Raw genomic sequence first — 144,179 nt, forward strand, 5'->3', positions numbered from 1 at the left:
GAAAAATGGGGCATGGCTGCAAATACCGATAAAACATTCTCTCTTCGCATAACGAATAAAATGAATCCCCTCGATCACGCGTACAAAATGGGGTCTGTCCCATTAGAACAAGTTAATAATTATAACTACCTTGGCGTAACCTTCACTGCCAATTTCTCTTGTAACCTTCATATTGAGAACACATGCTCTGCTGCATTCCGCAAAGTAGCTTATCTGCGACACAAACTTAGAAATTCTCCTTCAAACGTTAAGTTACTCACTTACCTAACCTATATCCGCCCAAAACTAGAATATGCCGGCATAGCATGGGACCCGTATACTAAGCTCAATATCAACAAACTTGCTAGAATAAAAAAAAAATCGGTTCGGTTTATTTATTCTAAATACAAGCGTTCGGACTCCCCGTCACAGCTAATGATGGCTAATGAGATTCCTGCTCTTGAATCAAGAAGACATAAGCACCGCTTGAATTTTTTACATAATCTAATTAACCACAAATTCACCCTCGACCCTTTGCTTTATGTAAGCCCTCTTTCCACAAGGCAAACACGGCACCAGCGCTCCGATGCATTAACACCTATCTATGCTAGGACAGACACGTATAAGTTTTCCTTTTTTCCACGGACGATTTCAGAATGGGCGATTTAGAGTCTGGATTCGAGAAAGATCGATACCGACAACGAGTGAAATCTGGACGCGGATTGAAATATAGAGTTGTTGTTCCACAGTTATGTTTCAGCACATGGTGACCACATGTTCCTCGCGAAAGAAATGCTTGAGACCAGTCATGTCTGTGTAGCTCACGAACATACTTATTTAGAAAACAAAAACAAATGGGACGGAGACGGTCATGTGTGCCTGCCGGGCCACTAGCGAACGGTCTCAATCCCCGTATACACCATGCGCCCCCCCCCCTTCCCCCACCCCAAAAAAAAGTTGCTACCAGCGCCGTTGCTGCTGTACACATGTCCGAATACAGTAAAACCTCGGTGATACGAATCTCGCGGGGTTACCAAAAATATTCGTATCATCCGGAATTCGTGTCACTAGAAAACATGAAAAATTAGTATGCGACAAAAGAAAGTTGGCATACGTTTTGATTTAGTGTTTCTGAGGGCCGCAGCGACGTCATGAACAGCTCTGAATGATTGTCAGTAAAGTTTTTAGACGTCAACGATCATACTTGTACTCGTAAATATGCGGTGCATGCGCGCGTGTGTAATTAATGAACCAGATGTGTTGTGCCCCGTGACCGCTAGTAGCCCCTTCCTAATCTTACTGCGCTTTTCTGCAAGTCACCAGAGTACTGCGGCGAAAGTAATTTAAGAAGGGCTTTGCACACGATAGATAGAGGCCAAGCTCCTTCGCCAAGACCGTGCGCTTCGTCTCTTGGGGTCTTCGTCCACGTTTCATGGGACTTCATGACGGACCCGCAGCCCAAGTTCCAGTTTTGTTTCAAAAAACGTATGATTGCGTGGACATGGCTTGCATCGACGTGACAGGCACATGCTCACACAGTACAAAGACGCTGCTGCCTCGAGCACAGGAGCACGCATCAACGCGTCGAAAAAAAAAAAAAAGCCCGACGTCAACGTCATTTGTAATGTAAACGCGAAGACGCACAAAGGCCTCCAAGATTCGCGCGTACTATCTCGGAGGCAACAACGCATCGTTAATGGTCGCTCAGCGCGTATGCCCGCGCCCGCGCGTGACTGCTGTGTCTTCCGCAACAGCGCGGGCAGCACCTGTTCGCACCTGTGCGCCAGCGTACGTCCGTATCAAACGTCGCGGGGCGCAAATCGGTTCGCAACAACCGTACTCCAATACATTTCAGGCTAATGGGCCTCGACCGGGACCACAGAAAAATTCGTATCACCCCGAAATTCGTACGAGCCGTGATCGTATCACCGAGGTTTTACTGTATACGGTATTGAACTGTCTTATACGGACAAGGTAAAAGTCCATACCGGTATTTGCGACGTCATGCGAAGGCTTCTTATTGACGTTATTGTGATTATGTGGCAACCCGCTAGCTGGTCGGCAAGCTGAGCAGTGCAAAAATGACAAGCAAGAACCGCTGTCATCGAAGTGTATAAAGAGTTGTCCTGTGAAGAAGCTAAAACAAGCCCCAATAAGTTGTTTTAAGAAGGAAAGTAATGTACTTTGAGCAAGAAGGGCAAAACTAATGACATATTAACAGACATTTCATAAATGAGACAAAATAGGTCACATTTAAGCAATTTTCAAGCAGACATTTTCGTGTATAGGCGTTTGCTAGTACGTTATATCCATGTATAGGCATTTGCTACTAAGTTATATCCATGGATCTATAATAAGAAATTTGAGAATGTATCGAAGTATCTTAAGATACAATTGCCAAGCATCGTATCGGATACAATTATTGCAGCAGTATCTTGTATCTGTATTTCCAATACTTCTTGCCTGAGTATCTTGTATCGTATCGCGATACAATTTCAAAGTATCTTTGCCCAGCCCTGGCGTGCGTATATGCGTATTTATATATTTAGTTTTATGAACAATTATGTACGCCCGTCCTGCAAGGACCACAATGTGGTCTGCAGTATGTGCTAAATAAAAAAAGATAAATAATATAAAAAAGTTGTAGTGCTCGCTGTTGTCTATTAACAGCGCGTCCAGCTCTCAAATAATGCTCAATGCCGCAGTGGCAGTGTTGGACAAAGGTTTTATTCGCACTGTGCAAGAGTGAAGTTTGGGGAAAAGGGACGACAACGACGGTTTGACATTGGTAGGTTCCGTGCAGTAAACAGGACGGGAAGGCACTGCGAACCTGTGTATAGTTTCGATTTTTCAGCTGCCGTTGCATTTTCGCAAGTTCGCTTTTGCTAGTCTTATATCGCAATGACAGGTCCATTGCGACTTCTTTCTTCGATACTAGAAGTTAAATGAAGAAACCGGCAAGTAGTACAGCTGCTGCGAAGATACCCAGAACTAGGCTTTCTTCGCCCTTGTTCTTGCGATTTCTTTGTCCCATGTTGTAATTGCAACCAGGCTTAAAGTATGCCAGCATTAAATTGTCATTCGGTGCGTGTCGTGTGTGCACTAGCACCACAACCTCCACGACAGCAGCTCCGCTAACGTTTACTGAAGCGCCCGAAAGCTTTAACGCTGCTATAGTGGGGCCAAATGTGGCATATGTTGCTTTTTTCCTGATATTTTATTTTTAATTTTCGTTGCGTGTACTTTTCGGTACCGCCGGCCCGGTGTGGCCGACCGTCCGCATTAAAGTAGAATCGAGATTTGAAGTTCCTATACTATACTCTACCAGGTATAGGACATGTATCCAGGGCTCCGAGCATAGGCGATCTCAATGAAATTCGCTGGGTACGTTCATTTGCACGTTTCCGTCGTTTATGCCAAATTACAGGCTTGAGACACGCGCAGATTGTTTGCAAATGAATTTTAAAGATTGTCTGCAAACGCTCTCCTGGCTTCCTACAATTATTGGCAACATTGCGTCTGTGACGTCAGTATTGGGAAGGCGGCGGAAGTGACGCAGCCGAGGGCACAGCTAACTGGCGCTTCGGCCGCTACAGCGAGCGTCTGCTGTGCACAAGGCGACAGACGGCGTTGGTTTGGCCGGCGCTTCGCTGGTCGTCCCGGCTGTCACAGTTTTCATACTCGGCGCCAGCGTGACCGGCATGCCTTGCACGACTTCCGGTTCGTTCGTAACAACATCTACGTCATACGTAGACAGCACACTCGGTTGGGTTTCGGTTTCGGTGTTGCGCTTTTTTGCTTATTTAAAATTATTCTCCAATTTGCCGAGTATTTCTGCTATCGGGCCCGTAACAGGAGCGTCTCAGGAACATAAAAGCACCATTACTTTGACATGGCCAAGAAATCGCCGGAGTTGACCTTTAAGGGAAGGGGGGGGGGGACGTGCTTTTCACAATGGCCTGCCTTTGGTCCCTGGCTTTCCGGGAGTAAAGATGGGAAGTGAACAGTCTAAATGCAACATCGCAATGGCAAACCAGCTTACTGTAGCAGCGAGTTTGGAATATGGATTCTGGGCAATGTCCAATTCCGCCGTGTTGTCGAATCCGCCATCTTGTCAGCCGTGATTTAGCTCAGGGGGCTGCTACGGCCTCTCCGATTGGCTCAAAAATGCCGCCACTAACAAATTCGGCGGTATTCGAGTGCGTATTCTCCTCTCAGCTCTATGCGTTTCGCCATAGTTAACCAAGTTCCTCGACAAAGCAATCGTGGCCCAGTTATTTACTCTTCTAACGTTTATTGCGAAATAAATGACAGAAGAAAGCGTCGCGGTAAAACTTTTACTCACTCTCACACTCACGTGTTCATCGTAACAAGTGGCAATGTAAGGCACACACAGACGAAAACTCGCTGGTGCTGAAAACAGCGCGACATCCCACGCATGACGCACACGCCGTTACAACAGACGCGACGCTCATGTGTAAAAGGCGTACATGCACACGGACGCTTATAAAAACTACAGGCAGTGCATCCCCTTTTTGGTTAACGCTTCAAGCTATCCCGGATCCGGCTACCGATAAATTATAACTTATAAATGCTCGTTATAATAACCTAATAAAAGAACAGCGGCCGCTAGTACACATATATAAAAAAAGAACAATGGCGACTTCGAAGCCGACGCCACGTTGATGGCGGGCACGGAATCATTGCATATACACCATTTCAGCCACAGGCTGCGGAGTGTCGTCGTGTATTGTTGATACGAGGGGTCTGCCCAACACACAGCACGTTACAGACACTTCGCCAAAACAGCGAAGCGGTCGTACAAAATATATCGATAATCGCGCGCGAGATGAATAACTCCAAGATAACAACGCCCCTAAGCACGAACGTAAGCTAAAACGGTCTATGCACCAAGCGCCCGTGGCGCGAGTAGCAAGAACGCTTGGTAAAAAAAGAGACGAACTCCCCTCGCTAAACTCTGTACATTCAAACAAAAACACGCCGCAATATATAATATACACACTCTCAGCGCATTTCATCTCTTTTTTTTTCTTCTTCCACGCGTACTCAAAATAAGAGGGAAGGAATATAAGTGCTTACAGAAGGCACTTGTTTCGGGCTTTTTACGATCGCGATTCGGGAAAATTTTGAGCTGCGCGCGCACGGCGATCTGCAGCTAGCGCCGCCCTGGTGGGGGAAACTAGCGCGACTCGATGAGTTCCTCCTTGTGTCCGGTTGCGCCGCTTCCGGGTCCATTGTCGGGTTTGAGCTCCTTGCGGACCATGTAGCCCCGGAAGGCGGCCTGAATTTTGGTCGCCGCCGCTTCAGTGTCTGACGGCTCGCTAGCACCGTTGGACGCCGCCGCCGCTGACAGCTCCTCCTGGTTGGCATTTCCCGTCGCCTGCGAAGCCTCGCCTGCGAAAAGAAAGTGCGGTGCAGACGATGAAAAATGAATGTCGAGCGAAACATTGTGAGGAGCGTTCACCGAACGATCACTTGCAAAGCGCAAGAAAAAAGAAAAAAAAGGACATGAGTTGTAGCAAACTAAACGGCTAAACGGCAACATGCATCACTAACTCCGTGCAGTGTACCTGAAGTTAGGTTTCGTGCCAGCTTATCCGTAAGAAAAGCCGACTGCACCTTCCAGAGGAAACACTAGGTTTCGCCCATCGTTCGTTAAGTTTCCCTCCAGACAGTGCAGACATTGAGCTTCCCCATTCGATGATTACCCGCCTAAATTCGCGTCACATTCTCTATTATGAACACTCTGTCCCTTTCTACATCTCTTCTGCTTACTAACTCTTATTTTTTCCTTTCTACCATTACGCTATGCGATGTTCCTTACATCATGTTCATATAATGCTCATGCAATGTGGCTCTGTCGTTCATCAAAAAAAACAACAAAAAAAAATTCAGCAGATCCCACGCGCTGTGGGAATCGATGTAATGCGAAGCAGCCAGCAAAGAGCTGCATACATCGCCTTGTTTGTCTTTGAGCCAAATGAAATCATTCATGCCATGGCATCTAGTCCACCATATATCGCATGTTTGCCATGCACGCATGCATGCACAATCTAGACACCATGCCAATGAAACGCATATTCTGGTATATACAATGCATGACCTGTCGCTTATGTTCATCACGCACTCGAGTCGTGCCATACCAATTTCGGTATATATCAGTTAACAAAACGGCCGGAAGCACACCATGACAGTGGCATGTAAATCATACCGTACATGACATGCATAACATGATTCGCATAGTTAAGACCTCTCATTGATGTTCTTGGTACAGCGAGCGAAATGGCCGCGAGTGCACCACGAGTATAGCATGTAAATCATGCCATACATGACATGCATGTCATGATTTTCATGTTAACACACTTCATTTACGTTCGTCATACAGTCGCTTCGCGCAATACCAATTTTGGTGTATATCAAGCTAGCGAAACGGCCGCGAATGCACCATGAGCGCGGCATGTAAATCATGACATACATGACATCATGTCACGGTTTTCATGTTACCACCTGTTATTCATGTTCGTCATACAGTCAGATAGCACAACACCAATTTTGGTGGATATCAAGCAAGCGAAACGGCCACGAGTGCGCCATGAGCATGACATGTAAATCATGTCGTACACGCCATGCATGTCATGATTTTCATGTTACCACGCCTCATTTACGTTCGTCATACAGTCGCTGCGCGCAATACGAATTTTGGTGTACATCAAGCTAGCGAAGCGGCCACGAATGCATCATGAGCGTGGTATGTAAATCATGACATACATGACATGCATGTCATGGTTTTCATCTTACCAACTGTTATTCATGTTCTTCATACAGTCACTTCGCGCAATACCAATTTTGGCGTATATCATGCAAGCGAAACGGCCGCAAATGCACCATGAGTGTGGCATGTAAATCATGACATACATGTCACGGATGTCATGGTTTTCATCCTACGACCTGTTATTCATGTTCTTCATACAGTCACATAGCACAATACCAATTTTGGTGTATATCAATCTAGCGAAACGACCGCGAGTGCGCCATGAGCGTGGCATGTAAATCATGTCGTACATGACATGCATGTCATGATTTTCATGTTACCACGAGTCAGTTATGTTCTTCATACAGAAATGTCTCGTCATACCAGTTTTCGTATATATCCCTTCAGTTAAACGGCCGCGAGCGCCCAGAGACCATGTCACGTAAATCATGCTGCACATGACATGCGCGTCATGATTTGCATGTTAGGACCAGTCATTATGTTTGTCATGAATTCTTGTCACGTCGTACCAATTTTGATGCATATGAAATTAACGGAACGGCCGCAAGAGCCTAAGGTCGTGGAATGTAGATCATGCTGTTCATGACATGCGAGTCATGATTTTCATGATATGATCTGTCATTTATGTTCGTAATAAGGCCATGTTATGACACACCCATTTTGGTATACATCCGATTAACGAAACGGCTAGGAGAGCACAAAGTCGTAGGCGGCTACATAGATAGATAGATAGATAGATAGATAGATAGATAGATAGATAGATAGATAGATAGATAGATAGATAGATAGATAGATAGATAGATAGATAGATAGATAGATAGATAGATACGCTCAAAGTCGCAGAAGTTCGCTAAGAAATGCTTCGCATTTAAAACAACAACAGTAAGACAACAAAACAGCTGTCTACGCGCCGAACGCGTCGCTAAAGATCGCCTTGCTGCGTTCAGGCCGCAAGGATATATAAACGTCAATCAATCAATCAAGGAGAATTTTATTGCATCATAATATGAAAAATGCGTACAGAAATATTTGGACCCATAGCATAAACGGCTAGTGATGGGTCCAATACAAAAAAAGGTTATAAGAATTAGCAGTCTTGTGCAGAAAAAGAAACAAAAGCGAAAGTATCATCCATAAGCGAGAAGTATTATACAGATTCAAGGAATCATACTAAAAAACAACAAATACATAACTATCATGAACACAAAAATATACATGAGAAAATTTTTAAGAATAAACAAAACTGAAGAAAATGCCTGGTTAGAAATGAAGTATCGTTGCAGGTAATGTCAAAACTTCTTGCGAGTTTTATTTCAAGAGGCAAATTGTTCCACAGCTTAGCACCAGAAAATTGGATTAGTCGTTCACCATACACATTCGAACATAAAGGAAGGTTAAGATTACCGATGCTTGCGTGCCGTGTGTTTAACGACGGGAACGTGAAAATAGTACGTGGCAGGGGCGTGTTTGTGTTTATTATTTTATTTACTAAACAGGAAATCTTGTAATTGCGTACCTCCGTAAACGGCAGTATACGCATTCTCTGAAATAGAATATTAGAGGGGTAATTACCCGGGGAGAACGTAATCACACGGACAGCTCGTCTTTGTAACCGTATTAGCGGAGTAAGGTATGTTGTGTACGTTTGGCCCCACGACTCACAACAGTAGCTGAGGTGGCAGTGAATTAGGCTAAAATATAATGTTCGCAGCAAAGTCAAGTCAAAGTATTGACGCGCGCGTATGAGAGTGTAACAACTAAATGACAACTTTTTGCAAACAGTATTGATTTGGTCTCTCCAGTTAAGGTTACTGTCAAATATAATTCCAAGATATTTAATAGTCGGAACACATTCAATGGATTGATTATTTAGCGATACGCTGATTGAAGTGCAGTTCACAGTTTTCATTCGTGACCGGAAAATAATATATTTTGTTTTATCGGTATTTAATAGCAGTTGATTGTCACGAAACCACATTGAAATAGCTAGTAGTTCATTGGACACAGTATGTTGTAAGGTTTCAAGTGAATTGTCTGTGAATAAAATTACGGTATCATCCGCTGTGGGGATCGAGAGCGTCCCCCGGCCTGGCGCCTCGTTCCCCAGCTGCCGCGCGCGTGCCGGCCGCGTAGCCCGGGCGCACATAGGCACCTGCAATCGCCAAGATGGCGGCCAGGGCGCCTCTTTGTCTGGGCGAGCCAAGCGTCGGCTCCGTCCCGCGCTGGTATGTCCGGGCACGCTACGCTGGCGCGCTGCGCGGGCCTACGTCACAACGCAGCGCCATCTCCCATTGGGCCGCTGGTGACATCCTCCTCTCCTACGAGCTAAGATGCGCCCGACGATTCGCTCGTGGCGGCAGATGCTCTCAGGCTAGCACGAGAGGTTGACGCGCTGCTCTAGCAGGCGGCTTCTCGTTCGTGTGCTCGACCGCTGCCCTTTGTGTGGTAGTCCTAGCGCCGCTGGCAAGCGTACTCGTTCGGTCTTGCGGAGTTCCCCTTACGGCCTGCAAGCCTGTGAGTGTCGTACTGTGCTGCATCTTGGGTTAATAAACCCGTTGTTGCTGTTACCCTGCCTCGTGCGTGGTTTCTGCGCCGTGTCGGAGAAAACGACGAACCCGGCCGCAGCGTCGTCGCACGCAGCGGCAGTGGAGAACGTCGCGTCCCTGCACGGTCGCGCTCGTAGGTAAGCCTAGTGCAAACCTATCTCCACATAACTGGCGCCCAACGTGGGGCCCGAACCCACGACCCTGAGATTAAGAGTCTCATGCTCTACCGACTGAGCTAGCCGGGCTTGTACTTGGAGTAGAGGATGGCCAGCTCGGTGAACATGCCCATGTGGGCACGTTCCAGCCCCAGAGCGGCCTCCAGCAGAGAGATGAGCTCCTCGAAGTAACCCCTGTCCTGGTAGTAGTTGATGAGGTCCTCGAGCTCGTCGGCGTGCACCACGATGTGCAGGCCGCACATCTGAGCCAGCCGAAACTCCTCACTGTCCAACTTTGCCCGCCTGGCCATCACCTTGGTGCACCTGAAGGAGTTCCGGGGTGCCGTGGACTCGGCGCGCAAGGCCAACTCGACGCGCACCTGAGCAGCTGACGACCACTGCGCTCATTGACCTGTTCGAGTCGTTCAAAAGCTACGAGGGCCTCTTCTACTTCCTCGGCTCCATCGTGAACTTCAGCCAGGACCCGGAGGTGCACTTCAAGTACATCCAGGCTGCCTGCAAGACGGGGCAGATCAAGGAGGTGGAACGCATCTGCCGCGAGAGCAACTGCTACAATGCCGAGAGAGTCAAGAACTTCCTCAAGGAGGCCAAGCTGACCGACCAGCTGCCGCTGATCATCGTATGTGACCGCTTCGACTTTGTCCACGACCTCGTACTCTACCTGTACCGGAACTCCCTGCAGAAGTACATTGAGATCTACGTCCAAAAGGTGAACCCTTCACGTCTGCCCGTGGTGGTGGGCGGTCTGCTGGACGTGGACTGTGCCGAGGAGGTGATCAAGAACCTCATCCTGGTGGTGCGCGGCCAGTTTTCGACAGACGAGCTGGTGGCCGAGGTGGAGAAGCGCAACCGGCTCAAGCTGCTGCTGCCCTGGCTCGAGGGGCGGCTGCACGAGGGCTGCCAGGAGCCGGCCACCCACAATGCGCTGGCCAAGATCTACATAGACTCCAACAACAACCCCGAGCGGTTCCTGCGCGAGAATCCTTTCTACGACAGCACTGTCAGGCAGGCACCCTTTTTGGCAAGCCGGCTTTGCCGGGGACATTTCTGTCCACTCCTGCGTCGCCCTGTCGTCTCCCTGCGCCTGGCTCTACTGGGCCGCCCAGCCTGTCGCTGAGCCTGTGGCCTGCTGTTCCCTGGTCGTCCCAGCTGTGGCCTGCTGCCTGCCTTCTGCCCTGCAGTCACCTCCACCCTGCCTTGCACACCTGGCAGCTTCGGTAGCCACCCTCGGCGGCTATTCCGCCCACTCAAGCTTTGGCCCAGGCCCGAGCCTGGTCGCTCCGGCCTCCGTTCCTGGCTGCCTGCTGTTCCGGCCTGCTGTTCCTGTGTGGCCCCCGTCCCAGCGACTTCCGGCAGTGGGCTGCCGCACGCAACTGGCAGCCACGCCTCGTACGTTCCCGGCTGCCAACCTCTCCAGTCCGGCGAACTTCAAGCGGGCTGGCTGCCCGCCTTTGTGCAGTCTTGCCCCCGTTCCTCCTGGGCTGTGGACCTTCTTCCCGGCGGTGGGCTCTCCCCTTGTGGTGGAACTTTTGGTGGAACTTTTGTGTGGCCATGGCCGACTTTTGGACTTGTACCTTCAGGAAGACGACACCCCCCTGTTGGACTTTGCCCCGTTGGCCAGCCCCCTTGCGGCTGAGCTGACCTTGCCACTTGGCCTCGGACAGCCTCTTTCACGGGCTGGCCTCGGTCTTTAGGAGGGGGGAATGTGGGGATCGAGAGCGTCCCCCGGCCTGGCGCCTCGTTCCCCAGCTGCCGCGCGCGTGCCGGCCGCGTAGCCCGGGCGCACATAGGCACCGGCAATCGCCAAGATGGCGGCCAGGGCGCCTCTTTGTCTGGGCGAGCCAAGCGTCGGCTCCGTCCCGCGCTGGCATGTCCGGGCACGCTACGCTGGCGCGCTGCGCGGGCCTACGTCACAACGCAGCGCCATCTCCCATTGGGCCGCTGGTGACATCCTCCTCTCCTACGAGCTAAGATGCGCCCGACGATTCGCTCGTGGCGGCAGATGCTTTCAGGCTAGCACGAGAGGTTGACGCGCTGCTCTAGCAGGCGGCTTCTCGTTCGTGTGCTCGACCGCTGCCCTTTGTGTGGTAGTCCTAGCGCCGCTGGCAAGCGTACTCGTTCGGTCTTGCGGAGTTCCCCTTACGGCCTGCAAGCCTGTGAGTGTCGTACTGTGCTGCATCTTGGGTTAATAAACCCGTTGTTGCTGTTACCCTGCCTCGTGCGTGGTTTCTGCGCCGTGTCGGAGAAAACGACGAACCCGGCCGCAGCGTCGTCGCACGCCGTGTCGGAGAAAACGACGAACCCGGCCGCAGCGTCGTCGCACGCAGCGGCAGTGGAGAACGTCGCGTCCCTGCACGGTCGCGCTCGTAGGTAAGCCTAGTGCAAACCTATCTCCACACCGCATACATTAATGCTTTTGAAGACTGTAGTACTCGCGGGAAATCATTAACGTTCAGAGCAAATAAAATGAACGAACGCGCTGTCCTTCCTTCTTGAAACGCCACTTCCTGCCTGTCACGCCTGTAACGCGTGTCGCGAAGGAAGGCAACTAGCTGTCCTTTACTAGGATAACGCTGTCAAAAAGACATTTAGCTGTTTTTTAAGGCGAAAGCCTTCAAGGGGTTCACAAAATTTCGTGGCCGAGATAGCCTGCGGGATCGATTGCTGTGAACATGCGTATATCATCTGTAAAATATCAACGGCGAATATAGCTTGGAAGGTATTTTAAATGAATTTTGAAGTTTACGTGAGCGATCGACACCCTAGCGCTACGGACACCCTCAAAGGTGACCCTTTGTGACCCCCTACTTCCCTCACGCGACCACGCTGCAACAAGGTATTATGACGTCATAGCCTTTTTTTGCCGCGTTCGATCCAGCAGCCGACTTCTCGGCGGTTGCTCGCAAACCGCGCAGACGTGCGTGACAGTTCTGCGTTCTGACGTGATCGAGTGCTGCACTCGCTAGGTGGTGATAGTTGCACCCGGATGCTTCTCGTTTTGTAAACCGAAACTGACACTGTTCGGTAATGAGGAGCCTGTAATTACTTACCTGTCGCGCGCTGTAGCAAACGATGTTCCGTGATATGACGAACAAGCCCCCAGCAACACATAGCAGCAAAAAAACACGAGGCCAGAATTTTTGTGTCCCTTGAGCGAAAAACGGCAGGAAAAACGAAGTGGCACAAAAACCCACGTGACCTACGTCACCAACGACTTCCTGTTGTAACGTCACCATGTGACGCCGCAATGACGTCATAGATCGCAGAAATTTGCGACACCATCGTGACGTCACATGACGTTATCCCAGGGCATCGTCGCTTGGTCAATGGTAGGCAGATCCCGGATGCATTGCAAAACCATGTGGGGGGCAGGAAGCTTCAAGGAGGAGGAACAATGCAGTCGACTGATAACGTCTAGGTAATTAAATGCGTGTCTCATACTGCGGCTCGTTATGGCCTGCGAGAAGTCTAGTCCCCCACTGGATAACTCAATGCATTGCCAAGCGTGCAGAAGGCTTTCGCCTTCGAGTGTTGCATATGTGCAATATGCTGTCGAAATTTTTCTATATCTTTCGCAACGATAACCAGAGCCCAATCCCTGTTGGTAGTCAGTGCGGTCTAACTATAATAATTTGTACCACAGAACGGCACGTATTTAAGAGAACTCGAGCGTCTTACCGTCTTGTTGCGTCCGGGACTGCAGGTTCTTCCTGGTGAGGTAACCCCGCACGCCAGCTTGAATTTTGACGACGGCTGACTCGATATCTTCCGGCTTCGGGCTCGGACTTAACCTAAGTCCATCTCCGGGCGTCTCTCGCTGGGTGTCTGCTTGGAGCAGCGGCGCTTGTTCGTGGGGGACCTCAGGCACAGTGCTGCAGCCACCAGAGGTGGTCTCGCCGCCGGACGGCACGTGCGACTTGTGCAAGATGAGCTGCGGAAGCTCCATGGGCTGCTCCTGTAGCGTGTGCATGCCGTGCTTGAGGGATTCGGCCGTGTCAGACGCCTTCGCCGTGACCTGTTCGGACAAGTCGTGAGCCTTGCTCTTGGTGGCGTCGTATATCTCCGCCGACTTGGCCGCGACGGAAGTGGCTGCCGTTGAGACGGCAGAGCTGACGTCGCTCAGCAGGTGATGGGCCTTCTCCTGGCACAAGGCGAACTCCTGCTGCGCCATCTCCTTGAGCTTCTCCAATCGGTCCTTCTCGGAGTTGGCGCAGTCGTCCGGCGAGTGCTTCAACGATTCCGAGGCTCCGACGACTGACGATATTACCCGCTCGACCAGGAGCTCGGCTTCGGTCTTGGCCGAATCTAGCGCCTCCTGGGACACCGCCTTGGGCGACGTCTCGGCCGCCTCCTGGGGTCCGTCCTTGGCGGGCTTGTTGAAGTTCAGCTCGCACGTGCCGTCCCCCTCCTTGGCGTCGTTCTTCATGGCGACCGTTTTAGCCGCGAGCATACTCTCGCCTGCGGCCGCCGCGTTGACGTCGATGATGGTGGTGTACACCGTGTGTTCCTTGCCAGCGTCGTGCGGCTTTGCTTCGGATCGCTTCGGCTCTTCGTGATGCGAGTGTTTCGAGTGCTTGCTCGCCGATTCGGAGTGAGCGTGTCCCGAGGCGACGGCTTCGGCTGATTTTCGCTCCTCGGCCGATTTTCCCTCTTCGGATGATTCCTCGTGCTTGCCGTGATGCCGAAGCGCTTCGATTTTCTCCTTGCCCTTTTCGTGCACTTCCTTGGCGGTTTCCTTGATGAGCTCGGCCGCGCTCTTAGAGGCTTCACGAACGGCACTGGCTGCATGTTCGGACTTCTCCTTCAGCACTTCGGCAGCTTCCCGCGCTTTCTCCTTGGCCTTCTCTGTTGCCGAAGCACCCTTGTCGGCTGCGGATTCTGCGGCCTCGTGAGACTTGTGAGCAATCGAGTGCGCTTCGGCTTTAGCCTTGTGCGCGGCTTCCTCGCCTTTCTTCTCCACGGCGTCAGCGGCCGCTTCCGCCGACTTGTGCGCCCGGTGAACGTGCGCCGACACCTCCTTCTCGGTAGCGGCCGCTGCATGTTTCGCCGCTTCTTTAGCTTCGTGCGCCATATGCTTAGACTCCTCGGCGGCTTCTTTACCGGCCTCCTCAGCTGATGATTCGGCCTTGGAAGACTTCTCGAAAAACTTTTCCTTGGCGGCTCCGACGCTCTTCTTCACTGATTCCAGCACACCCATAGCGTCCTCCTTGGCATGTTCGAGGGGCTTCTTCGAGTGCTGCTGGTCCGCATGCTTGGCGTCCTCGATGGTCGCAGCAGCAGGCTCGGATTCTTTCCCATGGGCATCTGCTTCATGCTTTGAGTGGTGCTTCGCTTCTTCGGTAGCAGCCTGCAAAGACAAGGAAGGCAAGCTTTCTTTTATACGACTGTCCTTTTTTGAGTGTGTACGAGAGCGCGCGCGCGTGCGCGCGCGTGTCATCGGCATAGCTCGGCAAAAAATGTGGAGCTCGCTCAGATTCACTCATGAAATACATTTTGCCTTTAGGACTCACTCAGACTCAGATTCACCAAAGCTTTCCTCATTCGGACTCAGACTCACGGCTCGTTCTGAGTATGAGTGAGTCGAGTCCATTAGCACATAATTAACTTTTTCGACCATATTGTCAATGCTCTTTAACATCAATATCTCATATAACTGGTGCTATACTTGGCACGTCTTGATCTCATACCTTCAAATACGAGTTATCAATGCATTAAGGACATTTTTATCGAAAGAGATGACTCACACGGGATATTTTATCAAGAAATTCACATGAGAGATTTTGCCAAGGGAGGTCCAACTTGCCTCCCCTCGCCCCCCTCCGTAGCTCACGCCTCTGATCAATAAATCTTGAGATGGCGTATACAGGCTAGTGCTTTAAAGTATGTGTGAGTAGACGTGAGTATAAACGTGAACCATCATAAGGCTGATAGTAATGCTGAATTTGAGTAGATAGGACTATTGGTCGGCAAAAAAGTGTGGAGCTCACTCACACTCACTCATGAAATATATTTTGCCCTTAGAGCTCACTGAGACTCCGACTCACCAAAATTTTGCTCATTCGACTCACTCGGACTCAGACTCGCGAAAATATTACTCAGCTTGACTCACTCATACTCAGACTCACGGCACGATCTGAGCCTAAGTGAGTCTGACCGAGTCCTACTAGCGATGCATCCATTTTCGTGAGATTCCCGGTGTCACTGAAGACTTTAATTCAATTATTTTTCTCCCGGAGAATTGACAAGAGGAAGCCGTTCCTTTTCACTTAATAGCTCCCCGTTTGGGCGACCTCCCTCTTTCGGAAGGCTTAACGTGCGGGCATCAAGCTTGATATAAACAAGCGTCACTTTTGAGCAAGCGTACCTCGCAGGTAATATCTCACATTCGATTCGATATCGTAGGATTAGTTTTGCACAATTATCGCTTTCATTTCAACGAAGAAACTTCACTGTTAGAACAACCTTAAGCATTGACACGTTCTCATTGGAGCAGTATACATATATCTATAGCTCTAAATTTGAAATAAATCCTGAGGCTTTACGAGGCCAAATAAAAATGTTAAATAAAAATGTTGTTGCGTGGCAGGGCTGCGGATTAATTCCGATCACCTGAAGTTCTTTATCAAGCACCTAAATCAAACAACACGGTATACGTATTGCATATAGCCCTCATATAAGTGCGGTCTTCGTGGCCGGGAATGAAACACGCACCTTCGTGCTTAGCGGCGCAACGTCATAGCCATTTACCTAAGCGACGACAGCGTGTGGGGGCTGGAGTCTCAAACGCATAACGCGGTAGCTGCAGCGGCAGATACTGGAACATACAAAACAAGCTATAGGGAGGACAAGTCATGCGATGTCAATGCTGGGAGATAAGCTATAGAACAGCTATAGAAGATATCAAGTTTTCATGAAGACTTCAAACCTTCTATAGCTGCATACAGCGCAGCACAACACAATGCAGGTGTACCAGGCCTCGCAGTATGATTTGCGAGGTAGAACTCGGCTGTATCATAGAATAAGCTTAAGTACGAAGAGAAGGCGCAAAAATCTACACAGCGCTGGGTTTCACACACATCTTTTTCGGCCGTGTGTTTGTTGACTGTTGGTGCCGGGTACATTGACATAGACATTGACATTGACATTGACATTAGGGCATGTAGTACTTGTACATTCGTCATTTCCTAAATTTTACGATACTGTCACTGTGGTGTTTGAGAGCGAGAACATCGCTGTGAGAGCAGTGAAATTGTCGCTCACAGACGAGTGTTCTCGAGAGACGTTGTTTCTTCGGGCCCCTTTCTCCGTCTACCGATAATCCTAGACGCTAATTGTACGACACGGTCTACGGTAATTGATGGAAATAAAACCACGCAACTTTTACGTAGGTAGTAGAACAAAGATGACGCGCAGTCTAGCAGTGTCTGCAGTCGTCGTAAAAGTTGTGCTGGTTATTTACATCATGCACCCATATAGGGCGGAGCGCGTTTGGCGGGCATTCTCAGATCATGAATCGTAGTTGCCACTGTCCCTCAAGAGAGTGTGATAACAGCTTCATCTTATAGACCTTTTTTTCGTGGGCGCCGCCATATTGCCTAGCGGGCGGCGCCGTCTCTGGTCTGGCAACCGACTGGCATGTGCGAAGCTCCGCGATTGTATGGAAGGTATACGTGCGGCTGCAGTTGCAGCCGGTTTTTTTTTTTTTTTTCGTTCTGGCGCACTGAATTTCGTATCAAGTGATGCGGACTACGTAGGAAATGAATCTGTGAGACGTCCTGAAACGGTTTGATCCGCTCAGGGTCAATGATGTTAATATACAGCGACGCGAACGTGTCGCAAGTGGTCGATATCATACATTTTCGGCACTGTCCGTTGGAAAACCACGTAAATATTTCGACCTGTACTAGCAGGGCAAGCAAGTGCCGCCACTCTTAGCAGGTACAATGAATTTTTTTTTCGGGGACTGTAATCTTTTAGTTTGTTTTTCCATGACTACTGCTAGTACATTCGGTTGTGCGTGAGCACGCAGTCTCGATTTCGTGGCGCGGACGGCATATGTTTGTTGCTCGCGAACAGTTGCCTATCTTGTTTCTCAACTTTTAAGTGACCGCTTATTACTCGCTCGTTTATTGTCCACCAGTGTGAATGAAGTTATGAAGTTGGAGCTGTTTACGGGGATGTGCAGGTACATACAAAAACGATGCTGATGTTGACATGCCGGCACGCTGCTGACATTCCGGCGTGCTTCCTTTTCTTTTTTTCTTTAAGAGTCGAGATATTTGATTGGATTTCGGCGGAGATAAGATGAAGATGGTTAAAGAGTTTCTTCTGCCGGTGAGGCACGAAGTGCTCCCTGGCTCGAGTTTTTGATCGACATCGGAGGTGATTCGCGTTTTTTTTTCTTTTTTTTTGTAACTTCATCTACCAGGAGTATTGCTTCTGCAAAAGTCTTGCTGTCGTTCGCAAAGCTAAGCAGCAAAATTGGCAGTTCAAGAAACACTAGACAAGCGTAACAACGTGGTTTTTGTTTCGCGCTTATAAGATAATTAACTATGATGTAAATCATTGCGCGACTTGTCGGACACGGTTCTTGACCACGTAAAAATTTGTCTTCCTGAGGTAGTTGTTCTACACACGAAGTGACAGAACTCTTTTTTTCTTTTTTTTTTACTGTTCGGCTTTCATATGGCTCATCGTATACGATACACCCCGCTGTCTAAAGGAAGTTGTAACCTCACGACAGAGATCTCGCCACATCCTTTTCATGTAGTGTTCAGTGAATGTTCGGGTATTACAAAGCTGGTACGGAGAGCAAATTAAACGTATGATGCCGGTTACCCCGCTGCGAAGTGAGGGGTTTCTCGTCCGTGCTAATACCGGTATACATCAACTGCAGCGATCACCGTGTTTAGCCGAGCTACGAAGCTAATTGTTAGGCCAAACATATTATATTAAAATATAATAATAAAACGAAGCGAAAACAACTCAGGTGGCTACTCGAGTGGTACTAATATGTTTTGCACTTTACCGGACAGGGCCGTACTTGACCGCTTATGTTTGTTCGCCAATCTGGCCATATCCGATTGACACTTGACTGCGTGGAACACAGGGACTTCCGGATATATTGCGGCACTTGCCGATTTAGAACCTGTAACGTAATACAAGCGATGTACGAGTGCGCAGAACCGCAAACACTTCGCGCTTGGTGATGCACGTCGCATACTTATTCTGACAGCCGTTTCCTTTTTATAGTTGTTAGAACAACCGAAAACGGCACAGCTTGTTTCCCGTTGACCTTTAGCTGGCTGACATCGCAATAAAAGAGAACGAAATCCGCAGGTTGACATAAAACTCGCAAAAATTGTTCGAAAACGCCACTCATCCAAGCGCCAGGCCGCACACTCCGCGCCGTCGCGCACGAGCCAGAAAGGAGGAAAGCGCTGGTTGCCAGTCCGGTCCTCCTCGCCCGATGCAACGGTCTATAGGAATACTTAAATACGGTGCAGAAACCTGGAGGCTTACGAAAAGGGTTCCATTTAAAGTCAGGTAGACGCAGCAAGCCAGTTGAAAAAAAAAAAAAGGTGTAGGTGTAACATTAAGGAACAACAAGAGAGCAGAGTGGGTCAGGGAACAAACGGGTGTTAGGGATCTTAGTCGAAATTAAGAGGAAGAAATGGACACGGGCAGGGAATGTGGCGCGAAGGCAGGACAACCACTGGTCATTAAGAGTAACAGACAGGATTCCAAGAGAAGGCAAGTGCGCGAGCGGGAGGTAGAAAGTTAGGTGGGCGGATGAGGTTAAGAAGATTGCGGGGATAATGTGCCTACTACAAGCTCAGGACCGGGTTAATTGGCGAAACATGGGAGAGGCCCTTGCCCTGCAGTGGGCGTAGTCAGTATGACATCGACGATGATGAACATGATGGTGTATCCATACGAACTCGCACAAATGTTTGTCCTACTGGAACGCAGTTCCAGTAGAGCATGCGTGACCACCGTCATTACGTCTTATTCCGCCTATGGCGACTTCAGGATTTCTAACCAACGACCTTGCATATGCGAGCACTCCCACCATCCGACGCATGTCGCCTCCAAATCATCAGACGTGGCCTCCGCGACTAGCACCCGTAACGCGCCGTTTCTAACCGTGGAGGCCACGCTTCAGAGCGAATGCATGTGTTGCTCACCGTATGGGGCGCTTCTCCTGGGCGGCCCGCTTCCTTGGAAGCTCCATCGGCGTCGGTAGGGGCATTGTGCGCACCTGCGGCAGCAAAACAGAGATGGCGCGGTGTGGTAGACGAACATTAAAAATACTGTTATGTTACTTCGCGTAACAATATTGTTAAACCACCTTTTTAACAAAACTATCGGTACGATAAAGCGATGAGTATAATGAGTGAAAAAGATTTTAAGAACACCACTAGTCTGGAAAATTGTGCCTTCGAAGCTGGCTTCACGGGAAACCTACATGCACTGCGGTGAAGCAAAAAGAGTTTGCCTTGAAGCCGTTTCTGAAGGCAAAATTTGAGCTGTCAAAGCCGCATTGCGATGCTTCCCGTCTCATGCGTGTATACTCCGTTTCATACATCAGGTGCAACGCTGTGGAAGCTATGCAAGAAGTTCGGCCAGCAAAATGTGTACATCCGCACCTCTTGTGCTTGGCCTCCGCGATAAGATCCGGCTGCGTGCTGCCAGTGCCAATCGCGGAGGCTATGAAACAAAAAAGAAAAAAAAAAGAAAGAGACGCTAAGCGTTCCAGAACACACTATCGAGAACAGTGTAAATAACGGGGTTCGTTTATTTCTTGGGCACAAATCACCTTCTTTTATTAGACAGCCTAAGAAAGAAAAAGAAATCACATTACGGGTGGTAAATTCATTGTACTATTTTTTAGTGCGAACGCATCTACGGCAAGAAGTCTTGCTAGCTTCCGTAGCGTTGCACCTGACGTATGAAACGGAGTATAGTTCTCCTTGTACGCTTTCTCGTTCCTATGGGATAACATTTAAAAATCAAAATCGAATGATGAGTCTCGTGTCAAAAAAGAATGCGCGAGTTATGAGAGACACGATACCCCGAATCCTAACTGCGCTGCGAATCTGGCTCGAACCACATGTGGTTCGTTATCGAGAACATAAATATGAGCACACAAAATTTGAGCACCCAACCCATCGAGAGTCGAACCCGCGACCTTGGCTCCGCAGTATTACAGCGCAGGCAGTGAGGCACTGGGTGGGGACGGGGATCACACTTAGGTCTCCCAACCTCTTCGGTCACAAGTTGCAATTAATATTCTCAAGGGCTCCAAACTTACATATTTTCCTTTAAATATAACGCTGCCTTGCGAGAACAAAATTCTATACGTGTAATATTTCGACCACTACACGTATACAGGCTAGCGGTCTTCATAATTGCAACAAATAATTCATTACTGATATGCTCCTCTTACAGGTGATGTGCTGTGTAATAGAAATAACTAAGTCTTTGCTGCAAGAAGATGTGGCAGTTATTATTTCGTTGAAGTTATTCTAGTAGCAAGAAAAAGCGCAAGTTGAGCGCACTGATACGCAGCAACTCGTCAAACCTGTTATCGTACCCGCTAATTATTCTCCCTACCGAAGTGGCTTATGTCATTGTTTTTGGTTAGTAGACAATTAACCTTGCATTCAGCTGTACGTTTCTTCGTTTTTTTTTTTCTGATTGTCAATACAACTTGTAGCATTCAAAAGTGTGTCGCGTCTCCATGGAGACACCGTGACTGAAAGGGTTACTGTCACATCTGTTACTAGTACCCATTCTCTCTCTCTCACTCTGAGCAGCCGTGCCGAAAAGCCCATAGGGAACAATTAGCAATATATGACATCACCTTACATCAGCCGAGTCGTATATATATAGACCAGAATTCTCATCACTTGTAGGGGGCGGTCATCTTTGGTCAGGGGCTGCGGGTCAGTTGAAATTAACGACCACAATAGCGTCCGGCCTGTACTTATTACACGCTTGAAACCACGCAGTACTCGGTCGCTAACAGATGGGGCGTAACCAAACCCGCAGTCTCTGTCTGTGCTGGTCACAGATGATAACTGGGAATTGAACTGAAAACAACTTTATTTGGTCCTGCGGAACTGGAATCATGATTTTTATGCTTAGCCTGTTCTAAACGTGGGTGCGATAGAGAAAGAACCCGGCACACAGTGTCAAGTTTTGCGCCAGAAAAAGAAATCGTATGAAAGTTTCGTGATAAGCTGATTCATGAAAGGAAAAAAAAAAGTCTAGGCTGTTACACACTGTGAAGCGGCATGAATCACACGTTCTAAATGTTCGTAGTATTTCGCCTCGCCATGCCTTCAAGGATTCGCCACTGAAGACGAAACGTGGGCGCCCCTAAGGGGCTAATATTGTATCGCCCATGGTGGCAAATAACGCAGCGCTGCCCGAGAAATTGGCGAGGAAATGAAATGGCAAGAAAACAAATCGCGTGATGGCTTGCAGCCAGAACAAGCAAATGAGCTTTGAGCAGAGAAGGAAGGATCACGGTCGCTTCTGAGTATGCGGGGCGAGGGCAGCGCTTTGGGCAACAATAGATTCAACAAACAGTTTCAGTCTCAACAATGTTATATATGTAAAGACGGAATACCCTCTCTCAAATCAATGATATCACCTCTGAAATAGAACCCAGCAGTAAAGCACATTTCTCAGTGAGCATGGTTCAATGCACCAGGGGCGTAGTCAGATTTTTTTTTTTTTGGGGGGGGGGTGGTGGGGTGGGGTTTCACGCGCGTGTTTGTATGTGTGCACATACATACATATATTATATATATATATATATATATATACACAAGCAAAATTGAAAATTTTCGCGTGGGCGGGGGGGTTGGACCAATGCAAGCCCCATCACGTTATCCCCCCCCCCCCTCCTACGCTTATAAAATGCACGTTAACTTATACCGTGCACTGAAGCATGTTATTTAACGAATCATGCGTCAAAATACCGTTCACAACATAGCCGTGAACAGTTGATCGCTCGTTTTTTTTTTTTACACGAAAGTGTTTTATGCCAGGGTCTACCAAGACTTCAGTGACGTATTTCCGTCACGGAAATGACGTCGAAAATATTTACACCATCAGATGGCAAAGAAAAAAAGATCCGTCAACGGACATCGAACCCACGACCGCTCGGTCCGCAAAAACATGCCAGGCACGCTAACCACTGCGCCACGGTCACAGACTGTAGAAGCTTTACAAACGCGCGTTGTATATCTACCACAATTGTACCGGTCGGCGGGGTGGTGTTGTCCTCTGGGAGCGGTAAAGTAATTCGTCATTACTGTGGCCTCCGCCATTAACACCTGCAACGCGCTACATGTCCGTCCCATTCGGCGCGTTTTCAATAGAAGTTCTTAACACACCGCGAGGTGGCTATCTTAGCCCAAGCGTCGTAAAGTCAAAGCGTCGTAGAAGCGTCGGCCTCGCTCACAGCATCACGCTAATCCAAACCAAAAATAGCTCTGCGACGCGCGCTTGCCTCACCTGGCTGTTACACTGCGTTCCCCGCTCACGCGCTCGCCCTGAGAAAAATCGCTGCCGGGGGGAGGGGGGGCACGACGCGCTTTGCGTTTCCCTCTAGTCCGGCATTGGTGTTCAAACACATTTTAACATGCCGCGGGATGGCGACCAAGTTCTGCGTCCAATATGCGACGCTCTTCTGGCTATCACACCTCGTTCTCTGATTATGCTTTCACCGTTAACTACTACAGCTACCACAAGGTTTAGTGTAATCATTTAACATGGGCGTTAGTCATCGGGATGGAGATGTACCACCAATCATCAACCTTAAACGGTGCTATAGCTGCCAGACATCTATACATTGTGCAAACTCTCTTATATCAATGTACAGTAAACATTCAGTTACTTCTGTAAGGGCACGCTTTACTTTCGTGTTATTCCGATTCCTATGACGGAGGGATCAACCATCTTTTTTCTTCTAATGTTAGAACGCACGCGTTCTTCTATTTTATCTCTATCTACTTGATGTTGTTGTTGCCCCATGTGTCCATCATCGAGGTTTCAGCCATTGTGTCAGCGCATGTCCCACATGTCGTCTTCATCTCTCTTTTCTGTGCTCATCGTAAATAAAAACGCTGCACCGAATAGCGGAACAGCGCGTATTACATCCAGCGAAGTAAATTCGCTTAACTGTGAGACACATATCATGCACTACCGTATATGTCGATGTGCTCCACGCAATGGTCAACTACAAATGCGGCCGCACTCACCCACGTCTTAATTCATAGTCCTTTCGGAAAATCGAGCGAACTTACTATTAGGCGTACATGAGAAGTGTGCCAATATTCGAACATTGGGATAGAAGGTCATTATACGCGAATGTGGTCAACACAAGTTGATCATTTTAGTGACCACTTCCCCATGGACGTCTTGAATCGGCTAACTACAACTTCGGTCTCCTCGACTGCGGTAGGCGAACACAGAGCGTTAGCGTAATTATCACAGCATCCGACCAGGCGGAGGAAAACGGCCATTCATACATTCCAGATACTGTATATGCCTTCTATAATGTAGTGATCTCATTTTAATACATGAATGGTGCTTCTTATATCCAGAATACAAGGAAAAAAAAAACTCCGTTAACATGTGTAGTTTGTTATCTACTTTTCGATAGGCTGACGTCAGGGGAGGGTGGTCGAACCGCCAAACCCAACCGCTGTTACGCCAATGGTCGACGCTATTGAAATGTCCAGGATAACTTGCGTACGCTTACAATGTTAGCTGGATATGTCATTGTATACACGCCGCAGTAATTGAAAGCAGGCGCTGCAGTTACATATGCATCACTCCTGTAAATCTCGAAAAACCTGGTATAACTTTAACTCACGGTTGACTAAGTCTCGCGTTCTTCACCCATATTATCGCTACTCAGGTTAAAGAGTACTCGCTTTCTATTCAACCAAGTGTAAAGAAACAGCGTGCTCATGGAGCATGTTCCGCAGGCTGGTCTGAAGAATGGCGTATTCCACAAGGAACCAGTGTAAGATGTCACGCTTTTCCGCTTTGCAAGTCGCCCAGTTTTCAACAGACTTCCGGAGAAAGCGTTGGATGAAGACAAAAAACTATACATTTTACCTTATTTGTTTCTTCTTCTTCATTAAATAACAGGCAATCAAATAATCGAACCAGCCAACCGTAGCTCTCAACTAAGCCCACATTTTACCTCATTTACCGTGGTGACATTAAAATCCGCAAAAATCAAGCCCCACAGTTAGAATAGCGGACACCAACAAGAAACACATCGTACATCACAGTATTCAATCATCAGCATTGCTTCAATTGATTTCGCTAGCTTCAGAGGCCTCATTGTCTCTGTTCAAGCTCGCTCGATGCTAATGCTAATGCCAATGCGAACAGAACTCATTTTTCGCAACTTACAGACTTAACGATCACAAAGTAAATCCACATTACGAAACTTTACGAAATACTGGCGAGAGTTGGCAAGCTATTCTGCGTGCTCAACCAACTGCACCTACTAGCATGTTTATTTTATTTTTTTTTCTGCACACGGACATGAGGTTAGAAAGACCTGCTCCGAAAACTGTACCTTCATTCCCAATATCCATGTTTTGAGACTTATATACACGAATGAAAACTATTACCGCAAGTAAAATGCCATTGACTAGCATGGCGTTTCCATGAACATGCCCTTCAGGTAATAATCTTACTACGGAATTACTGAGGGAAACAAAAAGTAAAGAAGTAAGTGATACGACTACACCTCGTACTCGGCTGCACAAAAAGAAGTTCTTAGATTTTACATGCCATAACCCAGATTGCGAGGCACGCCGTATGAAGAAGGGGGGAGATGGGGGGGGGGGGGTCCTGATTATCTTTTTATCACTTGGGGTTCGTTAACGTGCACTTAAATCTATAGGCACATTGGACGTTTTTGCATGTCGCCTCCATCGCGATGCAGCCGCCGTGGTCGGAATCGGACCCGCGCCCTCGATCTCGGCACCCCTTAGCCACAAACGGGTCTCGTAGTCCAAGAAATTGTAAACGAAAGAACATGGATAATGATAATGATAATTTTCGTGGTATTACGTCCCAAAACCACGATGTGATAATGAGGAACGCCGTAGTGAAGGGCTACGGAAATTTAGACCACCTGGGGTTCTTTAACGCGCACCTAAATCTAAGTGCACGGACCTCAAGCATTTCACCTCCATCGAAATGCGGCCGCCGTGGCTGGGATTCAACCCCGCGACCTTCGGATCAGCAATCGACGAAAGAGCCTAGAATAAACGTAGACTACAGAAGGAATAAGTAAACTGTAAAGCAGCAACATCACACCCAACACAGGCAAGAGCCAACGAAAAAAAAAAAAAAAGAACGCAACGCTTCAATCGCGCAAACAAATATGAGAAGGCCCGCACACATAGGAAAGAAGCAAGAGTATCAGCAGGGGGGATCGCAACCGGTCTCAGCCAACTCACCGCCACCCTCCCGGGTCAGATAGGAGCCCGAGTGGAAAGCCGAGGCGCAGCATCCCATGACACGACTCCGCCGCAACGGCAATCAGGCCGGGATGATGCCGGCGCCGCGAGCGTGAGGGTATCAACGCTCTCAAGAACCCAGATGGGCCGTGAAGATGTTCGCACACCCGAGGACAGGCACTCACACAGACAACACCGGCAGAACCAAGCACGAACGCACGCACTACCACGTCCCACTATGACGTCGTCAAGACAAGCCGAGAATACGCAGCAAACAAGTGAGACGCAACAAAATAAGCCGAGATGTCAAAGCGGCACCACGTCCAAGGAAGGAAGCCGTGTGATACACGGTCGACGACGAGAAAAACAGAGAACGAAAACAAAAGAAGCAAACAAGCGCAGCGCGTGCGAACCGCGGTCGGCCAGGCGCTGGGTTTGGAGTCCTCTTTCGAGCAACGGAACTGGAAGGGCGCGGAACACTACTTAGGAGACGAAGAGCTATCAGCTCCTAGCGGGGTTTGCGGGGTGGGGAGAGGAGAGTCGAGCGCCGGAAAGGAGGCAAGAAAGAGACGATGCGAGCTCAAGGGGGCGAGACCGAATTAAAACACGTATAAAAAGGTCAAGCGCACGCACAAACAGGCACGCACAGCGTCTTCGTCGGGAGAGTCAATGTCAAGAGGCACTCGTAGACGTCACGAGGCGGCAGACGGCATTAATAAAGCCGAGGCTTCAATTTCGCCTAGTCGGCCGACCACACGCGGGACGCTTGAAGAAAGAGCCGGCGCTCGGAGGGGGGCTCCAAAAACCGTATTTTCGGGGCCCACGCCCCCTCCAGGCGCCATATTGGACGCAGTCGTGAACGCAGGGCGGCCAAAGCGAGCTCGCAGAAGTCAGCAAAGCCGCGGCTTAGGCCGCAGTTTAGCGGCACGAACCTTCGTGAGCGAAAAAGAGTGGGATGGAGAGAGAGAGAGAAAGGCCCGCGTGCAATAAACACTCGAGGGTAGACGAAGAAGCAATTAAAACAAAAGAAGCGTCAAGATGAGAAAAAGAGGAGAGGGCTAAAAATAGGGCCGCCTTATAGCTAGCGCAGGCCTGCCGGGCAGGCTTCTGTCGGCGTGTGGTTCCCGAACGCAGCAGCGGCGCAGCTGAGGCCTGCGTGTGCTTCTCTGCGTCCCTGGACAAGCTCAAGGCGGTCTGAACCGTCGGAGAGAGGGCGGTGCGGAACGGCCCAGCCGACGACGCAGTTCGGAGATGAACAAACTGTCCGCCGCGGGTGGGGGGCCCTCCCGATGTGTACGCAAGTTCCGGCCACGGTTTTACGGCGCACCATTGCGGCGTCGCAACAAGAGCGCCACACAAGCCCTATAGCAAAACGCGAACGTCTTTCTCAGGGTACTCTCGTCGCCGGAACCTGCCTGCCACCGCCGACAGCAAGCGGACTTTGTGGAATGACAAGGGGGTCGTCCCGAGGGGCGCTCGTTCTGCCGAGCAAACAAGCCTTTCATTGTTTCTAAGCGCTTACAGTCTTGTATACACGGCTTGCTTTGGCGTCTCCGCGAGTGTCTTGTCTTGGACAACTACAACAATGAAGCCTAACGTAACGATAAGTTGTTCGCCGGAAAAGCTGTGGAATCAGTGAACGGCACTTCAACGTACCCTCTGTGACGTCACACGCAAACCATTCGTTAATGCATATGTGTACGCACTAGAGGTGTGCACGGGCTCCGGGTAGCCCGAAAGCCCGAGCCCGACCCGGCCCGCGGGCCGGGCTCGGGCCCGGCGCAAAGCCCGACTCAAGCCTTAAATATAGAGAATGAGTGGGAATTGTGAGGAAGAACCTGCAACAAAAAAGCAATGCTTGCAGTTGTTCAGCGAGTGAAGCGACAGTGTTGAGAATGTAACAGTTACAAAAGATGTGCTCTCCGATTATCTCCCTATGGAATCTCCCTCCTGTCCATCTGAAGTTTTAGTCTTCTGGAAAAACAAGCAGCAGAGATACCTCAAGCTTGCCAGGCTGGCAAAAAAGATACTAGCAATACCGGCGACGAGTGCAAGCAACGAACGTAACTTCAGTTCGGCGGGCTACATAATGCAAAAGCGCCGCACTTCGTTGAAGCCGCAATCGTTGGTCTGCTTGCTGTTTTTGCACGCCAATTTGTAATCTGTGTAACAGAGACTGTTCGTCGTGTGTCGTTTGATCATATTTGTTATGCTCAATAAAATGCCAAATTACCGGATAACGATGTTTTGTTTTCGCAGTGAACCTTCAACAAGCCGGGCCGGACCGGGCCGGGCCCGGGATTGTGTTTTCGTACGTCGGGCCGGGCCGGGCGGGCTCGCAGCCTTTTGCCGTCGGGATCGGGCGGACCTTCGACAAAGTCAGCGGGCCCGGGCCGGGCTCGGGCTCGGAAATACGGCCCGTGCACAGCTCTAGTAAGCACTACCAGCGTGGCCGTGGTCTGAACCAACGTTTCTATAAACGTTGTCTATAAGAAGTTCTATAAACGTTGGTCTGAACATGGTCAGGCTTTTTTTTTTTCTTTTTAAGCAAGCGCTTGTGCGAGTGCACGTTGTTGCACAATGGACGAGGAACATTGCGTTTGTTGGGCCCACCACTAGTTTCAGACATGCTGAGAGACATTCTCTCTATGTATTTGGCGGAGGCAGTAGGGGGAGAGGGGGAGGAGGGGTGTTCAGATCTCTCCCCAATCAGAAAATTTTCGAAGTTTGCATGTGTATGCACGAGCATACATAAATAATGATACCCCCCCCCCTACACCCTTCACCCTTTCCAGTAAAGATGTCTTACAGTTCTGTCTGCATAGCAATCACGACACGCAACCATCAAGCTTTCATCTCATCCGCCTGGTCGCTGCTGCACGCAATTACGCGCCCGGCCTAGTAACCGCGTGGCGTCATGCTAGCCGCCGCCGACAAACAAATGCCCCGTGTTCGCGCGTGCACATCTGCGCCGAAGGGAAACCCCTGCGCAGATAACGCGCCGGTGACTCCCGTCGCATTCACGCGCGACCGGCGCGCGCGACTCGGGCCAATTAAAAGCGGCACGCGTTTCTGCAGCATGCGCCGCGGTGAAAGAGGATCTCTTGACCCTCGTTTCGCTCGATGAAAAGTGCATCGAGCCGAGCAAATGCGTTACAAATGTGCTGGCCACCCGCCGGCGCGCGCTCCGAGTCGGATGGATTGCGCGCTTTGCGACATAACAAAATGCCACTGTTGCACACAGACGCTATAGCCGTTCAAAAAGGGAGCGTTTAACGGCCACCTTCTATATGCTTACAATAACGGGCGTCGATAACGCTTACTGACTATAGCTACAAAATTATCGCAGCCTCGCAATGGTGGTGCCAAGCCTGAAGGAAGAGCGGAGCTGGGAGGCTTTCATTGTTTCTCATGCATTTTGAGTTAGGTTGAGCTAAACCTAGCGTTTTCTAGAATTTATTGGTTATCGATCGATTATCGATTAGCTATCAATAGGCTATCGATTGGCCATTACAAGGTATCGGCCATGCATTTTGAGTTAGCATTTTTAGAATTTATTTGTTATTGGTCGATTATCGATTAGCTGTTGATTTGTTATCACATGGTATCGATTGCTAGACTAAGCTTAATTAGTCGCAAATCATGTACAGCTAGAATTAGCCAGACTTAACTCATCTTGACTCAGACTATTTAGGCTACGCAAGCTTAAACAGATCCGCTGTTAGCACAGTCGTATACTTCTTGTTTATTGAATCACTCGGCCACTGATCAAACCGATCGTTCCACCCGCCTTCTTTCACGATGCCACGGCGCATGCGCCCTTCCCCTTGCGGTAAAGTCGCGAAACGCCTCTTGATCTCGGAGGATTTCGTTCTGGCGATACCGGGTGTCCCGGCCCCTACCAAAATGGCAGAGGGCAGCGCAGTTCTGGCGATACCGGGTGTCCCGGCCCCTACCAAAATGGCAGAGGGCAGCGCAGGAAAATGAAAAAGGCGGATTGAACATAATAGTCGACACTGTCACAACCCATCTACAATTATTCTCCAAGCTATGCGAGAGCCCCATCTGCAAGCTTGCTCGTCTTTGCTTTTACATAAGCTGCGACAGCTAGATGGGTTGGTGCGATAACTAATTAGGAGCGCCAAAGTCGGAGATAGAAAAGTTGAGGATCAACAGCGCACTGGTCTGTTGTTCCTTAATTTATCTGTATCCGTCCTTGGCTCTGTTTAGTAGCTTTGCTTTTACGTTTCCTTACTTTCGCGGGGCAGTTCAGGACCCGTATTCGCTAAGTTTTTTTTTTTGACACTAAAAAGTCCGCAAGAAAGCGCCTGTCAATCCTAATAATGAAGAAATTAGCGAGAACGGCTGACCAGATACCTAAGCTCTCTTACGACGAGAATTAAATTGAAGAATAGCTGCGAATTATATGCCCCGGCTGTCCGCCAACAGGTGGGTAGGTGTAATACCCGCGACATGTCCTATCTTATTACCTCATAAGGCAAGTGGGGAACACGCATGTAGGTGTCCAACCCGTGCGCACGCAAAATAAAATGAGGCGAGCATACACATATATAGCGGTGTGCGAAAGACGGTCTTGTACGCTTCATGGACACAATTACTATCTCTTCGGCAGCACGCATCCACACATCTAAACGTGAATGTACAAACAATAACAGCGAGCATTTATCAATCTGGTTTGATCCTTAACGACCACGTTCAGCGTGATAAGTGCGTCACGAAACGGCACATTCCTTTAGCACGTACTAAAGTCAATAAAGTCGCGATAAAGTCGCGAGTGGCAAAAATTGCGGCTTTTACACTGCTTTTATGCAAAGTATAGGATTTATGTACTCATCAATAAAATGAAAGTGCATTGACGTAACAGACATTTGTTTATTGTTTCCTTGATAGCTTCGATAATTCGGGAATTCGGTTAATTCGGACATTTTTCCGGTCCCGTGAAATCCGAATCAACGAGCTTTTACTGTATTCATGAAGGTGCAGTCAGCCGAGCGCTACAGTTTCACATTATGATAGGGTTGACGATACACCAAAAATGATAACTATTAATTAATCGTTAATAATTAACTAATAATAATGGATTAATTAATAATTAATTAAAGTGTTTTATTTTCGAGCTTAACCTTCAGGCTTCGCACCTACAACACACAGATTGTCGCAAGCATAACCAAGGGGAGAGAGAGAGGTAGGCAGCAGGAGTAAAGAAGCAAGCTTCTCCTTCCAAAGTCTTTTATTGCAGAGAAGCCAGCTTTTAAGGTGTCTACTACGTGCGTGCAGACATGTGCATTCGAAGTAGTGCCGAGGTTCTGTCGTTTGATAATGGAGAAGCATTCCTGTGTACGCGAGTGACACTAACCTGCCGAGTATCTGAGTGACTGCAGCGCGCTGCGGCTGCGCATAAAGTCGCCAGTTCGATTCCAGTTCGAGATTGCAGTCAGAATTCAGTCACTTCCTCCAGACGCGTCTCGAGATCAGCAGCTCAACATAGGCAACCCTGAGGCGCTAAGCCTCGACGGTGGATCTGTTATTGCCAACAAATCATGATGAAGATGCGTTGAATTGTAAAGTTATATGTCATACTGCGGGACGCCATTGACGTTTCGCCTCACCTGTGCTACCGTTGCCCACCACACAATGGGAGGACGGGCCTAGCTGTTTTTTTTTTAACAGTGAAACGTCGCGGCAATGAAGCATGTGTTATTATACGAATTAACAAACGAAACGAGAATATCCAGGAACACGTACAAACGCATTCTTTCCAGCGTTCTGAACTTCATTTTCATCCCAACAATAGGCATGGGATTTTATAGGTAAGCTGTACTATAATAAACAAATCGTAGCACGACCACACGGCTCGAGATTGCAGTTCAAAAATGTTCCTGCACAAATCTACATTGATTCGAAACTTATCAACGTGAAAAAGAAACAAAAATGTTAGTGCGCAAGCATACTTTAGGATACAGGGAAAAGAATAAAAACCTTTATACTGTTCTCGCTCACATCAAAAAGTATTTTCACATCGCTCTTTCGTATGGGGATTGTAAGGACATTCAACCAAGTTTAGCGAAACGGTTGTTCTGAGGCTATACGCTCATAACTTTGATGTAATGTCACAAATATGTATATTTTCAAATATATGCTAAATAACAGCTAATCCAACGTGATATTCATTGACCGTAGCATATCTGTGGCAGTTGTCGGCCGCTGTTTTCGTTTCTGTGCCACCTCGATTCGTACAAACACTACAGTTTCGTAGTGTTTTTGCATCTCGTGCTTCTTATGTGTTTTCTTATACATATGCGTTGTACTCATTGTTATCTGGGCTCTATGTATTCAGTTATTTGTTTACACCTCGATAGGAGTCCTCCCTTTAAAGTGTATTGATTATTTTATGACTGCCCCCCTAGTCAGCCGTTTTTGTAGGAGAGCCAAGACAGCGTCACGCTTATCAACTTTCAGTTTTGACTTCCTCTATCTTTCAAAGGAAAGGCAATTTAAAAAAAATAGTAATAATGCACTTCCGGCTACGGCACCCACGTTTATGTGTAGGAAGAAGGCAACATATCAGTTGTGAACGTCAATTTAGGCGGAGCTTGATGTGAGCGAGTTGGTGTAACACATCAAAAGGCAGCATAAAAGACACGAGGACCAGAAGCAGACACAACAGGCAAGCGCAAGAGACGAGCGCACAAACAAGCACTTGTCCGCTAGCGTTTTCTTCAAGTCCTCGTGTTTTCTGTTTTTTTTTTGCGCTGCCTTTGCTTTAAGTCAATTTAAGTGCACGCTAAAGAACAAGTGGTCAACGTTCACCAGAATCCATCCGTACTGAGGGGGGCCGCTATCGCGTAGAGGTACTACCGACCGATAGCCTCGAAGTGCCGTATCATACAAGCGTGAAGACACACCCACGAGGGAAACGAAACGTACCCACAGACGGTTGTGTGTACGTGTCGTTTTTCTTGTGTTCGCGCTTGTACTTCCTTGCTGCATAATGAACGAACTCGCCCAAAAGGTTTTCATATTATGCATCAATATTAGGAGAGGTAAAATGCAAAAAAAAGAAAAAAAGAAAAGTGAACGAGTTTGTCGGAAGCCAGCCTTGTGACACCTAGTGGTTTTGTTCGCATAAAACAAGCATTAGCTTAAGTTGGCTTGCATTGGCTACTATTGGCTGTCACGGTAACTGAATGTAATTAGACGTAATAAAGGTAAGGATAGTGCGCTGCTGTCCCATGTATACCACTAAGTCGCCGCTAAATTTTTTTCCCCGGCAAGACCGACCAAGCCGAAACTTTCCCAACTCAGCGCCAAGACTTCCTCGGTGTCAGAATGCAGAGATGACAGCACTTCTATCTTAATTATTACTTCATAAACAAAGACTTGCCTTTCCGCGATGTAAAACTCTCCTTCCCTCTACTACCACACTCCAACTCCCACCTTTATTTTTTTTTTTTGTCTTCTCTAGCTGACGACGGGTTTGCGATCACCGCTTCTGCTGTTCCGTTTTGGGCGTCTCTTGAGCGAGCTAAAGCAAGCTCGTCCAAAATGTCCGCTTTAACGACACGCAAAGTTGCATTTATAAGAAAAAAAGATCGTACTCGCTCATCGCGCGAAGAGTACGACGTTCTGTACATTATGTCTATTATAACAGCGACGGGCCACAATCACTGTTTAGACGTGGCCACTGTCTACGTCAACGAAGCAGCATCGCAGACCGGTTGCCTCCTTTTTTCTGGGGAAGGTCATTGTGCTACACCTCACACACACACACACACACACACACACACACACACACACACACACACACACACACACACACACACACACACACACACACACACACACACACACACACACACACACACACACACACACACACACACACACACACGCACGCACACGCACACGCACACGCACACTCACACGCACACGCACACGCACACACACACACACACACGCGCGCACACACACACCTCTCTATCTTTGCTTACGATCTTTTCTTGTTAGGGCACACCAGTTCCTGTCGTGGTGGGGTACGGGAAACTTAGCTCCCTTAGAGAAATATTAAAATAAGAAGCCCGAATCTATCTTATATCCCGCTAGTTTAGATGTCGCAGGCGGCCGGCGCTTTAAGGGGTGACGTCAGGGATCTTCAAGAAGCCGGGTCGGTGCCCGGCCGTTAACTCGGGCCGCATCTTCGAGATGTTGGGGAGGAGGGAGCTTTGTGACGGGCCCGTCTTGTTCCCGTCTATTAGACCGCTTGTACGCACATCTATAGCCGCGCGGGGGCAAACTGGTAGCGCCGATAAAATAAACAGAGAAAAGAGCCGAACGAGGTCGTGGGTACAGGATGACGTAACTACGCCACCCACTCCTCGGAAAGCCTTGAGTCAGCCGTCTGGAATCTCATGGCCGATGCCATGGTCCGCCGCGCAGTCTGGCGCGGCGCCCAGTGGCCTGCGACTGACAATGGACTATAGCGACGGTTTTTCGGCCGAATAAACAAAAAGAAAGAATGCTGGTTCACTGCGCATTGTCGTTGCAAAACCAAAGAAAAGAATTATGGTACACGACTAAAGGACCGTGAGGCGCCATGCCCTTCACTATCTGTGAGAGAGCCGTGCCAGCTCGAGTCCGTTCGCAGCTCTCCACTACGGCGTCTCTCATAATCATATCGTGGTTTTGGGACGTTAAATCCCAGAAATTATTATTATTATTATTATTATTATTATTATTATTATTATTATTATTATTATTATTATTATTATTATTATTATTATTATTATTATTATATCGAAGAATAGAAATTCGTCGTTTTTGTATAAGATATCTTTGTCTGTGTAATCTAGTAAAGTTTTGCTGGGACGTTCCAGCTTGCGGCCTTAAAGCCAGGCGACGAAATCGCATATCTTCATCGCAGAATCAACTATCAAAAGTGATTGACATCACGGTATTTAGAGAAAGTAATTGTACGAATGGCATCTATGCGAATTCCTTTTGTATATGACAGCAATGGCTCTGGGCGAAGCTTCAGCTTCTTTCTTAGGTTGTAGCTTTCTACAGCTACAGGCGCGAAGGAGTTGGATACTGCGGAACGCGATCATTTTTTTTTTCTTTACAGGAATCTGTTCGCTAACAGCCAAGCAACAGTGGGCCGAAGCGCAGTCATCCACTCGAGTTTTTCTTTCTTTGTTTTTTTCCCAGGAGGAATCGATTCGCCCCATCCGATTGCTCGGCGCGTGTAGACATTGTGGAGTGAAACGTGACGTCCCTGATTAACCGTATACCGAGCAGCTCTTGAGTTACGCCTATACGTAACGCTTGAGTGTAATATCTGCATTGAAGTACATTGCGCGGGCAAGCAGCTGCAGCCTCGCGTCTCATTCGTGCAGACATTTTAGTACACTGCGCTGATACGACGAAATGGATCTCACTCACTCACCCCCCCCCCCCCCCACGCACACACACACATAGCACATGTATAACATTTTGCTATACAAGTAGTTGACCGCTAGCGGGTACGCTTCGAAGGCATCGTGGTCTCGAAGGCAGCGTGAGCGTTCAGTGCAATCCAGGTCCATTTGATCTGCGAGAAGTGTTTACTTCCTCATTACACCACCGGGCGGAAAAGAAGAAACGCCGCTCTTGACTAGACATGCGCATGAATCAGTCAAATGTTTTCTTCGCTACAATTCTGACGCGTTGATACGCCGTAGGCTGCGCTCGCGAGGCTACACACCAATACTTCCCTCTTCAAGGACACTTTTCCTTGGAGCGAAGCCCGGCAGGAACTTCGCGGACTACTTGTAAACTATATGGCGCAGTGGACCGGCCGCAGCAAACTATGAAGTGCATAAAGCCAAGGCTAAACCAATATTGCAACCGCACCACCGTTATGTTTTCGCACGAAATCATAACGGGAAGAGAAAACATCAGCTAGTGGCTGTTGGCTCGACGCAAGAGCAATGAGAAGTGTGCAGACCGCACCAGATACACATACAGTTTTTGTCAGATGTTATTCCGGCCATTCTGCGCCTTCAACGCATAAGTCATTCCCCGTGGATATATACTGACGCTACTCCCGGACTGCACAGGTAAACGTTCCAAAGGGTGGAAATAAACCCATTTGTTGCAATAGTTGCATTGAATACATCATATAGCGGAACAAAACAAGGACAGAAAAAGATGCACACAGGAGTAGCATTGGTTTTGATTACCTGCTTCACGAAACCTTCGCTTTACATAGATTCCAATCTGCTATTTTTCCTGCCATCTTTCTTGATGAGAAGCATCGTATCGCAAGTAAGCCGAGGTTTTAAAATCATCATTAGGTCAGCATAAAAAAAATGAAAGAAATTTCGGATAAAGCTGGGGCGGAAGGGGGAGGGGGAGCGTAATCTGTAGTTTTACAAATGCATTAATACTTAAAAATCCTTATATATTTTGTCAAGTCTACCACATTTATTTGCATAACACCAGTATTCGCTGGTGCTGGCTAGAACAGACTAATGTTCACTAATTTAAATTGTGTACTGTTGGCTAAATATGACATCCGCCGACGCAATAAAACGACGTACGTGTGCTAGAATGGCTACGCCTCACTCAGTTGAATGATTTGCACAGTATACGGCAGTTCCTTTATAATAAAATTCGCCGAGGGTCCGGGCAGAGAAAATAAACATTGTTATTTACAAAAAAAAGGCCGTATACGAATTTCGGAGGGACTCTTAGCAAGCCGGCGTAAAAATACAAAGGTGGGCTACAGATCAATGCGTTTAGAAAGCCGAAACATGCTTCTTTATCCGGATGAACCAGAGACATGGACTTTATCGGCATATACAAAGTTATTAATAATATGTGGGTTTTTACGCGCCAGAACCTCGATATGATTATGAAGCACGCCGTAGTGGAGGGCTCCGGAAATTTTGACCATCTGGTGTTCTTTAACGTGCTCTAACATCACAGAGTACACGGGCCTCTAGCATTTCGCCTCCATCGAAACGCGAGCGCCGCGGCAGGGATCGAATCCGTGACCTTCGGGTCAGCAGTCGAGCACTGTAACCACTATATACATATACCAGCGCGGCGGACGCACATCTACAAATGTGGTGATGATTCGGTGACCATGACCTCGCAAGAAGATAACCAAGTACTTTTTTTTTTGTTTCCGGAATCGTAACAGACTTTTTGACGGAATAAGAATTAACATTAAAGGGCCCCTGAACCACTCTAAGTTCAAAGACGAGAGAGTGATTTCTTTCTCGTCTTTACTAGCCTTCGTACAGGCGCTCTGTCTTCCTCGCCATTTATTTCTTCATAATACACGTGAACAATTTCAGGATTTCGCGTTTTTCGGCTACATGTCGTTATATCCGCTTGCGCAATCGAAAATGCAGAAAAACAGTGAGATCAGTTGACCACGCAGGGTAAGCATGCGAGACAAAGCAGAGGGGGACTGCCAGGCGAAGAAGGGTAGGAGACAATTCACAACTGATATCCCTCGTAGTATGGACCAATTCAGAGCTTATTTCCCCATGACATCACGTGCGCACACTAGTGGCGCCACGAATTGCGCCGAAAAGACGGAAAGCGCCAAGAGTGAATAAAACATTCGTTATTTGTATTTTGAGAGGCACTGGCGTATACGGGGGGGGGGGGGGGGTGGCGCCCCTCTTCCAGAAATGTTTCAATTTTGCATGTGTATATATATACACGCACACGTATACGAAGGCACGGACGAGCATAAAGTATAACTAAACCCCCCCCCCCCCCCCCCCCCCCGCGAAAAAAATTTCTGGCTAGGCTACCGTTGAGAGTTTCTTCGGGGGCCCTCTTAGGAGGTGTTTCGTCTGTTGTCATACCGCGGTGCTAGAACCTGCAGCCACGACACTGTACAACGGTCGGACAGGGTCAGGTCTTGTATATAAACGCCCGGCCGGGATGACGAACAAAATTGGCGCTGCAGCGGTTACCGGGGCGACCCAATCATTCGTCAAGGGGGTGAAAAGCGAAAGGTTCGTTGCTTGGGGCTCGTGACATTTATTCTAGACGGCCGCCAAGCGCGTGCCAAGCAGGCAGCGACGATTTCTCTTTTGCTCGCTGCTGCATGCACGCTTCTTCGGGGCTGCCGGCTAAGTTTAGAATGCCGGGGGAAGAAGAGTTGGTCGCGGCAACGCGTGGCAGCGAGAAGACCGGACGCGTCGCAACCTCGCGTCCGATCGGAAGTGCCGCGGTGCGCGAGGCCGGAGCAAGGCAGCTTCGCGCCGGTGCGCGCAGAGATCGTGCAATTTGTCAGCCTCGCGACAACCGCCCCAACTCTGAGGCGTATACGAAGACGTTCTACTCTGCCGAGCGAGACATCATCGCGGTGGCAAACGGTAGCCCCGCGACCCGATCTCGCACATTTCACGATGCAAGTCATCATCATCACCGTGATCGCTCCTTCTTGTACTCCAGTGGCGTAGCAAGGGTGGTGGTTTGGGGGATCCAACCTCCCCCATCCCCGCCGAACCTTTCGCATTTTGTATGTGCATATATACGAGCGCACGTACACTCCCCCCCCCCCCTACCCCCCAACTCCGCAAAAACGTTTCTGGTTACACCCTTCATAACGAAGGCTTTCTCCAGTGATCCGAGTTCCCGTGTTTGGTGTTGGTCAGCTTCATTATTCACATTTGAAATTTCCGATTTCTAACATACCATGGGCAATCGTCTCACCCTACACCAGTGCCTATACTTAAGCTTAAAGTGTTGTTTTGCGCGAATTCCAAGTTAGCGGCGAAATCAAACGTTCGAACTTTCCCGGCCAAGCTTTCCCACCACTACAGGGACGCACTTCCTCGTGCTTATAGGAGCGAAACACCATAGAGGTTATCACGGCGAATGCACGCTGCACTGCAAAGGAAGCGCGGACACTGTATCTGGCAAGTTCCCGGGTCGAGGGCATGTGCCCGATATGGCACTCCCTGGTTACGCTTCTACTCAAAGATCCTCAGTGTACTATTGCCAAAGAATACAGCACATTTAAAACAAATGCGTTTTTACTGTTGCTGTATTTAGCATTCCTTCAGGAATTGCGAACGCGCGATTATCACACAACCGCAGCGATCCACGCACAACGGGCGTCAAAAGTTTAGAGATCACTAGGTCTGAGAAAACGTTAATTTCCCAGCAATTTGTGACTGTATTCGGTCGAACTGCACAGTGCACTTCATTCACTCGTTTTATAACAGGCCGCAACTGTAAATTCAAGGCTGCCTGCCGAAGCAGCAGGGATATTCAGCTTTCTCTTGTGTCACGTGGTCTCTTAAGCTTTTTACGCTGACTACGTCGCTGGGGCGCTGCGGCCATTCCTTCCTCCATGGCTGCGGCACATGGCTGGTGCCACGTGGCTTGCGGAGGGCTACATCCTCGCGGCCGTTTGCGATGGCGTCTTTAGAATCAAGCGATATATACGGCAGCGGACGCGTACGTGGGATGCAGGGAGCAGGCACCTCCACACACGCAGAGCGGCCTGCCTGTTAGCAACTCGAACGGGGCGTTCTTGTTTTCTTTCTTCCGCGCATTTACCGTAGCTATAAATTGTTCAGCGCTTACGAGAAGCCGTCGTTGGCAAAGGTGCGCTCGTGCTCGCGGCGTCGTCTGTCTCCAGGCGCTTGACGTCACGGCCTGTCCGAAATGCGCGCGTGTCGACACTTCCGAGAGAGAGCGCGATTTCGGGAACGCCGGCCGCATTGCGTGTGGTCGCACCGCGGAGCTACAGTACCGCATTTACCCGAGTTCTATACACCTCGATACTCTTTCGAGGTAACACGGGAGAGATAGAGAAAAAAAAATGCGGGTAGCTTTTCTATGGGGAACTGTCTCAGTGTGCGAAGCAAAGGCATAGTAGTACACTCTTTTTTACTGTAATACACCTAATAAAGTTTTGTTCTGTACAGTGGTTCCGGTCAAGAAAAAAAAAAGATTTGTTCGTTCTTATGTAATTAGATGGAAGACCCCACCCCTATAGCTAATGTGTCTCTCACGTTTTCCTTACGCCGGCCATCGCAGTCGGGAATAAACTGGTCGTCCATGACAGCAATGGCATAGCTATGGCACAGCTACGGCATAGGCTATGGCATCGTTAGCTATGGCATAGGAATGATAACGATTGAGCAAGGAGCCGAACAAGAAATGGTCGGATGACTCGCTTTTTCAACAATCGCGAGATGTGTGAACGCTGGAATGGAGAAGGGCCTTTTATACGAAGCTGTGAACAAGTGAGATGCTTCCCGTAGAAGGAATCGCTCTAGTTAGTAACTCACCTTGATAAACAAACTGACGCGCAGTTAGACACACTCGCACACACCTCACAAACTCGAACGCGCAGTCATTCGAAACTGCTCCTTCGAGCCTTCTGAACGATCGCGTGTGTGGGTTTATCCGAGTGCGCCGAAAAGCTTCCCGTATACCTTCCAGTCTTTTGCCCCCCTGGCCGCAACTGACCCTGGCAACACTGGACTTTTGTGGGAGTCTTTCGTCTTCACTGTAACGACGCTGGCCGTTACGTTTCGCATTCCTTTGTGTACGCGGCCGAAATCTCTGGCGTTTTCTTGAAACGTAACGGGGCCGAAATAAGAAAAGGGATGAACAGGAACTTGAAGTCTGTGGTCGAGAGTTGAATCATCTTAATCGCTTCTTAGACGGAAGCGGAACAGGACTCGCACTGTCTTGCCACCATTTATCATCTAAGGAAAGGTGTAAGACGGGAAAGGTCCACTTCCCTTCCGCCTTGCGCATGAAATATGCTCCGGCTTGCTTCCGATTGTATAGACATATGAAGCTTTGCTGAGGGACGTGAGGAAAATGCCATTTTTAAGGAAAAAGGGCAGCATTTTCGCACGGTACGTTGTTAATTATGGTATAGTTACGCGTACTTTGGAAGCAACTATCCCAAACTTGTGTGCCGCTGCATCCTGCCGCAGCACTCACCCTGCTCTCAGCATGGAGAAAGGAATCTGAATTCCTCTAACTGCCAGAGTATTCATTTAGAAACGAGACAGAAGGTTCTTGAAAGTGAAAGTTATCATTCACTTTAATGTCGTATACAAGCTACAAAGAAAGAAAGAAAGAAAGAAAGAAAGAAAGAAAGAAAGAAAGAAAGAAAGAAAGAAAGAAAGAAAGAAAGAAAGAAAGAAAGAAAGAAAGAAAGAAAGAAAGAAAGAAAGAAAGAAAGAAAGAAAGAAAGAAAGAAAGAAAGAAAGAAAGAAAGAAAGAAAGAAAGAACATTCATACGGTAATGGGATCTATACGTGAACGCGGAAGCCGGGAGCAGATGCTCGTGTTCCACGCATGCAGGAGCTGTCACGCTTACGGCCTCAAGAAAGACAAGATAGTCCGTCGGCTGAACACGCCGTGCTCGTCTTCTTGCGTCAGCCGAGTGCTGAGCTCTCCTGCGCGTCTCTTATAATTGGAATAGCAGGCGTCCGCGGCTGCAGTTAGGCCAGCAGGTACACAGGATTCGTTACGCTGCAGCTACAGGGCTCGGGCAGCTTTGTTGGCCAACTGTACGCAGTCGGCTAGAAGGTGGCATAACGATCCCTTGTCAGTTGCTGGTCACATGAGCGCGCCGAGCACGTAGTTGCTTCTCTTTGGTATTACGCGAATGCAGATATGGAACATATCAAATCCGGATAATCGCAAGAACGCAGGCCAACTGCACCAGAATTCACGCGCACGCGGAAGTAGGCGCATTTTGATACATGCCCGCACAAACAAGCTCAAAGTGATCAAGGCCTCACTGCGAGGGGAATTTAGGTGCTCTGACGTATACATCGGTTTCGCTCGTTTATATGTGTATACACCTTTTCAACGTAGGCGCCCTGGGGGTCGCCATTACCCTCTCTGGGCTGCGGTAAATATGCGTGACCCCCCAAAAATGCGCTGCCGAGGGTGTGCCGTCAGCGTGCGTTAGCCTTTGTACTCCCGTGCAACAGTCCAGAAGGGAGATGCCCCCCCCCCCCCCTCACCGTTCAAAAGGTCTATATTTATCAGGTTCTTCTACGAGGACACATTTGAAAATGGACCTCTTGTTGAAAAGGTCTATATCAGGTTCTTCTACGAGGACATTTGAAAATGGACCTCTTGTTGAAAAGGTCTATATTTATCAGGTTCTTCTACGAGGACACATTTGAAAATAGACCTCTTGTTGAAAAGGTCTATATTTATCAGGTTCTTCTACGAGGACACATTTGAAAATGGACCTCTTGTTGAAAAGGCCTATATTTATCAGGTTCTTCTACGAGGACACATTAGAAAACGGGTCTCTTGAAAAGGTCTATATTTATCAGGTTCTTCTACGAGGACACATTTGAAAATGGACCTCTTGTTGAAAAGGTCTATATCAGGCTCTTCTACGAGGACACATTTGAAAACGGGTCTCTTGTTGAAAAGGTCTATATTTATCAGGTTCTTCTACGAGGACACATTTGAAAACGGGTCTCTTGTTGAAAAGGTCTATATCAGGTTCTTCTACGAGGATACATTTGAAAACGGGTCTCTTGAAATAAAAAAAAAGGTGGTTACGTGTAAACATATAAGCGCGGGCGGCCATGCGGTGAGTGATGGTTGACACGCAGTAATTAATGCTAATTAACTATAATTCGTCAACCATTCTGTCTAGATTGTTTGGCGTGCTCATCTTGGTTGCGAAATCGACGCGAGATGTCTGTAAAAGCCGTACGATTTGAGTCTGGAAGTATGCGGAACTGAGGCACGACGAATTCCCGCTCTCAGAGCGCGCGAAACCGAAGCTGGGAAACGGGCCTCACCGAACGGCGGCCACTCAACACTCGCGGGCTCCGACAGCGCGTCTGACTCCTGGTCTCGGTACTGCGCGCTCTCGGATAGGGAATTCGTGGTGCTACACTACCGTGAGTAATTTCATTTTAGGGGCGAAGCTCCTTAAGGCGGCACCCGTTCGTCCCTCGTAGTCGTCGTCGTCGTAGTAGTAGTAGCAGTAGTAGTAGTCGTAGTCCGTAACAGGTCTTACGCTTTGACCTCCAATGTGGTGCCGGTGGGAGATTTTTCCTGTGCGTTGTTGAACAATAAAAAATTTGCAGCGTGCGCGTTAACTAAAAGCCGAATTCTTCTGTCTCTCATTCCCCATTAGCAGCCATTGGCATGTTCCAGTAGGAAACGTTAGTAGAAGTAGAAGTGTAAGTGTTAGCTAAAAGCCGACTTCTTCTGTCTCTCATTCCCATTAGCAGCCATTGTTTACCTCCAAGGTAGTGCCTGGTGAGATTTCTCCTGTGCGTGATTAAACAATAAAAATTTTGTTCAAAACGCCGTTGATTGATGAAATAAACCAACGAAAGACGCCAGATGTTTTGTAAAAGCAAAACGAAAGAACGCCAGATGTTTCTACAGCAAAACAAAAAGACGCCAGCTGCTTAACGAAAGACGCCAGATTTTTCGAAAGCAATGGTTTTCTAAACAATGAAAATTCACAGCGTACATGTAAAATTAAAGTGAGCTGCAAGTCGTCATAACTCATCTAACCTTTAGTATAAACGCGCCCGATCTCACGTCGGTGATGATGTACTGGGCAGAATTCACGGAAGATTCACGGTTTACCGATGAACCTCCGCAGCTTCGCCCACTCATCATCATTCACTCCGTGGATATGCTGTGATTTTTTTCCAGACCCAAAGGTCATATGGCCTTCTCACAGAGTTCACTTCGATTTTTCAGTTGCGGTGAGCCCGCGGAAACTAAATGCATAAAAGATATTTATTCATACGTTCTAGCTTATTCACTAATTACGTGATGTCACCTATAATCATTTTACCGCCTGAAGTGTTCGTATGTATTCGAAGGGACCGCCCTTTTATTTCAATATTGCCATTTTTACACTTCACTTAGCACGCTGCATTGAAACAGCCCGTATGCACGTAGTATGTATGTATGTATGTATGTATGTATGTATGTATGTATGTATGTATGTATGTATGTATGTATGTATGTATGTATGTATGTATGTATGTATGTATGTGTGTGTGTGTGTATGTATGTATGTATGTGTGTGTGTATGTATGTATGTATGTATGTGTGTGTGTGTGTATGTATGTATGTATGTATGTATGTATGTATGTATGTATGTATGTATGTGGAACAGTATGCTCATTCGTATCCTACACCACGGCCGCTGTATAAAAAAAATGTAGCGGCCGTGGCTATACACTCTTAAAAGAAAGTCGGGAAAAAGCTTGTAACCACGAGCAAATAGTAACAGCAGCTGTTGCTAGCCTTCATGGCACATTCTAATTTTTCTCTACCTTTTTACTACCTACGTTAGCAGAAACTTAAAAGTTGCAACGGTTACTACCTCGTATGCGTACCGTTACTAACTTTTTGCCATGCACCTGTTAAACGAACTTGTTAAACGAATCTTGGAAGTTATTTTTACGAGCTTTTTACAACCTATTCACTAGCACGGGGATCCATTCAAGTTCATTGAGGCGATATTAGTAAACTTAGTACCCCATTTTGGGCCGGTCATGTTGACACGATATTACGCAAAATAGACATATAACATATTGATTTTCTTAATATGCTTGATTAAAAGTTCTACGCTACGTTACCTCGCGCCAGGTGGCGCGGGTGGTGGCGCGGGGCAACCTCTGCGTCTGATAATAATAATATCTGGGGTTTAACGTCCCAAAACCACACTATGATTATGAGAGACGCCGTAGTGGAGGGCCCCGGAAATTTCGAGCACCTGGGGTTAACCTCTGCATCTGCACTGGACTCTTAATAAAGTTGTACTCTCTCACTCTCTCTCTCTCTCTCTCTCTCACGCGCTCGCCCCGAGAAAAATCGCGGCCGGGCTAGCGAGACGGCACGACGCGCTTTGAGTTTCCCTCTAGTCTAGCCGTGGTGTTCAATCACATTCTAACATGCCGCGGGATGGCGACCAAGTTCTGCGTCCAATATATGCGACGCTCTTCCGGCTATCACACCTCGTTCTCTGATTACGCTTTCACCGTGAACTACTACAGCTACCACAAGGGTTTGTTTAATCATTTAACATGGACGTTAGTCATCGGGATGGAGATGTACCACCAATGATCAAAGTGGGTACATCCACGTTAAACGGTGCAATAGCTGCCAGACATCAATATACATTTTGCAAATTCTCTTATATCAATGTACAGTAAACATTCAGTTACTTCTGTAAGGGCACGCTTTACTTTCATGTTATTACGATTCCTATGACGGAGGGATCAACCATGCTTTTTTGCATAGCCCATCGTTCATCGCAACTGAGTAGATTAATCCGCGCAAATTTTGGTGAGGGCTGTGGATGTGGACAGTGGTTGTCCGCGGATTTCAAACCTTACATATTGAAGCCGTACATAAGAAGGGCTGCTTGCTGGGCTAGTGGGTATATTTGAACAAAAGTGAGCTAATTCATCGCGCTGTGTCTGTGTTCTTATGTCGTCTTCGTTGAATTAGCGTACTTTTGTTCAAATGTACACATGCAACGTGCAAAAGAGTGCAGATGCGTGTATGGGTGCCCATGAAAGCATCTACACAAGCTTCATTGCGTAAGGAAGGTTTTGTGAAAACGCGCGACTTTTGCGTCTCGCAGCGCGCTCCGATGGAAATCAAATCGAAACATGCGCAGCGTAACCACTTAGCGCAAAATAATTCGAGAACATCGGTTCGCAGCAATCGCTCATACCAAGTTTCACGCACAGGTGCGACGCTGCCTACACAGACGGGGTCGCCACTTGAGTCACGACCTTCCTCAATCTTCCTTCTCCCTTTAAACACGTATCTTTCAGTGCACTCAAAACACAGCTGTTCCAAGATGTTTACGCCGATGATGTCGTCGTTCTACAATCCATAAAGCATGCATAATGAAGCGGTGCAATATCCGGCCGAAGGCAGACGTCATACGACTATACAGATGGAGTTGCATCTGCATATAGCCCGGGCTGCGCAGTTTCTAGAAGTAAGCATCTAGCTTTTAACGCGACAGTGTTAAAGAGCTCGTTTCGCAGAAATTCCGATGTCGGTGGCGTGTTTCACTGTGAGCGAAAAATCAGCGTTGTCTGTGAGCGAAAATTCGAGGTACAGATGCAAATAAAGAAATAATAAAAAAACTTCGGTTCGAGTAGGATCGGGGATTCGAACCTGCGACCCGTCGCTCCATGGCGCGATGCGTTTAGCCGCTCGGCCTAGAGTTACTGTATATGCTACCTTCAGGTAGCAGAGTTGCGCATCTGTCTTCCAACGCCGCTAGCAACCATGCATTGCGGAGAAGCTGCCGCTTGGGCCAATTTTTTTGCAGCGAACTGAATTAACACTAGCCATCGACAGCCAATGTTTATCGCCGGTCTTCGACACGCCAGGCAAGTTAATCGGCGACACAGTAGGCATGTCGCCTGCAAAAACTAAGTGCGATTTCACCGCATAGCTGTGGTTGCTAGCCGGGCCTATGCGCTACTCTGCTATCTAAAGGTAGCATATACAGTGACTCTAGCTCGGCCACCACGCATACACCCTCTAGCATACTAACGGCGAGCTATTTATATACATTTACCGTTGGTGGTACGCACATCTCGGAGGTACTTCAGCGTGGCAGAGGCTTGACTATCACCCGCGAGATGGCGCAAAGGGCCCACGGGTGCGCTTTCCGTGTTCGGTCGCGCCGCATGCAGCCGGCGCGCGTCCGCACTTTGGCTTTCCTTGCGGCACAGTTGAGGTGTCGACCGAGAAGCGAAGCCAGGCTAGTGATTGGGAAGGCGATACGAACACAGTCGATTATGCAATCGCGTTCTACTCTTGAAAGTGAAGCTCAAGCTTCCTCCAAGTTTTTAATTGAATTCTGGAATGGTACTTTCCGAAACAAAGATTACAATTACGAGGCACGCTGTACGTAGCAGTGGACTCCGTATTCTTTTGATTAACTATCCGCGGTTCGTTAACGCGCACTTAATGTAACAATAAAGAGAAACAATGAATCAGTTTAGAATGATCACTTATATAACATTACTCTCGTTATTTCACCACCACATATTTAGTAATAGAAGAGAAAAGGTGAAAGTTCCATTTTTAAATGTCGCGCCGAAATCTCCGCACGTTACGTCACGGATTTCAAGGTAACCTTTCGCAATTTGGCGACATTGGCTCAACGAAATTTCCTGAAACTTGGCGCGTTATACGTCTCCACGTTCATAGCCCTCAGATAACGATGAACTTCATTCTTGCCGACTAGGAGCTACGCGGTAGACGCCTTCAAAATCTATGACGTCACGGCGATTAGTGCGGAAACTTCAAGGAGGCGTTGGCACTTGCATCTTGTTTTTTTGCACGTTTTCTCGCTTACCAAGCGTCTTCTCGCGACAAGCATCCTGATTTTGGTATTTTGAAAGAGCCGTTTACTAATATCAGACAAATCGTTTTTTTTTTGTTCTGGGTGGGGGGGGGGGCTTTAAATCTATGGGCAAACGGGCTTTCTTTGCATTCTCCTTCCGTCCAAATGATGTCGCCGTGACCAGGAATCGAACCCGCGCCCTAGTGTCTATAGGCAGCGCAACGCGATAGCCGCTAAGCAACCGCGGCGGGTGAGGTGGAAGTGGATGCAAAGAAACAGTATAAATACACAAGCATATAGACCTATATACTATAACAAACCGGCGCACGTGTTTGTTTTGTCCTGGAGGTTTGCGAGTTCTTGGTTGTGCGAAATGTAAACGACTGGCTAGCTCCATACACGACGTCAAGCGCAAACGCACACACTGCTGCATTCTGATAACGTGAAGCAAAGGAGAAGGGTCGTGGCAGAGACGCATGGTCGGGTTATGTAGATACAGAGCACGCGTTGTCGTCCGTGATTGCATACGACCTCAGTCGGGCAAGGACACGTCGCCGTGATTGTACGAGTGGCCTGCCTTTGCAGCGGCGCGACATTTGATCGTGTTTGGCCTCGTGCATACAGTGCATCGCTGAAGCTGTAGACATCAGTCGCCTGGCTATAGAACTATGCGATATACAATACTATACAACATACTATACAACTATGTAATGTACCCACCGAGATAGCGACTATACGAGAGTGGTCACGTCTGGTAAGTTGTGTAGCCAATGAACGGACAACTTAAACCTTAGATATTTCCACTTAAGCTGTAACGTTTGGATGCTATGTCTGAACGAGAGGTGTATAGAAGAGTGTTTCAGGGCACCTAGAAAAAAATTCACCTAACCTGTTTCGCCTGAACCGTAAATAAATATGTTTAGTGTGAGGCTTAGGTTAGGTGTGGTTAGGTTAGGCAACTAGAAAAAAAAGAATCTAACTTTTTTGTCTGAACCGTTAAAAAACTATTTCTCGCGAATAAACAAACACTCGCCGAAGTTGCAACGAAAAAAAGAATTTTTTCGTCGAATTCTGGGCTATAAAAAAAATATTGTGCTTAGTGTGAGGCTATGGTTAGGTTAGGTTGGGTTAGGTTATTAACGAAGGTTTCCGACCAATGGCAAAAAGCATTTGCGAACGAAGAGCTTCGTGGAGCTCCCAGTGAGCAATGGGACATTTTCACATCCTGGACACCCTTGCCTCGTGATAAGCGATTGTAGGAGGTGTCACGACGAGCGTTTTCGCGTCCCTCCTATTTCGCTATCACCACTAAGGCGATGACTGGGGCTACAGTTGGTTCATGTTCCGACTAAAAAATTTCGAGTGTGTCCCGTTGACCTCGGTCCGTCTGTCTTCTTCATTGCGATTCTTTCAATCAGCGCATAAGCAGAACTTTTCCTATCACCAGGATGCCGCGCTGCTGTCAACTCTGGAAAGCTTCAACGCAAAGCGCATCCTCAGCACCTCGTGTCGCGATTTGAGTCCAGCCAACACTGCACACATTTAACGAGACAGGCTATGTATGCGTCTCGCTCGGCGACCCACTGACGAAGGAGACGGGCGCACGCGAGACGCCAATGACGCCCGTTGGTTCCACGTGGGCGGAGACGCAAGGGAAAGCATGGCGGCGCGATGCGGGCGCTTTGCACGGCTCGGTGCCCGCAATGCAAGCGCAGCCGCTCGCCTGTGAGGCCGACCGTCATAACACTCCTGCACGGAAGTTGTTGTTCCTCGGTATATAGTCCTATACGCCGTAGCATAGCGTACATCCCTGCGATTTGTGAACTCCTCTCTCTCTTCTATTCTTTTACTCCCTTGTTCCCTTCCCTGTGGCGCAGAGCTGTGTGCTCACTCATGGGCTGCACAAGATAACACCGCCTTTTGTTTGCCCCCACAAAAACCATTCCACCCTTAGCGGTGATCGGAGAGTGGTGGTGGTGCCTATACCGTATTTATTCGGATGCCACCAGCGTGCAGTAGCTAATGTTGGTTGCTATGGTGGCTCACTATTAGAATATGTCCGCTAGTATTCGTCAACCATACCGTTTACGAAGATAGCCAAGGAATAAACAAAAGTTTACAGAAAAATCCAACCAATGGCCACTGCCACACACTATCACTTATAGACGGGGAAGATGTGAACTAATTGTAGGTGAAACGGAAAAAGAAACAGATAAATCACGATGGAACCCGACTGGTGGCTGGCTTCATCTCGCGGTTATAGATGACTTGCGTGTCGCATCAATGTTATCAAAACATCACATGCAGGTTCTTTTGCTATTCACGCACAGAGGCGTTCCTGCCACGTGGTTATCACAATGAAGCAGGTTAACCGCAACTTGTTTGCCGTAAAAGCCGCCATCGTGGAGTATCAGTACGCCCAGAAGCTGCGTCCGTGACGTCACGTGTAAGCTACCTATTGTATTATATGTGACGTCACACGCGTGACATCACGAACGAACGGGCCACGTCCAGGCACCGTCTCGACAGGTCTGTGCGCGCGTATGTGTGCGCGTCTACAGCTCTTTCATGGTGCCTGATTTTAGACGACTGCCGCCGCCTATGACGTGCGTGGCTCGGGGTCGGCAATTCGAAAAAAAAAAAAGAGTGGCAACTTAAACGGGAAGAGCCAAGCTGCATGGGGCAACTCTTCTTCATCATCGTATGGAAGAGCAGGCTCACGGCATGCGCGTGCCTTGCCGTCCATTCACGAACCATTAAGAAGGAGTGCGACCCTCGTGCGGAGAGCAGCAAGAGTTTCGTCGGGAGCGACGACCCATGCAGGCGCGTCCACGAAACGTCTGCCCTCTTTCGCGCTGACCGAGGCCGCAGCAGCTTTTAACAATGGCGTCGCGCCAATGAGTCGTCTACAACGAGGGCCACACGCTGAAGGCACAGACGAAATCGAAAAAAAAAAAGAAAAGAATCAGCCAGAAACGACTCAGCTTGTCGTCCGCGCGTATGCGAGAATATCGGTAGACTGAGACTGAATGAAGACAACGCAGCTCGGCGGATAGTGCATATTAGTCGACACTATAGCCACACCTATAGCCAACATTTACTAAGCTTGCGGATAATTACCAATATAAGCAAATCATTTGGCCGACATTAGCGTAAGCCCTCATTTAGCAAAAGCTATAGCCAACATTAAGTCCGCCGCGGTAGTGTAGCGGTTACGTTGCTCGGCTGCTGACCCGAAGGTCGCGAATTCAGTTCCGGCCACGGCGGTCGCATTTCGGTAGAGGCGAAATGCTAGAGGCCCGCGTACTGTGCGATGTCGGTGCACATCAAAGAACACCAGAAGGGTCGAAATTTCCGGAGCCCTCCACTACGGCGTGCCTCATAATCATATCGTGGTTGTGGCACGTAAAACCCCAGATATTATTAGCCAGCATTATTACACCCGCCATTTAGTCAACACCGTAGCAACCATGGCACCTAGCCACACTTCGATGATTTATCATTATTATTATTTTTTGCTGCTCACGCTAGTACCGCGCTGCTTACACTTGGATGACATTAGCCAGCACTAAAGCGATAATTTAACCAACATGATCAAACGTAGCTAGTCGGTGCTGGTTCTTTTGCGAGCAAGTACGGTAGCCCAGGAAGACACCGCTGCACTACGTCTTTCTTAAATCTCAGCGATGCTCTCGCATAAAAGAAGCGATGGTAAGACATAAAGATAACAAAGAAAGCAGGTGGTAGCGCCGAGTGAAGAAGAATGGTAAACGATCGGCACAGGGGGTGGGCTGACCTCCCACCGCAGCTCCGCTGCCGACCCCCATGGGTTAGCATGTGCAGTGGATGTGGTCGGGTACGAAACGCTGAATATCAACAATAGCGGACCATCGCACGCCGAGATTCTGCAGGCCAGACGCGATGAAGCAACCGGTCGGGGATCAAAAGCAAACCCCGATACCGGATCGCGACCTGTTGTTTTTCTTACGTGTGTAACATGGTGTAATGCACCATACATCACCGAGTATAGTGGCCGCCTCGCTGAGCAAGGTATGTCTAACATCCGTGTAATTGCGAGGGAGGACAAAGCATCGGGCAAGAGCCAATGGAGCCACACCATGATGCAAATCAAAGGCACAGCAACGAGGTAGAAAGAGGAATACTAACGGCAGAGACATGAAAGAACCACTTAACCGACTAGGAGCTGTTCTTGAATGCACTGCAGGCTGATACGAGCAGCGGCTGCCATGAGTGAAGCCATGGAAGGATGGCAGAGGTCTCCTCCATAAGAGTCAGTATTTTCGTGCCGCCTCCACAACTTTTCACAACGCTTTAGATTTTGTCATAATGACAATGCATACTGAACTCTTCGATGGGTTAGAAAAGCAAGCGAGATATACATGTATACTAAACCCACAGCGAGGTCAAAAGTAAGGCCGCTGGCTAAAACGTTTCACCTCTTGGATATAACAATAGAGAAGTGCCAAAAGTTCACGAGCTGAAACTTGGAAGTTCGAAAAGGAAAGGTCTGCAAACAAGCTGTCGTGCGAAATACATGTGACACCGTCGGTCCGTTCCCTAATCGCGTGGCAGAGCTATCGGAGTTGATTAAAAAGTCGCAACGGCTCGCGTCTCGACTCCCTTGCTTACGCTGCAAGCCCGCTTCCGTTGAGAAGGCGACGACACCAAATAACACACAAGCAACAACTGCCCCGGCACGCATTGTTACAGACGCACTTTTCATTTTTCTAGTTAAGCCTTCCCGGTGTGCACGTGGTCCTCCAGCTTTTTGGCAAGGGCAAACTGCAGGAGTCGGCAGGAGCAAATGATGGCACACGCTCTTTTATTATTTTTTTAATGGCTCCGCATAACGGAATGTGTTCGGAGGGGCGCAGTAAAACGTGTTCACAATTGCGCCGCCCGCGCAGCCGAAGCCGAAGTTTTCGAAGCTGCTCTTTACAACCAGGCGCCCCCTCCACAGATGTTTCGCGGGTTACGTCACCGGAGGTGCAAGTCGAACCCGAGCACCGCCGAAATACGCAGTTGGATGGTGATCAAGAGGAGGAGGAACGCGTCTCTAGCACATCCCTCAGAAAGCCGCCAGTCATGCATGTGCACTCCGCGGAAAAAGAAAAAAACTACGCGGCTTCGTCCGACGCCTCGCACACACGCGCGCGAGCTCGACCGCCTTTCACGCCACATACACGACGACGCGCCAGAACGAAAAAAGAATGCAAGAGAAAAGGTGCGCCGTCTCTGAGAGCGTAGGCCGCGGCACGTCCGCCTGTCGTCCCGCGCCTGCAAAAATACCTCGCAAAAGCAAACGCGATGCCAGATGTGAGCGCGCACGGCTGGGCACAAAAGGCCGTGCCGTGCACCGCGCTTTGCGGCGCGGAGGCTCGCGGCGCAGGGACAGCTGTAATAAACTGCAATTGTTCCAGGCTTAAAAAAAAATACTTGCGGTTTCGCCGAGTGACAGTGCCGGGACTAGACGCCACAAAGGGTAATAAGTACTGTTGCGAAGAAAGCCGGCATTCGAAGTGCCGCGATAAGTGCCGATCCATCGCGATAAAATCCGCATCCGCTGCAGCGGTAAACTCCTCTGAAAGAATACTTCCGTAATACTAGCAAACACGCGCAAATACTACACAGAAAGTCACAAGACAACCGCTGGCGGTTGTCCTGTGTCTTTCCGCGTAGTCTTTGTGCGTGCTCGCTAGTATTACGGAAGCATTCGGTCAGTACCAACAAGCCCAGCTAAACGCATTAACGAGTCCTCTGGAAGACCCACGACACGCCTTCCAGACGACGTGCACCATATCTGCCACTCGTCTGAGGAGCACGCGAGGGAGAGATAGCGAAGGAATCGGACGTCTCACCTGGCTCGGTTGACTTGGCTCCCCGGCCGAGCACCTTGGACGCAACTCCCCCCATGGTTGCGACTCGAAGCGCGCACCGAGCTTTTTGCGGGTCCCTCCGGGGCGACCGAGTTTGAACGGCGGCGGCGGCGTCGACGTCACAGACGGCGCAGCGCCGGCAGCAGGGGCGCTAGTGTAGCGGCGGCGGCGACGACGCAGACACCACCGTCGACAGCGAGCGGCGCGCCGAGAGACCGGTGGTGGTGCGAGACCACGAGACCCGCCCCCGCGCGTGATTGAGGAGAACGCCCCCTGGGAGACGAATATGTGTTCCAAAGGAGAAAGTACTCTATCAGCCGATGATGGTGATGATGATGTTCCTCTGATACGGCTCGCAGCCACCCTGGGGGAATTGGCCAAGAATTGGACGCATGAACTTTCAAAAAAAAAAAAAAAAAAACACACATTTTGAAATATTACAAATGATACAAGAAATATGAAAAGACAACATGCAAAGGAGACGCGTAGTAAGCTGGACCAGTTCGTAATGGTTCACTGCGGAAAAGCGAAAAAAAAAAAAGACAAAGCACCAGAGATGATGAAGAGAAACAAACAAGCCTCTTTCCCATCTTTGTACCTTGTACTTTTTTGCGAAGTTCCGCAACGAAAGGAGAGACTGCGATAATTGTGCACTCGTACAACCAGACCAGACAGATTAATATTTAACTTGAACAGAACAACTGAAACAGTGATACTAGAATATAGCCAGACTCCTTCTTCTTGTTTTGTTTTGTTCTGTTTACAACACTGCTAGGCTCGAGATAGGGGCCGGAGAAGGATGCGGTTGACATCAGTATAGTAGTTGTTTTCCTCCGAGCATGGCTCATACCCAATGCAGGGGATTGGCCTAGCAGGGGGTGAATTTTGCCAATATTATCTTTAGGGTGTCATTCGTAGAAGCTATAATTAAAGCATTAAATTAATTGATGCATCAATTATTGGTAATGAAATATTTAAAACAGGCAGAATTTAGCTACACACCAAAACAGCAATGCAGTAAAAGAAAACAAGGTTTGAAGAGGATGCTACGTACGATTAGTAAAACTAGAATGTAAAAACAAAGCAATAAAAACAAAAAAAAATACAAGAAAGATACTTCGCAATCTATTTTTGATGAACGAAATTATTAGTTATTGCTGCTACAACGATACTAATAAAAAGAGAAGTTAAAGTGCCAGAACAACCTCGTTTTCGTCTTCTTAACACAAGGTCGTAAGAATAACAACTAACAATTCACTCGATTGGCACGGCCGCGGTGGCGTGCCGAAACTCTGCACGTCACATTTTTAACTTGTTTATTGAGCACGTATGCGAGGTGACTTATGGAAAGACGCTACATACATAATATAACACAACGTACATAAGTATTCAATCAGTAAACACAACCCCAAACAATTATAACTTAAGCGGTTTTACGTTATTGTATTTGGTATAATGAGAGACGACACAGTGCGCAATCACTGTACGGGCTTTTTTTTTTTTTTCGTTACATGCTTGTTTACAAAGCAGTGTATAATGTTCGCCCATCAACTGAGGGGCAGGCAAATGTCAAAAGCCGCCATTCTTCTGTCTAAGTTTCAAAAGCTGATTGTGTGTATGTTCTTTTGTTCTTTTAAGGTGTTGTTTGAGTCGCGGTACCCTTAAAACCCCTCAACTGCAGGCATTACATAAAGCGGGCAATAACGACAGAAGAAGAAAAAACATGGCTGATCACTCTGTCATAGGAATCGGTATAACACGAAAGTGAAACGTGTCTTCACAGACGTAGCTGAGCGTTTGTTGTGCATTGTTTTGGCACAAAGGCGAAGGAATGGATACTATAGCAACAAATTGTAATGTCATGCGAAGAAAGGCAAGCAGCTCGAAACTCGCAACGCGCTGCTTGAGCAGAAGGACGCACGGAAAGAACATACACAGGATGAGCGCGAACAACTGCCACAGCTCGACAGTTAAAGCGATCTGCTCATACACAAAGGAGGACGCACGAAACGAACGCGCAAGTATACACAGGATGAGTGCGAACTAACTGTCACAGTTGTAACTTATTTGTGTGTGAGCAGCGCGCTCCTTTCGCAAAAGCGGCTGCTGCAGTGAGCGAAATGACCTTCGTGCTCTCTGTAACTTCAACGCAAACTTGCGGTGAGAGCACAAGACGTGCATACCACCGCGCACGAGCGACCTCGCCCTGTGGAGGCGCGCACGCATCGCAACGCGCGGGGCGACGATCTTTAAAGCGCGCCCTTCGAGCCCTTCGCGCCATCTCGCTAGTGATAACGAAAACACGCTGAAGTGTCTACGATCTCTGAGTGCCGCCAACGGTAATTGGTATGTACAAATAGATCGCCGTTAGTATGCTGAAGAACATGCCTTTTGTGGCCGAGTCGGTTCGCGGAAAAGCACCATTTTAATTTTATACTATGCTGCGAGTTATGTCTTGAAAAAGAAGAAGCGCAAGCAGGAAATCTGAGAGCTAACGATGTGAAATGAAATAAATGAATATCAAAAAGAAAGCAAAATACTAACTAGAAAAAAGCCGGCAGATCCCACGCATTGTGAGAATCGATGTAATGCGAAGCAGCCAGCAAAGAGCTGCATACATCGTCTTGTATGTCATTGAGGAAAATGCGTGTCATGGTTTTCATGTTAACTCCTATTATTTATGTTCGCCACACAGTAACGTCGCGCAATACCAACTTCGGGGTCGATCAAGCTAGAGAAACGGCCGCCAGCGCCCCATGAGCGTGGCACGCAAGTCAGGCTGTACATGACATACGTGTCATGACTTTCATGTTAACTCGTGTTATTTATGTTCGTTACACAGTCACGTCGCAAGATACCAATTTTGGTGTATATAAATCTAGCGAAACCGCCGCCAGCGCCCCATGAGCGTGGCATGTAAGTCATGCTGTACATGACATGCGTGTCATGATTGTCATGTTAACTCGTGTTATTTATGTTCATTACACAGTCACGTCGCGCAATACCAATTTCGGGGTAGATCAAGCTAGCGAAACTGCCGCCAGCGCCCCATGAGCGTGGCACGTAAGTCATGCTGTACATGACATGCGTGTCACGATTTCCATGTTAACCCGAGTTATTTATGTTCATTACACAGTCACGTCGCGCAATACCAATTTCGGGGTAGATCAAGCTAGCGAAACTGCCGCCAGAGCCCCATGATCGTGGCACGTAAGTCATGCTGTACATGACATGCGTGTCATGATTTCCATGTTAACTCGAGTTTTTACGTTCGTCATACAGTCACGTCGCGCAATACCAATATCGGGGTAGATCAAGCTAGCGAAACCGCTGCCAGCGCCCCATGAGCGTGGCACGTAAGTCATGCTGTACATGACATGCGTGTCATGATTTTCATGTTAACTCGAGTTTTTACGTTCGTCATACAGTCACGTCGCGCAATACCAATATCGGGGTAGATCAAGCTAGCGAAACCGCCGCCAGCGCCCCATGAGCGTGGCACGTAAGTCATGCTGTACATGACATGCGTGTCATGATTGTCATGTTAACTCGAGTTTTTATGTTCGTCACACAGTCACGTCGCGCAATACCAATTTCGGGGTAGATCAAGCTAGCGAAACTGCCGCCAGCGCCCCATGAGCGTGGCACGTAAGTCATGCTGTACATGACATGCGTGTCATGATTTCCATGTTAACTCGTGCTATTTATGTTCATTACAGAGTCACGTCACAAGATACCAATTTTGGTGTATATCAAGCTAGTCAAACTGCCGCCAGCGCTCCATGAGCGTGGCACGTAAGTCGTGCTGTACATGACATGCGTGTCATGATTTTCATGTTAACTCGAGTTTTTACGTTCGTCATACAGTCACGTCGCGCAATACCAATATCGGGGTAGATCAAGCTAGCGAAACTGCCGCCAGCGCCCCATGAGCGTGGCACGTAAGTCATGCTGTACATGACATGCGTGTCATGATTTCCATGTTAACTCGTGTTATTTATGTTCATTACACAGTCACGTCACAACATACCAATTTTGGTGTATATCAAGCTAGTCAAACTGCCGCCAGCGCTCCATGAGCGTGGCACGTAAGTCATGCTGTACATGACATGCGTGTCATGATTTTCATGTTAACTCGAGTTTTTACGTTCGTCATACAGTCACGTCGCGCAATACCAATATCGGGGTAGATCAAGCTAGCGAAACTGCCGCCAGCGCTCCATGAGCGTGGCACGTAAGTCATGCTGTACATGACATGCGTGTCATGATTTTCATGTTAACTCGTGTTATTTATGTTCATTACACAGTCACGTCACAACATACCAATTTTGGTGTATATCAAGCTAGTCAAACTGCCGCCAGCGCTCCATGAGCGTGGCACGTAAGTCATGCTGTACATGACATGCGTGTCATGATTTTCATGTTAACTCGAGTTTTTACGTTCGTCATACAGTCACGTCGCGCAATACCAATATCGGGGTAGATCAAGCTAGCGAAACTGCCGCCAGCGCTCCATGAGCGTGGCACGTAAGTCATGCTGTACATGACATGCGTGTCATGATTTCCATGTTAACTCGTGTTATTTATGTTCATTACACAGTCACGTCACAACATACCAATTTTGGTGTATATCAAGCTAGCGAAACCGCTGCCAGCGCCCCATGAGCGTGGCACGTAAGTCGTGCTGTACATGACATGCGTGTCATGATTTTCATGTTAACTCGAGTTTTTACGTTCGTCATACAGTCACGTCGCGCAATACCAATATCGGGGTAGATCAAGCTAGCGAAACTGCCGCCAGCGCTCCATGAGCGTGGCACGTAAGTCATGCTGTACATGACATGCGTGTCATGATTTTCATGTTAACTCGTGTTATTTATGTTCATTACACAGTCACGTCACAACATACCAATTTTGGTGTATATCAAGCTAGTCAAACTGCCGCCAGCGCTCCATGAGCGTGGCACGTAAGTCATGCTGTACATGACATGCGTGTCATGATTTTCATGTTAACTCGAGTTTTTACGTTCGTCATACAGTCACGTCGCGCAATACCAATATCGGGGTAGATCAAGCTAGCGAAACTGCCGCCAGCGCTCCATGAGCGTGGCACGTAAGTCATGCTGTACATGACATGCGTGTCATGATTTTCATGTTAACTCGTGTTATTTATGTTCATTACACAGTCACGTCACAAGATACCAATTTTGGTGTATATCAAGCTAGCGAAATTGCCGCTAGCGCTCCATGAGCGTGGTACGTAAGTCATGCTGTACATGACATGCGTGTCATGATTTTCATGTTAACTCGAGTTTTTATGTTCGTCATACAGTCACGTCGCGCAATACCAATTTCTGGGTAGATCAAGCTAGCGAAACTGCCGCTAGCGCCCCATGAGCGTGGCACGTAAGTCATGCTGTACATGACATGCGTCTCATGATTTTCATGTTATCTCGTGTTATTTATGTTCGTTACACGGTCACGTCGCAAGATACCAATTTTGGTGTATATAAAGCTAGCGAAACGGCCGCCAGCGCACCATGAGCGTGGCACGTAAGTCATGCTGTGCATGACATGGGTGTCATGATTTTCATGTTAACTCGTGTTATTTATATTCGTCACACAGTCACGTCGCTTGATACCAATTTTGGTGTATATCAAACTAACGAAACGGCAGCCAGCGCACCATGAGCGTAGCATGTAAATCATGCTGTACATGATATTCGTGTCATGATTTTCATGTTATGACTTGTCATTTATGTTCGTCATACAGTCATGTTACGCCATACCAATTTTGGTGCACATTCGATGAACCAAGCGACCAGGAGAGCACAAAGTCGTAGGCGGCTAGATAGATAGATAGATAGATAGATAGATAGATAGATAGATACGCTCAAAGTCGCAGAAGTTCGCTAAGAAATGCTTCGCATTTAAAAAACACTAAGCGAGAAACAATCTCCATCAACACAATACCGAGAAAGGAAAGTCCCGGTTTCGCCGCAAGGGCGAAGCAATGAAGGCGTTAGCAAGAAATTGGAATGTCACACGAAGAACGACAAGCAGCTCGATACTTGCAGCGCGCCGCTGAAGCACAAATAAGGACGCCTGAAATTAGGAGCGTTGCGTTATAGAAAACACGCTCAAGCTCCTATCTGCGTACCACCAGCGGTAAATGGTGAACATAAATAGCTCGCGGTTATTTAGCCCGCGCATGCATTGCTGTGGTTGAGATGATGATGATGATGATGATGATGATGATGATGATGATGATGTCCTCTTTACTCTTTCTGATGGCGCTCACCCAAAAAGGAGAAGGATGGGCCAAGAATCGGGCGGCAGGATGCTTAAGGTGAACACCTATGATACTAAACAAATCTGGAAATTTATGTTAAAACGGAACACCGAATAAATGAATATTTTAACGAGCAAGCGGTCAGACTATCGTTTGGACTTTCCAAGATAAGTAATTACAGATTTCAGATCAAGATTATCAACAGAGAAAAAAAAAGACTAACACGGTAATCTTTTTGTTTCATCTATGTAACCGAACACAGCAGAGCAGACACCCCTGTGGCTATAACCTAACGAAGTGCCGCCAAATGATAAAATTACGGGAACATTTGCTGTCAATCCTAACTTCTGAAATGAAGCTACAAGGTATCTTTTTGTCTGATTAGAATAGCGGCGATAAAAATGAAAGGAAATGCTCTATTGTTTCGATTTCATTGCAAAACATGCATAACGAGGACGCCTTGAGCCCAGCTTTATGTAGGTAATAATTCAATTGCGGAATTTCTACACCGTAATCTGGTGTAAAAAACTTCTAACTGGCGAGATAAACACCACTGTTTATTCCAGCAACATCTTAGACGTGAGCAGTCTTTAAATTTATCCAATGCGAATTTGCCTCTTTGGCTTTGCAAACAAGCATTTCTGAATCTTAATGCTGTCGCGTAAGCCGTATCTGGTAAAATTGGGATGAGGAGTCCACTGAGGTATATTGTGGCTAATGAGTCAGCCATTTCATTCAAATATAATCCGCGGTGGCCTAGCTGGTACCCAGAGCAACTGAACTTTTTGTAAGTTTGCCGGTATTAGGTGGCTAAACAAACTAATGAGTGTTAAATTTCTTGCCGCAGAAAGTGCAGTAAATACTGAGAGAGAATCTGTAATTATCACTGCTGTTGATCCACTTGAAGGAAGTTTGCGTAGTGCTAGAACAATTGTCAATAATTCTGCAATAAATATGGGAGTATAATCTGGAAGGCGAACCGAGAAAGATTAGTCAAGAAAAGCAGAGAAGATGCCTACCCCCTCCTTTTCTTTTAATACAGATGCATCAGTCGCAATTATATTACTTATTTTCAAGTGAGCTAGACAATCTTCTAACCAATTATTTAGATACCGAAATTGCATTTGTTTCGCAATAGAGAGGAAAATATCGTTGACTTGTATGTGAAGAGTTGAATTCAGAATACCTGTTGAGCCAATATGTTTAACTTTTACATTCAGTGGTTCTAGCAACGCTTGTACAAATATAATCTGTGGGGTGTGTAGTCGCTACCATTGTTTTTCAAAGAATAAACTCGGTTCTCCAATGAAAACGTGAAATGATCGTCTCTGAGGCGTATCGTAAAGCTTTAGGAATGTTTGAACAGTAAGTACTTTGAATCTATTTAACAAAGATGGTAGTCGCGCTTCCATAGACAAGACATTATTAGCAACGAACTTTGGGAGTCCAAGGCACAAACGCATAGCTTCCCTTTCCAATAGTAGCAGGGGTCTCATTTTATTCGTTGCGCTGCCAGAAAATAAAACGCACCCGAATTCCAAGATAGGCCGCAAATACAGTTTATAAATCATTATCAGAGTATCTCTTCTCAATCCCGTTCTACGGTTACCAAGCTTCCGAAGCCATCCCATTGCGCGTGTTGCCTTAGAGTAGACTTCTTCAGTATTATTTATCCAATTTAATGTTTCATTATATATGATGCCCAAATATTTAAGGGAATCTACCTGTGGAATGAGCTCTTGACTATAAATCAGCGAGATGTTGACAGGCTCCTTAAAAGAGAACGCGAGAGGCGCGCTTTTCTTGACGTTCAACGTCATATAAATATTTTGAAGCCATAATTCTAGCGTATTTAGATAATGTTGTAGCGTCTGATATAGTGAGTGCAGATCATTATTTGACGCGAATAAAGCAATATCATCTGCGTACACATACAAGTGAATATCCGGATGTGTAGGAATGGAGCTTAAAAATATTTTAAACAAGACGGCCGACAGTACGGCCCTTGTGGTACGACACATTTCTGCCTATATTTATTAGATGAGCAACCATCTTTAAAACAATCAAATTCCCTTTGTCTTAAAAACTCTGAAACCCACGCTGTTATGTAGTTTTAAAATCGGTAATTTTCCATCTCTTTAATTAGTATCGAATGCTCAACCTGATCGTACGCCTTAGCTAAATCCAGAGTAACTAACGCACACTATTCTCGCCGACGCCGAGCCAGCTGTATGCGACTCTCTAAATCAACATGGGCACACCGTATTGAGCATCCAGATCTAAAGCCAATTTGACTCGGGTTTAGTATTGAGTGATCATCGATATATTTATTTAACCGGACATTCAAAACTCTTTCTATGACTAACTAGGTTTGACGTGAGTGATATTGACCTTATATTGTCAAGGGCAAATACAATTCCCTGTTTTTTAAGTACCGGAATTATTTTGGAAAGCTTCCAATCTGCAGGTATCCAGGCATTTTTCAAAGAATAATTGACCATATTAAGGATTTCATTTGGAGATGTTTCGAATATTACTTTTCTCATTTCAGAGGTGACCCCATGCGGTCCAGGTGCTGCAGGAGATAAATGACTTATTACATCCGCCAGTTCTGCTACATTAATTTCATCGAAGTCCTCACCAGCAATTGGGTTCACAATGTGTTTTGGCATAGTTGATGTAAATCTATCTTCTAATCCTTTCGTAATATTTTCTAATAATTCAGAGAGTTCACGGGGTGAAAGAATTGAAGAATCCACATTTTCTGACGGTGGAATCATCTTTCGAGAACGTAAAAATCTAAAAAGCGCTTTCTTATTCATAGCCCGAGAAAGATAACTAAATTTGTTAATATCATAGCCATCTTTTGCTTTGCGTATAGTGCGTTTGAAAGCTGCTGCTATGAATTTATAATCACACCAATTTTTGGAGCATTGGTTGACTAGAAGTTGTTTCCACGCAGCTTTTCGTTTTTTATAAGCCTTCATACATTCTGCATTCCACCGCGGACTAAAAGATCCTCCTGTGCCCGAGTTTAATTTAAAAGTTGAATTTTTTAAATGATCTTTTCAATACTGCACACAGACTCGTAGCCCTAATATCTTCCGGCATGTCTTTCGAGGAATCGAAGTAGCCTTTAAATCTTTTTGTAATTTTACATAATTAACGAATGAGCCAACCTCCTAATGTCAAATTTAATGTCAAAGGTAATAGGCAGATGATCACTATTTGTAGCGCAGTCTAAAGTATTCCACGAGCATATACTTAGGGAGGAGCACGAAAATGTCAAGTCGATTGCCGATTTAGACTGTCCTCTAACAAAAGTAGCAACGTGTGAAATCAAGCAAGATAGATTATTGTCAACAGCCCATTCCCACAAGCGTCTTCCACTTAAATCTGTTCTGAAACCATAAAACACGTGGCGTGAATTAAAGTCCCCAGTCAGTAATATGTCCTTTCTGCAGGAAGCAAACATGACGTCTACTCTAGGCATCTCGTGTCTTGCACTCCTGCCGGATAATATACGTCAACAAAAGAAAAAGGAGAACTGTCTGGTAATGTTATGATCTAATACGAGAATTTCACAATCAGTAGCCATGCACTGATAAGATATGCTGGCTCTGTAACGAAACTTAGTTGATACCAAGAAGACAAATCCACCTCCTCTGCCAGGTCGATTCAAACGAAATAGTCGATAATTTTTCAGAAATTTTTTTTTACCGTTTGTAAGCCAAGTTTTTTTGGAGAGCAATTAGGTCTGGGGAAAGTTGCGAAGAAATGTATGATAAATCTGTGGCTGCCGAAACAATCGATCGGCAATTCCACTGCAAAACGTTTAGGGAGCCTATTTTGATGCTAGAACAGTAGCCGAAACTGCTCAATCCAAAATATCCGTTTTCAAGAAGTCTTTTTTTTTGAGAGGTCCTCAAAGAAGTCTTTCTTTGACAGGTAGTTTTTTGATTTCGACATTTTGGGGGACATTTTTGCAGGGGGAGATCTAGTACGCGTCTGTGTCTTTTGAGAGTCCGCGTCCATATCTGCAATATCGTCGGAATCATCTGTTAGGGTTTCCAGGTCAGCTTGGTCCGCGTTTTTGGAAGGTCCTGCTTGAGCAGAGACAGATCGCTGATGTGCTGTCGATTTTTCTATCTCCGCACGCTTTGGAGTCACTAAAGCCTGGGGAATCATGATCTCGCGTAGACGCTACACCAAGAATTTGAGTCAATTGATTTGATAGTACTTGTGCCAAGGTTTCAAAAAGATTGTTTGCAAGACGTTCCATTACCTCTTCAGTAGCCTTCTCCATGGCCTCTGCTATACATTTTGCGATAGATGCATCCATGGCAGCGGAATGACGCGCTGTTACGCCTGCATATCCTTTGGTTCTTTCCTGAAGTTCCGCAACTGCTTTCCTACGGGAGCAACGCAGCGTTCCTCAAGAACACCAAGTTCTAGTTCTTTTGACCAACAGTCTACAGAGTCAGCAGGGTGAACTCCATTACATAAGCAGCACTTCTCTTCTTCAGAGTTGCAATCGCGGCTGTTATGGTTCTCTCCACAGATACGGCATCTAGCAACTGACCTGCACACTTTTACTCTGTGGCCGTATCTCCAACATTTCAAACACTGTAGGGGTTTTGGGGAAAGTGGCTCCACCTTATATATGAGTACCCGTGCTTTAATTTCTGATGACTTAAGTGTTCCTAAAAAGGTTACTATCACCGATTCGGTCGATGATTTCCTGTTGTCAATCATTCGGGTGCACCTGTAAACTGAAACTACACCGGCTACCGAAAATAAATCCAGTATTTCTGCAGGTGTCAGGCTCGTATTTACACCGCGGATTATTCCCTTCGAACATGCAAGATGTGCTGGAATAAACGGCCTCACCGGATGCGCTGCCAAACTGTGAACAATTGAGATGCTCTCGAACGCATTCCTGATCTGCAGAACAGCACAGAATGCCTCCCCGACCGAACTGGCGGACCTCGGTGATCTGCTGGAAATGCGATGTGGCTTTTCGAAGCTCCACTTGAAGCGCCTTTGGATTCTTCATCGGTATAGCACCCCCATTGGTAGGTACCAGAGCCACAGGGACGTTGCTGACTCTACTGCGTAAAACAGAATCAATCGGCCAATCCTTGGCCGGTATAGAGGCTAGCCTAGGGGAGTGCCCTTGACCAGGAGAGGAAAATGACATCGAGATGGTCTGACTCGCTTGAACTCAGAAAGACCGATTAACTAGTAACGGTACCAAAATGAACAAGAAAAACAAAATAAACTCTCAACTGGAAAAAGGATACTGCCGTCCGATCCTAGCCCCGAAGACGGACAGAACGCATGGACAGAACGAGCAGGGCTGGCGTACGGTGGCCCGCTCAGCAACGATCGAATCGTTCGGATCCTCCAAGTTGGTTGGTTGGTTGTTCCTAGAGGAATGGCACAAGCCACCACGGGAAATCGGCCACGAATCGTGCGGCAGTAGGATTTGTGAATGGGGGAAAAGAAGGATAATTCTAAAGAGATAATTTGTAGGTAAGCGAAAACATTATTTGTGTTTACGGTTTCCGAATTGAATGCTAAAGAGATAGAAAACTGGAAGAGAAAGAGTGAGTTAAATAAAAGAATTAAATAAATAAGTAACGATAAATGAAATAAATAAAATAAGTATGTACTAGAAATATTAGCATGGCAGTCTTTTTTATTATTTTATATAGTCAAATACCGCCTCACATATGTCCCTGTTGCAGTGACCCAGTGCCGACGCCCCCAGGGAGAGTAATGCCGTTACGGAAAGCTCAAGCCCAAGTTTTTGTAAAGGAGGTTCAAGAAATCTTTGATTTAGATGTTGTTATCTGCGACATTCTGTGAAAATATGCTCTACGGTTTCTGCTTGCGAACAATAACAGCATTGAGGGGAAGGAAAAAAACCAAGCCTGTGTAAATAAAAATTTAAAGAGGGAATTCTGTATAACAATTTAGTTAATGTAACTTCTAATTGTCTTGTGCCACACCATGAGCTATGCCATGGAAACCTAAGGTGCTGAAAGTCTGCCCCGTTTAGAACAGAAGATTTTGTGTGTTCCTTTCGAATACAAAAATTTCGAAATCGTGCGATAGTATTTTGGGACGAGGGCCTTAGAACCTTCAGGACCGGGCCCTGAATTGATGCTGCCGCCAATGTGTCCGCTGCTTCATTTAGAGTTATTCCAGTATGACCTGGCACCCAAACCAAACGGACAATACGTACATGATTGGGCATGTATGTATATAATTCTGATAGGCAGCTCGATGACTTTGGTACTGCCAAAGCCGCGCGAACTGACAAAGAATCGGTCAGTATAACCACTGAAGAAATAGAAGCTGGGAGTTTGCGTAATGCCAGAATAATTGCCATTAATTCTGCCTGGAATATTGGCGTAAAATCGAGCAGTCGAATAGAAAAAGACCAGTTTAATGCCGTTGAATAAAGGCCCACTCCTGCCTTCTCATCTGTAACGGAGGCATCTGTGGGTATGACTGAACTTATCCGTAGGCTCTTAAGGTGGTCGTTCAACAACCCGTTTAAATATCTAATGGGCAATAGTTTAGCATTTTTTGGAAATATATCATCAAATTCTATTATTGTTTTATGATTGAGTAAACTTGGGAAACTTATTTCACGCATTGTTGTTTGTAACGGCTCCAATAGCTTTTGTACGAAAATTATTTGAAGACGCTGTAACCGAGACCACTCACAATAAAAAAATCTGGACGGCTCGCTAAGAAATATATATTGCGAGCGTCTGTGTGGGGAGGCATAGATGTTAAGAAATATCTGGACTGTTAGAATACGAAACCTATAGTTTGCAGAGACGGCAGGTATGTTTCATGGTAAACAATATTATTAGCTACAAACTTAGGAAGACCTAAACATATCCGTAATGCCTCACGTTCTATAGTTAGAAGAGGGCGTAATTTATAAGCGGGTCCCCCACAGAATAACACACGTCCAAACTCTAATATTGGTCGGACATACATGCTGTATATCATTAGCAATGTTTTTCTACGCATTCCAAAACGAACGCCGCTGATTCGCCTTAACAAACCAAGTGCACGTAATCCTTTGGATGCAATATACTCAATATGTGGGCTCCAATTAAGATTTGTAGTGTATATTATGCCCAAATATTTCAATGAATCTACCCGTGGAATAAAATCCTGCCCATGCATCAGTGCGATTCGCACAGAAGTCAACGGGAACGCGAGAAGAGCACTCTTGTCAACATCAAGGGACATGTGCAGGTCACTAAGCCATACTTCAATCTCATTCATATATGATTGTAGAATATTATATGGCAAGTGTATATCATTAGAAACTGAAAAGATTGCAATGTCGTCCGCGTATACATACACTTGCACGTCCTTGTGAAAAGGAACAGAGCTTAGTAATATATTAAATAAAATAGGCGAGAGAACCGATCCTTGAGGAACTCCCCTTGTTTGTTTGTAGTGTTTAGAAGATAAGCCGTCCTGCGAGCAATAAAATGTGCGTCCGCTTAGAAAATTTTGTATTCATGCAATTATATACTCAGGAACGTTAACACTTTGGAGTTTATTAATCAAGATGGCGTGCTCTACACTGTCATACGCCTTAGCAATATCTAAGGTTACTAGTGCGGCGTACTGCTTTTTGTGCCGAGCAAGCTTAATTCTGCTTTCTAGATCAACATGTGCACACCATATAGAGCACCCAGGTCTGAATCCAATTTGGGAATCATTCAATATATGATTTTCTTCTACCTATTCTTTAATATGTCTATATAAAATCCACTCTATTAGTTTTACAAGGTTTGAAGTGAGGGAAATAGGTCTAATATTGTCGATTGCATAACCAACGCCCTGTTTTTTTAAGTAGTGGAATTACTATGGCAACTTTCCACTTTGGATGAATCCATGCGTTTTCTATAGAAAAATTTATAAAGTTAAGGATATCGCTGGGAGACAAATCAAACATAATTTTTATCATGGCTGTAGTTACAGTAAAACCTCGGTGATGCGAATCTTGCGGGGTCACCAAAAATATTCGTATCATCCGAAATTCGTATCACCTGGAAATTTAGTATGTGACAGAACAAAGCTGGTGTACATTTTCATTTATTCCTTTTCAGGGCCGCAACAACGTTATAAATAGCTCTGGATGATTGCCAGTAAAGTTTTTAGAAGTCAACGATCATACTTATGCTCGTAAATATACGGCGCGTGCGCGCGTGTGTAATTAATGATTCATGAACTAGATGTGTTGCGACCCTTGACAGCTAGTAGCCCCTTCCTAACCTTAAGTACGCTTTTCCGCAAGACGTCTGAGTACTGTGGCGTCTAAGACTTAAGGAGCGCTTTGCAAGTTATAGATGAAGGCCAGAAAATTTTAGAACCATTGTCCTTTGTTATTATTTTCGTATCGTAGTGGTGTTTGGGATGTTTTTCGAGAGATTTACGGCCGTGCCCACACAATCGGGAGGTTTCCTCTCGTGGAAATCGAAGAGTTGGCAGGCGTGCGCGTCGCCAACAATCGTGCGTGTTCACGTTGCGAGGCTATAGCTCCTTGGCCAAGACCGCCAGCTCTTCTTCCGGTCCTGTCTGATTGCGACGCCGTGACTTGAATAGACGTGGCATGGACGTGTAAACTCAGTACAACTACAGTGGCTAGAATGCTAGTACAACAACACTGCAACGCGATGAAAAAAAATGGATGGATGGATGGATGCTATGAGCGTCCCCTTTATAACGGGGCGGTGACATGTCTGCCACCAGGCTCGAAGGCGAAAAAAAAAGAAGAGAAAGAAGAAAAAAAGCTTCCTTGTTTCATGTTGTCCTAATGCCTTATCTACATTGATTAAATCTATGTTATTATACCAAAAAAATATAAATTCACGGTCCATCTCTCTGCCTCTTAAGGCAGAATGACCTTAGCGCAACGCCAGCGCCATCTATAATCCGAACGCGAAGGAACCTGAAGATGCGTTGAGGCCTCCAAGATTCGCGCGCACAATCTCGGAGGCAACGACGCTGCGAGGCGCGCATGCCCACGCGTGATACGCGTGATTGCCGCGTCTTTCAAAACAGCGCAGACAGCACCTGTTCGTATCTGCGCGGTAGCGTACGTTCGTATCAAACGTCGCGGGGTGAAAATCGGTTCGCAACAACCGTACTCCAATACATTGCAGGTTGATGGGCCTTGGCCGGGACCCGGGACCACAGAAAAATTCGTATCACCCCGAAATTCGTACGAGCCGTGATCGTATCACCGAGGTTCTACTGTATATTGTCAGGACCTGGACATGAAGCTGGCAGTGACTTTACTACTTCTGATATCTCTTCTAATGTGGTTGCCTTATATTCATTAGCTTTTCCTGTAACCGGCAAAGGATAGGGTAACAACGATGCAAAGCGATCTTCCAATCCCTTCCCAAATGCTTCCAATGACTGTAACAATTATGCGGGTGATAAACCGATTCTATATTTATTGGTGACGGAATAATCTTTTCTACATTGCAGAAACCTAAAGAGTGCCTTCTTATTTTTGGTCTCTGACATATAGCTGTAATGTTTGGAGTTATAATCTTCTTTTGCTTTGTCAACCGTTTGTCTAAACGTGGCAGCGGCATATTTATAGTCTTTCCAATTACGTGGGCACTGGTTGTAGAGTAATTTCTTCCAAGCTGCTTTTCGTCGCCTATAGTGGCGATCACAGTCTGTGTTCCACCATGGTGAATACGTTCTATTTTTAGTTGATTGCATACGGAATTCAACTTTTTTTTCTACTGTTACAATAGCTGACATAAATGAAGTACCTTTACCTGATCGCTTAGTCCTGTCTGTTTATTTGAGCCTGATCGTAGCGAATTTTTAAATTTGCTGTAATTAACATAATTTCGAACATGTTTGTTTAACGAAGTAAGTAGGCACACTATTTCAAAAAATATTGGCAGGTGATCATTGTTTCTGGCCGATGTGATGGCAGACCAGGACAAAATAATGCAACCCGAGCTTGAAAAGGTCAGGTCTATCACAGAACGTGATAGGCCAGATACATAGGTTGGAGTTCTGGAATTCGCGCAATGAACGTCATTCAAGCTGGTCCATTCTAACAACCGTTTACCACACGCATCGGATTGGTAACCCCACGAAATGTGGTGTGAATTGAAATCTTCTATGATTATATACTTTATACATGCTGCTACTGCGAAATCAAGTAAAGTAGTGTTCAGAACACCTGTAGGGAAATAAACATTCACTGTGGAAAATGGTGTATATCAAGGAATAGCTACATCCAATGCCAAAATTTCACTTTCTGTCGGCGTTGACCGACATGAAATCTTCGCTCTATGGCCAAATTTTGTAGAGGTGAAAAACGCTAGGCGCCCTCTACAAGAAGGGCGATCCAATTGAAAGCAGTGATAATTATTTAGATTTTTTTCTGTAGATAACCAGGTTTCTTGAAATAGAATTAAATCAGGAGAAAGTTCTGCACGAAGATGTAACAGGTCAGTTGCTGCAGCAAGAAGTGAGCGGAAATTCCACTGAAGTACTTTTAATGACCCTAAGTTGAAGGTAAGCCGGCGGTCTCAACTGCTTTCTGAAGAATGTTGTCTTTCAAGAAATCATCCTTCGTTAGTGGACTATTATCCTGACATTTTTTTGTCTTCGATCTATGTAGAAGAACAGATTTCGGGGAGTGGGGGGTAGCCCGACGTTTAGTGGCTCGTGTCCAAATCCATACTTTCAATGCTTTGTGAAGTGGTCTCGAAGTTATTACCACCCTCCTGTTCTAAACTAAATGTGGGAAAATCAGTGTAGTCAAAACTGCCAGACGCAGTTTCTGTCGTGGTTTTTTTTCATTTATGCCCTCATGAATAGGCGTGATACTTGTATCAGCAGATGCTCGCCCTGGAACCTGCAAAAGTTGTGTTATCTGAGCCGTCAAAACTTGCTCGATTGTCTCTCAAAGATTTGAAAAAAATTGAGTGCAGTGCTTTCGACATAGCCTTTTCGACAGCAGCTGCCACGACTTCAGCTATAGATGCATCCATGGCTTTAGAATGTCGAGCAGCAGCTTCAGCGTATCCGCAGGATCTCTCTAATACTATAGCCCGAGCTTCACGGCGTGAACGTCGCTTCCTGTCTATGATTTCTAAAATTTGAAGCTCTTGAGCTCTCACCAGGCAGTTTGCATGATCAGCAGGGTGCGAACCTTTACAAAGACAGCATCTTTCGCTTTGGGAATTACATGTTCTAGTGTCATGGTCTTCTCCGCATATGCGGCACCTAGGAGATGATCGGCATCCCTTAATGGTGTGACCATAACGCCAACACTGAACGCATTGCAGTGGACGTGGAGTAAGTGTTTCAACTCTATAAATTAAGGGTCATGCCTTAATCTCTGTGGGCCTATTTATGCCTGCAAATGTCACAATGACCGACTCTGTGCGGACTCTTTGATTATCAGAGACGCGTGAGCATCGGTACACTGATGTTGCCCCGGCCGCTGAAAACATTTCCGAAGCCTCTGATGCGCACAAGATCGAGTCAACTCCGCGAACTAAGCCTTTAACGCAAGCGAGATGAGCAGGAATAAATGGGCTCATCGAGTGGGATACAAACGTTGCGCACTTTAAGAGGTCAGAAATACAGGCCTGGTCCGGAGAGCAACACAGAATGCCTCCCCTGCCAAACTGTCGGTCATCGTGATGCTTTGGTAGTGTGGGGTCGCTTTCCGCAGCTCCTCCTGAATTACCTTTGGATTCTTTACACGGATTAATCCCTCGTTGGTCGGCACTTGTGCTACTGGCACGATGTGAATACCACTGCGCAAAAAAGCCTTATAGGTATGTCGTTATTGGGCAGAGAGGCCGTCCAGAGGAAAGACCTCTGGCCTGGGGAGGAAAGAGACATTAGGTACTCAAAGTACGATCAGATCAGTAAAAAGGAAAAAAAAAGTCGAAAGAAAACTCACAAATACGCAGCCGCTCGACACGCGACCGACACCCTGACAACAGATCGCGCCAAACCACCAGGTACTCAGAAGAAGAGGTCGACTCCAGCCGAACGGCAGAAGGCGCAGCTTCAACTTTGCGTGTCGTTGGTTGGTTGGTTGGTTCCTCAGTACTTTGGCTCAACCCACTGCGGGGGATAGGCCATGAAGCGGACGGTGCTTTGCTTAGGAAACTAATTCACTTCGTGAAGGAAAAAGCTGAAATGAAATGTTTAGCCTTTACATATAAACTCGCAAGATTTAAAGAAGAGAAAAAAGAAAAAAAAACGCCTATATGAAAACAACAACAAGAACAATAAAAAAATATATATATATACAGTTGCATATACGACAACTGAGGCTACACTCAACATTCAATTCTTTTGGATTCTCGTAAAAAATTAGAGACAGCGTTGAAAACGCTCCTGTGGCTAAAACCAAATATGGTTGCCCCAAATGAAAGAATCACCGGAAGTGACAAATTCAAGCCCAACTTCCGCAGGGGTTCTTCTAATAGTCTTTTTCTTTGTGTTTTAAATCTTCGGCACGTCAAAAAGAAGTGCTCCAGAGATTCCCTCTCATTGCAGTGGAGGCATAACGGTGACTGAGCCAGACCCGACCTGTGAAGGTAAAAGTTCAGTGGTGGGACTCGACAGCGTAGCCTTGTAATTTGTATTTCTTCCTTCCTAGATGAACACCATCTGCTCTTCCAAGGAAACTTTAGCTGTGGGAAATCTGATGAAAACAAATCGGTGTCGGCGTCTTTCTTCTTCTTCTTCTTCTTATTCTTGAGTATGAAAAGGTAATACAACTTAGTAAACAGGTTCCTCTTATTCCGCAACACAAGAATCTTTTCTTGCGTACGGTGTGCCAACTGAGACTGATGCGGGCTTTACCTGGATATGTGGTTGGTACGAATCACATGACAGGTGCTGTCTGCGGGTATCTTAAAGAGGTTATACAAGCGTACGCTTTTTATCTGTTAGATTTTCTAATGGGTACCTGTTTTCAGTGACACGTAAAAAGCTGCACAAGATGTCTGTGATGCTGTTCTACCTGTACCTCTATACCGAGGCATATACAGTGGAGGTCAAGGGCAAGAGGTGCCTAACCCATATATGCCCAGTGTCCTACATATAGGAAGCTTCTTTGATGCGCTCTAACATCGCTGTTTCTTTAGCTGATGACTAGCGCCACCTACAGCACATCAAGCAGGCCTCATTCTCAACGTGTGCAAGCCTAGAGATTGCTTGCTTTTCATGCTGTCTCGTGCCGACCGCTTTCTCCGGACAAACGCGTCCTTTGTGTGAGAGACGCCATGGAGAGGAAGAAGTGCACGGGAAATACCCGGAGAGGTTAGCCTGGTTTGTCGCCTGGCTTGCTACTCCAGGTGTCGGGTGATTATGATATATACAATGATCACATATACACCATATACACACAAATAGTACATACAGTCACAAACACACATATATACATAAGAGTCCTTCACAGGCTTTGGTTAAGCTGAGTGTTCCTCAAAGACGCCAACAGCGCTTTTGTGCTGCGCATCGCGCAACTGCTGTCTTGCCACGGGCCGAGAAGGTGCCGCAGCGTATAACACACAAATATGGCCGTATGACAAAATAAAAACATTTTACTAAGGAGTCTCATTGATATGATCCTGCATAATACATTTTTCGGGATAATTTTCTGACTATGCCTATTTTGATACTTTTTCAGCTTGCTCTGGATATTACGATTCTCAGATCATACATTATATTTCCAGTTCCTGCATGTGAAGATTGCCACAACGAAATTCCACTGCATATATTAATGATTCAACATTATGCCTCTAACAGGGTTGGCAAAGGCAAAGCTCGTCTTGTTCAGAGCATGTACGGATGACATTTCTCGTGCAAGACAATGCGTTCGGCAACATTCACTGGCAAGTCTGGCGAGTTCATGAGAATTCACTTAGAACATTGTGCACTTTGGATTATGCGCACTTTGAGATCTTTTCCCCCTAGAGTTTCACTGCAGTCTTCTGCAACAGATGATTAACTTGTCAATAACGTGAAAAGAAAAAAAAAACTGTTTATTCGCAGCGAATTTCCACTAATATCAATACCAACCATTTATGAGCTTGATATGCTTGCGTAGCCATAATGGTACCGCAGATAGTGAAGCAAAGGATATGATAAAAGGGCAACTGTTGGAATAAGGTGTGGCATGATATCAGGAACGATGACACCTGTTACAACACGCAGATATTTTTATCGCTTACCCCCAAGTGGACGTATAAAGTGATAGCTGGTGCTGAAAACAGCGCGACGTCCCACACATGACGCGCACGCTGTTACAACAGACGCGGCGCTCATGTGTAAAAGGCGTATACATGCACACGGACACTTATAAAAACTGCAGGCAGTGCATGCCCTTTTAGAGCCAAAGTTGTTGAGATCACAACAAGGGTCGTTTTTGGCGCCGTAATTGTCCACCGCCGCCGGTGTCCGTAACCACTATCGCTCGAAATAGGAAAAAAGTTCCAGGATGGAACGAGGTTCGAACCTGGGTCCTCTGCGTGGGAGCCCACGCAGAGGACCCAGGTTCAAACCACGTTCCTCAGAGCCATGCCAGTGCTTGGAAATAGTTTGAAATAAGACCCTATACAGGCTTCATGTCGGGAAGGAACATCATTAACATGTGTAATATAGCGTGGTAGAGAGTAAAATAACAACCAAGTGTCACACAACGCGAATATTGTAACCAGGCATCACACAATGCGAGTTGAGCAACGAGTGGGTTGTTGAATGCTTCCAACCCATTACAAAGGGCTCCACCATAATTCATTGTCATCAGCCATAGCATCAACAAAGTGCACATAATGCCTTACAGGTGTTTAGCAGGTACCACGGTTCTCCGCAGAAATTGCACAGTGACTGCTTTCCTACTTCACAAAAATTATGACGATTTATAGCCTTGTGGGTTCCTCGCAAGTGCACTTCAATTGTTGGCCAAGGAAGCCCATAAGGCTACCATGATCCATTTCCTAAGGGTCTCGATAAAGTTAATTGCCTCCCTCTGTCTCTGTCACGTTAGAGCATGTTATAAAGCGTGGTGGGAGAGTGAAATAACGACCGGGCGTCACACATTGCAAATTACGTAACTAGTGGGTCCTTTAAAGCTTCCAGCCCATTACAAAATGCTCAGTCATAATTCTTCATCGTCATCAGCCGTCGCATCAAGAAACTGTACATAAAGCCTAATAGATGGTACCCCGCTTCTCCGCAGAATAACGAGTAATGTAGTGGTGGGTGCTTCCCAACTTCACAAAAATTACGATTTGTGGCGTAGTGGGTACGTTGCTAGTGTGCTTGTGTTAGTAGCCACAAGAGAGTTTATAACGGGCTCCAGAAATGCCGCTCTTCGAGCTTTAACTGGGACTGTGCTGAGCTTTCCGTGCAGGCCTGGCGTTTTTTGGTTAACGCTTCAAGCTATCCCGGATCCGGTTACCGATAAATTATAACTTGTAAATGCTCGTAATAATAACATAATGAAAGAACAGCGGCCGCTAGCCTACATATATAAAAAAGAACAATGATGACTTCGAAGCCGACGCCACGTTGATGGCGGGCACGGAATCATTGCATATAGACCATTTCAGCCACAGGGTGCGGCATGTCGTCGTGTATTGTTGATACGAGGGGTCTGCCCAACACACAGCACGTTACAGACACTTCACCAAAACAACGAAGCGGTCGTACAAAATATTTCGATAATCGCGCGCGAGATGAATAACTCCAAGATATCAACGCCCCCATGCACGAACAGAAACTAAAACGGTCTATGCACCAAGCGCCTTGGTGCGAGCAGCAAGAACGCTTGGTCAATAAAGAGTCGGACTCCCCTCGCTAAATTATGTGCATTCAAATTCAAATTTTGAGCTGCACGCGCATGGCGATCTGCAGCCAGCACCGCCCTGGTGGGGGAAACTAGCGAGACTCGACGAGTTCCTCCTTGTGTCCGGTTGTGCCGCTTCCGGGTTCATTGTCAGGTTTGAGCTCCTTGCGGACCATGTAGCCCCGGAAGGCGGCCTGAATTTTGGTCGCCGCCGCTTCCGTGTCTGATGGGTCGCAATCACCGTTGGACGCCGCCGCCGCCGACAGCTCCTCCTGGTTGGCATTCCCCGTCGCCTGCGAAGCCTCGCCTGCCAAAGGTGCAGTGCAGACGAACAATGGATGTCGAGCGAAACAATGTGACGAGAGTTCACTGAAAGATCGCTTCTAAAGTGCAAAAAAAAACAAACAACAAGAAACAGATGAGTTGTGGCAATCTCAGTGGCTACATGCATCACTAACTACGTGCAGTGTACCTATATTTAGGGTTCATGCCAGCTTATCTGGAAGAAAAGCCGATTGCACCTTCCAGAGGAAACACTAGGTCTCGCCCATCGTTCGTTGCTAATTGTTCGTTACATCCCAGCAGACAGCGCAGACAGCATTGAGCTTCCCCGTACCATTCGATGATTATTCGCCTAAATTCGCGTCACATTATCTATTATGAACACTCTGTCCCTTTCTACATCTCTTCTGCTTACTAACTCTTATTTTTCTTTTTTTCTTTTTTCCTTTCTACCATTAGGCTATGTGATTTGGCTTATATCGCCTTCATATAATGCTCACGCAATGTGTTGCGACTCCATACATTGTCTCTGTCGTTCAGCAGAAAAACAACAGTAAGACAACAAAACAACAGCTGTCTATGCGCCACTTAGGATCGCTTTGCTGCGTTCAGGCCGTGGGGATATATAAACGTCGGTTTTAAAGGAGTCCTGACATAAAAATTTTCGCCCCGCGTTTTTTTTGCTGCAATGTGTTGCTGGGGGCCTGTTAGTCATAACACGGCACATCGTTTGCTGCAGCGCGCGACAGATAATTATTTACAAGCTCCTCATTACCGACACAGCCTCAGTTTCGGTTTGACAGAGCTCCAAAAACGGCAAGCCGCCGGGTGCAACTATCACCACCTAGCGAGTGAAACGCTCGGTCACGTGAGCACACAGCACAGTGAGGCATTTCCGCGCGGTCTGTCGTCGTCGGGCTCATCGTCGTCTGATGGCGACGATTTTCTTGCGGCGGGGATCGAAGGAATTTTCGACGTGGCGAATCACTTCATGTTTGACCCGCTGGCGAGGAGCGATTCGTCGGGAAGCGCGTCAAAACAGAAATGGCGGCTACGACGTCATCGTAACTTGTACCGGCTGCAACGGTTACGTAGGGGAAGTAGGGGGGTCACATCGGGTCACCTCCGAGGGTGTCAATGCACTAGGTGCGGCCTACAATGCTGGATCGCGCTCGCGAACTTCAAAATTCATATAAAATACCTTCCAAGCTTTATTCGCTGTCGATATTTTGCAGACGGTACACGCACGTACACGGGAATCGATCCAGCAGGCTTCCTGCCCGTCATGCCTGTAACGCGTGTCACGAAGGCAGCAACTATAGCTGTCCTGTACAATGATAACGCCGTCAAAAAGACATTTAGCTGTTGTGAAAGGTGGAAGCCTTAAAGAAGTACTGACACGAAATTTAAATATTTTCGGCTTGACGCTCTAAATAAAAACAGGGGTGTCTGGAACCCTAAAAATAGTGTCGTAGTGCTTGGGAATGTACCGAAGATATTTTTAATACCACCACCTTAAAAAAAACACTTTCGGCTTCGCAATTGAGGGGGCGGCTTCGCAGTGACGTGTGAACACAAGTTTGACGTCACGCGAAGACCGCAACTCCCAGCATACTAGCAGCAAATCTTTCACTTGCTGTCAGTCGCACGTGGTTCACGAAAACAACGACTTCGACAGCGACTTCTTCTATTTAGGCTTCATGCAGTACGTACATATCGCAAACCATGTGAACTGTGTTGATTCGTCTTGATAATGCCTACGGCGGTGAGGCTGGGTTGCAGATGCTGGGTGACGAAAACATTAAAATCCAATTAAAATATTTTATAGGTCTTGTGTGGTTCCTGTATGGGGAGAGCGTTGGTAATGCATATCATGGAAACAAAAAATGTCCCCTCTGGGTCGCCTCAAAATCGTGTCAATGCTCCTTTAAGTGTCTCGTTGCGAGGCCCCTTGAGCAAAAAAGGGCAGGCGAACGAAGTCGCACAAAGACCCACGTGACCTTCGTATTCAATGAGTTCCCGTTGTAACTTCACCATGTGACGCCATAATGACGTCATAAATCGCAGAATATTGACGCCGTCGTGACATCATCGTGACGTCCCATGACATTATAGGGGTTTTAGCTTTTAACGTATGCTTCTATACGTTACCGTGTAACCGGATACCGGATGGAATCTGCGCATGCGCGAACCTTTACGGAACGTAACCTACTCGCCGGATAGGCTTTACGTTTACCGCCCTATCTCGCAAATCCACCTTCGTTCGTGGCTACTCGCGATATCCGGTTCGCGGAAACTCCAGCCGCGGAGTCAAAATAAGCCGAAGTGCGAGCGCCACTTACGATCACCTTATTTCAGCCGGATTACAGAGGCTAGAGCACATGCGTATCGCCGCAGTCCGGCTCCCACCGCGAACAATAGATGACGTCACTACCACGTGACCTAATGCTATGACGTCTGCTTGCTGTCTTTTCCTTAAGTAAGTTTTGAATTTCCCCCAGTTTTCTCCGTATCGCCACGGGGCGCCTACTATTTTTTCTGTTGCTCAGTGAAGGCCCTCTGCGCCCTTCGGGCGCGGAAAACTAATCGTGGCTTCGCCCTCGCTTCGCGAGTGCGGCCATTTCGCTAACGCTCAATGGCCGGTTGGCAGGGTCTCCGTCACGCGCTACTGGCCGCTGTCGCGGCCACGCGCTGTTTAGCCCGCGCCAGCGCCCGTGGTGTGCCCGTGTCACTGGGGTGCACGTAACCCACGAGCCGCTTTGCGCTTCTCAGTCTGGTAACAGACTAATGCAACACCAAACAATACCCTGCCGAAAAAAAAAAAACCGAGACAGCAGCGAGGTTCGAACCAACGTCCTCGCAGTTTCGAGCATGGGACGCTAACCACTGCGCCACTACAGCCAATAGGTCCGGTCCACGACCTCCTCATGTGTGGTCCGGTCATGGGTCCGGTAGGTTTAACGGGCTGCATTTGTATTTACACGCTGGACGTAACTTTTAGACTCGTTATTCTTACGTCCAGACGTAACTGCAACAGCTCCTATGGATGGAAACAACTTTATTGTGGAAACAACTTTATTGCAACGGCTCCTATCGTTACGTCTAGACGTAACGCTAGACACTGCCTTGACAGTAAATGCTGGGGACAAGGTCGAGGAATCGTCGGATCGTTCCCTAGCTACAGTAGTACCTGTGTAGGGGCAGGGAGTACCTCCTTAAGTTCACGTCATATCCGGTTTCGAGCCAAACCGAGGAGAGCCAGATTAAAGTGAGCTAGAATAGGGTAGTGGGCTCACTCGCCGGCCGGCGCTATGCATTGCGGTGACGCTGTGACGCCGCCAATGTCACAAAAACGTGCTTCGGCGCGCCTCCGCGGCGCGGCGCCACCGTCGCACCAAATGTAGAGAGCGTTGGCGCTGGGGCAGTTGCTGGCTGTTTGGAGTGGCGGTCGGTGTGTGCGAGTTTTGTTTTTTTGAGAACTCTTCGCGCTTTGCATCCTCAATCTGCTAGGTCCTTCTGAGAACAGCGATGTGGCCTGACAAGCAGTGACCGTCTCACGAGGTTAAAATGCTTCCGCGGCGGCAAAACCACTGTTTTGCGCCAGGCTGTCGGACAGGTTACGTCCACGTTAAGGGCAGCACGAAGCCGTCTTTGTTAGGCGTTCCGAAGGATGCAGCCCTGAGGAAGCAATGAGGAAGCCCTGGGAAAGGAATTTGCATCGAGCGGACAAAGCACTGGACGACACATCTGCCATGTGTCAACTTCATTTTGAGCCGAAGTATGTGCTACGGTACTACGTGCATATATAATTGAAGGGAACGAAGTACGCACACCGCGTGGAAAACCTTGCCTACGAGAGGACGCTGTGCCTACAATCCTGCCTAACTTGGCGTCGTATTTGACAAAGAAGACACCACGAGAAAGACCGACCCGAAAGAGAAAGCAATCGGGAAGCGTTCAAGGCGAGAAGGTACGTTCTCGTGCCATTGGCGATACTGTTCAAGCAAGCAACTTGTACCCAGTACCTGAGGAGAGTGGCTTCCTGTTTTTCTTATCTGTGGATTTTTACAGTGTTTGCGTAGGAGCCAAGGTACTGGAGATCTGCAGAAAGAATGAGCAGCTCCAAGTTTTTAAATGCTGTGAAATGTATAACATTAAGAGCTCGTGGTAAACTCCCGAGTGATGAATAAATGTTCATGTACTTGTACCCAGTACCTGAGGAGAGTGGCTTCCTGTTTTTCTTATCTGTGGATTTTTACAGCGTTTGCATAGGAGCCAAGGTACTGGAGATCTGCAGAAAGAATGAGCAGCTCCAAGTTTTTAAATGCTGTGAAATGTATAACATTAAGAGCTCGTGGTAAACTCCCGAGTGTGTGTCACGGTCAGCATCGGCAGTAATTTCACACGCTCGTAAAAGGCGTGCGTGACGAAAGTAGTGCCCAAGAAATGCAAAGAATCCAGTTTACAATTGATAGCCGCAAAATGCGTAAGCTTTGAAAAGTTCGCCATCGCTGCTTATCACTCGTAAGAGCAATTTATTGCATCTCAAATTTGCGCAGCATCCCTTTCATGCAGTTTAATCGCGCGTTCGCGCGAGTTACGGCGACAGAGTTTCAGAAAAGAATGTTTTCTGCAGCTTTACTCGCACGAGTACTAACGGTCTTCCGTGTGCTTCATTTAACATCAGATAACTAGCTAACAGCAGAGCTGCATACACCATGCTACAGTGTTCTAGATGGTTACCATGCCTTACGCGCGCATGTAGGCCAACGCACCTAGCTCGCGCTAGTTTTTTTCTTTATTCTTTATTGTCTCAGCAACATCAGCATCACCGTTTACACTGCCGAAATTCGCGTACATTTCCGTCCAGTGCATATGATAACAGCGCACAAAAAAGCATGGCATCAGTTGCGCACAAACGCCTCCGTCAGGCAGTGCCCTACATTTAAGTCGCTGGTGGCGCCACCACACATGTGACATACCCGGCGTCAAGCAGGGGACCCCAGCAAGCCCACTACCCTCTTCTAGCTCACTTTAGCCAGATTCCCCGATACGCTTTTGCTAGAGCGACCAAGAATACCGAATCTGTAAATGTGAGAGGCCTAAAGACGCTGACAGGCTGGATAGGTGGCGCCATCCAGCGGGGCCAAGGTGTACCAGGCGAGCACAAAATTGTTATTGCAGAAACATCGGGCATTCTACTCCCAATGTAAATGCCTTGCAGCGGCATCATTAGGAATGAGTTGCCTTTTTAATCATTTTTTCCCCTCAAGAACACTGTGGCGACCACTGCGCACAGACCTACGCAGTCTCCGTCTCGTCACTGATTAGCCCGGCGTGACACAGCTACTTGCTGCAACACGCTTCCGATAAACGACAGCGCCACGCAGTTTCGTCGGAGGCTTACGTCACCACTGCTGGCTATATAACCTAAGCTACCAAGCTTGATTTCATGTTTTGTTTCTCTAACCTTCCGAAGCGCAGCATCGGCATGCTTGCCCTGCTGCTGCTATTACGTTAATAAACATCGCTTTGTTTTATGTTGGGATCCGTCCTTCATCGACTCCGCATCCCACACCCTCAAGAACACTAAGCGAAAACAAACATGTCCATGATTGTGGTTGCGAGAAGCGTCACAAGATGTCGACACCATAGCCCGGTAACCTGGTATTGCTACATCCCTTCGCTTATACCGGGATGCTGCACAAGCTAAAAACTTTTCTTATGATTTTGCCGCAGCGTAATTTAATATCTAAATTAAATGTAGTTTAAATGCTGTTATCACCATTTAGTGGTTTGCTCAAACGTAAAGGTTTACGTTTGGGCAGCTAAAAAACTTTACTAAAACTCGAGTTCTGGTAAAACGGAAAACGTAATCCGGTAACAGTAACGTAAAGAAGTATACGTTATAAGCTAAAACTCCCTATTATGCCAGGACATCGTCGTTTGGTCAAACGTGGGCCGATCCCGGAGGCATTGCAAAACCACGTGGGCTGCAGGAAACTTCAACGAGGAGGAACAATGAAAAAGTAATTAAATGCGTGTCTTTCGAACTGCCGCTCATTACAGCCTGCAAGAAGTATAGTCGCTCACTGGATTACTCAATGCATTGCCAAGTGTGCAGAGGGCTTTCGCCTCCAAGCGTTGCAGATGTGAAACATGCTGTCGAAATTTTTTTATATCTTTCGCAACGATACCCAGGGCCCAATCCCCGTTGGTTGTCAGTGCAGTCTATAACTGCAATAATTTGTAGCACAAAACGGCACGTATTTAAATAAAAAAATCACAGCATATCCACGGAGTGAATGATGATGAGTGGGCGAAGCTGCGGAGGTTCATCGGTAAACCGTGAATCTTCCGTGAATTCTGCCCAGTACATCATCACCGACGTGAGATCGGGCGCGTTTATACTAAAGGTTCGATGAGAGTTATGACGACTTGCAGCTCACATGTACGCTGTGAATTTTCATTGTTTAATAACGCACAGGAGAAATCGCACACACGCACTACCTTGGAGGTCAAAATCCAGTGCCTATATATACGGGGTGGTCGGTGAACGGTCGAGCGGTCGGTTTTTTCAATCAAGACGCTGCCGCGACGCTGCCTCGCGACGCTGCCTGCGTCGGCGCCGCTGCGCCGCGAGGCAAGATAGGGGGGGGGGGGGGGGGAACCGTAGGAGAAGAGAAAGAGGGGGAATCGTAGGAGAGGAGAGGGCGATACATATCACGTACTGTACGGGAGATCCGTTTACGCCGGACAACGGAGACGTGACAAGATTAGACTAAGAGGCATGGGCGTCCGCAAGGGGGGGCAAGGGGGGGCATCTGCCCCCCCCCCCCTGGAATTCGGTATATATATAGGGTCATTCCACGCCAAGTGTCCCAGTCTGGGCGCTCGACAAAAATCGATTTCTCTGAAAAAATCTGAGAAAATTAGACACACATAGACATTGCTTCTACAGTATTTTCCCAAAATATTTTGAGCGGCAAAAATTTTTCGGGCACGTGAGCGCCATTTGAACTTCTCGATATGGTGGAAAACCAGGTACGAAAGAAAAATTCGCGATAAATAGACCATTTCACGCATGCATCCGAAACTTGCTTTTTTTTGTGTTTTCAGAGCATCGCGCTTTTATTATAGGACAGTTGCTTAGAGTAGCTTTATATTTTTCACTCCTTGGCGCGTAGGTAAAATTGAGTAAGTTGCTGCTTTTTCGGGAATTTTTTTACAAAATAAGATTGTAGACCAAATATATCAATTATTTTTATAGACCTCTCCATAAAACGTACTATCTCCTAAAGTTTTTGTTTTGCCTGTGTGCGGCGCACAGGTTCTAAAATAAAATCCCGAACTTGGAAAAAACGCTACATTGGCCTATGTTCAGACGTCTGTATCACCCTAAGGTGGTCCAAGAAAAAATAAGCAGAAAAGCGCATACGATTGAGAATCATAACATCTTCGTCCACAAAAAGTTTCATCGAAGTTGTTTTTGTTATAGTCAAGAAAAAGCTTTTTGAAGTTTAGTCCCGTCATGGTATTATTTTGCTATGGGGGCAGTACAAACCGACTGAATTTACTGCATAGAAAAAAGAGGTAGTGTCTTCATAGCACGTGCTTTTCAGCTCCTTTTGTTAGTACTTTATAATGTATATTACATATCAAGGAGATGATAAACAGAGGTAAAAATATAACAATACCATTGGCTTAGATGCCGAAATTCCCCAATAATGGATCGCGTTACTTATTGCATGCGGCTCCCTTCCTCGGGGGATGAGTTAAAACTGACGTCGAAGTTCGATCTTGCTTCCTGCCGCGTCCCTCTCGCCTTCAAGGACATTTCAGAGAGTGGGGGAGACAGATTGCGAGAAAAAGAAAAAAGGAAAAAAGAAAAAGGAGAGAGAACAACACCGACGAAGTCAGAAAACGAGACGAGGAAACGAAAAAAAAAAAGGAAACGTTAACTGTGTATGGCATGAAGTCGTTGAAGGTGTTTGTCGGTTCGCGTCGGGCGCAGGGCCACCCAAAATTGTTGTCGCGGAGGGCAGGATGACGCACCTGAGGGAAGAGTGTCCCCTTAATGGGTCGGCATACCGCCTTTCATCTCCGCCCGCTCCTTGTGAATAGGCTCCAAGTGGTAGAGGAGCGTAAGCACTTTACATTGTACAAGTAGTGAAAAACGTGAACGAAAAATAAACAAAAAAGGAAAGAAAAGCAAGAAAAGCAAGCAAGTAAACGACACTGCACACGTACGAGCCAGTCAAGAAACAGGCATGGTCCCAATTATGATTCCGTGTTGCCAAATTCATTTTGGCTTATCTCTCGGAGGCAGGAAAGTCTTCCAGGTTCCTCATTGACGCCGGCTGTTAATCTTCTAAATTTAAAGATAAAATATGCCTCACGTTGTTCGCGCGCGCGCGTGTTTTGGAAACCGGACTGTAAAAGAGTTACGCTGATATTTTCAAAGCTGTGGTTTGGCAAGCGTAGATGTCTGGATAAGGGTAGCTTCGGCAGTGAAGTGGCGTGGTAGCGGTGATTATTAAACCGCAGCCGAAATGGCGTGTCCGTTTGGCCGATGTATTCTTGCCCGCAGACGTTACAATGTAACATGTATATCACATTGCTGGAGTCACAATTTAGGTTTTGGGTGATGTTGAATTTGAAATCTGAGAAGTTTGCTTTTGATTCACGCGTTGTGACCATGTGTGGGCATACCTATATATATAGGGATAATTTATTCGATCTCGCATATCTCTATGGAACAACTTTCAGGATTGCGAACCAGTTTTGCACATTACAGACTACGACAAATCTAGACGTGAAGTCATGGCAGTGAGACTGCCTGGGATGGCTATAGAAGATAGCGAATAATTCTGAGGTACAAGTTTCATGTTTTCTTTTCCTGAACTAAGAGATTTACGCAGAATGACACAAGAACTTCAGTTCTCACAAAATTGACGGCTAAATTTAGCAAGAAATCATTACCGCTACACTTCGTTAAAAGACTGTAGCAATATCCCATGGCGTCGCACCTCTCACCACCCAAGCTCCCAAACAATGCTTTTATATCGGTCACTCAGAAAGCTTGCGGGGTTGTACAAGTTGCATGCTGTGTTTTGTTGTGGAGCTCAAGTATTGCCCTTGTTGTTGGTCCTTATAAGGCGTCGATTATACCTTCACAACAGCGGGCCTTCATGCTCATGCAAATGAAATCGCCTTACCATTTTCGGGAGTCATGTATTTATGTTGCTTACATGTTTAGTTAATGTTACGGCAGTGTCATACGCATCGCTAACATTTCAAAATAAAATACTACTGCATGTGGATGTTAGTTTTTTAGGAATGTCTCCAAACCCTGATAAAAGAATCGTGAAGTACAGCGTGTATGAAGGCGACATGATGAGTACTCGTAGGAAGTGACGACACTGACGACGGAGGATATATTTATGTAATCAGAAGCAGAAATTAATTTACAAAAAAGGACAAACTTTGCAGTACCTACTGTACTCATTGTTCATTCGGTTAGAGCGTAAGTATAGCCGTGGTACAGGGTTTGCATGGAGCTTCAGCTCAGACTGTACTGGCTATCGAGATTTCGCTCGCGTTAAAAAAAAAAAATTGGTTAACAAGCCAGTGGCGACGGTTATTCAAAAATGCCATCAGAAGATCAGCCAATCAAATATCATTAAAGGTGACCACCACCTTAAAATTTAGGCCCAGTTTAAGGCCCGACCTATAACACAGAGCAAAGCAAAATCAATAGCTTTATTCGTCCCCCTTGAAAGCACAATCAAGCCTTCTTCCTATGGGAGTCTTCTTTGGCCCCCGACACACATCCGTGCAGCCGTGCCCATCCGCGCGATGATTACAGCCTAATGGCAACGCGCCTATGCTTGAGCACTTAAACCATGACTGATGGTTGTCAACGACGAAACGAAAAGAGCCGCCACGCATGGGCCGGCGACGCACCCTGCAAAACGGGTGAAAGCAGCCCCGCTTTCACGCTTTCGGTAGCACCTCTGGACTGTTGTGTGTCGATAGGTTTTACGGGCACGTGTCGTTTTGCCGTCTTCGAAAGGTGTCATCGTTAAAAAGGGCTGAAGGGCGATCTGTTCTAATCATTTCGACACGTTCAGGCGCCGGGCGCCTCCAAGTCCGGTGGTAGCAGTGCCGGCACGCATGTGTTCCGACCTTTCTTCAGGGAAGGTTTCTGTTGTTCAGCTCTGTAGAGAGATAGCGGCACGAAAAGAGACACCGTACAGGGCATTGTGTTTTCGCCTTCGTTGCTCACTGTGTCCGGAATACGCTGGTACGCCCGAGCCGGCAACCCTTGTGAGCACGCATCTTGTTGAGTGCACCTCCTGTGTGGGAGACCTCAACAAGGTAGCAAATTCGGCGAGTCGGAATATATTTATGATGGCCAGCCCTGCGTCTTGTTTGCGCTATCCATCACGGGGAACCTCGCCAGAGCGGCGACAGCGCGTAAACGATTCCAGCCATCTTCCCACTTTGTGCTGCGCGCAATTCCCTGTCTACAAGGGGAGCCGACACGGCCACATGGTTCCGTTTTTTGGACAGTAAGCCCCTGCACGCGTGCGCCTCTTTTCGTGTGGTTCAGTGTTTTTAAGTGCATAGCTGTACGGAGCTCAAACAACCAGGACACTGGACGAGAGAGAACGGCAAGCAGTGCATGGCCCGGTTGCTCGACTGTGCGGGTGCGCGAGCGAGATTGAGCTAGACGAATGAATTTGTGAGCGTGTGTATCAGCCTGTAAATAAGATTTCCTTGTAAATATAATCCCTTCGTGTTTTTAACGTGAGCATTTGAATAATTATCCTTCCAGTCAGTGTGCGTATATTTTCTAGTGGTATCAACCACCAGGAACTCTGACAGCTTTGCCTCGTCCGGTTCCCAATTATGGATATCCGACGTTTCTTCAAGCGTCCACGGATGTCTGACAGAGTGCCACTGAGCTGTCCGGCGGACGATTCTAGTGTGGCGTGTGACAAATTTGCAGAAGTTGACCAGCCTAGTGATGCTGACTTTCACCAACGGACAGTGCCTGAGGTCGTCGCCACCATGGAAGAGGTTCCACCATCAGTGAGCTACCACGACACAGTAAGCCACGATGATACTTCTCCTTGCTTGGGATTAAGTAACAGTGACAACATCAAGCAAGCAACTAACATTTCTCAAGAATATGATTTGGGAGAGTTTCTAGACAAAGCTAAACTCGCGGGCATCCCAGACAATTTGAAGTTAGGCCTTCTGACTAATCCATGGTCGCCAAATGCTACATATGACTTTAAGAAAGATGTAACACCTGGCAAGAGGACTTTTCGCTACCAATGGCTCGCAGATTACGCCCCTTGGCTTGCGTACTCAGCGACACTGAAAGGCGCCCTTTGTCGTTTCTGCGTCACCTTTCCTCCAAATGTTCATCGGGGTACTCAAGGTAGCTTTATCGTGCGCACTTTCAGTAACTACAAAAAAATGCACGAGGCGTGCAGGGATCATGGGAAATCCCAATGGCACCAGGAAGCAATGGCCGCCTCACAGAACTTTATGGGTGTGATTTCAGGCAAGAAATTGCCCGTTGTACAGCAGCTAAACAAAGCCCTGCACGAGCAAGTTGAAAGGAACCGCCAGAAACTATTTCCGATCATTTCCACCATTATTTTTTGTGCAACGCATGACTTGCCAGTACGCGGGAAGCAGTCTGACAGTGGAGTTTTCAATGATCTCCTTGACTTTCGGGTAGAAGCAGGAGATACTCGGCTTCAAGAACACTTTGCATCTTCTCCTGGTAATGCAAAGTACACTTCAGTCCGAGTCCAGAACGAGATTATCACAATCTGTGGCGACATCCTGAGGGAGGAAATAGTGGCTGAAGTTAACACAGCGTTTGCTTTTTCCGTTCTTGCGGACGAAACTGCAGATATTGCAGGAACAGAGCAGATGTCTATAGGCATTCGCTTCGTTGACAAGAGCGGAACGGATGCCTGCGTTCGAGAGTATTTTATAGGATTTGTAGAGTTGAATCAACTGAACTCAGCTTGCATCGCCGCCGCAATCTTGAAGTTTTTAAAGGATGCTGGGCTGATTCTTTCGAACCTCGTTGGACAGGGGTATGATGGATGCTCCACAATGGCTGGAAGAGAAGCTGGAGTTAACAGAATAATACAGAAAGAGCTTCCAAAGGCACTATTTTTCCACTGCGCAAGCCACAAACTGAATCTCGTGATCAACGATTTGAACGAAGTCTCTGAAATTCGCAACACAATAGGGATCGTCAAGCAAACCATAAAATTCTTCCGTGAGAGCGTACTTCGAAGGAAATTGGTGCCCAACATTCCGATGCTGTGTGAAACAAGGTGGTCTGCAAAATATAAGTCAATTAGGATCTTCTCTCAACATTACGTGCCCATAGTTGAAGCCCTCGAGGAGCTCGCATCAATGGAATCAACCTCGAATGCTGCAACTAGGCAACGAGCTCACATCCTCTACTGTGCAACGACAAGCTCATCTTTCATTGTCTGCTTGCACATCGTAGCGAAGTACAGCGCACGACTGGAACCTGTTACGAACGTTCTGCAGAGTGTAACCATGGACTTTCATTCTGTACTCGACCACATCACTGAGCTGCAGAATATATTTCGCGACCACCGGACTAACGCTGAAGAGCAGTTCTCTGACATCATGAGAAGAGCAAGTGAGGCAGCCAATCGCTTAAACATAGTGATATCTGTGCCAAGGCAAGCCTCTCGTCAGACCCACCGAGACAACTACGGGATACAGTCGCCGGATGAATATTACCGCATGGCAATATATGTGCCCTACTTAGACTCTCTCACTGCTTCTTTGGCTCGCCGCTTTTCTGACACTAATGAGAAGAGCTTCAAGCTGCTCCAGCTTCATCCAACAAAAATGAAGTCTTTGAGCCTTGTTGAGTTTGCTGTCCTCTCTGATGAACTCCAAGAATTTTATAGCATCGAGAACTTCAAGGAAGAGAGCATATCTTGGTACGAGATGTGGCACAACAAAACTAGGGACACCTCAGAATTAACTTATTCTGAACTCTTGCTTCAGGCCAAGACATTCTTCCCCGCTGTCGCAAAAGCCATTGAGGTAGCTCTGGCATTGCCAGTTACCACCTACACCGTCGAACGCTCCTTCAGTACAATGAGGAGAGTCAAAACATGGCTACGCTCAACAATGACAAATGACAGGTTGGACGGCCTTTGTATGATGAGTGTGCACCGAGAGCGTGTTATGAAACACAAGGATGATTTTATCACGCGTGTCATCACGCAATTTGCCCAGAAAAATCTCAGACGGTTGCCGCTACTATTCAAAGAAAACTGACGGACTACAGTTATATGTTGGTGACCATGTTGTACTGTGCGCTGGTGGTGATCAGTTCGCGCGAGTTGAAATCCCGCATGCAGCGAGACTGAACATGTACTCTTCTTACCCGAGTGGTGCTAAAGAAGAACTTGTTCTTGGGCGAGTTGGTGCCTGAGTTTGCTAAACGTGTTAACTTTGGCGCAAAGCTAAAACATGAAAAAAAAAAAAAGCGTCTTCGGAGCAGCGTGAGCGGTGCTTACTGGACGCTGTTGACAGTGTCCAGAGGTGTGCGCCCAAAACAGGAACTGGACGCCAACGGTGCACGCGTTGAATCGTGTAATGTCTTTTTTCAGAGACAATGACTTATGCATAATGCAATCGGACAGAGAAGATGGTTTTGTGATATTGTCTCTATGTGCCTTTAATGAAAAAGCCTTGCAGGCTGTTAATAAGAATTTCAAGTGTGTGAAAGTGAGCTTGACAAAAGTCGAGAAGAACGTAGGCAAACTGTGTGAAGAAGTTGGGGGTAAGCGTTTGTCTAAGCAGATTTCTATGTCCAAAGCAGATAGCTTGCTAGCATTTTTAGCGCTAAAACTCACAAGGTTGATATACCGTTCCGAACGATTATCAGTGAGCGGGGAACATACGTGTATGGTGTTGAATGTTTTCGTTGCAAAGGCAATACAGGATATCTCTTTTCAGTAGATGTGAATGATCTTTTTTTATGCTGTTCCACCCTGAGCTCTTTTCTGCAGTTAAGCAGTGCATTGAAGAAAGTGGCGAGGCTGATTTTGTAGCTAGGGCAGAAATGTCGGTCTCTATTTTGATGTCTGTGTTTGAAATTTTTCTCAACAGCACCTTATTTTCTTTTAACGGTGGCATTTATCTACAAAAAAAGGCATTTGTATCGGGTCCAGTGTAGCACCAATTTCAGTACATCTTTTTATCTCGTATTGACCAGGCACTGCAATGTGTTTCTACGTCATTTCATCCATTTCCTATTTTTAGGTGTGTTGACGATTTTTTTATTCTTTAATATAAGATATGCCATGTGCCTTACCATGAAATGGTATATTTCCTTTTAGGTGCCTTTAAGACGAATTCTAAGGGACTAACTTTCACTCATGAGCTTCAGACCGACCATTGTTTGCACTTTTTAGATATTTGCCCGGCTGTGAAAAACGAGCATGTTTCTTGCGCTTACTTGCCTCACAGCACAAAAGCGCTATTGTCTTATGATTGTTAAATGTGCATCGCTTTGTATTGCCTTCAATCTGCGTTGCGCAGGTCGTGTTCACCCATGATGTACTAGCCTTTGCATTCAGATTGGCAAACTCGAAAAGACTGGCTTCCTTCGGATGGTTTTGGTTGACGTCACCGAGTCTTTGCTACAGAAAGTGAAAATCAGTACTCTGGAGGAGCACTTGAGAGAACGGGAGCGTGCAAAACCACAAGTGCTGCCGTGCGTGCACAAAGGGAGCCATAACCTGATGAAGGTGGCCACTAGGCGTGGAATTCCTGTTGTGTTTTCCGCTGCAAATGAACTGGCACAGCTGTGCCAGCGAACCTCTAGTGCTAAGCAGCAAGGGTGCCAAAAGAGGCACATGAAACCCTTCAGGCGGCGTGCCGAAGGCGTTGTCTACCAAATTCCTGTGAGCTGTGGCAATGGCAAGTCCTATACATAGGACAAACGGGACGTAATGACCACCTGAGGGAGCACGCCAATAGTATTGGCAAAAGTGATGGTGCGCATCTTCCGGTGCATGTTAAGGCATGCTCATGTACGTCACGCTTCGAGCAAGCTAAGATTGTTGGCAAGAGCAGAGACCAAACGGCGAGATAACTTTTAGAAGCGTTTCATATTTCAGGGAATAGGTCCGCCTGTGTCAGTGGCACATCATTCGTATCGTATCAATCTCAGAGATCCTTTTTTAATGGACAGCTTACGTATTGACATGCTGACGTCACAGTTTCACGCCCCTGCGCATGCGTATAAGTTTTCTTGATTTCCAGTCTTTGCCGTCAATAAACAGTTCGTAGTTTCGTGCCCCTCTGACTCTTTCCTCTGTGTTTTTTCATGTTTCTAGCTTTGCGCCAAAATTAACACGTTGAGAGCGGTGCTATGTTTTCGCATTTTGCTTATTACGTTTAGTTATTCCTTTATTAACAAAATCCAAGTATTTTTCAATCTAATGATTCCTTGTTTTGATTTTGTTTTCGCATGTGCGTAACTCAGACCATAAATAGTGCCTTTTTAGTGCTAACTTACCATACCCCCACCCCCCCCCCCCAACCCAGCAGTTGCCCCCCCTCCCTGAAAAAAGTTCTGCGGACGCCCATGCTAAGAGGAGCTACGCCCCTAAACAATCACAGCATATCCACGGGGTGAATGATGATGAGTGGGGCGAAGCTCCGGAGGGAATCATCGGTAAACCGTGAAACTCTTCCGCGAAATTCGCCCAGTACATCATATAAGTAGTGTGAAACACCGTGTATATATTAAACATCAAACTTTTATTGTATTGTTGCTTTACGTGGTCCCTTCATTATCACCGCTTTGTGATCGGTGAAAGGCAGGGAAAGTCTCCGCTCCCGAGCGAAAGAGAAAACGCGCCAAGAGCGACCGCGTTCCCTCTAGCCTTGCGGTTCCCTGTAAGGGAACCGAAAGGCTAGAGGGAAGACATGACGCGCGTAGCGTTCCTCTTCGCGTTCCACGACGCCAAGTCGGTAGCAAGCCCAACGAAAGCCCACGGGACGCGGTCGTCCAAGCATAGGCGCTCCGGCTTCGCATCGCCTCATGGTCCCATTTAGCCAAACATCTTGCTCAATGTGTGCTTTGCGTTTTTCGTAGAAATATTTTCTTTATCATGTACATTAAGATGAAAAGTTGAAAGCTCACTAGAATATATCGCCCGCAAAGTATGTCTTTTAGTGTGATTAAATCAAGGAACACTACGAGATTGTCTTGTCAATTATATCTAGTGAATTGCTCATCTAGTGAGCAATTCATTAAACTAGAGCTGGCTACATACTGCTCTACTACTACAGAGGAGGGAACGACCCACGCTCTAAGGAGCTTCGCCCCAAGAAAACTCGAGCGTCTTACCGTCTTGTTGCATCCGGGACTGCAGTTTCTTCTTGGTGAGGTAACCCCGCACACCAGCTTGAATTTTAACCACGGCTGACTCGATATCTTCCGGCTTCGGGTTCGGACTTAACCTTAGTCCATCTCCGGGCGTCTCTCGCTGGGTGTCTTCTTGGAGCAGCGGCGCTTGTTCGTGGGGGACCTCAAGGACACTGCTGCTGCCACCGGAGGTGGTCTCGCCGCCGGACGGCACGTGCGACTTGTGCAAGATGAGCTGCGGAAGCTCCATGGCCTGCTCCTGTAGCGTGTGCATGCCGTGCTTAAGGGATTCGGCCGTGTCAGACGCCTTCGCCGTGACCTGTTCGGAGAATTCGTTAGCCTTGCTCTTGGTGGCGTCGTATATCTCCGCCGACTTAGCCGCGACGGAAAAAGCTGCCGTCGAGACGGCGGAGCTGACGTCGCTCAGCAGGTGATGGGCTTTCTCCTGGCACAAGTCGAACTCCTGCTGCGCAATCTCCTTGAGCTTCTCCAATCGGTTCTTCTCGGAGTTGGCGCAGTCGTCCGACGAGTGCTTCAACGATTCCGAGGTTCCGACGACGGAAGATATAACCCGCTCGACTAGGAGCTCGACTTCGGTCTTGGCCGAATCTAGCGCCTCTTGAGACAACGCCTTGGGCGACGTCTCGGCCGCCTCCTGGGGTCCGTCCTTGGCGGGCTTGTTCAAGTTCAGCTCGCAAGTGCCGTCTTCCTCCTTGGCGATGTTCTTCATGGCGACCGTTTTAGCCGCGAGCACACTCTCGCCGGCGGCCGCCGCCACGTTGACGTCGAGGATGGCGGTGTACACCGTATGTTCCTTGCCGGCGTCGTGCGGCTTTGCTTCGGATCGCTTCGGCTCTTCGTGATGCGAGTGTTTCGAGTGCTTGCTCACCGATTCGGAGTGAGCGTGTCCGGAGGCGACGGCTTCAGCCGATTTTCGCTCCTCGGCCAATTTTTCCTCTTCGGATGATTCCTCGTGCTTGCCGTGGTGCCGAAGCGCTTCGATTTTCTCCTTGCCTTTTTCGTGCACTTCCTTCGCGGTTTCTTTGATGAGCTCGGTCGCGCTCTTAGAGGCTTCACGAACGGCGCTGGCTGCATGTTCGGACTTCTCCTTCAGCACTTCGGCAGCTTCCCGCGCTTTCTCCTTGGCCTTTTCTGTTGCCGAAGCACCCTTGTCGGCTGCAGAATCGGTGGCCTCGTGAGACTTGTGAGCAATCGAGTGCGCTTCGGTTTTCGCCTTGTGCCCGGCTTCCTCGCCTTTCTTCTCCGTGGCGACAGCGCCCGCTTCCGCCGACTTGTGCGCCCGATGAACGTGCGCCGACACCTCCTTCTCGGTAGCGTCCGCTGCATGTTTGGCCGCTTCTTTAGCTTCGTGCGCCTTATGCTTAACCTCCGCGGCGGCTTCTTTACCGACCTCCTCAACCTTCGATTCAGCCTTGGAAGACTTCTCGAGGAACTTTTCCTTGGCGGCTCCGACGCTCTGCTTCACGGATTCCAGCACCCCCACAGCGTCCTCCTTGGCATGTTCGAGGGGCTTCTTCGAGTGGTGCTGGTCCGCATGCTTGGCGTCCTCGCTGGTCGCAGCACCAGGCTCGGCTTCTTTCCCATGCGCATCTGCTTCATGCTTAGAGTGGTGCTTCGCTTCTTCGGCAGCAGCCTGCAAGGACGAGGAAGGCAAGCCTTCTTTTATACGACTGTCCTTTTTTTTTATTGTGTACGGGAGCGCGCGCGCGTGTGTGTCATCGGTAGCAATCCACATATGTTCGATAATGCATCCATTTTCGTGACATTATCGGTGTCACTGAAGACGGTTTAATTTAATTATTCTCCCGGAGAATCGACAACAGAAAGCTGTTGCTTTTCACTTACAAGCTCCACATTTGGGCGGGCGCTCTGTTTTGGAAGGCTTCAAGTGCAGGCAACAAGCTTAATGTAAACAAGCGTCATTTATGAGCAAGCGTACCTCACAGACATTCCATATTTCACTTTGTTCTAGAATCGAGGTAATATCGGACATTCGTTTTGATATTGGAGGATTAGTTTTGTATAATAATCGCTTTCATTTCAACGAAGAAACTTCACTGTCGGAACAGCCTTAAGCATTGACACGTTCTCCTTGGAGCAGTAGTTCTGAATTTTAAATAAATGCTAAGGCTTTACGAGGCCAAATAAAGATCTGATTACGTGGCAGGGCTGCGGAATAATTCCGACCACTTGGAGTTCTTTATCATGCACGTACATCAAACTACACGGTACATATTGCATGTAGCCCTCATATAAGTGCGGTCGTCGTCGTCGGGAATCGAACCCTCGCCTTCGTGCTTAGCGGCGCAACGTCATAGTCATTTGAGGGACGAAAGAGTGTAGGGGCTGAAGTCTCAAACGCATACCGCGGTGGCTGCAGCGGCAGATACTGTAACATACCAAACAGAGGCTATGGGGTGGTCAAGTCATGCGATGTCAATGCTGGAAGTTAAGCTATAGAAACGCTATAAAAGCTATCAAGTTTTCATGAAGACTTCAAACCTATAGCTGCTGCACACAGCACAACATAATGCAGGTGACCCAGGCCTCGCTGTCGGAATCGCGAGGTAGAGCTCGGCTGTATCATAGAATGAACTTAAGCACGAAGAGAAGGCGCAAAAATTCACACAGCGCTGTGGTTCACACACACCTTTTTGGGCCGTGTATTTGTTGGCTGTTGGCGTGGGGTACACTGACATAGACATTAACATTAAGGCATTTAATACTTGTACATTCGTTATTTCCTAAATTTTACGACACTGTCACTGTGGTGCTTGACAGCGAGAACATCACTGTGAGAGCAGTGAAATTGTCGCACACAGACGAATGATCTTGACGGACGTTGTTTCTTCGGGCCCCTACCCCTTCTACCGATAATGCTAGACGCTAAAGGCACGTTCACACCGAACACGGCACACGCAAGCGGTCAAGCGCATTATCAAAGCGGAGATGCAGTGAGGGCGCGCGGCTGTTCAGACCGACCGCGTTGCCTTCTGCACGATCCGCCGCGCGGGCGGAACAATTCACCATGCGCCGGCGGACGTATCGCCATCTTGCGGCACTACGCGATACTAGGCGCGCGCGTCTCGGCCCTGATTGGCTGTTGCAAAAGCGGCCAACTTTTCCGCGCGGAGAAAATCGGTCCGGGCGCGATCCGAGTAAGCGGCCGCGGATTTTCTGCTTTTACGGATAATCCACGTCCGCTTTCCGGATCCGCCGCTCCGCTTTCCGGATCCGCACTCGGTGTGAACGTGCCTTAATTGTACGACACCGTCTGCAGTAATTGATGGAAATAAAACAGCGCAATTTTTACGTGCACTCTAGCAGTATCTCCAGTCTACGTAAAAGTTGTGCTGGTTATTTACATCATGTAACCATATGGGGCGGAGCGAATTTTGACAGGCATTCTCAGATCATGAATGGTAGCGTGCCGCTATCCCTCAAGAGAAAGGTATACAACAGTTTCATCTTACCGGTATACTGAACTACGGGGCAGAGATCTGGAGGCTTACGAAAAGGGTTCCATATAAAGTCAGGTCGATGCAGTAAGTCATGGAAAGAAAATAATGATAGGTCTAACCTTAAGGAACAAGAAGAGAGCAGAGTGGGTCAGGGTACAAACGGGTGTTAGGGACGTCTTAGTCGAAATTAAGAAGAAATGGATACGGGCAGGAAATGTAGCGCGAAGGCAAGGCAACCGCTGGTCATTAAGAGTAACAGGCAGGATTCTAAGAGAAGGCGATCGCTCGAGCGGGAGGCAGAAAGTTATAAGGTGGAAGGATGTGATTAAGAAGTTTGCGGGGATAACGTGGCTGCTGCAAGCTCAGGACCGGGTTAATTGACGAAACATGGGAGATGTCCTTGCCCTACAGTGGGCGTAGTCAGTATGACGACGACGATGATGAGGAACATGATGCTGTATCCATACGAACTCGCACAAATGTTTGACCTACTGGAACGCAGTTCCAGCAGGGCATGCGTGACCACCGTCATTACGTCTTGTTCCTCCTATGGCGACTTCAGGATTTTCAACCAACGACCTCGCATATGCGAGCACTGCCACCATCCGCCGCATGTCGTCCCCGAATCATCAGACGTGGCCTCCGCGACTAGCACCCGTAACGCGCCGTTTCTAACCATGGAGGCCACGCTTCAGAGCGAATGCATGTGTTGCTCACCGTATGGGGCGCTGCTCCTGGGCGGCCTGCTTCCTTGGAAGCTCCATCGGCGTCGGCGGGGCCGTTGTGCGCACCTGCGGCAGCAAAACAGAGATGGCGCGGTGTGGTAGACGAACATTAAAAATGATATACTTCGCGTAACAAAATTGTTAAACCACATTTTTAACAAAACTATAGGTACAATAAAGCGATGAGTATAATAAGTGAAAAAGATTTCAAGAACACAACTCAGACAGGTTGTGCCTTCGAAGCTGGCTTCACGGGAAACCTAAACGCACTGCGGTGAAGCAACAATCAAAATAGTATTGCCTTGAAGCCACTTCTGAAATCAAAACTTGAGCTGTCAAAGCCGCATTGCGAACCTTCCCGTCTCATGCGTGTAGTTCTCCTTATACGCTTTCTCGCTGCTATGGGATAAAATTTAAAAATCAAAATCGAATCAAGAGTCTACTGTCAAAATGGAACGCACGAGTCATGAGAGACACGATACCCTGAATCCCAACTGCGCTGCGAATCTGGTTCGAACCACATGTGGTTCGTTATCGAGAACATAAATATGAGCACCCAAAACTTATCGCGGTCCCAACCCGTCGAGAGTCGAACCCGCGACCTTGGCTCCGCAGTATTACATACAGCGCAGGCACTGAAGCACTGGGTGGGGACGGGGATAACACTTAGGTCTCCCAGCCTCTTTGGTCACAAGTTGCAATTATTATTCTCAAGGGCTCAAAACTTACATAATTTTCTTTAAATATAACGCTGCCTCTCGGGAACAAAATTCTATACGTGTAATATTTCGACCACTACACGTATACAGGCTAACGGTCTTCATAATTACAACAAATAATTCATTACTGATATGCTCCTCTCACAGGTGATGTGCTGTGTGATAGAAATAACTAAGTCTTTGTTACAAGAAGATTTGGCAGTTATTATTCGGTTGAACATATTCCAATAGCAAAAAAAAGTGCAAGCTGAGCGCACTGATACGCAGCAACTCGTCAAACCTGTTAGCGCACCCGCTAATTATTCTCCCTACCGAAGTGGCTTATGTCACTGTTTTTGGTTAGTAGACAGTTAACCTTACATTCAGTTGTACGTTTTTTTTTCTCATTGTCGTTACAACTTGTAGCATTCAAAAGTGTGTCGCGTCTCCATGGAGACACCGTGACTGAAAGGGTTACTGTCACACCTGTTACTAGTATCCCTTCTCCCTCTCTCAGCAGCCGTGCAGAAAAGCCCATAGGGAAATATTAGCAATATATGACGTCACATGACGTCAGCCGAGTCGTATATATATGAACCAGAATTTTCATCGCTTGTAGGGGGCGGTAATTTTTGGTCAGGGGCTGTGGGTCAGTTGAAGTTAACGACCACAATAGCGTCCGGCCTGTCTATCACTAGAGACCGGATTTTAGGCAAACGCCTATTTTATTTCTTGCGCTCCTATCGCGCCATTTTGATATATGAGAATTAGAGGTTAAGAAGAGCTTTTATAGTGTTTTTATAATGCCCAAAAATGCATATTTTTGGCGTTCGTGTCTAAATGCTTACAAATGCCTATAAATGCCTATTTTCAAAATTGGCGCTTATGTAAATGCTATTTAGCCCCAAGTTTCACTCTCGGGTGCTGTCTGAGACCGTTATTCATGTTACCGCGTAACATTCACAGTTGGGAACTATGCGGTTCAAGCTGGTCCTCTAGTTCAACCAACTCCCGGAAACAACCGCTAGCAGCAGTGAAGTGGGACACGCCGGAGCGCCGGAGAGCATTCGCCGCCACGCTGACATGGCGCGAGCGTTTGGTGAATGCGGAACCGTGGAGAGCCGTCAGTGGAAACGAGAGTGAAGGGTAAAAGAAGAAATAAAATTGTGATGTGTGCGCAGCTTTTGTTTTGTTTGTCATTTACTTTTCAAGGCGTTCACTGCAACAGCGTAGCCAGAATTTTTCTTTTTTTTTTTTGGGGGGGGGGGGGGGGGTTAACCATAGTTTATGTATGTTCGTGCATGCGTTCGCATGTGTTCGTATATACACACACGCAAAACTAAAAGTTTCGAGGGGGGGAGGGGGGGAGGGGGGGAGAGGTAGAACACCCCGCTCCCCCTGGCTAAGCCAGTGGTTCACTGCCAGGGGAAAAATCGGCTCTGCGCGATTCGACCCGGCCAATAGGAGGAATCCCTGCCTTCTGGTCTTTTAGTGATCTGGCTGTCTGCTCCTGTTCTGCCCTTCTCAGTCGTGCCAAAAAGACACCCAGGAGTGCGTTGATTCCACAGTGCACATTTGACCACGGAAAAGACGCACAGTTCTCAGACCACTGGGAAGACCATGTTCTGAGAACCGTGCGGGACAAAGCCAGATGCACGGCTATGTTCTACCGTTGGCGCCTTTGCGCCATCTTAAGCAATAAACTTTTTGTTTTCCTGTGGTATATAGAGGTCGCGCACGTCCTCGTTTGAAATTATTTGCATTTACGTGAAAGTTTATTGTGCCTATATTTACGATATTGGAGGCCTAAAACGTTGTTTTGTCTGCCTATTTGTGGGCCTAAAACGAGCTTTTTTAATGCCTAAAAATCCGGCCTCTACTTATCACATGCTTGCCACCAGTACTCGGTCGCCAACAGATGTGGCGTAACTAAACCCACAGTCTCTGTCTGTGCTGGCCACAGATAACTAGAAATTGAATTAAAAACAACCTTATTTGTTCCTGCGGAATTGGAATCAAGATTATTATGCTTAACATAATCTAAACGTGGGTGCGATAGAAAAAGAATCTGGCTGATAGTGTCAAGTTTTGCGCCAGAAAAAAAATTGTATGAAAAGTTTCGTGATAAGCTGATTCATGAAAAAAAAAAAAGATGTCTAGGCTGTTACACACTGTGAGGCGGCATGAATCACACGTTCTAAATGTTGGTAGTATTTCGCCTCGCCATGCCCCGAAGGATTCGCCACTGAAGACGAAACGTGGGCGCCCCCTAATGGGCTAATACTGTATCGCCCATGGCGGCAAATAACGCAGCGCTGCCCGAGAAAGCGGCGAGGAAATTAAATGGCAAAAAAACAAATCGCGTGATGGCTTGCAGCCAGAACAAGCAAATGAGCTTTGAGCAGGGAAAGAAGGATCACTGACGCTTCGGAGTATGCGGGGCGAGGGCGGAGCTTTGGGCAATAATAGATTCAACAAACAGTTTCAGTCTCAACAATGTTATATATGTAAAGACGGAATCCCCTCTCTCAAATCAATGAGTATCACCTCTGAAATAGAAGCCAGCACTAAAGCACACTTCTCAGTGAGCATGAGTCAACGCACCAGGGGCGTAGTCAGATTTTTTTCATGGGGGAGGGGGAGGGTTCACGCGTGTGTTTGTATGCGTGCGTGTATATATATACACATGCAAAATTGACAATTTTCGCGGGGGGGGGGGGGGGGGGGGCGTTGAACCACTCCAAGCCCCTCCCGTTAACAGCGCCCCCCCCCCCCCCCCCTCCTACGCTTATTCAATGCACGTTAACTTATACCGTGCACTGAACCATGTTACTCACCGAATCGCACGTCAAAATGCCGTTCCCAACATAGCCGTTAACAGTTGATCGCTCGTTTTTCTCCTTTTTTTTTCCTTCTAATGTTCGGGGGCACGCGTTCTTCTATTTTATCTCTATCTACCCGATGTTGTTGTCGCCCCATCTGTCCATCAACGAGGTTTCAACGGTTGTGTCAGCGCATGTCCCACATGTCGTCGTCGTCTGTCTTTTCTGTGCTTATCGTAAATAAAAACTCTGCACCGAATAGCGGAACAGGGCGTATTATATTCAGCGAAGTAAATTCGCTTTAACTGTCAGACACATATCACGCACTATATGTTGATGCGCTCCACACAATGGTCAACTTCATATGTGGCCACACTGACCCACATCTTAATTCATGGTTCTTTCGGAAAATCGAGCGAATTTACTAATATGCGTACATTGTGTGCGAATATTCTAACATTGGGATACATGTTCATTATTCGCGAACGTGGTCAACACAAGTTAATGCAGGTAGCGCAAAGAAACACGGACACAAGCGAAGAATAAGCGAAGAAGAAGCGAAGAATAAGCGCCAACACCTAAGAGTACGTGTTGGCGCTTGTCCCGTGTACTTGTTCTTCGCTTGTGTCAGTGTTTCTTTGCGCTACCTGCCTTAACATGAGTTCCCACAATCTAGCCCAGTTATCCGTTCTCGTAAGCAACACGAGTTGATCATTTTAGTGACCGCTTCCACATGGACGTCTTGAATCGGTTAACTCGACAACTTCGGTATCCTCGACTGCGATAGTCGAACATACAGCGTTAACGTAATTATTACAGCATCCAACCAGCCGCAGGAAAACAGCCATTCATACATTCCAGATACTGTACATGCCTTCTATAACGTAGCGATCTCATTTTTTTTAATGCATGAGTGGTGCTTATATCCAGAATAATAGGGGGGGGGGGGGTGGGGGGGGGGGACTCCGTTAAAGGTCTCCTAACCAGCCGCTGAATATACAAAAAACGAGTGCGTTATTCTCTCCTGGCGTTTCTCCTCTTTCTGGCGCACTTCGTGACGAAAGAACGGTGGTTCACGTGACGTCATTATGGCACATACTATCGATTGGTGCATACACGCGAAATATCAGTTGTGAATTGCCTCCTACACTGCTTTGCCATGCAGCCGCCCTACCGTTCTTTCTTGTCTCGCATGACTAGCGTGGGTGATCAACTGATTTAACCTCATTTTAAGTGTCTTCGACTACACAAGCGGAGATAACAGCGCGTAGCCGACAAGTGCGAAATCCTGATAGGCTCCACGCTTAGTGCTGGTATTGTACACGTGCTTTTAAAAAATAAGTGGCGAGGAGGAGATATCACCTGTAGGAAGGGTAGCGAGTGCGAGAGAGAAACCCCTGCCTCGTCTTTGAACTCGGGCTTTTGAGGGGCCCTTTAACATTTGTAGTTTGTTATATATTTTCGATATGCTGACGTCACGGGCGTAGCCACATATTTATTGGCAGTGGGTGGGTGGTTGAACTGCCAAACCCAACCGCTATTACGCCAATGATCGACGCTATTGAAATGTCTAGGGATAACTTCCGTGCGCTTACAACGTTAGCTCAATACGTCCTTTTATACATGCCGCCGTAATTGAACGCTGGCGCTGCAGTTGCATATGCAAGATTCCTGTAAACCTCGAAAAAATTACACATCATCTCCCCTTACGGGTTAACCATGGTGGGATGCGAGAGCATCACGGGGGGGGGGGGGGGGGGTTGCGCATCGAATTTCCGTTTCACTTATGTGACTTATGAGACGGTGCTTGTCGAGGTGTTTGAATTACCGCTTGCCGATGCTGACGTTTACGTTCGGCTTCGCGAGCTTTCCTCTGCTCCGCGGCGGCGGTGGCGCTGCCGCTGCAATTAGCGCCGACGTTGTTCATGGCGTTTCGCACACCGTTGCACAAAGAGAGAATGACGGAAGCACAGCGATTGCGCGCTTTCGCAGCCTCGCAGCTTCGAGATTCGCTAGCGTTCATAGCGCCGTTGCGAAGGAGAGTGCAACAGGAGCCAGCGCGCGCCGCATTATATATGTGCGCACAGCAGTGGCGGAGAGAGAGAATCGAGACAGGATAAACGAAGCGGAGGCAGCGCTCACGCCACCGCCTCCCACCTCCTCGCACTCACGTGAGGAGAGGGGGAAGAGTTGTCGCATGCGCAGTATTGGTACGGACGCCGCAGCACGGACACCGGAAGAACTTTACCGAGAGGTTAACTTTACGGCTCACGTTCCTTACCCATATTATCACTACTCAGGTCAAACAAAGGGTATTCTTTACCCATAACCCCCCCCCCCCCATAAGAGCACCATGCTTAAGGAATATGTTCCACAGGCCGGTTTAAAGAATGGCGTATTCCCTAAGAAACGAAGGTAAGATATGTCAAGCTTTGCCGATTTGCAAGTCGCCCAGTTTTCAACAGACTTCAGGAAAAAGCGTTGGATGAAGATAAAAACGATACATTTTCCTTATTTGTTTCTTGGTTTTCATTAAATAACAGGTAATCAAATAATCGAACCAGCAAACCGTGGTTCTCACCTAAGCCCACATTCTGTCTCATTTACCATGGCGGCAATAAAATCCGTAAAAATCCGCACCAAAGTTAGAATAGCCGACACCAACAAGCAACACATCGTAGATGAGAGTACTCATTCATCGGCCTTTTCTTCAATCACTGCGAGATGAAAAGGAAGACCACTGGCTAAAACGTTTCACCTCGTGTTTATAACAATAGAGAAATGCCAAAACCTCACGAGCTGAAACTTGGAAGTTCGAAAAGGAATTAGGTCTGCAAACAAGCTCTCGTGAGTAATACATGTCACACCGTCGGTCCGTTCTCTAATCGCGTGGCAGAGCTATCGGGGTTGATTAACAAGTCGCAACGGCTCGCGTCTCGACTCCCTTGCTTATACTGCAAGCTCGCTTCCGTTGAGAAGGCGATGACACCAAACAACAGACAAGCAACAAATGCCCCGGCACGCATTGTTACAGACGCACTTTTCATTTTTCTAATTCAGCCTTCCCGGTTTGCACGTGGTCCTCCAGCTTTTTGGCAAGGACAAACTGCAGGAGTCGGCAGGAGCCAATGGCGGCATACGCTCTTTCATTATTTTTTCGGAGGGGAGAGTAGTAAAACGTGTTCACATTTGCACTACCCGCGCAGCAGAAGCCGACGTTTCTGAAGCTGTTCTTTACAACCAGGCGCCCCCTCCACAGATGTTTCGCGGGTTACGTCACCGGAGGTGCAAGTCGAACCCGAGCACCGCCGAAATACGCAGTTGGATGGAGATCAAGAGGAGGAGGAACGCGTCTCTAGCACATCCCTCAGAAAGCCGCCAGTCATGCATGTGCACTCCGCGGAAAAAGAAAAAAAAAAAAAGGCGGCTTCGTCCGACGCCTCGCGCACACACACACGCGAGCTCGACCGCCTTTCACGCCACTTCCACGATGACGCACCAGAACGAAAAAATAAAAATTACACCACCTCTCGCGAAAGGGGACCATGAGGCGATGCGAAGTAGAGCACTGCACGGGCCCGGGCCGGCCCGAAAGCCCGGGCCTGGCCCGCGGACCGGGCCGGGCCGGGTAAGGGCTCGGGCTCGGGCCCGTGACCTTCGGGCTCGGGTCGGGCTCGGGCCTGAGCCAGGCCCGTATTAGGCCCGGGTCTCATACGTATCTGTTTAATTGCGTGTGTACGTTGTTTGGCTTTGTTTTTGTTGTTGTTTTTTTTTTTTGGGGGGGGGGGCTAACTTCTCGAAGCGACCCAGGCTATATGAGACGCCATCGTTGAGGACTCCGGGTAATTTAAACAACCTGGAGTGCATTGGCGTGCACAGAAATTGCACAGTACAAGACGTCTACAATTTTGCTCCATCGGTATGCTACACGTAATTTCAAGAAATTTCCACCATTATAGTGAGTGAAAGACGTTCTCGGGCACCGTGTAAGGAAAGCAACGGTAAACTGCCTAGATTAGTACATATAAGATGTGTGCGTTTGTATCTAGGGAAACATTTCGAGTATGAAGCTTGCAGGAGGCTTGCTACATTTACTCAACAGCCCTAGTTCGTATGCAATTGATGTAGACTCAAACGAAAAATGTCTGCCATGTTTTTTTGTTGTTTTTTTTTTCACTTTATCGAGGTATTATATTTTGTAGTCGTTCTTTCAAATGCAAAAACAAGGCTGCGTGTTTAGCACTGCGTGCGTACATGAAACAGCCATCTATGACTCCAATTATATTTTATATGGCCCTGCAAATATTCCGCAAGAGTTTTACGAGCGTAATTAACCGAAAGTATACACAGTACCAGTGAAAGTAGTGACACTGAAAGGGGTACTGACACCTTTTTTCGAAGGCGAGTTTACTCTGCCATAAAAATCTCCTGTATGCAGAGACGGCTCTGAGCAAGTGTGAAGCTCAGCAAATGCTGATAAGATATTTTAATTTGATATTAAAGTCATTTTTTCCATGGCGCACCTACTGACATCGACACTAGCCTGACGTCAGGCTACAGTACAAATTATGGTGACTTCACGCAGCCGTCTGGCTAGTTGTGATGACGTTGGGTACCAAGATTTCCAAGATGGCCGCTTGTGCGTCATCAAAACTTCCAACATGGCCGCTTGTGCGTCACCAACGGAGCCACGGTGCGGAGCGGCCGTGGAAACGTCACTATATATTGTGCGAGCACGTGACGAGGAGCTCATACCGTGTTGTGACGTCACGGTACAGTAGGAACCGAAACTAGCTTTTAAAAACATACTGTAATTACTTTTCCAGGGCGCACTCGCGCTTAGCACTGCCTTTTCTAGGCTCTTGAGGGCTTGACTTTTCATTTGACGCAAAAAAACAACAGAAAATATTCGTGTCAGTACCCCTTGAAAGAAGTTCCTAAAACAATCTCTAGAAAATATCTTGTGTGCGGCAGGTATCTTCACAATAACCGAAGTTTGGACAGTGCCTCCTTTACGCTCAAGGCATAACTAGCTGAAACGGGCCGGGCCGGGCCCAAACCTTTCAGGCCCGGGCCGGGTACGGGCCACATTTAAGAACACCGGGCCGGGCTCGGGCGGGCCGGAGCATGGCGTTTGCGGGCCGGGCCGGGCCCGGGCCGGAAAAATCGGCCCGTGCAGGGCTCTAATGCGAAGCCGGAGCACTTGCACGATCGCCTTCCGCTGGCGTTCCTTGGGTATGCTACCGACCTCGGGCATGCTAACGACCTCGCGTCGTGGAACGCGAAGAGGAACGCTACGCGCGTCGTGTCTTCCCTCTAGCCTGGCCATTAATTCTCAAGGGCGAGCGGGGAACGCGGTCGACAGGCGCGTGAGTGGGGGAGGGGGAGCGTAGGAGAGGAGAGGGAGGCGGGGAAGCGCATGCACTGGCGCTCTTCGCGGCGTTGTGCAGGAGGGAATGAGGCGCGCGAGAGGAGGGAAGTGGAGAGGGAGAGGGGGAAAGCGGAGGAGAGGAAGGGGGTGTAGAGGAGAGGGTTTGCGCATGCGCAGTAGGGGTGGTCACACCGCACACCACCACCACCATCGGATTGAACTCCGCCATAAGGTGCTTCGCATCTAATAAAAGAGAAAAGATGCGCCGTCTTTGGGAGCGTAGGCTGTGGCACGTCCGCCAGGGGAAGTGCAGAGGGTTTCTGCATGCGCAGTAAGGGTGGTCACACCGCAAACCATTACCGCAACCGGAAGAAAAGGTGCGCCGTCTTTGGGAGCGTAGGCTGTGACACGTCCGCCTGTTGTCCCGCGCCTGCAAAAATACCTCGCAAAAGCAAATGCGATGCCAGATGTGAGCGCGCACGACTGGGCACACAAGGCCGTGCCGGGCACCGCGCTTCGCGGCGCGGAGGCTGACAAAATTCGCGGTTTCGCCGAGTCACAGTGCCGGGACTAGACGCCGCAAAGGGTGATAAGTACTGTTGCTATGAAAGCCGGCATTCGAAGCGCCGCGATAAGTGCCGATCTATCGCGATAAAGACCGCATCCGCTGCAGCGGTAAACTCCTCTGTAAGAATGCCTCCGTAATACTAGCAAACACGCGCAAATACTACACAGAAAGTCACAAGACAACCGCTGGCGGTTGTCCTGTGTCTTTCTGCGTAGTCCTTGTGCGTGCTCACTAGTATTACGGAAGCATTCGGTCAGAGTCCTCTAGAAGACCCACGACGCGCCTTACAGAAGTCGTGCGCCATACCTGCGCTCGTCTGAGGAACACGCGAGAGAGATGGCGAAGGCATCGAACGTCTCACCTGGCTCGGTTGACTTGGCTCCCCGGCCGAGCACCTTGGATGCAACTCCGCCCATGGTTGCGACTCGAAGCACGCACTGAGCTTTTTGCGGGTCCCTCCGGGGACCGATTTTGAACGGCGGCGGCGGCGTCGACGTCACAGACGGCGCTGCGCCGGCAGGAAGGGCGCTAGTGTAGCGGCGGCGGCGGCGGCGACGACGCAGACACCACCGTCGACAGCGAGCGGCGCGCCGAGAGAACCGGTGGTGGTGCGAGACCACGAGACCCGCCCCCGCGCGTGATTGAGGAGAACGCCCCCTGGGAGACGGATATGTGTTCCAAAAGAGGAAGTACCCTATCGGTCGATGATGGTGATGATGATGATGTTCCTCTGATACGGCTCGCAGCCACCCTGGGGGAATTGGCCAAGAAGTAGACGTATGAAATAAAAAAAAAACATTTTGAAATATTACAAATGATACAAAAAATATGAAAAGAAAAGACAACATACAAAGGAGACGCGTAGTAAGCTGGACCAGTTCGTAATGGTTCACTGCGGAGAAGCAAAAAAAAAAAAAAGACAGAGCACCAGAGATGATGAGATTCTTTTGTTGCCACGAGGGAATTACTTCTGCCTCATATAAGCAAACAAGAGGTGTTCCGCAAGGATCAGTTTTGTCACCTCTTTTATTTAATATCTTATTATCATCAATTCCAGTTCATAAAAATGTTCCTCTTTACGTCTACGCTGATGATATTGCTTTTTTCTCGTCATCCCGAGATATCAATACTCTGTATCAAATCTTACAGTCGTACTTGAGTGAGCTTGAGGTATGGCTTGACGGGCTGTCTTTTTCGCTTAATGTTAGCAAATGTGCTCTGCTTGTATTTCCGCTATCCGTTCCCGTATTTCTTTCACTGCATTATCGAAATGAACCGATTCCACAAGTAGCGGCACTAAAATATCTAGGCATTCTTTACGTGGAAAAGTTAAATTGGCAGCAACAAATAGAATCAAACACCCGTAAAGCAGAAAGCGCCTTAGGATTGCTACGCCGGTTTTGCAGTAAGAATTCAGGGATGCGCAGGGATACGTTACTTATAATATACAAACTTTATGTACGCCCAATTCTGGAGTTTGGTTGCGTTCTGTTTTCCGGAAGTGCAGAATACAAATTAAGACCTCTTATATTGTTAGAAAGGCAAGCTCTGCGGCTGTGTCTCGGACTACCTAGATGTGTTGCGAACAGCGTGCTTTATTTGGAAGCTCGAATCATTCCGCTTGATGCAAGATTTCGACAGCTGACCGTGCAAACATTTTTAAAACTCTACGATGCGCCCCTCTCCCGTTCACAGACACTTTTCATCAAATCTCCAGACTCTTTCTTTAGGCGCCCGTGGCCTCGTTATCAAAGACCCCAAGTCATTTTCGTCGAGTCTCTGTTGTCTAATCTTCACGTTTCCCTTCAGCATTTAACTCCCCAAACCCTATGTTCGATGCCAGGTGACTTAATTTTCGATGACATTTTTCCAAAAAATGCTAAATTACTTCCAAAGCATGTTCTGGAGGGCCTCCTTCAAGACCATCTCAGTCATTTTCCTCATTATGTGGTAATTTCAACGGATGCAACGCAAAATCTTCAGAAGGCTGGAGTAGGCATTTTTTCTCATCAGCTTAATTGGTCTTTTGCGCTCCGTTTGCCTGACTTCACGCCAATTTATCTTGCAGAATTCCTGGCTATTACATTGGCTCTTCGGAAACTAAATTCTCAGCAATCAAAAGCTATTATTATTTCGGATGCTTTATCTGTTTGTACACATTTAACGTCCGCAAAGCAGTCTCCTCTTCTCAGGATATTTTGGTCTCTTGTACCGCGTAGCCTATCAGAAGTTCGGTTTCTTTGGGTCCCCGGGCATGCTGGAATTGCACTAAATGAAACCGCTGACTCGCTCGCTTCGGCATCGTTAAATTTCCCGGTGGTACTAGTAGCTCCACAGTTTTCTTTTATTACTGCTGAACGATTCAAACGCCTATTAATCTTAAAAATCAACGAAACATCGCTCCTACAACCTGAAGAATTTCGGCACTTGCAATTCACATGGAACACCGCAAACTGCCTTTCCCGTCAATGTGAGGTGACCCTAACAAGCTTTCGCTGTAGAGTTCCTCGGTTAAATTATTATCTCCACAAATCAGGATTTTCAATAACTAACCTATGTGCAGTTTGTAATGAACCGGAAACAATAGATCACTTTCTTCTCACATGCCGCCGTTTCGCCTCACTGCGCCGAATAATTCTTGAGAGACCGATTGGCATGCTCGGATTGGCAGTTGATACACCCACCCTTTTATCGTTTGGAGCCAATCAGTTGGGTGCGGGCCGCAGTGTTATTCTGTCAACGCTACATAAATTCATTCAGGCAACTGGAAGGATACGCTGCTAGTGGTACCGCCAGTTACATCCAATTCTTTGATCCCCTTCTTTATTTTTGCTAATTTGTTTTTATATTATGGTTTATCGAAAGCTTCTGCCCCTTTCACCTTTTTTTTTCTTTAAGGAATGTTATTATAGTTCTTATCTAATTTCTCTCCTTTTTATTTTTTAGCCAGCGTTGTGTAAACCATTTACGTTATAAAGTACAGTGTGGCCAATCCCCCTTGTGGGTATGTGCCAAGATCTAGGCGACAAGACAAGACAAGATGATGAAGAGAAACAAACAAGCCTCTTTCCCTTCTTTGGCACCTTGTACTTTTTTGCGCTGTCCCGCAATGAAAGGATAGACTGCGATAATTGTGCACTCGTAAAATCAGACCAGACAGATTTATATTTAACCGGAACAGAACAATTGAAACGGTGATACTAGAATGTAACCCAACTTCTTTTTTTATTTCATCTTTTTTTTTATTTACAACACTGCTAGCCTCAAGATGGCGGCCGTAGAAGGGTGCGTTTGACATCAGTACACACCAAAACAGCAATGCAGGAAAAGAAAACAAGGTTTGAAGAGGATGCTACGTACGATTAGTAAAACTAGAATGGAAATACAAAGCAATAAAAACAAAAAATAACAAGAAAGACACTTCGCAATCTATTTTTGATGAACGAAATTATTTATTGCTGCTACAACGATACTAATAAAAATAGAAATTAAAGTGTCGAAACAACCTCGTTTTCGTCTTATTTTCACAATGTCGTAAGAGAAAAAACTAACAATTCACTCGATTGGCACGACCGCGGTGGCGCGCCGAAACTCTTCACGTCACGTTTTTAACTTGTTTATTGAGCACGTATGCGAGGTGACCTATGGGAAGATGCCACACATAATATATGCACAATGTAGGGCAGTATTCAGTCAGGAAACACAACCCGAAAAATGATAACACAATAGGTTTTACGTTATTGTATTTGATATAATGAGCGACGACACAGTGCGCAATCACTGTACGGTTTTTTTTTTTCTTTCGTTGCATGCTTGTTTACAAAGCAGTATATAATGTTCACCCATCACCTGAGAGGCAGGCAAATGTTAAAATCCGCCATTCTTCTGTCTAAGTTTGAAAAGCTGTCCGTGTATATGTTCTTTTGTTCCTTTAAAATGTTCTTTGAGTCGTGATACCCTTAAAAGCCCTCAACTGAAGGCATTACATAAATCGGGCAATAACGACAGAAGAAAAAGAACACAGCTGATCCCGCTGTCATAGGAATCGGCATAACACGAAAGTGAAACGTGTCTTCACAGACGTAGTTGAGCATTTGTTGTGCATTTTTTCGGCACAAGGGCGAAGGAATAAATGATATAGCAACAAATTGTAATGTCACGCGAAGAACGGCAAGCAGCTCGAAACTCGCAACGCGCTGCTCGAGCAGAAAGGGCGCACGGAAAGAACATACACAGGATGAGCGCGAACCATCAACTGCCACAGCTGGACAGTTATAGCGCGCTGCTCATACACAAAGGAGGACGCACGAAACGAACGCACAAGTGTAAACAGGATAAGTGCGAACTAACGTCACAGTTGTAACTTATTTGTGTGTGAGCAGCGCGCTCCTTTCGCAAAAGCGGCCGCTGCAGTAAGCGAAGTGAGCTTCATGCTCTCTGTAACATCAACGCAAACTTGCGGTTAGAGCACAAGACTTACAAACCACCCCCAATCACGTGATAAGCGCGCGCGCACGAGCGACCACGCCCTGTGGAGGCGCGCGCGCATCGCAACGCGCGGGGCGACGATCTTTAAAGCGCGCCCTTCGAGCCCTTCCCGCCATCTCGCTAGTGATAACGAAAACACGCTGAAGTGTGACCGATCTGCGAGTGCCGCCAACGGTAAATGGTGTATATAAATAGCTCGCTGTTAGTGTGCTGAAAAACGGGCCGTTTGTGGCCGATTCGTTTCGCGCCGCGCTCTGCGGAGCGAGGGGTCGTAGGTTCCACCCCCCGCGATGGAACTTTTTCTTCTAGTTTTTTTTTTCTTTGTCATCTGTAAATTTATATTTTACAACGTCATATCCCTGACGTAAATACGTCAGTGAAGCCGTGGTGGACCCCGGCATAAAACACCATGTTTGCCATGATTGCTCTCTTTTTTTTTTACTTTCTGCTTTCTGTCACTCGAAGCCTGGATATTACTATAGTTCTTTCTCTTTTTTCTCTCTCTCTCTGTACTCGTTCTCTCGTACATTCGAGTTATTGCATCCCACGCCGGACAAATAGGCGCGCGTGTTCCGGGAGCGAAGTAGAAGAGGAAGAAGAGGAAGGCCATGAAGAAGACGACGAAGAGAGCACGTGTCGGTTCATGATGAAGATAATTTTCTACGTACGACCCACGGCAAACCTCGACCATAGCAGTTCTGTGAAAAAACAGAAACAAAAAAATTTTAATTTTGAAAGAAGGAAATGTTTCATTTTAATTTTATGCTATGTTACGAGTTATGTGTTGCGAAATAGAAGCGCGAGCAGGAAATATGAGTGTAAACGATGTGAAATGAAATAAATAACTATGAGAAAGAAAGCAAAATACTAACTAGAAAAAAAACAATATGCGAAAAATAATGTCCATCAACACAATACCGAGAAAGAAAAGTCAGTTTCGTCGCAAGGGCGAAGCAATGAATGCGATAGCAAGAAATTGGAATGACACACGAAGAACGACAAGCAGCTCGATACTTGCAGCGCGCCGCTGAGGCACAAAGAAGGACGCCCGAAATGAAGACCTGGGCTAAGATACCGATGTATTTCGACCGTGAGAATCCCTGAGAGCGTGGGAAGGAGAGAGAGAGACATGATGGGAAAGAGTGCCAAAACGCCTGTCTGCGCTGTAAAGACACTGCTGTCGAGATTAAGGACAGCCCAGTAGGGAGTGGCTTAATCTGAGGATAAACAGATTGGATAACAGAAGGTTGAGGCGGACCAGCAGTGGCCACCTCCCCTTTTCTTTGTTACCGCAAGGTACTTAAGACTGGACGGAATTCGTTTCCCTTCAGTCTAGGCTGTAATCACTTAACTGATCGATCAGTAAGACTCCGCACGATGCAACTTTTGTCTGGGCCGTAACCACTTGGTGGTCGAACAGTGAGACTCGGTTCTTCGTATGTAGTAACAGTGTTCTAGGCTCTAACTTAAGAAAAGTTAAGTAGAAGAGTAAGATACTGTTGATGTCTATGTTATCATCAGTGTGCTTCGGCAAGATGTACATATGACTGTAAATATTTCGCTGCAATATACTTTCAAGTTTTTATTACCTCCAATCTGCCTCCTGCTTCATCGACGCCGATCATCTCCTTGACGGGACTTCAATCCTCATCAATGAGAAAACGAACAAGAAAAAACATAACTTGGCTTATTACTAAGATATATGGATTCATCAAATGTGAATGATTTCAGCCCAGCAGAACTCCTAGCGGGCAGACAACTCAGAATTCGCATACCGAATATGAAACAACTGACTTACTAGGAGAAAAGTGAACGCAACTAGCGTCATCGGGTTAAGGCGCTGCATGAACTTGAGCCCGAACCTAGGTTTGATACCGAGGAGTTCGAGTTACTGCGTTAAGCTAGGGCCAGCGATCTCGCTGATCAACGTACAGTTCCGCGGCGTCACCGGAGTCACTTGACGGGGTTCTCACAACAGAATAAGACCCAACGCAGGGTACTTCTGCAGGTGCAAGTTCGGACGTTCCAGGCAATGCCCCGAACGGAGTATCATATGCCGCATGGTGACTCAGAAGACAGCAGTATTATGAGGAATTAGAGTGGCCACAGCGTAGTTCCACCTATACGCGTATGACCTTGTGAAGTTACATTACAGGTTCTTAAAGGAAATAGACGTTGTGGTCACCTCCTACGTTTCTACCAGGTGTATGTTTGCGCCGCCTGTGTCGGGTCCAGGATTATCTAGCTCACTAACTAGTACAGGATACTTGGTGTTGCGACGCTCAAGCGTATAGCTGCATCTCTGGATGTTGTGCAGCGCTCAAACCGCCTCAACATTCGACAAGACTTAAAGGGGTGGTGCCATCAAATTTCGAGGCTATAACAAGCCTGTTGTGGGTTTCCTCTGTATGCAAGGGCATTCCACACGAAGGTTCGGACACAGCAAACGCTTAGAATATATTTTAATTCACTTCCAAAGTGTACCTAAATGCCCATTCTTCCGGTGGAAACCCATCGCTAACGCGCCAACACTGACGTAGATCTGTAGGATGGTCAACGAAAGTTGTAGTGACGTCACACCAAATCTGCTGTAGTAACGTGAGTGACCTCCGGACCTCCGCCACTTCCGCAACGTACGTACCGGCTGTAGTGAACTAGAATATATTCTAATTCACTATAGTACCACTATAGTACCGGCAAAGCATCGGTTGCTACATCACTCGCCGAGTTTTGATCGCTTCCTGGCTATGTGCGTCACAGTTTTGTGTGGTCACGTGACCACGCCTCCTACACTTCAACGTCACTGCCCAACTTCGGTGCCCAGAAACCGAAACCGAAAGTTGTCCACATCAAAAGGTGATATTACATTATTTAGCGAGAATACATGAATCTTGGTGCGTGCATCATGCTTCCTAGAGCTATAGGAAACGCTTACAGCAAAGAATGCGCAAGCCACAAATTTGGTGGCACCACCCCTTTAACGCCGCAGACGTCCGAATCCTGCTGCCCTGTAATCTCACATTAGGGAGATTAGGGAGAATCGTAATCACCGGTAGCTAATTTATTACCTGATTCTTGGCCAATGCCCCAGAATGGGTGTAAGCAAACAGTTCAAAGAATTATAGAGCGCGCACCAACATCGACATCGGCCGCGAGCCTGCAGCTCACTTTGCACGAGCACGGTCGTTCAAGGGCGGGCGTAGGTCGATGATGCATAAAAAACAGCAGCGGGTCCGGGAGGTGTACGGCGCGTTCAAGCTATTACTCTTCGCACTGCTAAGAGTAGGTATCAATGCCATACCTCCAGCAACGTTCCTCGCCGTCTTTGTCCAGGCGTGCATCTATCTACGGCTCTTCAGTCTGCCCTGGTTCAACGCAGAGGATGCCTGTATCGGCGTCAGCGGCGTGCTGTTCAAGGGGGAATGGCAACGCATCTTCTACGGCGCGATCGAGCACGGGGACAGCCTGCACCTCTACTACAATATGGTGAGCTTCATCTGGAAGGGCATCAACATTGAAGAAAAGGTCGGCACTGTGCAGTTCGCCTGGATCATCTTCCTGCTGACCATGCTCACGGGTGTCCTCATCGTCTGCCTCTACTACTTGCTGGCCATCTGTGTTGACCCCATATTTTACCACCACTGCGGCATCGGTTTCTCCGGCGTGATATTCGCGCTCAAGGTGCTTGATAACGTCGTGTATCCAACGCAAAGCCGCAATGTACTCGGCTTCCCTGTAACTCTGCCTTCGGGATATATAGTCTGGCTCGAGCTCTTTCTGATCCAGATCATGACGGGCAATAACTGCGGCTTCGTCGGCCACTTAGGCGGGGTCTTGGCGGGATTTCTTTACATCGGCGTGATTACGCCGATCTTCAACGCCTTGTGGCAAGTCTTTATAGAGGCCCCCAAGAGCGCTGTGCGATATCTCTGCCCTTGCTTGCTGCCCGTCCCGTACGGTACCATTCTGCTGTCGGCCGCATCGCTAGCAACGAATTCAGACTTCCTGTCGAGCTCAGAGATGAACCTGAAGGCCGTAGGCAGGTCGAGTTGGTCCTCCTGTCTGATCGGCGATGGGCAGTGGCGTCACTTGCTCGCACCGGTGCTTCAGTGTTCGGGACGGTTGCATCTTGCCTACACGGTGGCTACCCTGCTAAGCCTCGGTTACCGACTGGAGCGAAAAGTGGGCACCGTTCGCTTCCTGGTCGACGCGGCTACCCTGGTGATTGTCACGAACGTTGCCTACTCCCTCACGACTCACAACTTACTGCCCCAGTTCGACCAGATCGCTGGTGTGAGCACGGCCCAAATGAGGCATGCGAGTTTTGCGACACCGACGGCCATCTTGCTCGCCCTGAAGGCGCTCTACGGCGGTGGTCGCTGGCTCAGAAAGTACCCACTGCTGTTTCTGACCGTGCCGATGCCGAGTTTCGTGGGCGCCATACTCGAAATCGGCCTCCTCCAATTCGTGCTCCCCGACTTATCGACAGTAGGACACACGGTGGGTTTCCTTGCCGGACTGATGATGTCCTATGTGCTACCACAGCCCTAGTTAGGAACGTAAATTTGTACTTCTGCAAGCATGTTCTGCGTGAAATTACTAAACTCTAACACGCACTGAGTTGCGTCTATAGTTGCGTAATGTCCAAATTGATTTTTATTATTTTTTATGTACTTCGACGACGCTGTATGCTGACACGTTCGATGCACTAAATTAAAAGAAATGGTTGTGAAACGTGGTTTCAAAATTTTGCCGTGCGAACCTTCGAGTCTAATACTTGTACCCACTGTTGAACCGCTCTTTCAATGAACCGCTTATCTCTGTAGATATATATATATAGGTATACGCAGTAGATGCCACACTGTCTTTGTAATGTTGGTACGTAAGCGGAAGGCCACGTGACTTGGGAACAGTAACGAATGATCTCGCGCCCGGTATCTCGTGCGGTGAGAATCGGTATATAGGTAAAAAATATTCAGAGTATTATTAACTCATAATAGAGGCCTTACAGAGCATGCACGCTGTATATAATACCACATTATGTGGTAAATAAATGTCTCCAATGCATTTAAGTAAAAGGAACCAGCTGGTGCAGATATACATCACAATTGCCGCAGCCGCGGAAACCGCGCACTGAAACAGATGCGTATATCACTTCGTAAGTCACGCTGCATCTCGACCTGTGCATTATTATAACAACTGGTGCACGGGGCTACAATTTACAGTTCAGACGCATGAACGAAACTTAATTCTTCGGTGGCAGTGTCCGCAAAGGTAAAGAAACATGCACAAGTGGATATGTGTCCGACGCGGCGGATATCTGAAAAAATGCAGTCTGCACGCGTACAAACTACATGAACATCATCTACGTCAACCGAAAGAGTAATGTTTTGTCCCGCCAGATATTCCGTCTATCCACATATTTGTGTGCGTCACAAGAGCTCGCACTCGTCAGTAGGAAGGAAAGTGCACTCGGGATCGTTGCCGATATAGCTTTACATAAAAGAAACAGCCAGTACCACGCCGTGAGTACCGTCGGAGAGCGAAGATGTAAGCGCGCGAGTGTATGTGATTGGCTAGAAAGATGACGTGGTGTCTGAAGTCAGGCGCTAGATTTGAAATACGCACGCTCATACATTTCGATCATCATCATCATCATCGTCGTCGTCATTTTGTTTTATTTATTTCTTTATTCACTCCCCCTCTGAACGCCTACCACTAAGTACTACTACGTACCACTACCACCACCACCGCTACTACTACTACTACTACTACTACTACTACTACTACTACTACTACTACTGCTACTACTATTGCTACTACTACTACTACTACTACTACTACTACTAGTGCTACTACTACTACTACTACTACTTACTACTTACTAATACTACTACTGCTACTACTACTACTTACTACTTACTAATACTACTACTGCTACTACTACTACTACTCCTACTACTACTGCTATTACTACTACTACTACTACTACTACTACTACTGCTACTACTATTACTATTACTACTACTACTACTACCACAACTACTACTACTACCACTACTACTACTACTACTACTACGACAACGACGACGACGACGGCACAGGGTAGACAAAGAAGCTTCGCTGTAAAACACGGTCTGAAGGCTGAGACAATCTGAAGTTACGATCACCAGATTTCGATGCCGTGTCCCCCCATTAAATCTATACTTACACAGAGCTGGTCTGACGATATCGCCCCTATGTCAATTCTGCGGAGAATTAGAAAATATTGCACATTTCTTTTTGTCATGCCGCAGATATTCAATTATTAGATCACGACTGCTCATTACTCCGCTGTTAAAAATAGGCTTAAACTTAACTGAAGAAATTATACTAAGCTTCGGAGCCTCAGGGTTGGGATACTGCCATAGGGATGCCTTCAATGCCGTGTGTAATTTCATGCAAACCACTAAACGTGTACCATTTTAATCTTCCTTCAAAAACGCTCTTTATTAAAATGCGGTTCAATATATCTAATCTCACCAAATTGTTCTGATCAGGCTAATACGGCTGTCTGAAATACGAGCGCAATAGCATAATTTTTGAAGTATTAATTTGATGTCTTATTTATTATTACCATTTCTACTCTTAATTTTTTTTAACATTTTACATTCTTCGAATAAGATTTTAAGATTCGACTACATATTCTTGGCCCATCCCCCAGAGTGGGTACGTGCCATAGAACAGAAGGCAAAACAAACAAACAAACAAACACGGTCGAATGCACTCGACACGGAAAAAAACATGAAGAAAAAAAAGGTGAACCTTGCACTCAGTCGCGCAAGGCGTGAAACAGAGATGCTGGGCGATTCTGAAGTCTAATCTGGTTGCTTGTAGGTTGTTGCTAAGTTTTAGCTAAGTGATTGCTAGGTTACTTCTAGGTTGATGCTAGTCTTTAGCTAGGTGATGCTAGGTTGTTTCTAGGTTGCTTCTAAGTTGTTGCTACGCTGTAGCTAGGTGATAGGTTGTTTCTAAATTGCGTCTTGATGTTGCTAGTATTTAGCTAGGTGATACTAGGTTGTTTATAGGTTGCTTCAGGGTTGTTGCTAGGCTTTAGCTAGGTGATGCTACGTTGTTTCTAGGTTTCCTCTAGATTTTTTGGAGGCTTTAGCTAGGTGATGCTAGGTTGTTTCTAGGTTGGTTATACGTTGTTGGTAGGCTTTACGTAGGTGATGCTAGGTTGTTTCTGGGTAGTTGCTACGTAGTTGCTAGGCATTTAGCTAGGGGATCCTAGGTTGCAGCTAAGCTCTTATATGTGTTGTTTTCTAGGTTGCTTCTAGGTCGTTGCTGGGCTTAAGCTAGTTTTTGTTAGGTTGTTGGCTGTTTTGTTAGACTTCATAATCGTCCTGCTTCGCTGTTTCAAGCCTCGCGCGAATTATTGCAACCCAGCTTCGTGATTATTTCTCTTTTTCTTTCTCTCACTCTATCTTCTCTTTCGATCTAACTCTCCTTCACTTGTTTCACGTACGTGCTCCACTTCACCGAGCACAGTCTTCGTTCAACGCTCGCACCTGCTGTACTCTGTAGTGGGGCTTGCCCCATCCCTGTGGCGCATATCCATCTGAGGAGTTTTGCACGACGGAGCACAACTTACCGATAGCTTAAACAGGTTCGACGTAAAGAGAATGAAGAAAGCGCGGGCCGGTTCATGGGGATGATAGTTTTTTGTACACATTGTACACACTAATGTTCTTACGGCCGGCTTAAAGGCCAACTCCGGCGATTTTTCGAGGTCGATGGATCTCAATGAAATTCGCTGGGTACGTTCCTTTGCGCGTTTCCGCCATTTATGCCAAATTACAGGCTTGAGACGTGCGCAGATTGTTTGCAAATGAATTTTAAAGATTCTCTGCAAACGCCCTTCTGGCTTCCCACAATTATTGGCAACATTGCGTCTGTGACGTCAGTATTGGGACGGCGGCGGAAGTGACGCAGCCGAGGGCACCGCTAACCGGCGCTTCGGCCGCTACAGCGAGCGTCTGCTGTGCACAAGGCGACAGACAGCCTTGGTTTGGCCGGCGCTTCGCTGGTCGTCCCGACTGTCACAGTTTTCATACTCCGCGCCGGCGTGGCCGGCATGCCTTGCACGACTTCCGGTTCGTTCGTAACAACGTCTACGTCATACGTAGACAGTACACTTGGTTGGGTTTCAGTTTCGGTGTTGCGCCTTTTTGCTTATTTAAAATTATTCTCCAATTTGCCGAGTATTTTTGCTATCGGGCCCGTAACAGGAGCGCCTCAGGAACATAAAAGCACCATTACTTTGACATGGCCAAAAAATCGCCAGAGTTGGCCTTTAAACAGCTTCGCTGCTAAAAAATTGGCGCAGCTTGCAGTAAAGCTGCGCTAGGCTGGGCGACAGCAGAGCTGGTGGGCACCCAGCTGGTCCTGGCTTGGCTAGGCTGTTGCCCTCTCACCTGTCTCTTTTCCACCACTTGCTATATTACAATATACATGGTTATGCTTGCTCTCTCTTCTTTCATTTTTTTTTGTGTGTCTGTATCTTTCTTTCATTCTATGCCTATTTCATTCTCTGTCTCGCTATCTTTTTTCTCTTTCTTCCCTTTCTTTCTCCCTTTTAATTTTCGCTTTCTCTTTCTATGTCTTTCTCTCTCTCTCTATGTAGTTCCCTCGCCTTCTATATTTTTCTCCCTTTCTTCCCTTCATTTTTTACATATTTTTCTCTTCCTTTCTATCCCTCTTTCTCTGTGTACTCGTTCCCTCCTCGCTTTCCTCCTCCTCACCCTCACTCCCCTTTTCCAACCCCACGTCAGAGACTATTCACCACATCCTGTGTGTGTGCCCTCAACAGGCGACCGAAAGAGAGTCACTTAAGTGCGTCATAAATCGTCCGGACTCCAGAACCTTTTCGGGGGATAAGCTTTCGTGCGCTTGGGAATATGTAGACCACGCCCAACGGAGTTTAAAGTGCCTATTAAGATTCCTAAGGGAGACAGGTTTATATGCTCGTCTTTAGAACATGTGCTACGGTATAAAGACTTTCGCACGTGTCCTGTCCCCGCGCAGGACAGTGACTCATTGTGCCATTCCATAGTCACCTATCATCATACCTCCTTCTTTCTGTTTACCCTTACCCCCGTGAGGAGTGGCAGGCTAAAAACCCGCTCTTCTTCTTTTTGCTATACGATACTACACTATACAAGGCTAGCTATGCTGTGCTAGCGTGCCTGAATAGCCGAGTGGTTTTGATGCTCGCCTCGGGATCGTAGGAACGCGGGTTCAAATTTTGCCTCGCCAAGAATTCTTTTTCGGCAAGAATTCCTTTCTTTAGCTTTCTTTTTCTCTCTCTGTATTCGTTCTCTCGCACATCACAGTTATTGTATGCCACGCCGAATAAATCGGCGCACGCGTTATGGGAGTGAAGCAGAACAGCAAGAAGCGCAAGGCGATGAAGAAGAGGACGAGATGAGCGCGTGCCGGTTAACGGTGATGATAGTATTCGACACACGGCAAGCCTAGACCATGACAGCTCTGCTGTAAGAATTATTAGTTATCCCACTTTGTGAATGAGGGTGACCAGCGAAGCTGTTTAGCACACCACACAGAGTTAATTAACGTGGTGGTCGTCAGAATGACATCAAAGGCCAGGTTGTGAACGTGCCCATCAACGTTCAAGCAACTGTGCAGAGGCTGCTGCGACACATCGACGACGACATCCACATCGAGTTGCACATTAAGCGACGCGTTTGTTCGCCAAGCCCACCTACAACACCACATTCCACGCTTCGCGGCATGAGTAGGCTTCACTTCAAGGCACGATGTGGGAAAGCCAGCTTACAAAGACCAAGCTTACACTGATATCCTCAATGTCGGCTTCTAAGCATAAATGCATTGCTGGGAATACATTTAATAATAATAATAATAATAATAATAATAATAATAATAATAATAATAATAATAATAATAATAATAATAATAATAATAATAATAATAATATAATAGTAATAATGATAATAATAATAATAATAATAATTGTTGGGGTTCAACATCCCAAAACCACGATATGACTATGAGGGACGCCATAGTGGAGGGCTCCGGAAATTTCGACCACCTGGCGTTCTTTAACATGCACCTAAATTTAAGCATTTTGCCTCCATCTAAATGCGGCCGCCGCTGCCGGGATTCGATCCCGCGACCTTTGGGTCAGCAGTCAAGCACCATAACCACTGCCAACATGGCGGGTAAGGGTATACACTTTACCATGGCATACAAGCCTTCTTATATCAGTATATGAAGACTCTAGGACCTTTTACAGCAGAGCTCTTATGCTCGAGGTTGGCCGTGTGTCGTAGACATAAAATTCTTATCATCATGAACCGCCACGCGCTCTCTTCTCCATCATCGTCGTCTTCTGCTTCGCTGCCAAACCACGTGCGCCCATTTCTCCGGCGTGGGATGCAATAAGTCTGACGGGCGACAGAACGAGTACAGAGAGAGAGAGAGAGAAAGAGAAACGAAAATAGAGAAAGAGAAAAATTATTGGCGAGAGCAAGCATATTCATGTATGGTATAGTACAGCAAGGGGAGGGAAAGAGAGAGGTGAGAGGGTAAAAGCCTAGCCAAGCCAGGGCCAGCTAGGTGCCGACCAGCTCTGCTGTGTCCCAGCCTTGCGCGACTTAGTGCAAGCTGCGCTATTTTTTTTTTTACTATTCTATTAAATGTTCGCCGTTGCCCCGACAGGCGCGCGTTTCCTGGCAGAGTGCGGACGCCGTAGCTGCTGCAAGGCCGCTGAAACATTTTAACAGCGAAGCTGTTTTAGCTATCATCATCATGCCGGCGCGCGCGCTCTTCGTTGTCTTCATCTCCCCTAACACGTGCGCACGTCATCATGCCGGCGTGCGCTCTCTTTGTAGTTTTCTTCGTCTCGTCTAACACGTACGCCCGGCGCGCGCTCTCCCGCTGCGGTGATTTCTCCCGCGTGGTATGCAAAACTCGGATGACCGAGAGAACGTGTACAGAGAGAGAGTGAGAGACGGAAATAAAGGGACAGAAAGAGAAAGACCGACATAGAAAGGAAGAAAGGAAAGAGATAAAGAGATAGAAAGACGGAGAGAAGGAGGGAGATAAAAAGATAGAAAGACAGAGGAAGCGAGAAAGAGTGAGAGCGAGAAATAAGTAAAAGAAAGAGGAGGTAACGCTACGAAAAAAAGTCACAGTTTCGCCGCAACGGCGAAGCAATGAATGCGATAGCAACAAATTGGAATGTAACGCGAAGAATGGAAAGCAGCTCGAAATTGCCAGCGCGTCGCTCGACCCCAAAGGACGCACGAAAAGAACGCACACAGGACGAGCGCGAACTATCATGCGTCACAGCTCAGTACTTGAAACGCGCTGCTGAAACATAAAGCAGGACGCACGAAACGAACGAACAGGTACACACAGGACGAGCGCGAACTAAATGTCGCAGTTGTTACTTATTTCTGTTTGAACAGCGCGCTCCTTTCGCAAACGCGGCCGCTGCAACGAGCGAAGTTACCTTCGTACGCTCTGTGACTTAAGCGCGGACATCGCGGGGAAAGCACAAGACATACAAGCCCTCGCGCCCGCCCCCTTCTTTCCTTGAGACAAGCGCACGAAGGCGACCACGCCCTGTAGGGCAAAGAGCATCGGCGTTCGCAGGAGCGGGCGGCGACCTTTAAAGCCCAGCGCCCTGCACGCCCACCGCGCTCCTCGCGCCATCTCGCTGGTAATGAAGAAACGCTTATAAGCGCCTGCCGTCTCTGAGTCCGGCCAGCGGTAAAGGGGGTGTATATAATGCTCGCCGTTAGCTACGTGGACGATCTGCGTTTCGTGGCGTAGTGGCTATAGACCAGAACACAGCGAATTCCATGCGCATCGCCATATGCATCGCGCGTCGCGCCATCTATCGCACACGCGACGAAACAACATGCGCGGGCTGCCACGCCAGCAGACGCTACACAGAGCAAACGTGAAACTTCCGGAACTCAGCCCGTTGGCGAGCGTGTTTCGCGTCTTCTAGCCTGGACATTTTCGCTGATTTTATTGGAACATCAAGAACATCTTCCTCATGCAAGTCCACAATGTACACAGTACGTGCTGAGTGGGCTGCGAAAGCAACCTCGTCAGATGCGTACGCTGTTACATTTGTAAAAATACGTTCTCGCTGTAGTACGCGTGAATCGTAATTGCAGTGCAGCTCGCGAAAGAGTGAAACGGTGTTTTGTTGCCCCATATTACAAGTTGTGCACAAAGTTTTGTGAAAGCTCATCATTTCAGCATGCATCGCGTAATAATTAGAGGACGCTTTACGGGTAGTTTCGCGGAACGTAATTTTTGTTTCACGGGCGCTCTTATAATAATGCGTCTTGCTCACAAAAGCGTGCTATCAGAGAGTATAACCTGAAGTATCGTTCAGCGATCCCTTTTGGTAGCTACCTGCGCGATTTTATTCTTGTAACGATGGTGCTTTACAAGCGAAACTGTGCTACTCTTAGTTAAGCCGGTTAGCTACGCCTGCGACGTAAAGGACACTGGCGCGAGTACTGTTTACTTACGTGCCAATATATGTATTATGTGCAGCTGGATGCCTCGTGTACAATTAAATTTGGGGACATCAAACACTGAAATGAAAGCACGAAATTCTGGCCAGCTGTTGAGGAGCACCGTGCAATTTATTACCTTTTGAAGACGAAATCTCGAAGGCGTGAATGCCATCAAAAGCACTAAAGCTTAATACTACGTTGAAAGTGGCAAAGCATGCTGATTGCTTGTGCTTGAAAGCACTACATTGCACTAGATTTTTGTCAAAGGAAACGTTCAAAGGTATGAAATGCACGCTCACACAAAGCTCGCGCCTGCCTTCAACTCAGCTGCGTGCCACGCAAATTAGGTTCGCAAAATAAAATAGGTGGGCATCACACTGCAGAATACACGCTGTTAGTGTACTTACTCGCGCATTTTCACTCGGCTCCTAGTTTTTTTGCTTGAATCACGGTTATCCACTCTCGGCGAAGCTGAAAACACCGCACCGGCACTATTTCCGTGGCGCGTCGTAATCGTCGCAGACAACGCTAATATCCTCTTGTTGCGCTGCTTGTTTTGGCATCCAAAGACGACGCAGTAGTACCCAGACGAGCTCTTATACGCTGAAGCGGCGTGAACGGGTACTTTTTCGCACTTTAAAGCCTAAGAACTGCAGCTTGCCCTGTTCACTTGGTGCAGCCCACGCGCCCCTTGGCAGCCCCGGTCAGCCCGGCATCTGGGTGCGAGAGTATGCGCTCGGCTCGCCAGCAGCCTGGGTGCGAGATAGGCGTGCTCTGGTGTATAGCGCCACGCGCTGCCGAGCGAGAGGTCCCTGGTTCGATTCCGCGCTTCGGAAGCATTTTCTGAAGCATTTTTCTTTGGAACTCTTATATATACATACATACTTATACATATACAGTACATGACGGCGGCGGCGACGGGGACGGACAAAAACCAACCGAGACTGTCCATATAATTGCAATCGCAATAAAATCACGTAGCACTAGTCCTGTGTTACGTTCCCACAAAAATCACGTAACACTAGCCACGTGCATGAGCGCCGGGAAGATTTTATTTTGGGGGTGGAAACCCGTGTTGCATCGCGGCTTGGGGAGGGGGAGAGTGCTGGTGTAGATTGGGTGGGGGCAAGGGCTTGAGGGAGGCAAGTGCCCTTTTGCACCTCCCTGCCAACGCTCATGCTCACGTGACATGTTCCCGCCAAACCCACGTGGTTCAAGCGAGGACGGGAAACGGGCTTGGGAGGGCAGCTTATTCCTCGGGAGTCCGAGCACTTGCTCCGCTGTTGTTTCCAGCGTTGCACCACTAGTGCAAGCTAGTACCTCAGTCTTCGCACCACTCTAGTGTGGAGCTGCCCCAATTTTTAAGGCGAAAGCCTGAAATGCCTCATCAAACGCGAAAATTGACCGACGGCGTCCTGCTGCGTCGGGAACCGCACGAGTAATGCAAAAAATCCTCATCACGTGATGACGTCCCAATATTACGTCATCATGACCTCACAAACTTTGGCGTGACATCACGTCACATGATGCCGTCATCACATGACATCGTAGCTTGGTCAAAAGTGGGCAGATCACGGGGGCAGTGCATAACCAGGTGAAGCGCCTCCGATCTTGGAGGCATTGCAAAACCACGCTATCAAAGCTGAGAAGAAAAAGATGGCTTTCGCCTTCAACTCGTCTTAGGTGAAAGCATAAGGGACTCTGAGTTTTTTTAGACATTGCTCCCTAGGCGACGTTAGGGACTTCCTGTCGGCGGACGCGAAGAAACCTAACCAACGAGTAATACACAGCCTCGCAGCAAAATTTTTGCACAACCCACCTCGCGATTATGTTACTGCAGCTACTTCAACGCCGCCATAATGCGTCACGCATAGGCGTGCGCACAGGGACGGGGGGGGGGGGGAGCAGGGGAGGCGGCCGCCCCCCCTAATCACCTAACAGGGGGGCGCAAGATTTGCCCCATACATTGATTTAGCAGGGTGGAGGGGCGCTGCGATGTACCTTTGCCCCTCCCCCCCCCCCCTTATGGGGAACCCTGCGCACGCCTATGGCGTCACGTATGTGAGCTGTGCACCACAGCAAGGTTTCTCTCTCGGGCTTCCCCTGGACCCATGCAGCAGGTGCGTTCGCAAACTTCGCGGACATGGCCTCTGAAACACGTGGCGCACCGGTGCAGTGGCCTATGTTAGTTAATCCTTGGCTGCTCACCGGCATTTATGGCGCAGTACATAAATGTAGACCATGCAAGCAGCTTTGCTTGACACACCAGCGTATTACGTTTTAGATTGTCGTTTAATTTTTTCTATCTATTTTTTTTGTAGAAATGCGGCATAAGGAGGCATTGATGGATAGACCTAATGTGGACAGAGTGTGCTAGGAATGTTATTTGCACTATTATACAAGTTCACATCTTGCACAGAGCAGCCCCGGCATGTTCCATCATCGATTTGTCACGATGCGTACACTGGCTTGGTTATCGCGCATTGCACAGCCTTTTGGGCAGGACGTCAAGAAGAAGAATTCGTCATAAGCGCAACGGACCGTTATATGTCGAGAGGGTAAAAAAATAACTTTGCCTTTTCCCTGCACTTGTCTTGTGTTTCAATATACATTAACCGCTGGCATCTTGGTCAATCCACCATAGAGGGTAGGAGCCAGATCTAAGGAACAAGCAAGCTTCAGCACCGATAACGACACGACAGCGATTCTGATCTTCGTAGTGGGCACGGTATTTCAGAGAAGCACCTAAGCTCGTTACGATGCTACAGAATCGTGCCAGGGAGGCGTCCGGAGCGTTCCTGCTCCTACTTCACGCACTGGTCAGCGTGGGCCTGGATGTCATTCCTCCAGCAACCTTCTTGATCGCCTTCGCCCAGACGTGCGTGTACTTACGGCTATTCAGTCTGCCCTGGTCTGACTTAGACGACGTTTGTATCGGTGTTATCGGAGTCCTGGTCAAGGGGGAATGGCAACGGATCTTCTACGGCGCGATTGAGCACGGGGACAGCCTGCACCTATACTACAATATGGTGAGCTTCATCTGGAAGGGCATCAATCTCGAAGAAAAGGTTGGCACGGTGCAGTTCGTCTGGATCATCTTCTTCCTGACCGCTCTCACAGGCGTACTCATCGTCGGCCTCTACTACTTGCTGGGCATCTACGTCGACGCCATATTTTACAGGCACTGCGGCATCGGTTTCTCAGGGGTAATTTTCGCACTCAAGGTGCTAAACAACGTCAAGTATCCGGGACAGAGTCTCAATATCTTCGGCGTCCATGTAACTCTGCCTTCGGGATTTTTAGTCTGGTTCGAGCCACTACTGGTCCAGCTCATCACGGGCAACGGCTCCTTCGTCGGTCACTTCGCCGGGGCTCTCGCGGGCTTGATTTACCTCGGTATGCTTAAACCGATCTTCGACGACATGTGGCTACTGCTAGTAGAGGCACCCAGAAGCGCGGTGCGATATCTCTGTCCTTGTTTGCTACCGGTCCCGTACGGTGCCATCCTGCTCTCGGCCGCATTATTGGCCACGAACGCAGACTTCCTGTCGACCTCAGAGTTGAAGCTGGAGGCCGCAGAGACGTCGAGTTGGACCTCCTCTCTGATCAACGATGGGCAGTGGCATCTCTTGCTTGCGCCGGTGCTTCGCTGCTCGGGGCGGCTGCATCTTGCATACACGGTGGATACCCTGCTCGGAGTCGGTTACCGATTGGAGCGGAAAGTGGGCACCGCTCGCTTCCTGGTCGACACGGCGATCCTGGCGATCGTCACGAACGTTGCCTGCGGCCTGACGACTCACTACGTCCTCCCCAACTACGCCCAAATAACTGATGTGAGTACGGCCCAGATGAGCCACAAGTGTTTCGCGGGACCGACGGCCATTTTGCTTGCCCTGAAGGCGCTCTACGGCGGCGGTCGCTGGCTGAGAAAGTACCCGATGCTGTTTCTTACCGTGCCGATGCCGAGACTCGTGGGCGCCATGCTCGAAATTGGACTCATCCAATTCGTGCTCCCCGACTTATCGACAGTCGGACACACGGTGGGTTTCCTTGCTGGACTGATGATGTCCTATGTGCTACCACAGCCCTAGTTACGAACGTAAATTTGTACTTCTACAAGCATGTTCTGCTTGAAATTACTAAACTCTAGCACGCATTGAGTTGCATCTATAGTTTTGTATTGCCCAAATTTCTTTTCTTATTGCTCACTTCGACGACGCTGACTGCTTCCATTTTAGACGCAATAAATTAAAATAAACGGTTGTGAAACGTTATCTTAATATCTCGCCGCGCGAAGCTTCGAGTCTAACACTTGTTCCCATTGTTCAAGTCCCCGCTCTTTCACACGACTGCTGACTCTGGCACATATACGCACCTAGTACAGGCGATCTTTTAAATGCAAGTATGTTCACGTATTGCGTGCAAAAGCAGAAGGCCCCGTGATTTGGGAACAGTAACGGAACATTTTGCCACTGCCCTCTCACAAGCCGCGATCTCACTCCGAGAAGCAGGCTTCTCCGTAGATGCACCCTTATTGCGGAGAAGCAAGATTTGACGAACAATTTTAGGCTAAACGGAAACTGGTTTAGGCCAGATTTAACGTAATAGCAATTTCAGTACTAATTGAATTGGACAACGCCCGTCCTCCTGTCACCTTCCTTCGTCCTGTGCTCGCGCTGTTTACTTTTTCATTTTTGAGTAATTGAATTCAGTTCGGATGCTAAATTTAGCATGCCAGAAATGAAGCCGGAGAGGGTGTGGGGGCAAGTGGTTATTTTTAAATGCAATGTAGGCACGAGATGTTTAAACGAATGTGTACCAAAAAAAAAATGGCACACTTGTATACCCAACCCACGCCTACCGGATTACGCGTTGCGATGTCCGCTCGCTTTGAAAGTAATATGCGGATTTTGCGGAATTGTGATAATTCTATTACCGAGTTGCAGAACTTATGGTACAGCACTTAAAGCGGCCCTGCAACACTTGTCCGAGTAATCAACGAATTGCTTCGTTAAAGGAGCTTTTATTACAACGCCAATCGGCGGCCGCAAAAATTTTTAGAATCCGTCAAGTACGAGCGGAGCCACGGGGATTTTTCGCACGCTTTATTAAGCGCTTTCTCTCTCCTTTCGTACCAGCGAGTGCGCTGAAAGCTACGCAGAGGGGGGGGGGATGACACGGGGGCAAGAAGCTACGCTCGTTCGTCAGCGTGTGTCATGACCCTGAGCACTTTTTTTTCTTTTTCTTCTAACGCGCGGCTTACTTTCAGTATGATCACGAGCGCGCGGGCACCTCGCGGCAGCCCGCGGCGGCCGCCATAACTATGCAACATCACGATGCTCAAGTCAGCCAATGGCCGTGGTCATTGGGTTTTAGGGCGCAGTCATTTGGGTGTATGACATCATTTGTCGAAGAAAGAGGGAACGGTTTCTAGCTGACGTTCAAAATTAATTGTAAATTCCAGACCGCGTGCTGCGCTATAATGTTTGGCTCACATGTTCTCGGGCGCCTCGACTGCCGATCGGCAGCGTTTTCTGACCATGCTGAAAAAAGTATTAAAGAGCCCCTTTAAGTTTTCAGTTTGCAGCAATTCTCCCGAATATATATATATATATATATATATATATGTATATATATATATATATATATATATATATATATATATATATATATATATATATATATATATATATATATATATAGCTGAATCTCCCTGAATGCAAATGTCGTAGCGTACGGAGAGTGTCATGCAGCGAAGCAGACACATAGTTGCAGACTAGCGGTGTACATCATGATGTTGCTGCAAGAACGGATAGGCAACATTATCCAACTGTTAGCCAATAACACTAGCCAACACTATCAACATCTAGTATTACTCGACGGAGTGCGGCAAGCTTGACACAATCTGCACCATTTCTTTTACAATATAATGTTCTAACGTCCATTCCGTCCTGACTTGTTAAAAATGTGTATGGTAATCAACCAGGTGCGTCCCTGGTTAACCTCTCTGCTCTTACCCCCTCGCTTCTCGCTCTCTCTTCTTACGCAATTCTAGGCCGAAAAAAAAATTGTTTAATGCTGACCAGAAAACTGTTTCTGAAACGCCCAAAGAATGTGTCGTATTCAAATTGAGACAAATAAAAAAAAAATTGATCGACATTTGCTGACATGATGGGACAGGGATACTGTTGAACGCAACAGTACATATTTCTTGCGAATAAACAAACACTCGCCAAAGTTGCAACGAAAAAATCCTGTTTCGAGACCGCTACGGGTATCTTGTTCACATCTTGGCGGGTCTCTTGTTCACAACTTTGGCGCGTGTTTGTTTATTCACAAGAAATGTATGCCCCTCACCGGAGGGTGTTTCCGTCGAACCCTGGAATACAACAGTAAATAGTATCGCAAAAGGAATTAGGCGTCTTGGCGGCGTTGGCGCTAGCGCTCGACTCCTCGGACAAGAACTGCTGGGTCTTGCGCGGCCTGACGCCTGCGCTCGGCTTCCCGTACACGAAATGTGATGTATTATTGCGATAGCAATTATATGGACAGTCTCGGCTGGATTTTGCTGTCGCCGTCGCTGTCGCCGCCGTCATGTACCGTATATGTACAGGTGTATATACATATATATATATATATATATATATATATATATATATATATATCAGTCCCAAAGAAAAATGATTCAGAAAAAAATCTTCCGAGGCGCGGAATCGAACCAGGGACCTCTCGTTCCGCAGCGCGTGACGCTAACCACTACGCCAGAAAGCGCAGATCCTTCAGGTAGCTAGCGGCGAGCGCTATATACACACCCTTTACCGCTGGCAGGACTCAGAGACGGCAGACGCTTATAAGCGTTTCTTCATTACCAGCGAGATGGCGCGAGGAGCGCGACGGCCGGATTTAAAAGTCGTCGGCGAGCTCGCTCGCTTCTTTTATTTGCGCAGGGAGAACCTTGCCCTTCCGCTCTCTGCTCGTGCGGTTTTCTCGTGGTGAGGGGAAGAGGGATGTTTCGAGCTTTCACCGCGATGTCCGCATGTTACGGAGCGTACAGAGGCGTAGCCAGAAAGTTTTTTCGGGGGGGGGGGGGGGGGGAAGGTTCAACCACACTTTATGTATGTTCGTGCGTGCGTTTATATGTGTGCGTGTATATATGCGCAAGCAAAACTGAAAAATTTCGGGGGGGGTTTGAAGCCCCCAACCCCCCCCCCCCCCTTGGCTACGCCCCTGGGAGCGTACGAGCGTACGAAAGTCACTCGAGCTCAAGGGACGCCGCTAAACGAACAAACAGAAGATGAGCGCGAACTATCAAGTGTCACAGCTCGACACTTGAAACACGCTAGTTTCCTTCGCTGCTTCGGCCGCCTTTGCAACAGGAGCGCTGTTCAAACTGAGAGTATCCATTGGCGAGCCTCACTTCGTATAGCATTTCTTGCTATCGCATTCATTGCTTCGCCCTTGCGGCGAAACTGTGACTTTTTATTGCGATAGCAATTATATGGACAGTCTCGGCTGAATTTTGCCGTCGCCGTCATGCACCGTATATGTATAAGTATGTATATATATATATAAAATCCCCAAAGAAAAATAATTCAGAAAAATGCTTCCGAAGCGCGGAATCGAACCAGGGACCTCTTGTTCCGCAGCGAGTGGCGCTAACCGCTACGCCACGAAACGCAGATCCTCCACATAGCTAACGGCGAGCGTTATATACACACCCTTTACCGCTGGACGGACTCAGAGACGGCCGGCGCTTATAAGCGTTTCTTCATTACCAGCGAGATGGCTCTAGGAGCACGACGGGCGCATTTAAAAGTCGTCGGCGAGCTGGCTCGCTTCTTCTTATATTTGCACAGGGAGAACCTTGCCCTTCCGCTGTCTGCTCGCGCGGTTTTCTGGTGGTGAGGGGAAGAGGGTTGTTTCAAGCTTTCACCGTGGTGTCCGCGCTCATGTTACGGAGCGTACGAAAGTCACTCGAGCTCAAGGGACGCCTCTAAACGAACAAACAGACGATGAGCGCGAACTATTAAGTGTCACAGCTCGACACTTGAAGCACGCTAGTTTCCTTCGCTGCTTCGGCCGCCTTTGCAACAGAAGCGCTGTTCAAACTGAGAGTATCCATTGGGGAGCCTCACTTCATATAGCATTAGTTTCTTGCTATCGCATTCATTGCTTCGGCCTTGTGGCGAAATTGTGACTTTTTTTGCCTAGCTTGAAGCAAGCGCTCGGCATAACGGGAGCTGTGAAAGATATGCGTAAGCATGACGTTCGTTCGCCTTGATTCTTCTGCTGTTGAGGATGTTTTGCACACGTACCCATAGTTGTATTCAGTCGTGGTACTGAATACAACTATTACACACACATACATTGACGTAGTCTTGTAATTCACATCCCCCCTTACACACATATGTGCGGTCTTTCCATCTTGTGCGCATCTTGCACTTCTTTCTCGTGTTTGATCTTGCGCGTGTTTGGTACCGGTATTCTGAGTAAGGAAACATGAATGCTAAATAGGACAGGCAATTATGCATCGCTACAGCACCAAACTAGCTCGCACACAATGGGCTTAATCTGCACACTCTACGCTGTAATGTGGAAGGGTTCAATGACGGGCCGCGGATCCACCTGGCACTTTTCGCGCTGACCAACGAAAACGACGTGAAAATTTACAACCAACGTACCAACAGAGTGATTGGAGGACTCTGGTACTACTACCAGCTTCGATGTATAAGATAGCTCTGAAAGCGTGACAGTAGGATAGTTTGTACGTAGGACGTAGGAGCTGGAGAATAGTGCTATATGAGACCGAATCAAAATACGAAACGAAAAAAAAAAAAAGAAGAGCAATAAACGAGAACGTATAGACGGAAGAGATTCGATTAAACTAAAGGTCGAAATAATGTTCGGAAGAAATTGTTTCCGTTTATTCGAAGTAACATATAAAGGCGCAGGGTAGGGCGAAATCTGAAAGCTATCTCACTTTTTTTTCTTTGCAATTTGGGAAGGGTGTCCCTTTGTGCATATTTGCCACATTCGTGCTCTTCTTGAATTTATTATTTATTTATTTATTTTTGACTGAAAACCCGTTCTTCCGAAAGCAAGTAGTGCGTGAACACGCACCCTAGGACAAGCCCCTCGTATGCGCTCCGTGCTTGCGGTCCATTCTTCTAAAAAAAAAAAAAAAAACTTTGTGTACGAAATCCAAAATGCTTGTCTGGTGTCAGCTGTGTATAGGTAAATGTCGCGTATAACTACTAATGCAGCCCAAAGATGCTGTGAGCCTTTTTATTCGCACTTGTTCTTCGGAGCGAGTCTGTTCGAACACTTTCAGCTCCTATAGCTTCATTACACCTTGTGTCTGTCGTGCCTGTCGATACGTTGAGATGGTGAGGGCAAAGAAGGTCTTCAGCAAGTGTAAATTTCGTGGCAACCGATACAGTTCTCTTGTAAATTCGAATAAATGCCGGCGACGTACTGAGGTGCCGAATGCTGAATCAGCAAGCTCTTCATCGTTGAACCTCTCAGCCTGTCCAGCTTCCTCCAAGCCGAATCACGTGCAGGGTGACATCGCGGATATGTTCTAATGGATATCAATATTATTTGTGATGCAATTAGACCGAATTTCGCTTGCGAACTGTTCGTTGCAAATGCTGAGCGAATAGGAATTGCGTCGCAGAGTCTTTGTTGTCTTTGTTTAGGCTTCAGAATATTAAGGATTGCGACTTCGGATGTTGTTCTTTCGTTCATTGATGGCAGTATCGAACGAGCCAAAATTCTGAAATTATTAGGATTGAAGCCTGACCAAAATACAGTCAATTTTCTGGAAAAAGTTGATCACGATCGACGATACATTGCGGATAGAGCTACACGACAGCTCACGAAAGAAGCAAGGCAAGCAAGACGAGAGGCTCCAAAGCGAAAAATTTACTTTGGCAGCGATTACCAAGCTTGTGGCTACTAAATAAAATAGTTGAACGGTGTTTGTGGCAAAGTATGTTCACCTTTCAGCTGTATTCTAACTTTCAACTCGATTATCTGAAAACCACGTTTTTTTTATTACTTAGGTACCATTATTTCCTATGTATTCCAAGATAACCAATTGATTATTTTTTCTTGTATTCAGCATAAATGCATACAACTACTGAAGCAGAATTGAAATTATGTAATTGATAGTTTTCGTGTTACGAATTTTCAAAGTTGCAAATTAACTCAAAATTTGTGTTCTAGTGTTAAAAAATACACCAAAATTTTAATATTAGTCACATTTAAATAAATCCGATTCAGTTAAAAGAGCGGAAAATTTTGGAAGAAAATGATACGTGCATTATGTGTATATCCTTTGTAGTCACTTAGAAAACAGTACCTCAAAATGGGCAAAAATGCATGGGGCATATAGGGCTTACCCTGTACTTAAGCGAATGACGCGGCGTGGTACAACTTGGCGGCTAATAGGGAGTTTTAGCTCGTTTTATTCGCTTGCTGTTTTTTCCTTAGTTGCCAATCTTAGTTTTCTACATTTTTATACATGTATTCACGGGAGGTCCCCCTGGCAGTTTTTACTTTGGGGCCTCCTTCTGTATTATATCAAGTTTCCACTTGCACTGTATTGTATTGAATATTGAATAAACTCTCTCTCCCTCTGAACGTATACTTCTTTACGTTACCGTGTTACCAGATACCGGATGGAATCTGCGCATGCGCGAACCTTTACGGAACGTAAACTACTCGCCGGATAGGCTTTACGTTCACGGCCCTATCACGCAAATCCACCTGCGTTCGTGGCTGCTCGCGATATCCGCTTCGCGGAGACTCCAGCCGCCGAGTCAAAATAACCGAAGTGCGAGCATCACGATCACCTTATTTCAGGCGGATTACCAAGGCTAGAGCGGCCTAGAATACCGGATCCGCAAACGTGAGAGCAATGTTGCCATCCCAGTTGTCAATGATTCCACCGAAATGGGTAATGAAATCCGCTAGAATCCGCTAGTTTTTCCAAGACCACCAAGTTATCCGCTAAAGCACTAAGAAGTATTTTGTAGGACCCTTAAAGAAGCATAAATACAAAATAGACAAAGAAATGCTGAAAACGAACGTAATTTACTAACACACTTGTAGGAATACAATATATCACTGTATTTTTAGTTTTCTTCACTGAACACTCTCTCTGGCCGCGGCGCTCAGTGCACAAATGCGTAAAACTCTGTTCGCTGTTCCCTGCTATCTCAAAGTGTGAATAGATCGTCATCGTCACAACCTGGGCTAAAGTCTTCTCCCACTTGGCCGAGCAGACCCTCTGCAGGGGCGGATCCAGGTGCCAACTTTGGGGGGGGCGGTTTCTTCATCTGACCGGGGGGGGGGGGGCGATCGCCCCTACCGCCCCCCCCCCCCCTCTGGATCCGCCACTGACCCTCTGGCTGGTGTGGAGCACCTGTTGAAGGTGAAGGCTTACTCACACTCACATCCCGATTTCCGGTGAGGCAGATAGTTTTCTCTGGCAGCTCGTAGTCGAAGCACCCCTTTTTGTGTCTTTTCAGCCCAGCTCTGATGACCATGATGGCGTTAACTGTGCTGGGGGAGAGCCTGTTTCGGATCTTTGTCTCAAACAAGTTCGTCTGGCTGAATGATCGCTCGACTTCAGCATTCGAGTGCGGTAGTACTAGCATTGAGATGGCGAAATCTGTTAGTTCCCCGAAACGGTTTTCAACATTCCGCTAAATAATCCGCCATCCACTAAATACAAATTTTCGCCGCTTAAGTTATCACAATTCCTCCAGATCTAGCGAAATATCCGCTGAGATGGCAACACTGCGTGAGAGGCCTGAAGATACTGTACTGAAGACGCTGACAGCATAGAGTTTCCTAAAATTAACAATGTGCGGACGCGCTTGCAGTTGCATCACGCGATGGTCCCATAATTTCTATTTTACCGACGTTGGCCTTTGTCTCTTCGGCGCGATTTGAAAAGTTTGCCACGTCGGTTGACCTTGGTAAATCTCCTTTGTCAACAACCGAATTCCTTCACCTTGACTTTTCGTGGAAAAATCGACGGTGCTCCAGCAGAAGGGCAGAAATATCTATCACCAGACTACGATGCCGAGTTCCCCCACTGAACTTTTACCTGCACAGGTCTGGTCTGTCTCAGTCACATTTATGCCACCACTGCAACGAGAGTGAATCTCTGCACCACTTCTTTATAACATGCAGATTGTACAAAAATCAAAGAAAAAGACTGCTAGAGGAACCCCTCCGAAGGATGAGATTAAATTTATCCCTTCCGATGGTTCTTTCCTTTGGGACAATTGAATTGGGCCACAGCCACAGGAACGTTTTCGAAGCCGTATGCGATTTTCTACGGGAGACAAAGCGAATTGCTTATTAGGTTATTTAATTTCATTTTATTTTTCATTCATACTGGCTTCAATATATATATATATATATATATATATATATATATATATATATATATATATATATATATATATATATATATATATATTAATGTTTTTCTAGCCTTGAATATTAGTGTGAGTTTTTCCTTACATATCCTTTTTATAAACATATTTGAAATGTAAAACAATTTTATATCAAAAATAAGGTGCCGCCCGTTTCATGGCCGATTCCCCACAGTGGGTTGCGCCAGGTTGCCAAGGTCCAACCAACCAACCAACAAGAGGGGACTCTGGCGCTGCGATCGTTCAGCTACCATAGGAATGATGGGTAGTACACAAATTTGCCTAGTCTTCGTGCTTGCGGCTTCAAACGTACTTGTGGCTTTGTTTATTGCTATGTTTTGGTTTTCTTTCGGATAAAAGAATGGATCGTTGTGAACTTCGTGACCAGATTTGAATCGCTGAGCCTAAAGAAGTTAAAGTGGCGAAGTGAAACTGCTGACGTTTGCTGAACTTCGTTTTGCGACAAAGCGGATGCAGGCGACGCGGAGCCTAACGGAGCCGAAAGTACGAAGTTTAGACAAATTTGTGTACTACCCATCATTCGCATGCTGGCTGAAGCGTCATGCTATGTACTTATATTCTAGTACACTATAGTCATGCGTTGCAGCTCCCATAGACACTAGCGCCATAGTTCCCTCTAGTAAGTATTGTAGGAAACTCTATGGCCTATGGCTGACAGGCTGGATCAACGTTTTTGGCTTAGGGTGCCTTGATGCCGGCGTGCTCCGCTGAGGGTGAGGACAGGCGCGTCGTCTGCTACGACGCCCGCCATTGCGAATCCCGCCGCAGCTCGGCAGCATGCGTAACGCGCTACACAAAGCGCTTGCGGTGCGCGAATACGTCTGGAAATAAGCGCACGCTAGTGAGCTTTCTTTTTTTCTTTTCTTTTTTGAAGCTTGGGCAGCTTTTATTTCTGTTGTTGCCTAAATGTTTATCAAGGAAGCATGTAATTCATGTAAGCTGACGGCCTGTGCATGTGTTATGCGCTAGAGGTAGACGTAGACTCTATGTTGAAAACGAATCCTCTTCCTTACGCCGGAAACGACAAAGTCTAAAGCCTTACTTAATTTTCACGTAAGCTCTGCATTCCAAATACACAAATAATCGTTTAAAATATGTGTATACATGTCAGCAGCAGCAGTATGTGTATCTGAACACATACAATTTAGTGTTGCGAAGCTACCTAAGCGCGATTAAGGTGGCTCATTTAGCTAAGTATGCAAGCAATTTACTCGTTTATTATAAATGACATCATACATATTGTACACGAAATAAAAGGCCGAAGGGCAGTATGGTGCGAATATCCTGCTAAAATGAAATGAAAGCTTCTTTGTCATCATTTTTGCTGACATTTCTTGCTCACAATCTGTAGCCGCTACTGTATCGGCACTCGAGTTGCACCTTGAGTCCTTAACAAAACGATGAATACGTTGTTGAGTAGTATGCCGTAAAACTTTTCATGCGCGCAGTATCAGTGCGTTTTAGATGTGAAGCATCTTATAGCGGAGTTCAATCCGGTGGTGGTGGTGGTGTGCAGCGTGACCATCCTTACTGCGCATGCGCAAACCTTCCCCACTTCCCCTCTCCACTCCCACTCCCCATCTCCCCTCCCCTTTCCTACCCCCCTCTCCTTTCCCCTCTCCACTTCCCCTCACCACTACTCCTCTCCCAACACCCTCTAGCCTCTCCCCTTCCCTTCCCCCTCCCCTTTCCCTTTCCGCCTCTCCACTTCCCCTCTCCACTTTCCCCCTCACCACTCCACCTCTGAAACGCGGGCTCTACATGCCGAAACACTGCTTCGCATCGCCTCATGGTCCCCTTTAGCGGGAGATGGTGTTTTTAGGGGCGAAGCTCCTTAAGGCGGCACCCGTTCGTCCCTCGTAGTCGTAGTCGTAGTGCGTAACCAGTCTTACGCTTTGACCTCCAAGGTGGTGCCGGTGGGAGATTTTTCCTGTGCGTTGTTGAACAATAAAAAATTCGCAGCGTGCGCGATAACTAAAAGCCGAATTCTTCTGTCTCTCATTCCCCATTAGCAGCCATTGGCATGTTCCAGTAGGAAACGTTAGTAGAAGTAGAAGCGTAAGTGTTAGCTAAAAGCCGACTTCTTCTGTCTCTCATTCCCATTAGCAGCCATTGTTTACCTCCAAGGTAGTGCCTGGTGAGATTTCTCCTGTGCGTGATTAAACAATAAAAATTTTGTTCAAAACGCCGTTGATTGATGAAATAAACCAACGAAAGACGTCAGATGTTTTGTAAAAGCAAAACGAAAGAACGCCAGATGTTTCTAAAGCAAAACGAAAAGACGCCAGCTGCTTAACGAAAGACGCCAGATGTTTTCTAAAGCAATGGTTTTCTAAACAATGAAAATTCACAGCGTACATGTAAAATTAAAGTGAGCTGCAAGTCGTCATAACTCATCGAACCTTTAGTATAAACGGCCCGATCTCACGTCGGTGATGATGTACTGGGCAGAATTCACGGAAGATTCACGGTTTACCGATGAACCTCCGCAGCTTCGCCCACTCATCATCATTCACTCCGTGGATATGCTGTGATTTTTTTTCCTTCTTCTTGCATCTGCAGTTGCTTTTTCTGTATCTGCAGGTTTTCTCGCATGCCCAATTGCATGCACACATTATTGAGTGTTTCCAATACTGTTTTACACTTTGTGCGGCTGATGCACGGCGTCGTTTATTTGTCTCTTTTATTATTAATAATATCTGGGGTTTTACTTGCCAGAACCATGATATGATTTTGAAGCACGCAGTATACGAGCCTCTAGCATTTCGCCTCCACCTAAATGCGACCCCCGCGGCCGGGATCGAACCCATGACTTTCGGGTCAGCAGCCGAGCTTTTAAGGCGAAAGCCTTAAATGCCTCATCAAACGCGAAATTTGACCGTCGGCGTCCCGCGTGTACGGCGCCAGCGTACCACGACGTCGGGGACGAGGGATGCAAAAAGTCATCGTCACGTGATGATGTCACCATATGACGTCATCATGACTTCACAAATTTTGGCGTGACGTCATATGATGCCGTTATCATCGTAGCTTGGTCAAAAATTCGGGGACGCTTAAGCTTCGCCTTCAAGAGTTGAACGCGATAGCAATATCCTGCCCCTAGTGCGCACTTCGAACACTACGAGTGTTGAACAGAATTCGCGCAATAAGGTGTGTGCCTTATGTAATGGGTAGCATGCTTTAAACCAGGAGCAATTATGCGCGAGAACCTTTTTCGAAGATGCGATTCACCCACTACGTGGTCTTAAGGGAATACGCGCAGTAATGTGTGTGCCTTTTGTAATGGGTGGCTGTCTTTAAACCACCAAGTCGTTATGATATTGACGTGGTGTGACGCCCGATGGCAATGTACGCTTGTACCACGCAATATTACTGCCATATTAAATCTCGTACTGTGACACCTGTATACAGGACGCGTATTTTTGGGAAGCATCAAAGTTACTTTCAGTGCAGCTCCAAGCAGAGGCGTGGCTGTGTGGTAGAACACCGGCTTGCCACTCAGACGGCCTGGGTTCGATTCTCACTCGGACCCAACATTTTTATTATTTATTTTATTCGCAGCTTTTTCCATTTTTCGGTCACGGACAAGATGATGATTTTAAAGACGATAGTCTTTCTTGGGGAACTTAAACGCAGAAATTTTGGTCTGTCTTTCTGTTTGTCGGCACGTCCCTCGATTCAGCCACTCGGCCAAAGTTGAACCACTTGCCCAAGGGCCAGCCGTCTTGAACTGGTACGGCTGTTCATACTTGTGAACGTTGTCGATCAAAAAGTAAATATCATGCATATCTGAGGTGCAACATCACTAGGTAAGTATTAGGTGGCGTGTTCCTTTAATAGAAAATGCATACATACGTAATTTTAAGGACCCTAGTTTCTTAAGCTGCGCTGAAAATGCATAAGAATGGAAGCTTGAGCGAGTTGGTATGCGTTCATCTTTGTTGAAACAGCGCTCACTAGACGACGACGAAGTAAAAGAAGGCACAGGACAGGCGCTGCCTATAGTGTACTAGCGCTGCCTGTCCTGTGCCTTCTTTTACTTCGTCGTCGTCTAGTGAGCGCTGTTTCAACAAAGCTGAAAATGCGACTGCGCTGAAATTTGCCTTCCTCCGTGCCCTTCGCACGAGCTCATGGTTGTGTTTCGGTTTCGGTTCTGTATTGCACTGTACGAATGCCATGGGTTGGTGTTGAAAAACTTTAGTTTTGAGAAGGCCAAGAAGGTGAAAAAAAATATTTAAAAAATGAAAAAGCAGCGTTGTGGGCGGCCTCCAGGCTGCCGGTTGTGGGCGCCGCTCTGGCGTTCCTGTTTTACCCAGGCGACGTGTAAATAAAAGAGTGTGTGGAGAGTACTCGTTGAGTGCGGACGTTTCTCTGCTTCAGCGCTTCGCGCCAAACCGCGTTTTCGGGCTGGCTGGCGTCCCCGCCGGTCGCGTTGGTCACCGCCGGTCTTCGCCTGCTGCTGCGCCGGGACTACCAGCACGCAACACAGCACTCATGTTTCCCGACGTATTGCCAGATGGCGTCCATATCTCACACAGCGCCTCTTCTATCGTCTTTACACGACATTTGCAGCGAAGCACGCAGATACGCGGCCAATTTTTCGCTCACAACCAACGGTGCCGGCACCGACGCCGACGGCGGAATTTCTGCGATACGAGCTCTTTAACGCTATCGCGTTAAAAGTGGGCAGATCACGGAAGCAGTGCAAAACCAGGTGAGGTGCCTCCGATCTTAGAGGCAATACAGAACCGCGCTAGGTGGGCAAAAAACTGAGAAGATGGTTTTCGCTTTCGAGCCGTCTTAAGTGAAAGCATAAGGGACCCTGTGAGTTTTTATTTCATTAACTGGTTTTCCATGACGTATTCATGATACAACTTGAGCTTTTTTTCTCGTAGTTTTTTACAATGATTCCCCGTCTTCTTGTTATTTTCATGCGTCTTCTTTGTATAGACGCTTCGCGAGAACTGTTTGTATGCGCGTTCTTGTATGAGCCTTCAGGGCTTACATTATTAATAAATAAATAAATTATGCTTGCTCAAATAAATAAAATACTGAATACATATATATATATATATGTGTGTGTGTGTGTGTGTGTGTGTGTGTGTGTGTGTGTGTGTGTGTGTGTGTGTGTGTGTGTGTGTGTGTGTGTGTGTGTGTGTGTGTGTGTGTGTGTGTGTGTGTGTGTGTGTGTTGTGCGCGCGCGTGCGGGCGTGCGTGCGTTAGTGATGCAGAACTATCGGTAAATTGACTATCCATAGTATCGATAGTTTCTTTGAAACTATCGATAGTGTAAACAAACTATCGATAGTGCAATCGGTAGTACCATCGGTAATATTACCAGCGATATTACTGCCACGCGTGTTTATTGCTTTGTTTTGATGTATTCGGGTTTCACCCACAGACTGTTAGCAGCGTTTGACGCAGACCACGCCGCAATGTTTGAGAAGCTTCGCGATCGTTTGACATTTTAAGATTACGCGCCGGACGAGAATATTCAAGTTTATTCGAAAGCTTACGCGAGCACCAGCGATAACGCTGGAAGGTTTGATGACTGATGTATAAAAGGCATCAGTTCTACTGATTATCAGATTACTCGACGGCCGGCGACTGTTCTAGCCTCTATCAGTGCGCAGCGTGTATCGCTTGTATTCTGAGTTTTGATTTTCTGGGCACAAGTTCGACCAAATAAAGAGCTTGGTATTTCCCAGTCTTGCTGCAGCATTCTTCACCGTCACAACCACGTGACAAACTATCTATAGTGGTGGGAATAACGATGCTGTTGCTGGCTGGCCAAATTGCCAAAATATTCGCGATAGCCTACTATCAGCTTCACTTAATTTATGAGCAAAGTTTTGGCGAAAGAAATTATTTGTGCAGTGAAAATGGTGGCGTATGTCCATCAATGAATTCATATTTAAAAGCAACCAGTTACATCTTACAATTACCAAACTTTGTTCTTGATCATTTTTTTTACTTTGAAATCTTAAAATGCAATATAAAACTGAAGCCGCGCAGTTCCACCCCATGCAACGGCTTCGTTTCCGGTACAGCTGAATAGTTTGACTTTATGATCATGTGTCAGCGAAGCACTCTGGTGAAGAACACAAGCATGTCAACTTTCTTGCTCTTCAGCCTGCTCCTCCGGCTCCACTATGTACCACGCGCGCGGGAAACCAAGTTTATTCTGCAATGAGTTCGCGCTGTTGATTTCAAACTATCGATAGTACTTACTATCGATAGCGCTATCGATAGTATCTTTTACCATCGATAGTTCGATAGTCACTCAGCTATCGATAGTATCAATAGTACCGTCGATAGTTCTGCATCACTAGCGTGCGTGCGTGCGTGCGCGCGTTAACATTTAGTGTACAGGCCATTTATTTGTGCGCATCAATGCTGCGCTGACAGAAGCAATTACACAAATAAAACACAACTGCCACTAGTCGCTTCACAGTGATCGTAAATTATTAAAAAAACAGGAACTGCTTAAATATTTAAGACAAGACGGAAATGTAACCTTGAAACACAGAAACAAGGAAGGATAAAAAAACATTTAAGCGCACATATACATACATACATGCATGTATGTATGCCCATGGACATCAGACCAGCACAGAAGGCGTACTTGAAACACGGAAAGGAATAGAAAAAACAACCAGCTGTGGTTATAGTTATGGTGCTTGACTGGCGACCCGAAGGTTGCGGGATCGAAACCCGGCCGCAGCGGCCCCATTTCGATGGAGGTGAAATGACAGAGGTCCGCGCACTTAAATTTAGGTGTACGTTAAAGAACAACAGATGGTCAAAATTTCGGGAGCCTTCCACTATATACGGCGCCTCTCATAATCATATCGGGGTTGTTGGGACGTAAATTCAAACAAATAATTATTATTAGGAAAAAACTTGATCTGATCTGCAGACAAACGCGCATAATATATTCCATGATACATTTCAAACCACAAAGCGAAAGCAAAAATCAAAGGCAGATACAGGACCAACCAAGTGCAGTAAAGAATGTTTGCGAACAAAAATGCAGGATTCATGCACACGTGAAGCAAAGCATTTTAGGCATATAGCTGATATCAGTGTGTCCATTTATTACGCAAGGTTAACACCGGCAGAAGTTATCCTTGCATGTGCATTCGAAATACCGGCCGGAAACTTACGCTGCAAGTGCATAATGTGTTCTTCGGATGCCGCTTGTCACGTTTTTTTTACTGTCCAAAGAAACCTCGTATCTCGTATAACGATACATCTCCCAACGTTCCTAGAATGATTGGTGCACTGCGGCACGCAACACCCGGCCATGGTGACGGTAGCGAGCGCATAAAACTGGAGGGAAACGACCACCGACCTAGCAACAGCACGCGCGCCACGCACAAGTGACCTGGCGGGGGATTCAAAATGGCGGCCACGCGTCCGTCAAGGCCGAGGAGGCGGCACCTGCCCTTTCAAAAGCTGACACCACTCTAAGCGGGGGCGCGCGCATCGAGGCACTCTAGTTGGGCTTCAAGTTACTGTATATGCATATACAGTAACTCTAGTTGGATTTGGATTTGGATTTATGGCCTCACCCTTTGTAACGGGCGGGCATCAACCGATGCCCTGGCAGGACTTAAAAAAGAAAGAAAAAAAGTAAAAACGATAGCGCGTACACATAAGTGGCTGCACACACATCTAACCACCACGGTACATGCACATGTTCAACGAGGAGAGCTTCGACATGTAAATGTGCGCGCACCTTTGTCCACCACTCACTGAGTCGCTTCTTGGTCGTAGCCACTCCGCCACCATCAGGAGCGTCGTTGGGCGAGAAGCCAAGCGCCTGATGTAAGGTGGTGCCATCTGTAGGTGCTGTTGTGAGGCCCTCGCAGTTCATGACCAAGTGTTCGATTGTCTCCTCGTCGGCACCACATACACGGCACATTGCATCTCCCACGCTGTCATCAAAGCGCCGGCGATATGCCAGAGTTCTGAGAGCGCCGGCTCGTGCTTCGAAGAGGAGGCTGCTGGCAACACTATTGTCAAATAGAGGTTCGACATGGATTTCCTGTTTGGATTCCCTATACATGGCTTGCACCTACGTCACTTGACGTCACTGCTCGGAGCGAGTCGGCCATATTGGTGAACAGCGGTTAGACCTTGTTCAGCGCTGCTTTGCCGCACCGGCGAGTTCCTCCTTCCATTATTGTTGTTTGCACAGTTGTAGGCTGCTTTAATCGTAGCGACAGCTGCGGAAGATAGAAGCAGCCTACTAGTATGACCTTCTTTCGAATACCAAAGGTTATTGAAGGCCAGTGCGAGCGTACGAAAATGCTCAGCGCCAACCGTCGGAGGACCTGGCTGGCGCACATAAGGCGTGCAAATTTCAACCAAGAAAACCCCAACGTTCGTGTGTGTGGAGCGCACTTCGTAGTAGGCAGGCGAGAAAAAGGGGAGATATGAAGACACTAATTAACGCGGGTGCTCTCGTGTTCGTAGGAAAGCCCTCCGCGTTGTTCGACGAGACAAACCCAGACTGGGAGCCGTCTCTACGACTCTGCTAAAGCTTCAAGCATACAGGCACTGCGCAACATGAGCGCGCCGAAAAAAAAGCGTCATGAAAAGCGGCAAGCGAAGGCCGAACGGCGCCGAGCACAGGCCGATGCGTGCTGATGAAGTCGAATGCGACTCGCTCGATGACGGTCCGCAAGCAGTGACAAAACCATCAGTACTACGTTCACACACACGTACTACATACATCCCTCTAGGTTTGTGACAAAACGGACAGC

General features: G+C 47.3%; 1 protein-coding gene and 1 non-coding gene across 4 annotated transcripts; both read right to left on the reverse strand.

Annotated features, from left to right (window-relative positions):
- Positions 1–4,302: 4,302 nt before the first annotated feature.
- On the reverse strand, positions 4,303–106,393 carry LOC119393779 (uncharacterized). Of its 3 annotated transcripts, none has more exons than XM_049416358.1 (4): positions 106,246–106,315; positions 19,682–19,755; positions 13,173–14,841; positions 4,303–5,394 (listed from the first exon to the last, which is right to left on the reverse strand). In XM_049416358.1, exons 1-4 carry the CDS (start codon positions 106,298–106,300, stop codon positions 5,180–5,182), a joined length of 2,013 nt encoding a protein of 670 aa, XP_049272315.1. In that variant the 5' UTR covers positions 106,301–106,315; the 3' UTR covers positions 4,303–5,179. The 3 variants fall into 3 exon arrangements, with proteins under 3 accessions (XP_049272315.1, XP_037516860.1, XP_049272314.1); XM_037660932.2 differs by lacking the exon at positions 106,246–106,315 and adding an exon at positions 53,264–53,463; XM_049416357.1 differs by lacking the exons at positions 4,303–5,394; positions 13,173–14,841; positions 19,682–19,755 and adding exons at positions 75,503–75,775; positions 92,201–93,872; positions 96,418–96,491 and having other exon boundaries at positions 106,246–106,393.
- On the reverse strand, positions 9,491–9,563 carry Trnak-cuu (transfer RNA lysine (anticodon CUU)). The gene has a single exon. It is a non-coding gene; the product is annotated as a tRNA-Lys (tRNA).
- Positions 106,394–144,179: the final 37,786 nt, after the last annotated feature.

Source organism: Rhipicephalus sanguineus, chromosome 5 (assembly GCF_013339695.2).
Source record: "Rhipicephalus sanguineus isolate Rsan-2018 chromosome 5, BIME_Rsan_1.4, whole genome shotgun sequence".
Lineage (NCBI taxonomy): Eukaryota > Metazoa > Arthropoda > Arachnida > Ixodida > Ixodidae > Rhipicephalus > Rhipicephalus sanguineus.

What these genes read in the sequence shown, in the direction of transcription:
- LOC119393779 (XM_049416357.1), bottom strand. Translation starts at nt 106,300, where the DNA reads ATGGGCGGAGTTGCATCCAAGGTGCTCGGCCGGGGAGCCAAGTCAACC. An exon ending in CAGGAGCAGCGCCCCATACG is followed by an intron (nt 93,873 to 96,417) that starts GTGAGCAACACA and finishes TCGTCCTTGCAG; the next exon opens with GCTGCTGCCGAAGAAGCGAA. An exon ending in GTCCCGGATGCAACAAGACG is followed by an intron (nt 75,776 to 92,200) that starts GTAAGACGCTCG and finishes CACCTTTGGCAG; the next exon opens with GCGAGGCTTCGCAGGCGACG.